This window comes from Colius striatus, chromosome Z (genome assembly GCF_028858725.1).
Source record: "Colius striatus isolate bColStr4 chromosome Z, bColStr4.1.hap1, whole genome shotgun sequence".
Classification (NCBI taxonomy): domain Eukaryota; kingdom Metazoa; phylum Chordata; class Aves; order Coliiformes; family Coliidae; genus Colius; species Colius striatus.
Window position 1 is genome coordinate 35,658,131 of NC_084790.1, and position 120,686 is coordinate 35,778,816.

The 120,686-nt window shown below is 41.7% G+C and overlaps 1 protein-coding gene across 2 annotated transcripts; it reads left to right on the plus strand.

The window, feature by feature from the left end:
- Nucleotides 1–23,416: 23,416 nt before the first annotated feature.
- SLC44A1 (solute carrier family 44 member 1) lies at nt 23,417–100,968 on the plus strand. 2 transcript variants are annotated; one of them, XM_062018321.1, is made up of 16 exons: nt 23,417–23,661; nt 42,457–42,546; nt 45,310–45,452; nt 57,194–57,330; nt 68,186–68,279; nt 72,899–73,068; nt 74,936–75,025; nt 76,864–76,985; nt 77,884–78,070; nt 80,282–80,447; nt 85,617–85,773; nt 86,012–86,095; nt 87,139–87,276; nt 88,972–89,208; nt 92,053–92,133; nt 94,324–100,968. In XM_062018321.1, the coding sequence occupies exons 1-16, from the start codon at nt 23,635–23,637 to the stop codon at nt 94,345–94,347; spliced, it is 1,947 nt and encodes a 648-aa protein (XP_061874305.1). In that variant the 5' UTR covers nt 23,417–23,634; the 3' UTR covers nt 94,348–100,968. The 2 variants fall into 2 exon arrangements, with proteins under 2 accessions (XP_061874305.1, XP_061874304.1); XM_062018320.1 differs by lacking the exon at nt 94,324–100,968 and having other exon boundaries at nt 92,053–92,343.
- Nucleotides 100,969–120,686: the final 19,718 nt, after the last annotated feature.

Consider the following 120,686-nt stretch of genomic DNA (forward strand, 5'->3'; position numbering starts at 1 on the left):
GAGCCTACAAGAATGTCTGCAAGTTCTCTACAGGACTATCTACTGTCCCCACTTCAAAAACAAAGACAAGAAGAGTCTGTTGAGTACTAAAAACCCACTTCCCCATCACAGTGTATTGCCTGTAACCAGTAATTTGGCACACTTTTTTAATGGATAGTATATAATCTGCTATCTTAATAGAACTCAAAAGTATGGCTGTGTAAATGACAAAATCCTGCAAACCTAACCCTGGATGATTGATTTGCTTTTGAAATATTACATTCTTCAGGCTTTTTAACACATTCACATTTTCTTTCAAATGTAACAACTACCATGCCAAATTATCCTTCAAGACAGAAAGGTAGAATTTACCTAATGGAAACAGGTTGCAAGGTTAAAGGCAAAGAGGTTATTGTTTCTCCATAATGCTCTATGTAGGTGCTTTTATAATATTTTACAATAAGAAGCCCTCACAAATATTCAGGATTACAATTCCAAATACTGACGACACTTTAAAAATGTCGATTCTATTAGTTTGTCTTGTAGTTTGAAGTTTTTAGGTCTTCTTCTCCCATTAGGGCCCAAAGTACTTTAACATTTCAAAACAAAGGTATTCACTCCAGAAAGTCCTTTTTCAGCACCTACAGGGACCACATCCCAATTTGGGGAAGTTTTTGAGTCATGAAAGCATCAGACTTCTTGCTTTCCTTGAAACACAGGTAGCCTAACTTCTGGGTTTTTCTCTTCTCTGCTAGAATGAGGCAAAAGCTGTAAGTTGGCTCTACCCATCAGGCCACACAGAAAACACACAGTAGTTAAATATCTGTCCATGAAAGCTACACTAAAATGCATTGCAACTGCTCTTACTGAACTGCTTATCTTCCAGTCCTGTCATGTTTAAGCAGCATTATTTTCAGATAAAACGATGGCATCTAGCAGGAAGCAGAAGTCCAGACAAAGAGTTCAGAAGGCTACAGAGTCTTTCCAGAGATAAATTTCCTCCTCAGGGACAGCAGGATTCAGTTTTCTCTTTTACTGGTATTACAAGGTTAATTCCATTGGTACTGAGTGTTATGAATTCTACTTGTGTATTCTGAGATTATCTACTTGACAGGATGTTCCAACTCAAAACCAGTCATTGGTACCGGAAGCCTGAACTGAGAGTTCAGTCCTCATAGCTGGTCCCCAAAGCATCAGGTCAGCAATGCACCAAGCAGACAGCTAACATTACACATGTCCTTGAAGTTCATCATCATTCAGCCAAGTATTTAAGTACACAGTTGAAATCAACTGCCTGTGTAAACTGTTTTGCTAGACCAGACCTGTATATCCACAAAGATCTGAGATTGAGTTCTCCTACAAAGACGCCAGAACGGCCTGCAAGAGGGTCTAGTGGGAAGCCATTCATAAAGTTATTTATTCAGATATTAGATACAGTTACCACCTATGGAAAGAAAAAACTCAGAAGCCTGTGGGCACTGATTTTTGGCAATGATCATCACTGAAAAGTCATCAAAAGTTCTGAAGCATTCTATTGACTTCAAAAGCTCATAAATCAAACAAAAATATTTTGTAATATTGAGATATGAAAACTTTCTATTGAGAAACTATTTTTAATGCAGTAGGTAACAGCATTTCTACTGACACCCAAATGCTGTATGCTACAAATACTTTTTGTCTTCATCCTAGTGCAGGGTTTCATCCTAGTGCATGGTTTTGGTATGCATAAAAAAATCACTGCTGTCTTCTTCAGACACAGAACAGGTCTGACTTCTAAGGCTAGATTATGAGAAAAAACAAAATCCCAGGGCCGTGAGCTTACTCTTTTATTCTATATTAGATACACAGTTGCTGCGGTTGTGTGTCAAATCACGTCTTTGCAAGTACAAATTGGCAAGATGGCCATCTCACTGCAAACTCCTAATGAGGGTAAGTAGTATTTTTACAAACTGTATAAATACATTGACTGCAGTTCTGTAAAAGACCATTCAATCTTCTTGAAAACAAAGTATCATAACATTTGAATAGTGAAATGAGACTTAAAATATTTTCACATGATAAGAAACAATACTCAAAAAAGGCACTTACAGGCAGCAGAAATGGAACAATTGGAAACTCTAGTATTTCAACCAAACAACTTGTCTTCAGCAGCTTCCATACAAGTCAGAGTCAAAAGAAACATTACTTCCATTCCAAATATATAGGGAAATGCTATATCCAATTCCTAACTACAGGCACAATCACAGTATGACTTGAAGCACAAAGATTCTTGCCTGCCTCAATGAAGAAGAAACTTACCATAAGGCTGTGAGGTTTTTCTTACTCTCAGGTTTTCCTTCCATACCATTCCCTCCCTCTCCATCACTAATAACCAGCAGTAATGGCCAGTAATATGAAGACAGAAGCTTTTGGCTTTGTTGCCTTGCTCAGAACATGTAGAAGTCTGACTACTGGGACACAGTGCAAGCCCCAGGCTCCCGGCTGTGGAAGGTGAGCAGATCTGATATCTGACATGATCAGAGTTTGAATTTAATCTTTTCTCATACATATTTTTAAATTGAGGGAGGAAAAATGCTAAGCTTTTCTTGTGACTTTTCTTAATACATATCAAGGATGCTACTTCCATAGAATCAGAATCATTAAGGTTGGAAAAAATCCTTAAGATCTTCATGTCCAACCATAAACCTAACACTGTCAAGCCCACCACTAAACCATGTCCTCAACCATCATGTCTACATGTCCTTTAAATACCTCCAGGGATGGTAATTCTACCACCTCCCTGCGCAGCCTGTTTCAATGCTTGGCAATCCTTTGCGTGAAGTAACTTTTGTAGTAACCAATCTAAATCTTCCCTGATGCAATTTGAGGCCACTTTCTCTTGTCCTATCACTTAGAATCATAGAATCATAAAATCATAGAATGATAGGGGTTGGAAGGGACCTTTAGAGATCATCTTGTTCAACCCCAATGCAGAAGCAGGTCCACCTAGATCAGGTAGCATAGGAACATGTCCAGGTGGGTCTTCAAGACCTCCAAGGAAGGAGACTCCACAACCCCTCTGGGCAGCCTGTGCCAGTGCTCTGTCATCCTCACAGTGAAACAGTTTTTTCTTATGTTTAAATGGAACTTTTTGTGTTCCAGCTTCAACCCATTACCCCTTTTCTTGTTGGTAGGTGCAATAGAAAAAAGGGATGTCCCAACCTCCTGACATCTACTTGCTACTTGAGAGGAGAGACTGACGTCTACCTCACTACAACCTCCTTTTAGGTAGTTGTAGAGAGTGATAAAGTCTCCCCTCAGTCTGTTTTTCTCCAGATTAAACAACCCCAGCTCCCTCAGCCACTCCTCATCAGACTCGTTCTCCAGATCCTTCACCAGCTTCCCAGCAAAGAGTATGCCCATCCAAGCCGTGGACAGCCAATTTCCCCAGGAGAATGCTGTGGGAAATGCTGTCAAAGGCTTTACTGAAGTCCAGGTAAACAATAACCATAGCTTTTCACTGATCCATTAAGCAGGTCATCTTGTTGTAGAAGGAGATCAGTTTGATCAAACAGAACCTGCCTTTCATAGAGCCATGTTGGCTGGGCCTGAAGCCTTGATTTTCTTATTTGTACCATGTTATGTGCTCAGGATGATCAGCTCCATAAGCTTCCCTGACATGGAGATCAGACTGACAGGCCTGTAGTTCCCAGGATCCTCCCTCCAGCCCTTATTGTAGATAAGTGTCACATTGCCTACCTCCATTCCACTGGGACCTCCCTGGTGAGCCAGGACTGCTGGGAGATCATGGAAGGTGGCTCAGTGAGCACTTCTGCCAGCTCCCTCGGCACCCTTGGCTGGATACCATCCAATCACATACACCTGTGGGTGTCTAAGTAGTGTAGTAGGTTGTAAACCATTTCCCTTTGGAGTATGAGGGCTTCATTCAACTCCCCATCCCTGTTGTCCAGCTCATGGGGCTGGTTACACGGGGATGAGAACACTTAGTCTAACCATCAAAGACTGAGGCAAAGAAGGCATTAAGTGTAGCAAAGTATTATACTTTTTTCCTCTTTTTGCCTAGAAAAATTCTCACTAGAGAAGAATGGTAACAACACATTTGAATACAAAGATCCAAGGGAAGTAAGAAGAAAATATAAAATTGGCTGAATCACCACAACAAACCAATTTCCTTTTGAATCTTCAGTATTCTTAGCCAGGGGGACTATAGATGATGAATATTAAGAGCATCGAATTGCACATGCAGAATAATTCACAATGGGCTCAAGGCAGACAGTGGAGTTGGGTTTCAAGTTTAAAGAAACTTAGATTTGGAAACATGGTTCAAAAGATTATGATGCCTGTGAAATGCAAAACTGGAGCTAGTTAAAGCCATAATTTTTTATTGCAGTTGAATTCCCCTCGAAATCCAAAGATCTTAGTACAAAATCTTGAAAACTTACTCAGCCTTTGTGAAAATTTGAAAGGAGTTCTCATACTTTTAAGCTTTCCTCAAATGCTACTATTATATTGGCACTGCTAATTTGGAATGAAATGCGAGGCAAGACAAACCACATCGTCAATCCACATACTGAAACATTATGTTTCCTTGTGGATAACCAGAAAGAAATAAATGTGCAAGCTGTAATCCTTCCTTCTTCATTCTATTGGGAAAATTATGGACGTGTTTTTCTCTCTGAAGTGTGTAGGACAGCAAAATATTCCAATTACAGGGTTAAGGAAGGTGGCAAGAGTGTTCCTTTCTCCATGCTGCATGATAGTCCTAGAGCAGAACTGTTCTTTACCCTGTCCTTCAGCCACTTCAGTATTTCCAGATCTACCAGGACGGGAAACAGCAGACTGGAAGACCTTGTTCTCATCTGCTACTCTTTTAACTGACCTATTGTGGTAGTTTGAGCCTGGCTGGATGCCAGGTGCCCACCACACCGCTTTACCCCCCACCTCCTCAGCAAGCCAGGGAAGGGGAGAAAATAAGATGGGAATCTCGTGGGTTGAGATAAAAGCAGTTTAATAAATAAGCAGCAAAGCCGCGCGCGCGGGAAGCAAAGCAGAAGCAGATAAGCTGTTACTCTCTACTTCCCATCAGCAGCGATGTCCGGCCACCTCCCGAGAAGCAGGGCTGCAGTACGCGTAGCGGTTGCTTTGGGAAGGCCAGAAATGAATCTCGCCTCCCCTTCCTGCTCCTTTCCCCCAGTTTATATTCCTGAGCTGACGTCATATGGTATGGAATATCTCCTTGGTCAGCCTGGGTCAGCTGTCCTGGCCATAGTCCCTCCCAAGATCATGCCCACTCACAGCTATTGGTGAAGGTGGGGGAAGGAATGCTGGAGGGACAGCCCCGATGTTGTGCAAGTGGTAGTCATAATATTGATATCAACAGTAAGCACAGCACTGCAGGAGCTGCTGTGGAAAATCACTACCGTCCCAGACCCACTACAGTCTCCACCCCTTATTCCATACCATTTATGTCATGCTCAGACAAACCATCATAACAATCCATATACATTCTTATATACTCTCATTAACCAGTACCCCCACTCTTCAACAGACAAACATCATTCTTGTATTCCCTCTTGCATCTTGCATCAAACAAACAAACAACATTCTTATATCTTTCATCCTCTGTAGATGTTCACTGGAGCAGGTCATAACTTCTGTCTCATCCATCAAGATGAATATCCAGGCCAGGGGAAACAGTATGTTCAGTGTTGGGCACCAGCACCGGCTTGGTTTGTCCACTTGTTCGGTTTTTCTTGCAAAGTTCATCTACAACAGATAACTCACATAACAGGTTATTTTTCCCCCAAGGTTAAGTCTCCTTGAGGTACACATCGAGTTTCCCCATCCTTTCTCATCACCCACCAAGTACAGCCAGGCCCTTGAGCAAAGACAATCCCACGAATGGGTTTGCCTTTTCCCATGGGAGGTGCAACCCATACTGCCTTCCCCAGCCATTTCCCTGGGTGCACTACGGGGACCTTATCTCCTCCCACAGTATGTAGTGGTTTTGTTTGGGCAGGACCAGGACGGTTAGTTGAACCTCTGCTATTGACCAGCCAAGTGGCTTCTGCTAAATTTTTATCCCACTGCTTCCATGCCCCATTGCCCAGTGCTCTCAACATGGTCTTTAGTAACCCATTATATCTCTCAATCTTTCCAGAGGCTTGTGGGTGATAGGGGATGTGGTATATCCACTCAATGCCATGTTTCTTTGCCCAGGAGTTTATGAGATTATTTCGAAAATGAGTTCCATTATCTGATTCAATTCTTTCTGGAGTGCCGTGTCGCCACAAAACTTGCCTTTCAAGACCCAAGACAGTATTTCGGGCAGTGGTGTGGTTTACAGAGTATGTTTCCAACCAACCAGTAGTTGCTTCCACCATGGTGAGTATATACCGCTTGCCTTGATGTGTTCGTGGTAGTGGTCCAACATAGTCAATTTGCCAGGCCTCACCATACTGAAAACCCAGCCATCGGCCTCTGTTCCAGGGAGACTTGATTCGTGTGGCTCGCTTGATTGCGGCACACGTTTCACATTCATGGGTGACCTGTGTGATGGCTTCCATGGTCAAGTCCACCCCTCGATCACGAGCCCATCTATATGTTGCATCTCTTCCCAGATGTCCTGATGTTTCATGGGCCCATCGAGCTATAAATAGCTCACCTTTACGCTCCCAGTCTAGATCTACCTGAGCTAGTTCAATTTTAGCAGCTTTATCTACCTGTTGGTTATTCCATTGTTCTTCATTGGCACGGCTTTTGGGCACATGAGCATCTACATGACGTACTTTCAGAGTCATATTTTCCACCCGAGCAGCAATGTCTTGCCATAATGCAGCAGCCCAGATGGGTTTACCCTTGCGCTGCCAGTTGGTCTTCTTCCATTGCTGTAGCCATCCCCATAGAGCATTAGCCACCATCCAGGAGTCAGTGTAAAGATAGAGTACTGGCCACTTCTCTCGTTCTGCAATCTTTAGAGCTAGTTGGATAGCCTTCACTTCAGCAAACTGACTTGACTCACCTTCTCCTTCAGTGGCCTCAACAACTCGTCGTGTGGGACTCCACACAGCAGCTTTCCACTTACGATGATTTCCTACCACGCGGCAGGATCCATCAGTAAACAAAGCATAATGCCTCTCATCTTCTGACAATTCATTATATGGTGGTGCCTCTTGGGCGCGAGCTACTTCCTCAGGCAATGCTCCAAAATCTCTGCCTTCTGGCCAGTCCATGATTTCTTCCAGGATTCCTGGGCGATTAGATTTCCCCAGCCGAGATCGTTGTGTAATCAACGCCATCCACTTACTCCATGTAGCGCTGGTTGCATGATGTATAGAAGGGGTTTTCCCTTTGAACATCCAGTGTAGCACAGGCAGACGTGGTGCCAAGAGGAGGTAAGCTTCTGTGCCAATGACTTCTGAAGCAGCTCGAAGTCCCTCATATGCTGCTAGTATTTCTTTTTCAGTTGGGGTGTAGTGGGCTTCCGATCCTCGATATCCTCGGCTCCAAAACCCTAATGGTCGACCTCGGGTTTCTCCAGATGTTTTCTGCCAGAGGCTCCAGGTGAGACCATGCTCTCCAGCGGCAGTGTAGAGGATATTCTGCACATCTGGTCCTGTACGGATGGGCCCAAGGGCGACTGCACGAGCTATTTCCTGTTTAATTTGTTGAAAAGCTTGTTGTTGCTCAAGGCCCCACTCAAAACAGTTCTTCTTTCTGGTGACTCTAAAGAGAGGGCTCACAAGCTGACTATAACCTGGGATATGCATCCTCCAGAATCCCACAAGGCCCAGGAAAGCTTGCGTTTCTTTCTTATTAGTCGGTTGAGACATAGTAGCTATTTTATTCACAACATCCATAGGCACATGCCGACGCCCATCTTGCCATTTTATGCCCAAAAACTGTATCTCTTGTGCAGGTCCCTTTACTTTGTTTCTTTTTATAGCAAAACCAGCTTTCAGGAGAATCTGTATTATTCTTTTCCCTTTCTCAAACACTTCTTCTGCCTTGTTGCCCCATACAATTATGTCATCAATGTACTGTAAATGTTCAGGGGCATCACCCGTTTCCAGCACAGTTTGGATTAGACCATGGCAAATAGTAGGACTATGTTTCCACCCCTGGGGCAATCGATTCCAGGTATATTGGACACCTCTCCATGTGAAGGCAAATTGTGGCCTGCACTCTGCTGCCAATGGAATTGAGAAGAATGCATTAGCGATGTCAATCGTAGCATACCACTTGGCTGCTTTTGACTCCAGTTCATACTGGAGCTCTAACATGTCTGGTACAGCAGCACTCAGTGGTGGTGTCACTTCGTTCAGGCCACGATAGTCTACTGTTAACCTCCACCCTCCATCAGATTTTTTCACAGGCCATATGGGACTATTAAATGGAGAATGAGTTTTGCTAATTACTCCTTGAGCCTCCAGTTGATGAATCAACTCACGGATGGGAGCCAGGGAATCTCGGTTCGTGCGATATTGCCTCCGGTGCACTGTCCTGGTAGCAATTGGTACCTGTTGCTCTTGAACTTGCAGCAATCCCACAACAAAAGGGTCTTCTGAGAGGCCAGGTAAATTAGAGAGTTGTTTGATTTTCTCTGTATCTACAGTGGCTATACCAAAAGCCCATCGATACCCCTTGGGGTCTTTGAAGTACCCTCTCCTGAGGTAATCTATGCCAAGAATACAAGGGGCCTCTGGACCAGTCACAATGGGGTGTTTTTTCCATTTGTCCCCTGTTAAGCTCACTTCAGCCTCTAATACAGATAATTCTTCACATCCCCCTGTCACTCCAGAGATCCAGACAGAATCTGTGCCTCTATACCTTGATGGCATCAATGTACACTGTGCCCCTGTGTCTACTAAGGCTTTATACCTTTGTGGGTTTGATGTGCCAGGCCATCGAACCCACACAGTCCAGTAGATTCGGTCATCCCTTTCCTCCTCCTGGCTGGAGGCAGGGACCCTCTATTTCTGTTCTTCATCAGAGTATTCGCTATCTGATCCTTGCAACTGCAGACCTGAAGTCTCCTCATTGGCTTCGAAGGAAGTAGTTGCAGTTCTTCTATGTCTTGGAGATTGTTGATTGTCCTCTTTTGTTTTGGCAGCCACTCTGCTGACAGCCCTCTTGGGCGGTCCTTTTCTAACAGCTGCCTTCCCCCTTAGTTCACGTACACGCGCTTCTAGCTTAAAAGTGGGTTCACCATCCCACTTCCTCATATCCTCTCCTTGGCCACGCAAAAAGAGCCAGAGTTCATTTCGCGGTGTACTCCTGCGTCTGGGACTTCCCTTTCCCCTGGTCGGGACAGTGGGTGACTGAATTCTTGAGGCAGATCTAACAATCAGGCCATCATCCCACACTGATGAGGAGGTGCAGAGGCTCTCTTCATAGTTCTGTAACCAAGAAGATACCCTCTCCACTGTTGGTATGTCCATGTCTGGATGATACACCATTGCCAGGATATTAGAATATGTAGCTGGGGCACTCTGGATCACTTTTCTCAACATGGCCCGTGTACACTGGACATCGTCTGGATCTGTGGAGGCCTCGACATTATCCAGATCACCATAGATGACTTCCAACACAGCTAATTCCCTTAGATATTGGATCCCTTCATCAGCTCTAGTCCACTTTCCTCGGGCATTTACAAGGTCTTCCTTGAATGGGTATCTTGCCCGTACACTTGAGAGGAGTCGTTTCCAGAGACTACAAACTGAGGTTTTCTTTCCAATGCCTTTATCAATTCCCCGGTCCCTAGCAAGAGATCCTAGCTGTTGGGCTTCTCTGCCTTCCAATTGTTGACTGTCAGCCCCGTTATCCCAGCATCGGAGCAGCCAGGCACCAATCCGCTCACCTGGCTGGCGACTGTAATCTTTTCGCATATCTCTAAGTTCTGTTGAGGTGAGGGACCGAGTAGTTTCCATTTCCTTTTCGATTTCTCTCACTTCTCCTGATCTCCTTACCGAAGGACCAGTTTCTTCTTCTAGCCTTTCCTCTTCCTCCTCGTCTGCCCTTACTAATCGATGATATGGACTTGACCTCCTTATCCACTGCTTCTTTTTCACTACTGGGGCAACCACTGTGGTTGTTGTTTGGTTCCCTGACTCAACCATGGTAGTCTCAGGTATAGTTTGAATTTCCACCTCGGCCATAGTTCTCTGAGAGGGCTGGACTGCGACTGACTCAACTATGTTGGTCTCAGGTATAGTTTGAATTTCCACCTCGGCCATAGTTCTCTGAGAGGGCTGGACTGCGACTGACTCAACTATGTTGGTCTCAGGTACCGTTTGAGTTTCCATTTCAATTACAGTTCTCTGAGAGGACTGGAATGCAGCTCGGTAGGCAGAGGCTAGGCCCCAGTATAGTGCCTGAACCTGATGGGCCTCATTAGGGTAGGTAAGACACCCTTCTATCAGGTAGCGTGTCAGTAAAGCAGGGTTTTTTATCTGTTCAGATGTAAAATCCCAGATTACAGGAGGTGATAACCGTCCTAGGAATTTGCCTAAATTCATCCACATACCCTGCCACCCAGGGACTGGCCGCTTCAGGGGGCATTTTAACATGTTTCCATTGCAAATTTGTACTCTCTGATACCCAGATGACTCCAGATTCCACAAGATATATAATATACCAACCATGTTAATTAGTAATATTAAAACTCTCGTATAAGGGTGACTAAGGACCTGGGAAGTCTGTGTAACAGAATTGTCTAGATCAGTCCGAGCTGAGGAGAAAGAGGTGCTTTGCCCCATGGCCTCCACAAGATAGCTCCCACAGCACACTAAATTCATCAGTAACAGAATGAGACTTGCTATTATTATTTGGGCCATCATGTTCCCAGGCCCTTTCATCCTCTTCACAAAATTATATAGCCAGCTTAGCAAAGCTATTAAGGTTAAAGCACAGCCGAGAGTCAATGTTAGGAGCATCATGTTCCCAAACATTAGAAAGTGTAAGATAAGTTGCATAACAGCAAGGCTCCGTGACCAGCACAGGAACTTTGCTCTCATTGGTTTACTGTAATTGCAATGCAGTTAATGTAAATCTGCTATTATCTCGCCCCACGTTGGGCGCCAAAAGGGCTGTGGTAGTTTGAGCCTGGCTGGATGCCAGGTGCCCACCACACCGCTTTACCCCCCACCTCCTCAGCAAGCCAGGGAAGGGGAGAAAATAAGATGGGAATCTCGTGGGTTGAGATAAAAGCAGTTTAATAAATAAGCAGCAAAGCCGCGCGCGCGGGAAGCAAAGCAGAAGCAGATAAGCTGTTACTCTCTACTTCCCATCAGCAGCGATGTCCGGCCACCTCCCGAGAAGCAGGGCTGCAGTACGCGTAGCGGTTGCTTTGGGAAGGCCAGAAATGAATCTCGCCTCCCCTTCCTGCTCCTTTCCCCCAGTTTATATTCCTGAGCTGACGTCATATGGTATGGAATATCTCCTTGGTCAGCCTGGGTCAGCTGTCCTGGCCATAGTCCCTCCCAAGATCATGCCCACTCACAGCTATTGGTGAAGGTGGGGGAAGGAATGCTGGAGGGACAGCCCCGATGTTGTGCAAGTGGTAGTCATAATATTGATATCAACAGTAAGCACAGCACTGCAGGAGCTGCTGTGGAAAATCACTACCGTCCCAGACCCACTACACCTATACTATGGCCAACCTCAGAAGATACAGTAACTTCAAGATTAGTTTAACAAACTAAAAGCTGATTTGATCTGGAACTTCTTCATGTATCATTATGCTTACCTTCTCTGCAATGTATCTAGATTTTGTAAGTTTAAAATCTCTCTGTGAAATCACATTCCTGTTACAAATGTTTCCTGGACATTCTCCATTTATCAGAGAAGTGTTTGGAATTAAAAACTTTATTTAAATGTTCTCTATATTGTGTGGCCTAAAGATTCAAACCAACCTAAAACACTTTGACAGAAAGAGGTTGAAGTAAAAAACCTCACCAAACCTGAATTTTCCAAGTGCTTATCTTAGCTCAAAAATTATGTCCCTTCTGATCCCTTGTGATGTAGTGTGAGTTTAGATTTCCAATAGCATTAGCCAAAAGCACTACAGGACATGTCTCAGAGATAGATTCCTCCTGATCAAAAGTCATGAACAAAAAATAATGTTCAGCAAACAGAAAAGTCTCCTGGAATGAGAATTCAACCTCTGTTGACACCAAATCAAAGCCTGAAAGACTGCACTAACAGGAGAATCTGTCAAATGTGCCCATGTCTTGAATCCAGCTAAAAGCAGGATTTAGCAATTGATTTACAGGGACAGAGACAAATCAGCCTGTAAGCATTCGAGGCGGGGATGGGGGGGGGGGGGGGGAAGGAGGCCTGAAATCCCACGTGGTTTCATAACGCCAACTATGCCACCTAGTGACCAAAGAACATTGCCCTACAGTTTGTCAAGCAGCTAAAGGAGGACTGGTTCTGGTGCAACTGGGCACTGCCGTAACACCGTCGGTACCCATGGCTCACCCAGGCTCTCTGCCTATACACTCACAAGATAAAAATGAATGAGCATGTGTTGCTTAGCAGTGCACGAGAGGGATGACCAAGCCAGTATGCAGAAGCCCAGTCTCCAGGTTCATTAACTAGCACACAGTGAAATTGCTGACAACTCTAGATCTTCCTTTCAGGAGGGTCAGTAAGTAGGTTCAGCTATGGCCTGCACAGAAGCAAAACACTGTCAGAGGGGAAGGCAACAGTGTTCTTTCCCAGTCCTTTGGCTTACTGAACAGTGAGCCTGATTTGGACCCCAAATCTCCAGTGCATTGGTGTCAGCTCAGCAGGACTTTCCTGCTGAGAATTCATATAGAGAGCCTCAAAGTACCTGCTCAGAGAAGCTTCATGACACTACTCTCCAGACAAAATGCCAACAATCTGCACTCCCTGTCCATGAAGTGTGTTGGCCACAGAGTGATTCAATGCAGTTTCGTAAATGTCAGATGGAGTCCTCTGAGATGAGCCATACATGAAAAGGACATCATCTGTGTTCTGTGTAAATGTATGTGTTCTCTGCCAGGAATCTGTGTCCTTATTTTCATTGTCCCATGCCATGTGCACAGGTTCTAGGAGGAGATAAGCATTTCAGTTGCTGTGCCTGCCGTTACAAATGGAAACAGCAAATAGCATTGTGTTTAGAAACACAATGTGTTTGCAGAGCAAAACCAAGTGGCTTAAAACAACTGGCTTCTAGACATCTGCCTTGGAAGCAGTCCTGTGCTAGATGGGTATAAATTCATTGCCATCAGCTACATTTCTCACTGCTTACCTATAGCAAATCACTCCAAGCTTTTGTAAAAGAGTAGCAAATGGGTAGAAAACTACAGTTGAAAGGCTAAAGGTGCAAAAAGCTGAGCTGCTTACATGCCTCTATTACTAATTAATAAAGCCTGCAAATAATCACTAAAAACTTGGCAGGGACAGCACTCCAATAGAACCCAGGCTTGCCATCTTCCTTGTTGTAATGACTTGAAAATCCTTAGTCCCTAGGTAGTAATGCATCTGTTTTTTGTCCTTAGTAACACTGCTAGGAAAAAAGCTACTGGAAGTAAAGCTAGCTACAGAGCTTTTGTTTCAGGCCCCTGGTTTGTTTTCTCTTATGTAACTCATAATATTTCATCAGAATCTGTGAAACTAAAACAAGGCAAGTCAAGTCCAGTGTCTTCAAAACCCCATCTCTCATACAGCTAATTCAGAAAAATAAAAGCAGCTATTCAGGAAGGCATTTCTATTGCAACTTAGTAAAGGGAAGGAAAGCGAAGAGTACCTACTCTCTTTGATGAGTGACGGACTTTGTGTCATGCAGCTATTTCTAAAATATTTGGAAGGCATTACCTTCTTTTGTATAGCATGTATTTACCACATGGAACCAAGGCACCTGGGATTATTACAGTGACATGGTAAAATGTATGTAAAGCAACAGACACTTTGGGGTTTTTCTTCTCCATACTGTCATGTAAAATAGAAAGGCTATCTTCTTGGTGATTAAACCATGTACTAGAACAACTAAACACAGCAAGATTGGGGTTGGAGAGAAGATGCCAGATTCTTGTTCTATACAGTGTACATATTTTATCTTCCAGCTCCAGCTGGTTTCTCAGCCTGTCCTGTTTTTTTCACAGAATAGGAAATTCTATCTATTTGAAAGCAGAATCACCAAGGCGGTGTTTGTTTTGATAATAAATTGGATTCAGAAAATAATGGTGGTGGGAAGGTGGAACGTTACAAGGATATCAGAAAAGATCCAGATAATGTTTTTCTTTTTATCTTCTTCCAAGGAAATGAATGGTGCACACTGAAGGCAGCAGCTATTTCTTGGGAGCACAGTGGTGCAGGGTGTAGAAGTCTCTTAAGTGGCCCATGTAAAGATTCAACTCAGGTAAGATGTCCTATTATATCCTGATATGAATGTGTACACAGCTTTGGGCTTTTGAACTGTAGTGTCCTACATGTCCAACTGAAGGATCAAAAATTCATAGTTATTCCTGAATCTATACTGCAGATGATCGCTAAATTATTCTGGATTTCAATTCTTCACCCTGAGGTGCCATTAAGAGATCTGATTTTCAGAGCCAATACTAAGTCTCGTGTGTGTGTGTGTGTGTGTGCACAGTGGTGGTCATTGTTGATTTTAAATAGAAGTGAGCCAAAGCACAGATGCCTCTAGAAAGCAAAAACATTGTTAGTTTTCTACATGGCAGAAGAGTCACTAGGCCAGAACTAGTGTCTGGGTGCAAGTTTCCTGCTCCAGAGCAATGACACACATTGCAACAGACAGACACAGTCACTGAGCTAAAAATTTATTGCCCTTCAGAATTATTTATTTATTTATTTATTTATTTATTTATTTATTTATTTAGTTTCTTACAGCAAGGGATGAAACACTTCTTTGCAGATGTCACAGGCATCTCTGCACAATGTATCACTGAAATGGTGACAGTACAAAACAACTATTACCCTAACAGAGAAGTGCTAATGACTGATAACTCATGCCCACCTAGAAACTCATAGGGAGGAACATCTGCTGTAAGAGGTATTCAGTTAGACCCATGTAAAAGAAAACACTAGAAGAGCAGCAGCCAATATTCTGTCTACTGAGAGTGCTCTCCAGCTCATCAGCTTACCCTTTACCACTTTATCCCACACACTGCTTGACACTTGCTTAATGACTTCCATGATGACTCACAGAACAAACTCTCCTCACAACAGGATGAATCTGTGTTACAAAACAAATGTGGTCCCTCCTGCAAGCACAGTAGCTGAGGTGAAGGTTATTTATTCCTCTGATTCTGAGAAGATGTAGAAAAGCTCAAGGGCAATACTACAGTAGAACAGTAGCTCTAAAGAAAGACCAAATGCAGTCAGCTCTTCTTAATTATTTCATAGGTTAGTCTCCCCCACTGAAAAAGGTGGATCCCCTCATTAGAGAGATGGAAGAAGTCTCCTTCTTCAGTACCCAGACACCACTGCTAAGCAGCAGAACGTTCCTTTGGAGAGGCTATGGAACTAGTGGATCAGATCAGAGAAAAGCATCACTGTAAGATAACATTTATTCTAGGAAAACATCTGAAGCTGAGCTGTTTGGAAACATGACAGAACAAAACCTGAAAAGAAGGCTAAGACATTTGATTGACCTTTATCATCACTTTTACTGCAACAGAGTTCCCTTACTGTTTTAAGAAATATTTTGACCAAACATTTTCTCATTGAAAACACAAGTTCTTTGAAACAGAAACTTCTTGTGGCAATGCCTAACTGTTACCCTAAATCTGTCAGAAATTAATTTTGATGCCTGAATTATGATATGTAATCTATATTAGAGAGCAGCCTTAGTCATTAATCCAAACATAACCAACCATTAAAGGAATGTACTATTCCTTTGAAAAATGAGTGAATAGCAGCACAATACTTACAACATCATCTGTGACACCGTAGTATTCAGCTGATCAACTCAAAAAGCAGCTTTCCTATGTTTTAAAAAGATAAAATGTGGAATCAATTAACTTTTTTCATATTGCAGAACAGCTACTGAAATCTATTTTTGTGGGCTTATCATTGTTTGCCACAGATAAGGTTTTACCGCATGAAGCCCAATGTCTAACATAAGTGGTCTGAGAATCAGAGAACCTGTGCTTTCTGTCTACTCAAACATATTCCTGTTTCACTGTCTTTGTTCATTTGCCGCTCCTATTTTGAAAACACAGACTTGTCATACCCTCAAGCACAGTGCATCAGGAAGCAGCAAGAGGGGCAGCTGTTCCATAAGGGAGGTAAGTTTGTAGTGGGGAGCCTTGTTATGGCTCCCATGAGCAGGGACCTCAGCAACAAAGGGTTGAGATGCAAAGCAGGAATTCTCAGTCAGGATCAAAGACAATGATGAAGGTCAGGCAGACCAGAGACAATGCAGCCTTTTGTCAAAGGCCAGCCAGTGGGTGTGGGTCACAGTGAAGACATATCAGCTTATATAGCTGTGATGTGACACAGAAGTAAAATCTCAGCACAAACATAGCTCCCAGGGGAGAGGTGGTAGGCCTTCACCACAACAGTTCTAACTAGTGAAGGAGCTGACTCAGCTAAACTTAATTCAGCCAAGTAAACTCCTGGAAGGTGACTGTACTCTGGGCAAGAAGGGAGAGGTTTTTTCATCTGTTTCTGAAACCTGAAACTTACTTTTTGTTAATGATCTGCCTTTGACAGATTTGGTGGATTGACTCTGTCTTTCTAAAGTATACAACATTCCCACAACACTGTTTAAAAATCCAATTTCTTCCATATTTAAATGTTTTCCATCTTTCATCTTGAAAACTGTTTCACCAAAACTTTTGAATTTCAAAGTGACATACTTTTCACTCTTTCCCAATCTCTCCTATCAGAAATAGCTACAAAAGCATCCCTACCAGACTCCTCTGCCCCAGAGTTTCTCTAGTATGCCACAGAAACTAAGAAAGTTGCATCATTTGTAACCAGGGTCTGTCAGAGGCTTTGTGGTCAGCCCCTAGCTAGCTGCCTTGTCCAGGACTCTGGAATCTAATTGATGAGATAAGAGGGAGAGTGATAGGATGAAAAAAGAAAACCTCTTCAGTCAGTCAGTCATTAGCAGTCATCCCACCTTCCCCATGTCCTTAGCCTGCTGCTTGAGTCCCTTCACCCCAATATCTCAGTCTGTGTCATTAATTAAATGCTCCTCAGCCCTGCAACAGAAGTTAAACACTTCTGCTTGTCTGCCCCAACTGTGATGATGTCACAGAAAAAAGAGCTATTTCTCAGTGTCAGCTACTTAACAGTGATGTTTCTTCAAGTGAAGCAACAAACTGTTTAGCATGTCAGCCTATTATCTACAGCCAAAGGGTCTCCACTTTTGTTTTCGAACTATTTGGAACCTGTGAAGTTGAAATAACTGTTGACAGAGGTGTTATTAGCAGAGAAAAGTGGTACAGGTGACTAGAGGCTGGAGTTTGCATGGTGTCTGGAAGAAGCAAAGAACAAATGGAATATTCTGGAATACTACTAAATGAATGGTTATGGGAAAGGCAGAGAAAAAAAATTCCTGCAGAAAAATCCTGTCTTTCTACAGGTTATAAAACAATTTATTTGGTAGATATTAGTGCATTAATTAGAGGAATACTTTCCAAATAATACAGATGTAGGCAGAAAAAAGCAAACCAAACCTAAAAAAACACATTGACTATGTTCCTGTAAAATACTTCTGAGTTTGAATGAACAATGAGGAGCATCTTTATCTCTGCAAATTCTGCAGGTGAGCCATAACCTCCAGGTAATCAAAGACCTAGTAATCAATGATAAAGTGCTGACAAGAAAAATAAAGCTTGAAGAAGTTAATATAACTTTCTGAAGAAATCTGTCAGACAACGTTTTTTCCTACCACAGTAAGTACTGCAGCTGTGCAAGGTATTTTTTTCCTCAATCAAAGTTTTTGTGGCCTTAGACCCCTGAGCTGTTAGTATGACGCTGTTAGATAGCACAAGCCTCTTTTAAGGGATATGAGCAACCTGGTATCTGATACTGCTGAGCAGATGCAACCTACATGTAGTAGAGCATATACATTGTTCACAGTACCATCCAGCTGTCTAGGGCTAATAAGTATGGAAACCTTCCAGTTAGACCAGTTAAGTCACACAAGCTCTAACACTTGCAAAGTTTAAATTATTTTCTTAAAAAAGCAGTATGCTTATTTCCTCAAAAATAAAGTAAAAATTCATAGGAGTTGATGGATGCACAAAATTTCTGAAAGTCTCCTTCTTCTCTGTGAGGCAGAAAAATTAACGTAACACCAGGTTTTCAACCATTCTTATGATAACTTACGGGCTTTCACTAAGCAAAGCACTTGTTATGTGTTTAAAGTCAAGCATGTGTAGGAAACATGCAAATTGAGATCCTTAATTTCAAATTAATCTTGATGCCTGTTTATATACATATATATGTATTTATTTTTGTAACTGGAATAGAGAGCACTGAACAAAAAGAAATGGCTTTTTAAATTCTTTGTACCTTCATTTTATAAGGTGAACACAAGTGACTCAAAGAATAACTAAGCAGTGAGGCTGGAACCTTTGATACCACAAATGGAAAACATCTAGTGAAATTTTATGTGAAGCTCCTCATATCTTCTCTTGTCACCATTGTCTCTTGTCTTATTTGGGAAAAAAAGTTAAATCTTCCTTGATTACTGCTTCCTTGCATAACATTGAGGTGTGTAGAATGGAACAGTACCTCCTTCCACAGCCCCTCTTCCCATCTTCCCTAAGGAAATAAAAAAAGAAAAAAAGAAAAAAACATAGGTCCTCTTAGCATATGATTTTATTAAGCAATGACTTTTCTCCATGAGATATACAAGCAGCCTTACAAGATATTTGTAGCAGGTAGTCCTCCATCTGTAGTCTTACATCCTCAGTGTGAGTCATAATTCTCCTGGAGTGAAATCACAAGAGATCATAATGGATAATCATGTATTATGATGATATTCTTTGTAAAGGAAGAATTGTATTTGGCTTTGTGTGTCTCCCCTAGGCAACACAAAACTTTGTGACAGAGCTGAAACAAATTACATTTTTCCAGTTGCTACCCTGACAGCAGTTCCAAAACTCACCCCACTCCTGTCCACAATGACATCATCTCAGCTATTTTAAAGAATACTTTCTGAAGAGTGGATTTCTCTGGGGTTTGGATACTGGATATGGAACATTTCATCTGCAAAAGGCTAGTGTGATTCTGGCTCAAGCTGATAACAATGTAAATGTATGTCTGGGGTTTCACTTGCATAAAATGATCTAGTCATAGAGAATTATTCATGCACGGAAGTCCAGCATCAGAATTTAGTCCAAATGGTATCAAATAGTGCAAAGAAACGTGTTTTGTTGTAGAAAGTTGTTTTACTTTCATTATGGCATGAATGGACTGCGGTAGGCACAAAGCATATGTTTTAACAGCCATTCTGCCAACATACCAAAATATTACTCTTCTAATGAATTTTGAACATTTTGAATAGCCGCCAAGAACAGGTCTTCTGCTGTACACTTCTGTCCTCTCACCAAAAAGCTACATCTCTAAGAGAATAATGGACCAAAATTTTTATTTAGAACTGGGGAAAGATGTCACCCTCCTGATTCATTCAAACAGCTCTCTGCTGCTTTCTCTTTGCTTGGAGTTTCTAGCTCTTAAACTGAAACAGACCTAACATGACCAATTCATGGGGCTTCAGCACAAAGTAGAATCACAGCAGGTTTGCTGACTTTCCTACTAAGTTCACTGAATTGGCCCATTCCTCTGTGGTCAGAGGCAGAAAGTAGAAAATCTTAGCTTTAACTTGTAAGAGCACAGACTTGCTGAGCAATATGCAGCTTTCCATAGTCAGAGATGGAAAAGCCTGCAAGAATTCTGCCATTCTAATTGCCAAGCAGGATCATTCAAATGCTTTGGCCATGATGACTGACTACAATTTGTAACTGACAGGACCTTCAGTGCAGAAGCTGGAGCTTTCAAGATACGCTTTAAGCTCTCTGCCTCATCACTGGTGTCCTGTGTGACTGGATATAAGCCTCCATTTGTTCCCCAGAAGTAAACAAGTGCAGTGGCATGGGTGAACTTTTCAGGAAGATGATCAGTTTCAGTTGAGGTCTGAGAGATACAAGATAATGGGGTCACAGGGCCCCGAGTGGGTCAGTGGGCTTTATTCCCCCGTTCCTCATAGAGACAGACTGGCACTCTATTTGTGTTGTGTTTGCTGAAATGCCTGCTCACTTTGCACTTCTAAAATCAGCAGAATCACTCCTAATCCTGAACTGATAAATGTGTATGAAAGCTAACAGTTTGTTCACTGCTGAACACTTCATGGAGAGAGTATGTGTGGTTCTGTATTTAAATGGATTAAAAAACAGCAATAACAACAACAACAAAACAGAAAAGAAAAAAAAGGAATATTGAGGGTAAGCACACAGGGTAGGATTTTCTGAAAATGCAGAGTGGTTGCCAAGCACTCATAGGTGCAGAAAAAGGTAAATATTATCACACAATTCATGCCGCTAGAGTTTCCCTTGGGGTTTTTTGGGTTGGGTTTTTTTTTTTTTCTTTTGTCCTCTCCACATTTCCCAGGGTGGAAGGAGTACCCAAGTATTAAACGCATTTTTGTTATTTTAGGGCCTTCTCTCTGTTGCTATTTCCCATTCTCAGCGTCAGATGGTACTTCAAAAACTCTAACCTGCCATTCTGAGCCTAGCAATGTAATGAAAATAGAGATATAGCTCATTATTCTTGGCTGAGGGGAGAAGGGCAGACTCATCTTTTATAGAAAATAAGCTAGATTCTTATTAACACTAAATCTAGGTGGTCAGAGTTGCACATTAGCATCTTGTGATGTAATCATGCCTTAGAGTAGATTACAATCAGCTTCAGAAAGGAATCCATAGTGCACAATTAAAAAAACAGTCTTAGGCATATGCCTGAATTTCACCTTCTGTATTACTAAATTAGGATTCAGCAATTCTTACTTCGATATCTTCCCTTTTCTTCATGAAATGCTGTTCTGTACTATGTAAGTATAAAAGCCAATACAATAATGAATAAGCAGGAATGTTTAAATGTTTCCTTTTCTTTGTATGACTGGCCAAAAGCCTGGTTAAACTAATGAAAGATAGATGTCTACTGCTGTCGCTATTACCACATCCCCTTCAAAAATACAACTAATTTCCTTGGGCCAGAGGTAGAGATAAGTGCAATTGCTCTGGTAATTATTTCTAACACTCAGATTCATCCAAATACTTTCTACAGTTGTCACATACTTACACTGAATCTCTTACCTGTGCTGCAGCTAGTACGTCTTTACAAGCTTTTCCATAAAGCCTCCCCAGCCCAGGAATGACTGGCATTTTTAAATCACTATAAAACTACTATTCCACCTAGGCAGCTGCACAAAGCTTTTGTTTATTGTCTTGAATTCCTTTTCTTTTTTTAAGAATTCACAAATTTAGGAGGCATATTGTGCTTTAATCCATTACTATCTTCTGATACTCATGCTGAACTTGTTTAGTCTACCTGCAAAAAGTAGGAGGCAGTATTTAATTACCATGACAACACTTTGAGGCTCTAAATGGAACTACTGAAATGAAAGGGCTATTTAAAAAAATGGAATTTGGTCTTTTTAACACACCTACTAAATCACATTTATGGCACAGACATCATGCTGCTGTTACCCAAGCAAACAAAAAAGACAAAACTTTGGACAAATGACAATTTTATAAATGGCAAAACTGAGGAACAGAAAGACTGAAGTGACATGTCCAAAGTTGCACAAGACTGTAGATTACTTGTTATCTATTCCTGTGTCAATCATAAAGGAAACATGCCTCCTAGAGTCTTCCCACAAAACAGTTCATGGATGGTCACATATTTGAATACAACAGAAATATCTGGATATGAGGTAAAACAATGAGAAATAATGGTAATGTAATAAAAGTGGTAAAAAGGTATTTTCACTAGGTGTTAGAAAATATGAAAATGGTGGGAAGTGATGTTACTTGTCATTAAACTGAGAGCAGTAAAAAAAAAAAAGTGTGATTCAGAATTCACCCACATGCCAGTTTTTGCTCTACTTTGGAAACCTAACAAAACTCCTTCTCTAGTCACAAGGCCTCTTTTGCCTCATTCTGCCCATCAAAGGATCATTTTAACCTTAAGTCATTGCAGGGTTATTGTAATAATGGATAGTCATTGCAGGGTTATTGTAATAATGGATATTCTACTATACTGATGTAATTAAACCTGCTACAGAGTTAAGATTCGGGAAAAAAAAAAATAGCTTTAGAGTAACACGTTCAAATACAACTCCTGGACCAGTAAATTACCTTAAGAGTGACTGTCAGTTTCCAAAGTTTCATACTGTGAGAAGCTGTCCCTTTGTTGCCTTTAAGAGCTACAAGATGCAGCCCTGTAGGGACTTCACTGGTTCAGAAGCTCCTGTGTACCTGTTGCTACACGCAAGGCCTAGGAACACAGGCCAGCCTACAGTTCTGAGATCAAACTTGTATCAGTTACCTACATAGCAAGCATCATCTTGATGTAGCACATGAAACCAGTTTCCTGCAGTTTCTGAGGCATACACCTAACAAGAATGACAGCTGCATTTGTACCTCTGGGAACAGCTAGATGCTTGCCAAAGGCAGCTTCAAAGACATGGCCATCAACTGTGAATCCAGGGGACAGATTACCACATCTTTTGCAATCATCCAAGATTACCATTTCAGATGACTGGGTAAACTGCACATTGACAACAGTTTGTCTCTGGAATGAGATAAACCCCACTGAAGACTGAAGTGTATGACACAAGCCTACACTGCTGGGCTGTGGCTCTCTCAAGCACTTCCTGCCAGCACGCCAAGTCACCTGCAGCCTGCTCTCGTGCCAGCAAGTGCCCGTACTACAGCAGGGCCACAAATTCATCCCTCTTCTGCTCTTCGGAGAGCATCACCCGCTGGGAAACCACCCTGACCAGAGCTTCAGGGAGTCGGACTAGATGATCTGGGGGCTGGACTAGATGATTTCTAAAGGTCCCTTCCAACGCCTACCATTCCTTGATTCTATGATTCCCTAAGGGTGCCCCTAGCCCCGGGCACAACCAGCGAACTGAGAGGAAAATAAGGGAGGAAGGCGTGTCAACGCGCGGTTCGGGCAGGCGGCCGCGGGGGCTCCAGGGCGGGGTGGGCCGGGGCAGGGCGCGTCGCCAGACACCTGCCGTCGCCATGGCGACTGGGACGAAGCGATTGCGCCGCAGGAAGAGACCTGCGGTACGCGGGGCGGGGCGTTGACGGGGCGGGCGCGAGGGCGGCGCCGCCGGGCCGGGCAGGTACCCCCCGTGCTGCAGTGCCCCCTGGCCCCGCCCGCCTCAAGCCCCGCCCCTTCCCCTCAGTCGCGGCCGCCGCCGCCGCGGGTGGACGATGAGGAGGCGCCGCGGTGGGGCTGGTGCCGCAGCCTTGCTCGCCTGATCGGGCCTGGCGCTTACCCGGCAGTCCTCCGCGCCGCCGCGCACCTTGCCGCCGCCCCGGGGCGGGCCGTCGCGGCGAGTGTGGATGCCTAGCGCCTGCCCGCCGCCGCCTGGCGACTAAGCAGGCGCCGCCGGGGCAGAGACCCGCGGACGCCATGGGCTGCTGCAGCTCCGCCGCTCAGGTGAGCGGCCCGCGCCCACCACCGAGCCCTACTGCTCCTTTTCTCCTCCCCCACGTTGGCCCTGCCGGGCCCCCTCCCCTGCCCCCGGTTGGCCCTGCCGGGCCCCTTCCCCTGTCCCCGGTTGGCCCTGCCGGGCCCCTTCCCCTGCCCCCCGTTGGCCCTGCCGGGCCCCCTTCCCTGCCCCCCGTTGGCCCTGCCGGGCCCCCTTCCCTGCCCCCCGTTGGCCCTGCCGGGCCCCCTTCCCTGCCCCCCGTTGGCCCTGCCGGGCCCCCTTCCCTGCCCCCCGTTGGCCCTGCCGGGCCCCCTCCTCTGCCTCCCGCTGGCCTAGCTGCCCTCCCCGGTGCCGAGCAGCCCTGTTACTTGCACTTGCAGGCCTGCTGCACTTCTTCCCCCACCTACCTCTCATACTGTCCCATGCCTTTGCACCCTCTTGTGCCTTCGTAGGTATGTTCTCTGGTGGCCCGTCGTACCTATAGTTCCGCACTGCCATGGCTGTGAGTCCCCTTGCTACACCTGTAGCACCTCTCTTCCCATGGCTGCACACTTGCTTGCATTTCCTCTAATGATACTCTTCCATGGCTCTGAACCCTTTGCTGTCCTTCCTGCTCCCCCCCATGCACTGTGACAACAGTTCTGCTCTCCCATGGCTGTGAATCCGTTTCTCTCCCCTCCCATATAGTCCTGCTTTCTTGTGGCTCTGAACCCCTTTGTACAATCCTTCTGCCCCAGCTTTGATGCACATAACCGTGAGTCATTTTGCTTCCCCCTTACAGTTGTGCACTCCTGCTCTGTGGCTCTGCACCCTCTTGTTCACCCCCATAGCCTTGCTCCCACCTTGCTACTCGCTTGCACCGTCTGCGTTGCTCCGTGCAGTTCTATGTGCCACTTCCCCTGTGGATCAGCATCAACTTGCCTCATCGTCCTCCAGTCCTGTTGTGGCTTTGCAGTCTTTGGCATACACTGCTCCAGGCCTCTGCCAGGTCTGCAGCTGCATACCTCAGGCTCTGCCTTGCACCCCTGTCCTATGGCTCCATGCTCCCTCCTGCCCTCTGCCATACCTCGATGCACTCCCTCCCCTTCTCTGCAGGTTTTCCTTTGGGGTCTCTAATACTTCACCCCAGAGAGAGGAGGTATCTCTTATGAGAAAATTTGCCATGTCCAGGGGCTCCTCTAGGTCCACTTCCTCTGGAAAGGTCCTAATCCCAGCCCCCTTTCCCCACTCGTCAACCAAAGGTTCAGGTGTCTGCCTGCATCCTTCTCATAGATTGTGACTGGCCTGCCCATCTCCTATTTCCGAGCTCAGTTTTTCTTTCTTCCTCTTCCCACCTTGCTCTGCTTTGCCCTTACTGACTCTTTTTTTTTTCCCCCAGAGTGGTGCTGTCAAGCTAGGCACAATCAGGAGCTCCACCCAGTGCTCCAGTTTGCAGCTCTGCTTCCCATTTTAACTTTGTCTTTGAACAACACAACCAGTGCTATACTATTTTTTTCACTTGGCTTCTTTCCAAAGGCTGTAGGACCAGTGATTGTGACTAATGCTATGGCTGTGCTTTGCTTGCTTGTAAATGTTAGTTTCCTTTGGCTGTGTCACTTGCGGTGGCTGAATCCAGCTTCCAGCAGACTGCTTATGTGGGAAAGTCTGTCTCCACTGTCCCAGATGACTCATCATAGAGATGAGTTTTTGTAGCTCATCCGTTGAGGCAGACTTCTTTTTTTTCTTTTTTTGTATTAAGGGCTCTGTCCTCCCAGTGCGAAACACTGCAGAGAGCTGTCCAGTTTCAATAGGGAACATCCTTTCCATACAGCAAATATGCTGCAAAGAGGAAGGCTATCAGCTTTATGATGTGTGAAGAAGTGGTGTGAATTTTAGAGAAAGGGATATATGCCAAATATTAGAGGAGGATTTTGAACCTGTTTGGTCACTGCAGTAGACTGCAAGGGGAGGTTGTAAAGTCTGTATTGTTTGAGGTTTGTTTAAAAAAAAAAGGTAGATAAAAATATATGAGGAGTGATGTAGGGAAAGCTGATACAGACTTGAAGGACTGAGGCTGAAGTTGATGTTTTGAAGCCTTTTTCGGCCTTATTTTCTATGATTCCTAGCCAAATTGCTTAAGTGTTTAGTAGGCCCTTCCTAGCTCTTTCTGAATTTGAATTGCTGTTCACTGGTTGTGTTCTTTTTTTAAATGAAGTGTAGTCTTATTTGTGGATAACATCAGACCAAAAGCAGAAGAAATAGAGGATCAGATGGTTTAAATTACCTGTTCATAAGTTTCAGCTGGTTGTAGTTTTCAGTGAAATCTGTGTTCCACTCTCAAGGTGCCTGATGTTAAATAGTATGCTACTGAACCTTTCATTTGCTTTCCTTATGTGTGGCAAGATATGGTACAGTAATTGAGCTTTGTGTCCTGTATATGTAACTGAAGTGTAAAGAATACTTACTTATTTAATTCCTTAGCCATGAGCAATTGCATGTCTCCTCAGGATATCCAAATCAAAGGCTAGTTGTTGAATATTTTATCAGCAAGAGTTTTGTCTGGTTATATCAGTTGCAGAAACCTTGCTACCAACCATACAGCATTACATTAGAGCCCAATGTCTGTCTTATCCTCCCTTTTATCATTAACAATAAATATGTTCGTTGTTTACTATCAACTTTATACTTTCTCCTCTGTTATTTCCTATTAAGCTTTCCTTGAGCAAGAGTCCATCAGATGCTGCTTCATGTTGCCTCACTTCTTGCTTCTCCCTGCATAGCTTCATCTTAGTCATTGACATTGGTTTCTCTTCTTATTATAGATGCCTCACCCTGATTCCTTATGGCTTTGTTTTTCAAGTTGATTTCTCATTAAGTTTGTTTTTCATCTTTCTAGTCCATTTGATCTTCGTCTGTTTCTGTATCTGAGAGATTACTTCTATTTGATTTTGCCAGCCATCTTATCTGATTACTGCATCTCCAAGTCTCTTTCTCATGACTGCCACCTCCTCATATCATTTATGATAATGCAGCTATCCATGACTGGTTGTTGAACCAGACAGGTTTCTTGACATCCTCTTCCTAACTCTTATTTCATACTCAATTATCCCTTTTTTTTTTTTTTTTTTTGCCTCCCCTGAGTGCATTTCCCAGTTCCTTTGCTTTGCAGGCTGTCTGGAGCTCTGCCTCAGGCTTTTTTTCCTTTATCTCTTCTCCTGTAGAATCTAAAGGTTTCCAGAGAAAAACTGATTAGAATTGGCTTGTTTGCCTTTGTTCTGCACTCTTGCCTGCTACTTAGTGATGGATTCTTGTGTTTGATCTCTGCTTTTCCTGCCTCTAACTACTTAGCTTGACCCTAAAGCCCCATTAATTCATTTTTATTTGTTTTCATTCCAGATTTCTCTTTTTTACCTCTTGTTGCCATCTCACTTTCTGATTTTTATTCTGAGTTACTATCCTCCATCCTTAAAGCTGACAGTCAACTTTAGTCTGCTTACCTTCTCTTCCAAACTTCTGAACAGAAAAATTTACAGTTCTTGTCATACGTTCTCTCTTATTTATACTGATTTCATTCCAATCCAGGTTCTATGCTTTGCTGAAACTACTTTCATTAAGATCTGACTGCCTTTGGCCAAGTTGCAAGGATTCCCCTTCTTTCTTACCATCTTTGATCTCTGCTGCTTTCGGTACTGTGTATGTGTAATCCTCTAGTACTTTACTTCTTATTCTCCCTGGACTTCTGATGTACTGTCCTCTTGTTATACTCCACCGCCTTCAACTCCAATTATTTCTTCTCTACTGCTGTCTGTACTTTTATTTCCAGTCTTTCCTGCCCCCTCTCCACTTTAATTTACATTCTCTTCTACCAAATTTTTCAACTTGAAATCGTTATGATGTTACTTTAAACTTAGTACCACCATACCAGATGTATTTATTCTTTCCTGTTTTCACTGTTGTTTTAACTGAGGCACTTCAAATTTAGAATATTTCTTTCCAGTGTTTGAGGGGTTATTTTGTTGCAGTTTTTTGTTAATCTTATTCTTTTTGTTTTGATCTTCTTCCATGCTTGCACAAAGCTCCCTCACTTCTCCTGGTGTAATATCCTCTGTGATCTTAACTTGGTCTTTGTTGTCACAACCAGAGTTCTTTTTTACCTGTTGTTCTTTTTTGGTGTTCCAACCAGTGTCATCTTCTTTGTTTCTTCAGCAGCTTGTACTGTGTAAGGTGAATTTAGCTGTATTATTTTGTGCTTACTGTCTCTTTACTCCCATCACCTTGAAGCTTGAGCTTACGGGAAAAAGCTTGTGCAATGTCCTGCAGTTTTAGTCCTAGAGTTGTCTGTGTACTCTTGGTTTGTTGTCATGACCTCCTAATGCTTCTTTGAACCGTAGGTGTTTGGCCAAAGTGTGTTGACCTACAAAAGATGAGAACTTTGTAAAGGACAAGATAAAGAACCCTTCATATCTGTGCATCTCCTGTCTTGAAATGCTGCTGTTTGTTAAAAATTGATGGGGTTTTGGCTCTCTATCCTCTCTTGCCATGCCTTTATCATAAGCTTCTCAAGACAAGGGTGCATCTGCTGTGCAATAAAGTTTAAAAAGTTTCTGCTAATTTTTGATACAGGTAGGGTTTTTTTGTTGTGCTGTTTTGGAAATGGTCTTCCTAAAGCTGGAATCTTTTGAGCAAGTGGTGCTGAAGCTCTGAGTGGATACAAAATAGCCAAATTTCTCTCAAAGCCTTTGTTAAAGAAGAAAAATGGAATCTGCAGTCAAGGGGCAATACTGTTTTAATTTCTATCCTTCATCATTGGTATTTTCTGCAATCTCACATCAGTAGTCCATTATAAAACTGATTTGCAGAAGGGAACTGTTAGACTTCATTGCTCCACAGTCACCATTACTGTTAGGCTAAACTGCAAGTCTGAAGTAATCTGTATGGGTTTTTTTGTGTGGGTTGGGGTTTTTATTTGTTCTTTTTGTTTGTTTTATTTTATATGCAAGCAAACTTTGCAATGTAACTCTACTGATGTCTCTAGTGATCTAGTTTATAGCACAGGTCCACAAAGTTTGCATTACTATATCTGAGGGGACAAGAATCTGTAGTTCATACAAGCTGTGGGAAGAAGGAGACTCTTAAATGGCTTTCTGTTGCAGTAGTTGTGCTATAAAATCTGTTCTTCCTTCCTGCTCTTCTACTGTTAAAGTGGCAGACTTGAAAGCAAGGCATTTGCTTTGGCAAAATGTTACAGGAAACAAGGGAATTTATTGAGATCTTAGTGTTTATATTGGGACTGGAAAATACTCTGTGTATTTTTTTCCTTACAGCTTTGCATATTAGCCCCTTAATCTAAGATGTCTGTGAGGGAAGCTTGAAATCAGGCTGGAAATTGGAGAGATGACTGGAATAAACAAAGTAGATGTTATTCTTGATGGATTTAATGGTGGCTTTGGTTTTTTACAATACTGAAAGAACTTCCAGTATAAGAGAACATGAGGACAGATCATCTAGTATCTCCCTTAAGCATCTGCTGTTAAAGTAACACAGAATAAATCTGGAATTCATAACTTAAGAAAATTATAGTTCTGATGAAATGTCTCTTCTGAGCTCATATGGACAATATAGATCATTAACTGTACTTCAGCCATATCTTCAGTTGTCAGAGGTTCTTCTGGTCAAGTGAATATAGGGGTCATCGAAATGTGCCAGCTTCATTATGAGCATGGGTACAATCAGGGAAGAAGACCATCTGAATAGTAGAGTTGATGAGCAGAGACAGAATGAAATGTGAATTGTACTTCCAGGAACTAAGAACCTTGATATTTCTCTTTCAACACATTGACAGTAGATGAAACTTCCATTCTTGCCACTGGCAAGCAGATGTAGGAAGCATACAAGCAGAATCCAAGAACAGTGATAGTCAGGCATCTCTTGAAGTTCTTCAGTACTTTTTCTAGTATTTATGGCCTGTGAGCTCTGTTCATTTCCTGAAAACCATGAGGTGTGTCCTTTTAGCAAAGCTATCTCAAGCAACTGCATAATCTACGAAATAACTCCTTTTAATCTTAATGTAGAAAGAAATATTTCAACTATGTAAATACTCCTCCAAATTCACAGAGTTTTTCCTGCAAAGGACTAGCTCCTTCTGAAGCTGAGACTAACCTTAAATTATGTCTCATCTTAAATGTTTGCTTTTAAGTGGCACATTAAATTAATTCTGTCACTTTGGTAACTAAAAAATCGATTTCTATTTTTTCAAAGCACTTCAAGAAGTGATAGTTTGGAATAAGAACAAACATGGGACATTGCATCCATCCAAGACTTTTTTTTTTTTCATAAAATGAGAATGGTTTTGGAAAACATAGATTACAATAAAATCAGCTTTGGATTTAGCAATCACTACTAACAGTGCAAGATAATCTAACTGACATCTACAATGCTGTCAGACTTTTAGGTTACTGAATATGCCCTCACAATTACTATTGTCCACGTGACTGGTCTTATTTTTCATTATAAAGAAATTACAATGTTTATTACATAGGGAAGTTGTAAACTGTCTGTATGGTTTTTACTCTAAAGGTGAGCTTTTCAGTAATGAACTGTGCATGCCTTTCTCCTTTGAGCTGACTATAATTTTACATTCTTTGAACTTGCCACAATGGTTTCTTTTGTAAAAATCAACACCTGAAACCAACTTGACATAAAGTGTCTTTGTTACTTTAGATTTGAATCTTTCTCACCTGAAGGAATTGTTGGAAAATTGTGTAAATCTTAGGCTTTGCTTCTAAAAAAATGGTTATGCAGTGCTGCCAGTTGACTTCTACCTGCTGACTGAATTGATTGATGATTTTTTTCCTCTGTTTGATGAAGCTATACTTAGAGCTTTTTTGTGTCTAACTTTTAGAGAACAAGTTTGTGTTGGTGAATATATAATAGAGTTCTTTTAGGTCTTCCTGCCACTTTAAAGTTTCACAGATTTGTGAAGTAAATAAATGCCATTGCATTGATTGGCTTCCTAGGCCCCCTCTCTTCTGTTGTGTTTCTTTTTTTTAATCTCCTAGGTAAGCAAGGTTCTGATGTAGAATACAAGCATACATCTGTAGGACAACAGCCTTAAGAACATCAGTATACATGCTTGAGATGACAGAAGAGTCAACTTCATTTTGAAGTTCAGCTTTACAGTCCTATGATTATTTTTTTTCTGCTTTAATATGACTTCTGCATCTAACATACAATGTACTGCAAGAACAGGAGATAATTGCAGTATATGGGAAAGTTGAGATTCCATACTACATTTTTTTTACATGCTGGTTTCTAGCTGTTGCTATTTTAAAAAATGATATTGCTAGAATATGGTGGAGAGTCACTCTGAGAACAAGAACTTGTGCCTTATACCCTCTCTTAATACACATAATGTAGTTAAGCAGCTGTTTACAGTAGAAATGAACTCAGGCCTGTTTTTGGTTTGTTTTAAATTGAAACCTCTTTTGCTGCTCTCCAGATAGATTACTTGAGGAAGAGGCCTCTACATGTTGTATATAGAACTATGGCAACAAAACAGGAAACTCATTAAAGTATTTTGTTCAAGGTCATGCTAATCATATCCCAAAAATGCTTTGTCAGATTACCCATTTTGCTATGAAAACCCACAAAACAATTGCCAATTTGTAAGGAAGTACGTGTATGTAGTATTATCTAATTATAAAATGTCACATTATTTCCCTTTCGATTCTCCTTCCAGCCTTTCTTGTTAAAGGAAATGGCGGGTGGGAAAATGCTCTGACGAGCTTTTACTCTGCTGGTTATATCCTATAAATGTAACTGAATGTGGCTATTGACTTCTCAAGTTCCAACACAGCTGTGTCTTTTAGCTTTTCGGACTTAGTAACATAGAAAAATGCACATGGCCAGTGTGTGCAACAGTCAGTTCATATTGTTCAGTGTAGTGGCACATGGACTATGTTTGTTGTCAATGTGCAAATATGAGCCTCTGACCTTGCAGAGCCCTCCACTAAGCAGGCCTTTGCTGTTGAAAGATAGGAAGTTCTTCTATAAGGATTGTAAACATGATAAAAAAAACTATGATTTTCAATGGACAAACCCATTTGAGTGTAGGGTGAGTTTTGAAAGAGTACTTAGCAAGCTGCTATGTAAAAGTGGCAATGTTATTTTTTTCACAGCAGTACTATGCAAGCCATAAGCTCTTGAAGAACTGTGGTGTTTTTAGTCTTGAATTCTGGCTTTGGAAACTTTAAAAGGATGAAAAAATTCTTTTAGAGAAAATTACTCATTACACATGTAGAAAGGGCAAAGAACACAGGCAGTATTTTCTATGGAATGTTCTTCATGTGCTGTGGAGACCAATTGAGGAGTTCTGCTCTGGTGGGGTTTTTTTTGTCTTCCACTAATGTCATGTGATTAAAGCTAACTCATTTGGAAGCAAAGTAGATATTGTAGTTGGACAATGTTTTTCTAGTCCAAACTTTGGAAATATTTTGTAAATTGAGACTTTCAGTCTTGTAGATAATAAAGTCTGAAAGTCACTTAAACAGAGTGATGTACAAGAGAAAATTCAATGTGATAAATAACTTATTAGGTGAACTGCTGGGTTTGGACTGTGTTGTTTGGGATTTTCTTGTATGTGGGGTTTTTTCTCTTGGTTTGGGGTTTTTTTATGACTACTTTTTGATAATAATTAAGAACAATGGAAGTACCAAGTGTGCATTGAAATGGACATATTAATAACCAGAAAAATATTATTTTGATATTTGTAAAGTATCCTTATTTGCTGCTGCCTTCCAGTAAGTACTTAATAATGTGTAATGAAGAAAAGAAACAGTAACTAAATACTTTGAGGGTTAAAACCTGGGATTTTTCTGCCAATGGTCTTATTTCTAAAGTTGGAGACCTCAGCAGGTGTGCTGATCATGTCAACTGTGTTATGTTTAAAGATAAATATTTAAGTTTTAGACTGAGGAGAAAGTATATAATAAAGGAATTTTAAAAGCAATGTTTTATGTGCTTCAGAGTTGACTGAAAATGAGTGGAAAATGATATACAACACAGCATACGTTAAATTCATAAGTGAAGTCTCCACATACAAGTTTTCAGGGTAAATGTCTTTGTATTACACCATCAGTAATGGTTTAAGTGCTGTCTTAATTCATAAATACTGTGGAGTTTGAGAATGTTAGTGAAATAGCAGTTGTGAACATATTGATGGTAAACTTAGTCTCTGAAACAAAGCAAAGTATAAATTTGTTACACTTTATTGGATAACTTGAAAAGCAGTATTACACAAGCAAAAAACTTTTTCTAGCAGGAAGCCTGTTTTGTACTTGTAAAGAGCAGATGTATATTTTCAGTGGACAAAGCATTGGAGAACAAGATGTGATACGGGTTTAATTAGGCAAGTAAGGACATGGGTGCCACTGGCATGTGGCTTAGTAAAATCCAAAAGTGTGGCTAACATCTGCTTTGTAGTAAATTGAAAAATAAAACATTTTTGAGATTAAATGACTGCCACTGTCACTGCAATGGTGTTACATAGCTTAGATTTTGTGAGTTGGCAGGGACTTCAAGTGTCTGCCTCCTAGCTGAATGCTATCATTAACAAACTGTGGAGTAGGACCAATACTGCTCTTCTGTAGAGATAAATCCAGAACAAGTCAATACAAAAGATTGTTTTTGGTGTGTTTATGGAAATATTTTTATTGATACAGCATAGTTCATCCTTCTAGAGAACTCATATAGTTGAGTAAAGTAAAAGTATGAGTTTACTGGTATGTGTTCCTCCTTCAGTAATGGAGGCATACCAATAATTTACTGTAAAATAAATCAGTTTTATTGTGAGCCCAAGAGAATAATCTAAATTGGCAATAAACTGCAGTCAGCTACTGCTTTGTGCTTTATCTGAGCATCTGTAGGTCATGCAGAGGAAGTCTGTAGGTAATGGTGAGCATTGTAGCTAGGGCAACCTTTGCGCAGTGTTCTTATGCTTCACAGAATCACAGAATCTTAAGGGTTAGAAGGGACTTGGAAAGATCATCTAGTCCAACCTCCCTTCTAGATCAGGACCTCCTAGAGCCGGTCACACAGGAACTCGTCCAGGTGGGTTTTGGATGTCTCCAGAGAAAGAGACTCCACAACCCATCTGGGCAGCCCATTCCAGTGCTCTGTCACTCTCACAGTGAAGAAATTCTTCCTTGTATTTCTTTAAAACCTCTTGTGTTCCAGTTTAAACCCATTGCCCATTGTCCTATCATTGAGAACAGCCTGGCTTCATCCTCCTGACACCCACCCTTTATGTATTTTTAAGCATGAATAAGGTCACCCCTCAGTCTCCTCCAATGTAAAGAGCCCCAACTCCTTCAGCGTTTCATCATGAGGGAGTTGCTTCACTCGGTCATCTTTGTGGCCTTGTGCTGAACTCTTTCCAGCAGCTTCCTGTCCTTCTTGAACTGAGGGACCTGTTCACAGTGCAGTCAACTAGGGATTTTCTAGGAAAAATTGTAATAAAGTGGATGAAGTCGTGAACTGAAAATAGTTTGACCACTTCAAGACTTTACTTTGGATACTTTAACAGAATGCATTCACACAAAAAAAATTTATATAGAGAGCTAGTTTACTTGGATTGCTTATTTTCTTCTCAGATATGTACTTGTGTGGGGAAGTAAGTCTAGAGTTTTTTAGGATGAAGTTCAGGTATTTTGGGCTTTTTAAGGAACAGTGTCATTCAATTTTCAGAGTAGTGAAAGATCCTAGAATAATTACAGACTTTGCTCTCCCTAGAGGTAACAAACTCAGACCTTTATATCGGCATTTTCAAGGCGTTGTCTATGCTCTGTTTGCCTGTCTTTTCCCCCCGTCTCAGTAAGAATTCCTTTGTGCAGTGTATTTAGCAGGTTAAAAGTTGCATAATGCTTTTGTTTGAAAATATGAAACGGCTTGCTAAATCTTAATTTTGTATTCAAATATTTTACACACTTGTTCAGTCGTCATCTACTAAGTTGTCTGTGTATGTGGAGGAATGCATGATTCATGTTTATAGTGACACATACATAGTTTACACCTGTAATTGATATCACACGTTTTAACCGCTTCGTGGTCAAATTGCCGTTCACATGCAGTGTATACTAGTCATCTTATTTGCTGCATTTTAACATAACAAGAGGAGTGGCTTGTAACTTAATTTGATGTCAAAATGACTGCAGCTTCTTATGGAATAGGGGACTTACGCATTGCTTTTAGGATTCAGATTAATATTCTGATAACATCCTGAACTAGTAATGCTTGGAATCAGGAATCCTGTTACTCTTTAGACTGCAGAATTAAGATCTGTTCATATGTGGAAAAAGTTTCCTTAAGAAAACACAGTTGCTGCCAGTTCTGAGTAGTGAAGAAGGGTTTGTCATGTCTCAAAATGAAAATGCCATGTTCTCTGATGAACTGGAGAGTTACACTCACTTGCCTTAGAAGTGTTTTGGTAGACTAGTAGATTGTGATTCCTCTTTTTTCTGTGTGATATGCTTCACGGTAAAGGCCAGCATGTGCTTGTGAATGTTTTTGAGCTTGTAAAAATGTGTAAAATAAGTAAAGAATTAGCTCCTTAAATGGTAATTAGGAAATGCTGACAAACGTTTCAAGAACTATACCTTTTTTTTTGGTGATTCGGTGATATTTCAGTAGCAGATGAAGTTACAGTTTTAAATATAGCTTGTGAAACAACTTCTGAACTTGATGACTTGCTGGTAGCAACCTCTTAATCCAGTTTTTCTATTTCTCAAGGGCAACTCAAGAATGGACTATGCCTTATGTGTTTTTTTGTGGTGTGCACAGAACTGCAAATGGACACACCAATTCTGACGCACTGAACTTGCATTGTAGGTGAAAAATGACTGTATTACGTTCTCACCGGGCTATTGGAATCAACTCAATGTTGTTCATACAGTTGGTTCAATCTCTGGTGTTTTATAGAACCAGCATTGAATTTAGGAAAGATAGGGTCTGTAGGATCCAGCGTCAGTTTCCCACAAAAGGTCTCAGTCAGGATGAGCATCCTTTTTTGCCTCTAAGGACTGTTTGTTAATGCTCTATGTGTGCGGTGGCTGACTGTCTCCTGTGTAGATAGAAGACTACATAGTGATTTCTGAATTCCTTGATATACATGTACAAACTGCAGTCATTTGTGTATACTGTCGTGTATTGAGCAATATTTGCATATATTCTGAACCAAGATGTTGCATCAAGGTGATAAAACAACAAAGAATTGAAAAGGAGTTGTCGTGGTTCAGCCCAGCTAGCACAGCAGCACCACGACAGTCTCTCGCTCAGTGCCTCCATTCACCCCCCACCCTTGTTAGGATGGTGGAGGACCCAGTGAAATGGGAGTAAAAAGATAAGCAAGGTTGTTGTGGATTGAGACAAGGGCAGGGAGGGCTCACTGCCAATTACGGTTCTGGGCAAAACAGACTCCAGTACTCGACTTAGAGAGGAAAGTAGGAAAGTTTATTCTACAAGAAACAGAATGGAATAAAAGCAAAAAGGGAGTAGGATGATGAGAAAATTACAACCAGCACTTTAAGATCTCCCTCCCCCATCCCTCCTTTCTTCCCAGGCCAAGCTCACTGCTCCCAATATCTCTACCTCCTTCCCCATCAATGGCTCAGGGGGGCAGGGAATGGGGGATGTGATCAGTCTTTCACAGATGGGCTCTGCCGCCTCTGTCTTCTCAGATGAGGACGACTCCTGGCATTCTTCCCCTGCTCCAACATGGGGTTCCTCCCCCAGGATACAGTCCTTAACAAACTTCTCTGGTGTGGGTTGTTCCCAACAGCTGCGGCTTCTGCTGATACAGGTTCCCTCACACGGGACGCAGTCCTTGGTGAATATCTCTGGCATGGATTCTTTGCCACAGTTGCAGTTTTTGCAGTTACAGGGTCCCTCTCTCGGGACAAGACCTCTTCTGGGCATAAGTTTGATGAGCTGCTTTGTCGTGGGTTCCTCCCCACAGTTACAGCTGTGGATATTGGCTCCCTTCCTCGGGACACGGCCTGCTCCGGCCATAGTGATAAAGGGTCCCTCGTTCGGGACATAGCCTCTTTGGGCCATAGTTTTAAAGAAGAAAATCACTGTCCCTGTCTCCGCCCCTGATACGGGCTCATTATCAAAATGAGTCTCTACTGCTGATGTGGGGTCTTTAAAGAAATGAAAATAAATCTCAGCTTCACCAGTTCTCTCTGTAGAATGCAGGGGAGTCTCTGCTCCAGCACACCTCCTCCTCTCATCACTGACCTTGGAGTCCGCATGGTTGTTTCTCTCACTGTTCCTACTCCTTGCACCACCACCAGCCAGAAGAAAAAGAAGGGGCAGAAGAAGGAAAGAAGATGGAGGAAAAACCCTCCTCTTCTGGCTTCTTCTTAGAAAGTGATTGTGGAGGCATCTAATTGACTCAGCCCCAGCAGTGGGTCTGGCTCAGAGCTGGGGACAATTGCAAACAACTTCTTACAGGAGCCATCTTTACAGCCCCTTCCCCCTTACCAGAAAAGGCTATCATGTCAAACCATGATAGGTGAATCTTAGAATGGAATTTTATGACAAATTATCTTAAACTGCCACATCAGTATTAATATCTCCTGAGGATTTTTTAATGTACAATAAACAGTATAATTTTATTTTAAAAAAATCTAAAGTATTCAAAACCCAAAATTTCAGTATCTTCTTGTGATAATTGAATCTGATTAGAAATTTTTTCTACAGTTACTCTCTGCAGAGGAAAAAAACCTGGAATTAAGTAAAGCTAGTTGAAAAGTAGTGTTTTTCTAGTAATTTAAACTGTTGGTAACTTATCTGTCAAAATGTTTTTTAAATATATTACAGACATTAAATTCCTTTGGGATAGTATGTTTTTCCCTCAAAAAACCTTTTAAAAATCATTGGTCTGTGTTAGCTAACTTGACAGTGATAGCTAATTGAGCAGTGATAGTTGAATCAAGGATTCAACTGCATTCCTGTAAGTTTAATGAAAAATTGAAGTAAAACTCTTGACGCAGACAAAAATGCTGTAACAAAAGCCAAATTACTCTTGAATGTTACAAAACCTAAATGAGAAGGGAAAAAAATCAGGAATTGTTTGCACTACGTGAAGAACTGTGATCAGAACTTTACCTTTGTTAGATCAGAAGATCTGATTGTTCTGTGCAGAAATACCAAAGGAAATCACTCTTAACTAGTTTCATGACTGTTTTGGATTTTTTTAAGCTGGATTCTGTGCCTTTAACAAAATAAACCTATGTCTCACCGAAAGGACTAATCATAGACACCACTCTGAGGAAAAAACAGAAGTTGAGATTCATGGATACCAGTGGTTGTATTTGGTTAAAATTTTGCATGCATTGGTGAGGGGGTTTATTTGTGAATTATTCTGGTCTTTGAGGAAAGACCCAGTAGTGAATGTAAATAAATGGTGAAAGCAGTGCTTGAAGTTTGTGTACACTTGATCTGTCTCTGGCAGTACTATAACCCACAGGTTGAACCACAGAAGTTTTAGAAATCCTAAGTGGTCTGAAAGGTCATATTGTTAAAACATGCTATGAGTTATTAAGAGGGGTGTGATGGTTTAGCCCGGTGTCCACCAAATCATAAAATCACTCCCCCTCCCAAACAGAACAGGAGAGAGAGAAAAATATAACAAACAGCTTGTGAATTGAGATAAGGATGGAGAGTTCACTCAGCAATTAGTGTCACAGGCAAAATAGACTCAACTAGGGGAGAAAAAGATTTGATTTATTAAAGGAAAAATAAGAGCAGGGAAATGAGAAATAAAACCATCTTAAAAACACCTCCTCCCACCACTCCCTCTTCCAGGGACTCCCTTTCCTTCCCTCTCCAGCAGCACAGGGGATGGGGATAGCGGTCAGTTTATTCCAGATGGACTTTGCCACTGCTGCTTCTCAGGGAAGGCCTCCTCACACTTCCCACTGCTTACTACACTGTGGAGTCCCTCCCATGAGAGACAGTCCTTCACCAACTTCTCCAGTGTGGGTTCTTCCTATGGACTGAAGTTCCTCATGAACAGCTCCAGCATGGGGCCTCCCACAGGGGCAGCTCCTCACACCCAGCCCCACTGTGGGTCATCAACGGGGAGAACAGTCCTTCAGGTACTGACTGCTCCAGCCTGAGTCCCTCACAGGATAACAAGTCCTGACAACAAACCTGCTCTGACATGGGCTCCTCTCTCTCCCCATGGACTCCCAGGTCCTGCCAGGAACTTGCTCCAGGGTGGAGTCACAGCCTTCTTCAGGCATCCACCTGCTTGGGCATGGAGTCTTCCATGGGCTGCGAGTAGATCTCTGCTTCCCAGTGGTCATCCGTGGACTGAAGGAGGACAATCTGCTTCACCATGGTCCTCACCACATATCACAGGGGAGTCTTTCTTCCATGACCTAAGCACCCTCTTCCCCTTCCTTATCCACTGACCTTGATGTCTTTGGATATGTTTTCACATTCTCATTCCCTGTTGCTGCTGCAGTTTAGCAACTGTGCAATAACTTCTTCTCAAATATGTTATTCATAGAGGTGTTACCTCCATCACTAATTGGCTAGGCCTGGGTCAGGTGCAGGGTACCCCTGTAGCCCCCCCCCCCCCCCCCCGAAAGAAAAAAACCTGGCCCAAGCGAAACCATTCCAGGGGGCAATGGCCCAAATATTGAATTGCCTGAGTATATTAGTAGCTTTTGGCAGGACCTGTGAACCAGTGGACAGACCCTGCACCAGGTCAGGTTTGCTGACAGGACTTGTGCTCCTATGGGGGACTCACACTGGAGCAGTTCAGGAAAAACTGTAGCCAGGCTACTGATCAACGGTGCTGAGTCTAGTTTGGAGGCTTGTGGCTAGTGAGGTTCCAAAGGGGTCAGTTCTGAGTCAGTCTGGTTCAATATATTCAGCAAGGACCAGGATGAAGGGACAAAGTGTATCCTCAAAACTGAGAGGGATGGCTGATAGACTGCTGCGATTCAGTGAGATCTAGACGGGCTTAAGAGTAGGGCAGAGATGAACCTTATGAGGTACAATAAGTGCAAGTTGAGAGTCCTGGACCTGGGGGGTGTCATGGTTTAGCAAGGTGCAGCTTTTGCTTTGTAACAGGGAGAGTGGGTTGCAGTGAAGACCCGGTAAAATGTTCTTGGACTTACCCCAGCTCCTGGGTTCAGACCCACTTGTGGCCCGGCTGGGCCAATCTGGCACCTTTGTGATCGCTATTTAAAGACTATTTAAGGTTCTCAGTCTGTATAAAGGAAAGGCTGAAATCAGTGGAAGTGCTGATTTAGGCTTGCAGGCAAAGCAATTTTTTTTGGCATTTCAGTTACAACAGACTGTAGAACAAACAACGTTTGTCAGACCTTATGTTGACCCTATTAGCAATTTGTGTTGGCCAAGCATGAATATCATTTTGTGAGTAAACATCTAAGGTTTTAGAGTGAACAGTCACTAGAGACACATAGACACCAAAGATGAGAAGGAAGGGCTGCAAAGTTACAGGGATAAGATTCGATGGGAATCAGAATACAAGGAAGCAACTAAGAAAAAAACAGCTGATAGATAATAACAGCTAGCTTGGGTTGTAGCAAGGTCTGGAGAGAGGAAAGATTGGACAGAATACTGGAGAAGGGCATTGTTCTGAAGAGCTATGATTTCATACCATGTTAGTGTGCAAGATGGTTAAATTGAATGATGGTAAGTATCTAGTGTCTTTTGAGTTGCCTCCAAGGATACTTTTTGTTTAAAATACCTTCTTTAAAAAAAATGTTTTGGAGCAGAGTAAAGACTGTGGACACAGACCGAATTCCTCTGTGTATCTTCTAACTGTGTGCTACACCATGGCATATCAAGCTTATTTTTACATAAATTGCAGGCCACTTAGTAAATAAAAAGGATTACGTATGGTAACTGTGACTAGAGACAACCTAAATCTTTGCCCAAGCTATTCCATAGGATGTCCAATGGCTTTTAAAAATCCTATTAAAAGATTTTGTTTACCAAAGGTACAGAGAAGATAAAACCCAACAAACCACATGGTGCAGTGCATCTTACTGTTCCCTCTTTTGTCAAGGGCAGCTTACTCTTAAGGTGCAGCTATAGTTGAGATTTATCTCTGCTGTTTGGAAATAAAAGTAACTCTCTAAAGAATCCAGAGTTCGTGCTGTGGATTTAGGAATAGGAAGCATGAAGCTTTACATATTTTATGCAAATATGACTATGCTAACTATAACAATGTAAATGTCACAATCTTGTTGTAAATGTTAAGTATGAATAGCATGTTAAAATGTGAACCACAAGGAGCAGAAGACAGTTCTGTTGAACAAATGTAGTAAGGTGCATAACGTGACCTTTTAGCACCCCTCCCTATTCAGGCAAAATAAAAAAGTTTGTCTATCCAGAAGGCAGAGTGAATTTGCAGTTTGTATTAGAGATACAAATGTAACATCTGCAAGTGCAACTTCTTTAATATAAGATTGCAAAAGTGGCATTAAATTCTCTAATGCAAAGCCAGACAACTTAGAAAACTATGCTTTTTGAAGTATGGTGCTTCCAGGATTTATCCTGTACCCAGTTTGTAGTTTTCTAGTGGTAGAGTTTGAAAAGGTTGCTTTGCGCTTGTGAATTAGCAAAAAACCAAAGTCATGAATACCAAAAACCCACCTTATTAATGTCACAAAGTTACATGCTTATAGCTGCTTTTTGATAAAAATCTACAGAAACACATACTCGAGATAAAAGCTGTTGACATTTCATCCAACCATTATTTTTTAATTCAGATGTTTCCTGACTTGTCAACAAAATCTTGAAGATGCTTCCAAGTCATGAGAGGAAAAAACAAATTCAAAATTTGAACTGGTTATCCCATTTGCTCTATCTCTGAAGACTACTAGGCTGAATTCTCACTGTATCAACTTCCTTTCTTCCTCAAGTATGAAAACAATGTGTGCAATTTTAGGGGTCTTAGTAGACATATACAAACATTTTATTTTTGGGAACTAACCGAAAAAGCTTGTCTATGTAACTGTGTATTTGAAAGAGTAGCTACAATCAATATTTTTGTTGTAATAATAAAGAACATATACAGTGGTTAGTTTTGTCCTACGGCCAATGTTCATTCTTTTCTTAAAAACATTCTGTAACAGATTTTAATTATTTTAGCAGTGTATATACACTTGAGAAATTTTACCTCATGAGCTGCAAACTATTTGAATTCTGTACAGCTGTCTCTTTATACTTTGCAATGAAGCGTCTGACATTTGAGTGTTTCAGCCTTTAGGTACGTGACTTTCCTTTCTGGTACTTGGGCAATACTGACATGGGATTGCTGAGTTATTAAGCTCAGCAGGTTGTTGGTGGGTAGAAGGCTGTTCCTTTAACAGCAATTTATTGCCAGCTTTCTACTTGCACTATACTTGTTAAACCTGCCAATAGTGTTTTAAAACTTTGGAGCTTTTGAGAAGTTTTAACCTTTTATCTTTCTTGGAAAGCAGATTACTGAAAGGTAGCTGGGGAAGACTGCAATAACAGATATTGATTCCATATCATTATCTTATCTTTTCTGTTGATTAAAAAAGAAGTGAAAATAACCTCTTTTATGCATAAATAATTCTTCATCAATATAGCTTCCAATGGAGGCACATCTTTTCAAATGTCTTTCACAAACGTTACTCTTAATTTTTTTTTTTTTTTGTCCAAGCTGCTTCAGCTATATCAGAGTTTAAAGATAAGTTCTGCTGTATGTTAATACCCTGAAAGGTCTTGCTAACCTCATCTTTCTCTTCTCACACAAGAGCTCCAAGCGAGAGTGGAAGCCTCTGGAGGACCACAGCTGCACAGATATACCATGGCTGCTCTTATTCATCCTCTTCTGTGTAGGAATGGTGAGTAAAACTCAAAAACCAAACTAAAACCAAGTGATGCACTACAGAGTTGCTCACCACCCCCTGACCAATGTCTGGGCAATGATCCACCCCCTCAAGGCAAGGTCCTCCCTGCTTTTATATTTGATGTTCTGTGGTATGGAATAGACCTTTGGCTAGTTTGTTGTCCTGTCCATATGACCTCGCAGCTTCTTATGCACACACTTACCTCCTCCCTGGCAGGGCAGAGAGAGAATCAGAAAAGGCCTTGACATGGTGTAAACACTGCTCAGCAATAATTAAAATATTCTTGTTTTACCACCATTGTTCTCAGCATAAATCCAAAATACAGCCCTGTACCATCTACTAGGAAGAAAATTAATGCTATCCCAGATGAAATGAGGACACTTAGTCACTAGGTAATGTCAAGATACACTGGCATGGAAAGCATCAGCTGTAGAACAGAAAAGGCTGGTATGTACATATCAAAGGCCTTTGGTAGGGATTAATAATTTATTGTTTCTGCAAGTGATTGCTCCAGCTCCTCTTACCCTGAAATTCCAGTATCATTTTTAAGTGATTTTCATTGTGGAAAGGTATCTATCACTTGACTCATTCATGTGGATGTCCCAAAAATTATAGTTTTGATTCTGGTAAACAAGTCTGTGACTTGTAGTAAACTTTTTGCTGAGGTAAAAAAGATTTTGCATACCGAACTTTTGACTGGTTTTGGATACTTTATAGAAAGTCTTGGATACTTCATAGAATCATCTACTGTTAACAGTGATTATCATTACTAATGGTGAGATCTTTCTTTTCTAGTTCTCAGCTTTGTCCTGTGTGATGGAACCATCACATTTCTCAAGACAGCCTCACAAACCCTTTTTTAAATATTAAAAAGCCTCAAACCTCCAAAAGCTGCAGATTAGCAAAAACTAGAAATACATTTCATTATGTCTTGTTTTCTTTCATGGACCTACATATGTCTTTCTTTCTAAAAGGAGAATGTCTGTCACTGTCTTGTACTGCTGTGTTATAAGTAGTAGCCCCTAGGAGTTCAGGACTTTTGTGCTTTCAGCTTTCTTTCTTCTGTTCCCTGGTGTGGTCATGGAATTGTTCCACTGATAGAATTGTTCCACTGAAAAATTTCTTTTTCTTTCCCCAAAGTGTTTGTCATTGGCTGTGCTTCAAATGTGAATGATAATGTTTTAAATCGTAAAAAATTTATTCTGACTTAATGTGAGTATGTTAAAAGTGTAAAAAGCACAATACTTTCTGAAAGAAACGGCTCTTCTTTGTGGTTGCTTTTTTCCACTCCTTTGTTTTCCCGGTCACTCGGTATATACCTGCCTGTTCCCCCAGTGATAAATTAGGTTTCTGTGGGTGAGTGTCCCAGATTTTTCTGTCTAAACAATATCATATACAAAGCAATTATCCTATTGGGTCAAATACCCTGTTAGTCACACTTCTAGGAGACTTGAGGTGAAGGATTAGGTGCTGTGGTGGGTCAGGAGGGCATCTGCACACTTATAAATTAGCTTAGATGGGGGAGGAATTGCATGATTTCTCTTACTATGTTTGTAGGGAAAAAAATTCTGAACCAGACAATAACATGAGTATTATTGTATGTAAAATGCATGCTGGTATGTCCTTTACAAGACAGCAGGGGATCTGAGAATTTGAAAGTAAGTGCTGGAAAACAGCTTTAATTACTACTTGTGGTAGCCTTTTGCTCTCTTTGCCCTTGTTTTCACTTTGAGTATTAAGTCTATAAGTACATTAGCACATTGACAAGAGTAAGATAATGACCAACATGCTGTCTGGAATTTTTCTATGGTGATAGCCTGTTTGTCAGAGGTCACTGTCTTGTATCTTCAGACCTTTAAAACCACTCAAATTTAAAGTGTTCCATGCCAACTTCATTACCTGTTGTTGTCACCTCCTCAGATCTTAGCATTGTCATCTCTTGCTCCATACATTTGTCCAGCTGTTTACTCTGCTTTCCTTTCTCAAATCTTAGGTTGACTCATCTGTAAAAACACTTCATTGATGGTAGTGGAGTGAGCCGATGGTTCACTTCTCCATGTCAATAGTGTTACTAGAGAGCTAGTGATTCTTTTGGACTGGTTACCTGTTCACATAATCAGCGTCTTGGTCTTGGTTTGCTAGTGAAGTACCTCTGAAAGTTGACAGCAAGACTTAGGCATTTTCCACATTGCTTTGTCTTAGCTATTGTGTCTATTTTCTGCATTTCAACCCGGCATCTGAAACTATAGCATCCTTGGCCTGGTCACTTGCTTTAGAGGATTTCCTTAAAAGGAACTTACATTTCCTTAAAAGGAACGTCAGATAAGCCTCTTCATTCTAGATTATCTTTGAAGGCACATAACTTGAAGGTAAAAAAAAAAAAATCTTCAAGAAAACCTGAACTATCTGGGTTCCTCCAAGATGCATACTAACCCTTGACAACTCCAGCTTTTCTTGTAATTGTCCTCTACTGCGTGCCCTTGACCCCCACTTCTACTGCATGCATCACTTACTGACATGCATCACTTACAACTCTCAAGAAAACCACCTACAAGTTTCTTAACTATGCTTGGATAACATGCAATGTTAGATGTCGGAATCTTCTTTTGACTTCCATTTAGTCTTATAATTGCAGTACAATTCTTTGCAGATGGTCTTTGTCTTTCCTTTTTCAATCTGAAAGAATTGTTAAAGAACCTCTGCTTAGGAACAAACTGACTTTTCACAGCTACTAAACTGTGGGCTTTTTTTCTCCAGGGTTTCATCTGTGGCTTTTCAATAGCTACAGGAGCAGCTGCAAGACTGCTTTCAGGATATGACAGTTACGGAAACATTTGTGGACAGAAAAATGTCAAGGTGGAGGGAATAGTCAACAGTGGTCTGGACCTCACACATAAGAAGTGAGTATGTGATTGAATTGATTTGTACTATAAATGAGGCAGGACAAAACCCTTCCTCCTTTGCGTAGTTTTCGAGAAAATGGAAAAGGGATATACTAACTCATTCTTACTTGTTCATCTAAACTTTTCCCACCTAGAGAACAACAGTCTCTTGTAATAACCCACAACAGTTCTTGGAGTGTGTATGTTCATAGATGTGTGATACGAGTACACCTAAGACATTGAGGAATTCCCCTTTCTTAGTATCTGTTTCATGTAGGAGATTGTATCAGACCACTGAACAATCTTGTTAGAACTTTACATGTGACAAGAATTGGGAGTAGGCCTTTGATATATATGTAGAAGTGGTTTGGCTTGGATGTTGTATGCTCAGGTTCTGCCAGTGTATTTATGAAGAGATGCTATATATCTGACACAATAAAACAAGGCTTTTAAATTGAAGCTCTAAACAGAATATATGTGTCTTGTTAATGCACAGACCTGTTAAGAGGCACACAGCTCTTACTAAGCAGTGTCGTGTTAAAACATCTACTTAAAAATCTGAACCAGTACATGTATATTCCATTTACTGTGCCGAAAAACGTCATTCATTAGTAATACTAGAGCTGAATAATGAGAATTCTGGACTGATGTCTTGAAAACCTGTGAACATCTGTTGAGATCTGTCTGCCAGTCAGCACTTCAAGTGCACTTGTACAACTTGGGTGACTTTAGAAAGTAGATTTTAGTCCAACCTTAAAACAGTAGTACTAATTAACAAAAAAAAGGTATTTCTTTCACTGTTGACTACTTCAAAGAACTAAAAAGTCTTCAATCTCTGAATGTGATAACCTTTTATTTCACATTTTGCTTTCAGATTAACAAAAAATCTGTAATTTGCCTGAATTGTTTTAGAAGGATGTTTTCTTAAGATCTGCTTATTTCAAGTTACTATGCTAAAGATTTCTAAATATCTGATTGAAGATGTTATGTGGCTAGGTGATGGATGTTTTACCAGAAGAATTTGAGTTAAATAAAACAGCTTGAAACTTTTTACAGATTTCTTCAGTCTAAGGAATAATTTCTTAATCTAATAAAATCTTCCAGGAGGGTTGAAGGGTTTAAAATTTGTGCAGCATAATTTTCCTATTTCATTCTTGTGAGAGAAAATAAAAATTTTAAAATCAATAATTTGAAACTTACCTTTAGAAGGAAGTGGTGTCTGAGTTTGTGTGACAGCAGAAAAGCTCGGACGCCTTACTGAAACGTAACAATTAATAGTATAATAGTCTCCCACATGTGAGAGAAATCAGGCCATCTTGAGGAGAAGCATCGACCACTGCTAAGTGACTTCCTCTAGTAAAGGCAAGATTGAAAGACTGAAAATAAAAAGAAACTATTTTTAGCACAGTTAATAGACAAAGCTGTTATTTATCAGAGTCTTAATAAGGTTCAAAAGCATTTTTTTTTTATAATAAAAGTATCGTAGCTCTAGGCATGACTAAACAAATGAATCAAGACTTATGGAAAATCATCTTCTCTATTGATTGAGGGAGTGAAAACCTTCCACCAAGGCAGATTATTTTATTGATTGCAGTGAAGTAGAAGGTATCTAGCTTTAGAAGAGGCTAGTTCTTAAATAAGCAGGTTCCTTCCCACTCTCATACCTTATAGCATCTTTAGTTTCTTCAGAAAAATTTCCAAGAAAATTATCTGCCTTGTGTCTGTCTCTAGCAGATGGAATTCCTGCAGTGTCTGAGGTGCAGTTCATGAGAGTATTTTATGCTAATTTATAAGAGTACTTTTTGTACAGACTTTAAAAATAAACTCTTCTTCCTGCCTGTAAATTTCACTTTCAATAGGGAAAGAAAGGGCTCTACAAATGTGGTTATGGAAATGTGAAGTTATTCTCATTTCATTCTGCTTGCAGAATAATTCTGTCTTCATTGCCCAGTCCAAGGCACAAGAGCTAAATCATCTGTAAAAATAACATTTTTACAAATGTAAATGACAGCAACACATAGGCACTGCAATGAGGAAGTGAAATGTTTATGGTCTTTGGGAATATGGAAATCTGGGTGGTAAGGGTGAAGAGCAGAGTACTTACAGGGATAAGATTTGATCTGTGTGCATCAGTTATACTGAAATCATTGAGATGAAATGTTGAGTAGTCTCATCAACAAAGAGTGAATCAAACAGCTTCTTATTTTTACAAAGAAACCAAGTACAACTTTATTAGGCTGTGCTGTAGTCAGACACAGGATTACAGTCTAGCCCTGGCAATGAATTCTCATTAAATTTACCTACTTCAAATAAGCGTCCTAACTTTTCAATTTCTGGCAGTTGTAATGGGATTGAATTATGACCTTTTTGTTTGCAAATAAGGGATGACCATGACAAACAAATATAAGTCTCTGAAGTGCTAGTTCAGTCTTGACTTTTGATCAGCAATACTTTACTGTAAAGAGGCGCAACTAGAAAGGCTAGAGTCCTAGAATAATATTTAGCCAGGGAAGTTAAGGACAGCAATAAGGCATTTTTCAAATATATCAGCAGCAGAAGGATGACAAGGGGGGATGTGGGCCCGCTGCTGAACACAGAGGGTGCCCTGGTGACAGAGGTTGCGGACAAGGCCAAACTACTGAATGCCTTCGTTGCTTCAGTCTTTACGGCCAAGGCCGGCCCTCGGGAAGCCCAGTCCAGCAAGGAGAGTAGGATGGTCTGGTCAGCAGAAGACTTGCCCTGTGTGGAAAAGGAAGAGGTTAAAGGCTTGTTGGCCAAGCTTAAGGCTCATAAGTCAATGGGTCCTGATGGGATGCATCCTAGAGTGCTGAGGAAGCTGGCTGATGTGGTTGCTAAGCCTCTCTCCATCATTTTTGAACAATCATGGAGTAAAGGCAAGGTGCCTGAAGACTTGAGAAATCCAGTGTCACTCTAGTCTTCAAAAAGGGCAGGAAGGATGACCCAGGAAACTACAGGCCAGTCAGCCTCACCTCCACCCCTGGAAAGGTGATGGAACAACTCATTCTGAATGTTGTCACTAAACGTATGAAGGAAAAGATGGTTTTCAGGGAGAGTCAACATGGCTTCACCAAGGGGAAATCCTGTTTGGCAAACCTGATAGCCTTCTATGAGTGCATAACCAACTGGCTATAGGAGGACAGAGCAGCAGCTGTCATCTACCTGGACTTCAGCAAGGCTTTTGACAGTATCTCCCATAACATCCTCATCAGAAAACTCAGGCAGTGGGGCTTGGATGAGTGGACAGTGAGGTGGATCAAGAGCTGGCTGAATGACAGAGCCCAGAGGGTGGTGATCAATGGCACAGAGTCGAGTTGGAGGACTATGGCCAGTGGGGTTCCACAGGGATCAGTTCTGGGGCCAGTCTTGGTCAACATCTTCATCAACCACCTGGATGAGGAGACTGAGAGGACTCACAGCAAGAGAGCTGTTGACACCAAACTGGGAGGACTGGCTGATTCCCCAGAAGGCTGTGCTGCCATTCAGTGGGATCTCAACCCACTCGAGAGTTGGGCAGAGAGGAACCTCATGAGGTTTAACAAGGACAAGTGCAGAGTCCTGCATCTGGGAAGGAACAACCCCATGCACAAGAACAAGCTGGGGACTGACCTGCTGAAGAGCAGCTCTGCAGAGAGAGACCTGGGAGTCCTGATTGATAATAAGCTAAATATGAGCCAGCAATGTGCCCTCGTGACCAAGAAGGCCAATGGCATCCTGGGATGCATGAAGAAGAGTGTGGCCAGCAGGTCAAGGGAGGTTCTTCTCCCCCTCTCCTCTGCCCTGATGAGGCCTCATCTGGAGTCCTGTGTCCAGTTCTGGGCTTCTCAGCTGAAGAGGGATAGGGAAGTGCTGGAGAGAGTCCAGTGCAGGGCCACCAAGATGATCAAGGGACTAGAACATACGAGGAAAGACTGTGGGAACTGGTGCTGTTTAGTCTAGAAAAGAGGAGGGGAGATCTTATTAAAGTTTACAAATATCTAAATGTTGGGTGTCGGGAGGTTGTGATATCCCTTTTTTCTATAGTAGCTAGCAACAGGACAAGGAGTAATGGGATGAAGCCTCAGCACAAAAAGTTCCATTTAAATGTAAGAAAAAAACTATTTCACTGTGAGGGTGAGGGAGCAGTGGAACAGGCTGCCCAGAGGGTTTGTGGAGTATGCTTCCTTGGGGGTCTTCAGGACCCACACGGACATGTTCCTATTTGACTTTATCCAGGTGGATCTGCTTCTGCAGGGGGGTTGGACTAGATGATCTCTAAAGGTCCCTTTCAACCCCTACCATTCTATGATTCTATGATACTGCTGAGACAGAAGTGTGCTGGTGCTATTCACTCAAGTACAAGATGATGTGCACATGCTTTGTGCTGGTTTAGGCCCATCTAGGAACAAAGGACCAGTTATAAGTACCAAGGGCCTTTGGAACCCCCGAAGGACAGGGAGGGCTCACTTGCCACTGATGGTCCCAGGCAAAGTGGTCAAGACTACTCACCTTGGAGAAGAAAACAAAAATTAGTTTAATCTGCCATCGACCAAAACCATTACAAATAAAAATACCCAACCGAAAGCTATACACAGTAGGGAGAATGATCAGAAGTGCAACCTGTCCTTTAAGAGCCCCTTCTTCCCCACCTCACACCCCTTCCTGGGCTCAAGCACCTGATTGCTGTGTCTTTGCCACCTCCTCTCCTCAATGGCACGGGGACAGAGAATAGGAGGTGCAGTCAGTCCTTTCCCAATGGCTCCTGCCACTTAGCTCAGGGCAGGCAGGTTCTCTGCCAGCTCTCCTTTCTCCAACATAGGGTCCCTCACATGCTGGGCACCCCTGCACAGGCCACTCCGATGTGCGTTCATCCCACAGACTGCAGCTCTGCTCTGTTTCCTTTGGATCAGAGTCCATGACACTCACCCTTTCTGGCGTGAGATCTCCAACACTCACCCATTCTGGCACAGATTATTTTCAGAGCTGCTGGCAACCATTAGTCTTGCCACTGTGCTCCATGTGTCGCAGAGGGACAATTGCTTTCTCATGGGTTGCAGGGGAGTCTCTGGTCTGGCACTCCTCCTCCCTCCCACCTTCTCTGACTGCAGTCTGTGTGGTCACCTCCATCTTGTCCCACTCTTCCATCTGCTCCTACACACTACCAATTTCTGTTCTTAAATAGTGATGGCAGAGGTGACAGATGGGTCTGGCCAGGCTGGCAGTGGGAAATTTTGAGAACTGCTTACTGGGACAGCACTGCAGCCCCCTCCCCAAGTTACCAAGCAAAAAGCTTGTCTCTACACAAACCCATGACACCTGCTATAGTGAAGAGTTGGGGTGGCATTCCACTTTAATAAATGCCTTTGACTCAGGAAATGCTTGGGGTTTGGGTAGTAGAAAAAGCTAGTGAATGTTTGTAGGACACAGACAATTTGACTGAGTGAAACTATATATGCCCTACCCATAATTAGTTTAGAGTGGGTGTGATCACTTAATTTACTTCTCTATTATTGTGACGTTTATAGATCACAGTAAAGCGTTTTCTGTAAAGTACTCATTTGCTTATGAAGAGGTGCCTTGAGAGCTAACAGAAAATCAATGACACTGTCAAATGTAAGAGTGTAGAGAATATTTGAAGGTAAGTTAGGCTTGTTCATAGCATTTGCCACAGTGCTTCTAGAATCAAGGTGTAGTATACAAAATGATGATACTTTGCCTTCCTGATTTTGCAAGGGAAGAGGAGACTACTGTATTTCTTACAGTCATGAATAGGTAACAGGACACGTGTCCCATCCAGCTTGACCCTGAACATTTTCAAGAATGAGGCATCCACAACTTCTTTGGGCAGCTTTGTCCAATGCCTCACCACTCCAATAGTAAAGAATTTCTTCCTTACAGCTGATCTAAATACTCTTTTAGTTTAAAACTGTTACTCCTTGGCTATTATTACAAGCCTTTGTAAAAAGCCTCTCTACATCTTTCTTTTAAGTCTCTTTTAAGTATGGAGAAGCCACAGTGTAATGGTTTAGCCCAGTGTCCACCAAGTCATAAAATCACTCCCCCTCCCAAACAGAACAGGAGAGAGAGAAAAATATAACAAACAGCTTGTGAATTGAGATAAGGACGGAGAGTTCACTCAGCAATTAGTGTCACAGGCAAAATAGACTCAACTAGGGGAGAAAAAGATTTGATTTATTAAAGGAACAATAAGAGCAGGGAAATGAGAATTAAAATCGTCTCAAAAACACCTTCGCCCACCCCTCCTCTTCCTAGGACTCCCTTTCCTTCCACCCCAGCAGCACAGGGGATGGGGATAGCGGTCAGTTCATTCCAGATGGACTTTGCCACTGCTGCTTCTCAGGGAAGGCCTCCTCACACTTCCCACTGCTTACTACACTGTGGAGTCGCTCCCATGAGAGACAGTCCTTCACCAACTTCTCCAGTGTGGGTTCTTCCTATGGACTGAAGTTCCTCATGAACAGCTCCAGCATGGGGCCTCCCACAGGGGCAGCTCCTCACACCCAGCCCCACTGTGGGTCATCAACGGGGAGAACAGTCCTTCAGGTACTGACTGCTCCAGCCTGAGTCCCTCACAGGATAACAAGTCCTGACAACAAACCTGCTCTGACATGGGCTCCTCTCTCTCCCCACAGACTCCTAGGTCCTGCCAGGAACTTGCTCCAGGGTGGACTTTCCATGGAAGTCACAGCCTTCTTCAGGCATCCACCCGCTTGGGCGTGGGGTCTTCCATGGGCTGCGAGTGGATCTCCACTTCCTGGTGGCCTCCATGGACTGCAGGGGCACAGTTGCCTCACCATGGTCCTCACCACATATCACAGGGGAGTCTTTTTAAGTGCCTAAGCACCCTTCCTTCTCCACTGATCTTGGTGTTTGCGGAGACACATTCTCACTCCCTGTTGCTGCTGCAGTTTAGCAACTGTAACAACTTCTCCTTCTCAAATACAGTATTTATTAGTGGTGTAGGCATTACCTCCATCACTAATTGTCTAGGCCTGGGTCAGGTGCAGGATCCCTCTTAGAATTGACTGGCCCTAACTTTGTTAGCTACATGGGAAGCTTCTGGTACCTCTTTATTTAAAGAAGCCACCCCTGTAGCCCCTCTGCTACCAAAAAACCTGGCCCAGGCCAAATTACTACACACAGTAAGGTCTTCCCAGAGCTACCTGTTTTCCAGCCAGAGCAAGACCAACACCTTCATCCTCAGGAAAGATGCTCTAACCCTCTCATCATTTTTGTGGCCCTCCTCTGGACCTACACTGACAAGTTCATCACCAGCTTTTGTAGAGGACCTTGGATGCAGCAGTGCAGCCAGGGTCTCACTAAAATGGAGTCAAGCGGTAGAATCTCCTCCCCTGACCTGTTGTCCACAATACTTGTGATGTAGCCTGGGATACAGTTAGCTGTCTGGGCTGCAAGTGCAAATTGCTGATTGATGTCCAGCTTTTCATCCACCCATACCTGCAAATCCTTCTCTGCTGGGTTGCTACTTCAAAAAGATGCTTTCAAGGTTGTAAATCTGTGTCGTGGTTTGGCCCAGCTAGCACAGCAGCACCACAACAGTCTCTTGCTCAGTGCCCCCATTCCCCCCGACCCTCGTTAGGATGGCAGAGGCCCCAGCAAAATGGGAGTAAAAAGAAAAGCAAGGTTGCTGTGGATTGAGACAAGGGCAGGGAGGGCTCGCTGCCAATTATGGTTCCAGGCAAAACAGACTCCAGCACTCAGAGAGGAAAGTAGGAAAATTTATTCTACAAGAACAGAATAAAGCAAAAAGGGAGTAGGATGATGAGAAAATTACAACCAGCACTTTAAGATCTCCCTCCCCCATCCCTCCTTTCTTCCCAGGCCAAGCTCACTGCTCCCAATATCTCTACCTCCTCCCCCCACAACAGCTCAGGGGGGCAGGGAATGGGGGATGTGGTCAGTCTCTAACAGATGGGCTCTGCTACTTCTGTCTTCTCAGATGAGGACGAATCCTGGCATTCTTCCCCTGCTCCAACATGGGGTTCCTCCCCCGGTACACAGTCCTTAATGAACTTCTCTGGTGTGGGTTGTTCCCAACAGCTGCGGCTTCTGCCGATACAGGTTCCCTCACACGGGACGCAGTCCTTGGTGAATATCTCTGGCATGGATTCTTTGCCACAGCTGCAGTTTTTGCAGTTACAGGGTCCCTCTCTCGGGACAAGGCCTCTTCTGGGCATAAGTTTGATGAGCTGCTTTGTCATGGGTTCCTCCCCACAGTTACAGCTGTGGATATTGGCTCCCTTCCTCGGGACACGGCCTGCTCCGGCCATAGTGATAAAGGGTCCCTTGTTCGGGACACAGCCTCTTTGGGCCATAGTTTTAATGAAGAAAATCACTGCCCCTGTCTTGGGGTCTGCAGTGAAGTGGTTGGGTTCCCCCCATGGAACACGGCCTCCTCTGGACGTAGTCACTGTCCCTGGCTCGGGCTCATTATCAAAATGAGTCTCTACCGCCGATGCGGGGTCTTTAAAGACATGAAAATAAATCTCAGCTTCACCATTTCTCTCCATAGAATGCAGAGGAGTCTCTGGTCCAGCACACCTCCTCCTCTCTTTCATCACTGACCTTTGAGTCTGCATGGTTGTTTCTCTCACTGTTCCTACTCCTTGCACCACCACTAGCCAAAAAAGAAGGGGCAGACAAGAAGGAAGAAGATGGAGGAAGAAACCTCCTCTTCTGACTTCTTAAAAAGTGATTGTGGAGGCATCTAATTGGCTCAGTCCCAGAAGTGGGTCTGGCTCAGAGCTGGGGAGAGTTGTAAGGAACTTCTTACAGGAGTCATCTTTTCAGCCCCTTCCCCCTTTCCAGAAAAGGCTGTCATGTCAAACCATGACAATCTGATCTACTGAATTTCCTATACAAACAAATTTTCATTTCCAGTGTTGAAGCATCTTAACAATATGATTACTTTGTTTACTTCAGTCTTTCTATTGCTGATTTAAGTTACATTCTTGTCAACAAATGAGCAGCACAAAGAATGTAAGTACATTCTTCTAGTGAGAAACAAAACCTGTTCTGTGGTGACACAGTATGGAACTTTCTGCAGTAAAATCACCGATTTTCAATAAGTAAGCTTTAAAAGCAAAACCCAAAATATCTTTTCTTCTGTAATGCTGGTGCCTAGCATTTCAATTCTTGTTTTAGCTGCTAGAAATGTAAAAAAACTTCCTTCAATCTTTATAGACCTTAGATTGAAGCCAGAGATTTGATAGCTTGGAGTTTGCTTTGCAGCTGCCTTGTTGCTGTCAGCACTGTCTGTGTACCATGCAATGAAGTGTTTTAATTACATGTGTCTGTTTAAGAGTATGCCAACACAGCATACATGTCAAAACTGTATATGGCGCTATAGTTATATCATGTTTCTAAATTTCCAGGCATAAATTAAAATTGCAGTGTTTATTTTTAAAAATATTTTAATTTCTTCTAGCATTTAAAGTTGTAGCTCATTCCTTGAGTTGAAATCACTCTAGAAGTGTGCTGGATACTAGTTTGTTAATGCCATCATTCCTGATGTGGTTTCCTTAGGTAATATGTGTTAAGGGACATTGAGAGGAGCCTCCTGTCCAGCCACTGGAGCCCAGCCTGATAAATCCCAAGACCCAAGGTCTCTTGCCTGGGCTGGGGGATGTGGATGGACAGACACACATCAATCACTGACACAGCTGGTTACACAGACTGGCACTGACAAGGTGCTGCCTTCAGCAGTGCGTACAATGTGGGACTTGCATAGGCACAAGCACAGATAGCCACGTCCTCTCCTACTCATGGGCAGGTAGAGACAAAAGGTTGCTAGGGCAGGCCACACATATGATGTTCTCCAGATTTACAAGCAGTTGCAGGTTTATGGATTCCCCCAAGTATCAGCACAGCTCCTCTGCCTACTCAGTATGCTGCCCCAGTCCCAGGGCCCTTACCTTCCTCACAGTTCCTCCCCATGCAGCTGGTCCCACTTGGTGCTCACTTAGCAAACACTAACTCAACTCATACTCATAGGTCTCCCCATATACCCACACAGACCCTCTGACCACCTAACACCAGAACCTCCTACTTGTCAGCTGGTAAAGCTTGGAGTTTACTGATGTTTACTGGAGTTTACACATACATATACCTGCTTTGGGGAAGGTACCTGCCAACAGGCTCAGCCCGTGTCAACAGCCAGCAGTATATGGGCTGTGACCCATGCTGAGTGTTTCTCCTCTATAACTGATTTTTTTGGAGGGCCCACGTTGCTTCTACCTCAGTGGCTGGTGGCCAAGAGCAAGTCGTGCCCAGGTGCAGGCACTGAGGCTTCACGCTCTTTGGTAGCTAAAGCCACAGACCTGGGACACCAAAATTGTTCAACTGACTCCAACTGCTGGCACCAAATCCATTACACTGGTCTTCCCAGTAGCTGCCACTTAATCCTTGCAGCACTTGCAGTGTCCATGCACGGTAGCTGACACAGTCCCACTGACTTCACCTTCTTTCAGAATTTTTCATATTTACACTTGCTTCTTATACTTCCATGATCTGTGGAGTCCTGGTTTTATAGAGATATGAACAAGCAAGTTGTCAATTACTACATAACAGTTGATACAGATGACACAGATTAATTGGGGTCTGATGGACTTCCAGGAAGTAAGACTGTCTGAAGTACTACTATTTTTCACATACTGGGTCTGGATACTAGAACAGCCTTTCTGTGGAGGAAAGTTAGGCAGTAATTGATGTATAGACAGAAAGTGTTAAGGCAGAACCTAAATACTTTCTTAGAGCAGAGGGATTTTTACTGATTACAGAATGAATTCCTATTGTGAGGACTGCAAAAATAGAAATGGCATTTTATGTGGGAGTTTGGTGTTTTTCTGTGATGATGTTAGATAATATGAAGAGAGTGTTTCAGTGCACGGTGTATCAATGGAATTATAGGAATTTAAAAGGCTTGCTGAACATCAGAATAAAAAAAAATTCTGTGTCTGTATTGTAGCATGAATGGACAATGCTGTAGAGTTTAACATGTGATGAAATGTGTATAGCCATGAGATGTTAGCTAGGAAGCTACCATGTACTTCATGCATTAGGTTTTTAAATGACAGTGATTCATCATGGAATGTTAGCAAAAGGAATCTCTTTAAAATACTGTACTTGAATATTAGATAGTTCTACTTGAACATTTTTATTTTAAAATAAATACTAAAGTAACCTGCTCAGTCCTATGGACCAATGGTGTGGAAAATCAATCTAAACCAAAAAGCAGTTCTTAATTACTGTTATTACTGTGTATTCATTAAAATAACCAAGGACTTTGTGCTTTTTTCAGCATAAATGTAACTTTATGGGATTTATTGGGTCTTTTTGGAAAAAGTTGGAAGTCTTGAAGTCAAGTTTAAGGTTGGAGCTAAGCTTTGTTTGTGAATATTTAGACTGGTGTCTGTGAAGAGTCATGGTAGAAGTGCTCCTGTTTTTATGAACAACATCATTTGAATGGCATTGAATCTGGTAGGGTTAGATATTCTTTCTGTGTAATTTGGAAATATATAAATGTCCATATATTTGTGGTGCTTGTTGAGTACATTAATTCTTTTGACTCATCTGATTATGGTAGTATCAAATTCCTTGTGTGTGAGGGTAGTGTGAATGTTAGTCTCAGCCAAATCGTTTAGTTTGAAATGAAATTGATTTTGTTCTGTGTGATTATTAATTAAAATAGAAATCATTTACCTGCTTTTTTTCTTCTCTAGATATGTCTTCTTCTTGGATCCATGCAACATTGATCTAGTACATCAGAGAATCAAGTCTCTTGCTTTATGTGTATCAACTTGTCCAAGGAAAGAACTAAAAACTCTGGCAGATATACAGAAATTTGCAGAAACTAATGGTATGCAAAAACCATGTCTGGTTTGTTCATGTACCAGATATTTTCATAGGATTAAAAAAAGACTTGTTTACTAGCTGAACTAAAAATGATGTATGTTTTAAGAAATATCAGTAGAAACAATGTTAAATTTTTATTAACATAAAAGTTTACCAAATCTTACAGTATTAATATGCTTCTATTCTCTCACATCTTAGACAGTTTTGAAAGCTCATTGTTAAAACAGGAGTACAATATGTAACAAAAATTTGAGAAAATGCCTAACTGCAGAGTATGTTCTCAGCTCCTACAGAAACGTTCTGATACTGCTGCTCCACAGTAATGCTGCTGAAATGTTCTTATACATGGGGTTAGTGAGAGAAGTACTGCTATTGAACAGAACTTGCTGCAGCATATGACTGTGGGCATGAAAATATTCCTGCTTTCATTCAATGCCACAATGCAGTTCCTGGTTGGGGATTTTTTGTTTTCTTACACTTTTCTTTTTGAAAGAAGGGTAAAGAATAACTATAAACAAATGAAATATTGTACCTCATCTTCCTTAAGAGCAGAACTTTTTCTCTGTAGTAGTAATACTAATTCTACTTGCTGAGTTATTTTAACACTGTATGGAATTAACTGAGAGGCAACCAACTTTTGGACCTTCCAAAGGAAAGGAAAGATAAGAACTTAATTTGAGGAAATTTCATGGGGTTTCAGCTATTCAAGTGGGAGCATTTTGTCCTAAACTTTCCTACTTAATCTTTTAAAATGCTGCAGTAAGACTTTTTTGCAAGATATTTGATTAATGTTAAGTTATTCTGAGTGACAAGTTCAAAGCAGTGAAACTTAGTACTTTCTATAGAGGGAAATGAAATTTTGATTTGTGTGATGTACTCTAGGAGGTCCTACTCTCACAGTGGGGTTGAACTTTGATGATGTTTTGAGATCCCTTCAAACCCTTAAGATTCTGTGATTTCTGTTTGACAGAGGTTATGTGAGTACTTCTGGTTTGAAAGCAGAGTGAGTTGAAGTAGCTCTAGGAAACTGTTCATGCCCTTGTGTCTCACACGGCATTGTGCCTGCACACCTCAATGTCTGCACAGGCCAAGATGGTTCAGGGAGCTGAACTGTCCATGTGGTCTTACAGCATACATGGAGCTGCACAAGTAACTGTGCCAGCACAGGGCAGTGAGTGGTTGGAGAGTGGGAGCTTTCTCATGTGATGAGTGCACTGTTCTCAAATACAAGCCCCCTGTGAAACAAGACAATATCTACAGTTTTATTCTTTACCCCTTATCTGAGCATGCTATGTTTTCCTTAACTGGTGCAGGCCAGTTAGAAGTTGTTATGAAGTCAAGGTGATTAGTAGGGGAATTTTCGTCAAGTACCTTTTGAAATGGTGAAATGCAGTCATACCTTGTTTTAGCACAAACTGTTTTTTTCCCAAGTAAATGATCATATTAATGGATTATGTTCAGTATATCTATCTCTTAAAGTACACCAAAACCTGCTCTTCCTAAAACATGCTATGCCTTGTCTTCATGATTCTCCATTCTAACTGTATATCCTGTAGTGTTTTAAATTTTAAAACCTAAATATTTTTTTTTAAAAAGTAAATTAATATCAGATTCAATTTTTGCAATTTAGAGAAGCTCAGTCAAAAGTATGAAACCTGATGTTACAGTAGAACTGAGTCATTAATCTGTTCAGTTCCTGATATTCTTTATATGATGTTAGGCTTATCAAAAAGAGGTGCTCAACTAAACTGAGCTTTCCTTGTGTGTGTGAACTGTGTTGGACTGGAGTCCGACAGTTCAGAGAAATATTGTCATCCTCTTGGTTATGTTTCTGCTTAAATGTTCAACAACCTGTGCAAATGCATCCAAAAAAGTGGTAATTTGAAGCAAATGAGAAGTTGAAGTATTCATCACCTTAAATGGGGGGGCTGTGTGTGTGTATACGTATATATAGTAAAAGTTCAAGCATGATGCATCCTTGCAATAGTGCAAGAACAGTGAAATAGTATCAAATTAGTATTTTACTCAGTAAACTGAATAATTTTTCCGAGAGCTGCTTTGTAGCTATGAAAATGGATTTCATACTACAGCATTTTTATATTGATAACTGATTTTATCAATAGCAAGTATTATCTTCCAGCTAGCTTAGCATATATATCTTTCCTAAAGTGGGACAGGCATTTGATTGCCTGTACACAACATGGCAAAATTGCCAACCCCTAAGGTTTAGAGCAGTTATGGCAGAGCTCTTACTTATTGTGCAGTACAGCTCGTATTTTTCTGTAAGCAAGAGTATAAATAAACCTTTAGGGCAGGCAAAATGCTTGCTGGAGGCACGAAGATCATTTCATGACAAAGCAGTCTTTTGGCTTCCTGAATCAGTAATAAGGTACTTGCTATTCTGCTGTAATTGGGAAAAGGAACTGATTTGGTGAACAACTCTGCACCATTTTAAGACAGTAACTTCACTTCTACCCCACACCACTTGGTTTCCCAAAGTCAAGTCCTGCATTTATGGTACCTTCCCAAAAGTCTGTCTCTCACAAAGCCTGTCTGATTTTAGGAAAAACAAGTATGCATCTTCAGTCCATTCAGAATAATTGAAACTTAGGAACCAGTTGGGACCTTTTACAACAGGAGGAAAAGAGGAAGTTAAAAATTAGGCCATTGACTAATCAGATCTTCATCCCATGCAAAGGTGCAAGTTGTAAAATAGAGGAATGTTCTGCAGCAGCTCCTGGATATGATGCAAAAATGTGCAGTGTTGTCTGAGGACATGTTTTAATGGTGCTCTCACACAGCCATGCTTAGGCTTTTAGAGCTATGGGTTAGACAAAAGTGAGAATGCTGTGTATGTGAACTGGCTGATGCTGGTCTCTCCAGGATTTTCTTCTCACCTGGTACAACACCTCAGGAATGGAGTATTTGTTGATCTTCTCACTTAAAAAATTATAAATTTTGAGTAGTGTGACTGAAAGCTGTTTTTTCCAGAAAGCTGATTGAAAAACTTAATGTCCATGAAATATTGCATTGCTGTTTTCAAGGAATTGACAATGTATTTTCCTATATCCTTGAGGATATAATTCATGTAAGACTGTGCCAAATGAATAGTGAAATATCATTATTAAAAAGAAACAGTTAACACTTGGCCATAATTTATATTGTGTTTAATTCATTGATAACTATAGTGATTGATCATTGTAGGAATTAGTATTCCTATCTGTTGTGTAAATGACTTGATGCAGATTTAGGAACCTAAGTGAAATGTGTATTTTACAGCATATTGACAGGCATCTTTGTTGTCAGATTTCTGTAGCTAGGCCAGGCTGGTTGAGGTCCAGGTGGACTTAGCGCCAGAGGTAAAGCTACATTGTGTCTGCTACAGATACTGACCTGAAAGAAGTCAATAAAGCAAATCAGCCTGTGTAAGTCAGAGCAAGTCGTCTCCGAGCTATGGGAAGGAACCATAGTGGAAATGAAGAGAATTTTCTTTTGTCTGAAGATAACAACACCCTCATGTGCAGGAAAGTAAGTCTTTGCAGTTAGTATTGTGCTTGTCTTAGAAATAGCAGTTACATCAGCTTCTGACAGCTTCTGACATTTTTCTTCTCTTCTCATTCCCCCCACATACTTTTTTAGTTAAAGTGTGATGATTAAAACACAAACCTCTACTCATAATTTCCCTGAAGCCTATTGTACCGTGTTAGTTATAAGATCTTACAGTTAAAGAGGTTCTGCACCACTAGATCTTTGGGAACTTGGATATGTTAGTTTTGACTGTCATTGCTTGAATGACTGATTTAGAGAGATGGAGTCATCCACTGCAACTCTACCTTGTTACCAAACTGCCCATTAGGGTTTTCTTGTGATGGAAATGGATCTTCTAGTCAGAAAGAAATAATTTTCACGACAGAAAGTGTCTGAACATGGAGTTCTCCAGTAATACTGTGTTGTGTTATTGATTACATTAATAAACCATTTGGAAAGAGCAAGGAACAGTGGAGTAATAAATCTTGCTGCAGCTACTGAATTATTTAGAATTTACATGAAAAAAATCTGATAGAAATGGCAGTGGAGTAAAATGTCAAATGGAAAGGAAAGCCTGTAGAATGAAGGGATGGGAAATGGTCATTGTTATACATGTTACGTGTTTTACTTTAAAAGGGTTATTGCTATTTGAGAAAGATATTGTGAAGCTACTGAGGATAGAGAGGATTATGTGGAGGCACAACGTTGTCCAAAAGTGTAATGTATATTAGTTGTGAAGTGAAAAAAATAGGGACTGTACTTTGTGTAAACTCATGCTCTGTTGGCACCATAAATGCTGTATTTTGGCTTTTTCTTGTGTTTTCTTAAAGTGTTTTCATAACTCTTTTTACTTGCATGCACATATATATATATTCTCAGTGTGTATACACATACTGGGAAGGAAAACAAGGATGATCACATGAAAAGACTGATTTCTACAGATACTTCTAGTTCTGCTAATCTATGGACAGCTAAATCCTACTTCCTTCCTAAATGAAGCATCTTGTCTGCTTCTGGAATGTTTCTGTTATGCTAAAAAACTACAGACAAATAGGAAATTTATACCTAAAGCCTAAATTTTATGTATTCTTAGTGTTTATGTTCTGAGTAGAATTGCTTCCTGTAGTTGTAGACAGGGTATAATATAGTTGTCAAACCAAAGAATGAATAAAGTCTGCTCAGCACTGCTGCATTTCCTTTCATGATGACCTGAACATTTTTCCACTTGGCAGGAGTTTGTAAAGAAGGGGTGTTGTTATTACTCTCTGCAAGCACACTTTTTCCGAGGTCATGCCACACTGTTCTCTGTTACTGTCAGAAGTCAGCAATGTATAGCAGTGTACCGTCTTCTGAGGAAGTATGACTTGGCCCCCTTCCTGTTCTGTATTTTTTGGCTGTGGAATTTTCAGTGGAATTCCATACAGATACATGAGCTAGTGTCTTAAGCTTCCACTTTTCTATGACATGTGCTAGTCCATGATATGCTAAGATAATATGCAGTTATTGGTAGCATACTAAGCTGTCTCATTGCTTGAAGCTTTGAATTAGTAATGTGGTTTGGATTTACAGTTTAGAGCTGATAAAGTTTGACAAATAGATTTGAAGCAAGCTTTGGAGTGAGAAAAGTGTTAAGAATTTCATCCTTATGGGAGTCTGAAAGCCTTGTCCTTCTTGAATATCAGTGAACTCCACCTCTGTCAAGCTTGTATTGTGTGGATTGGTCAAGCATAATTATCTGAGTCATATATTCACAATGTTACCAAGACTTTAATTCATGACATTTAGTCATACAGCACCCAGAAGTCAATAGGAGTTGGCAGTGGGCCAAAAACAGAAGCCAGTAGTTGTAATTTAAACAGCCTCATTCCTGCTACCATTTCTGTACACATCTACACCTGTGATTACATAGTTTCCTGTATTAGAAGACTTAATGTTACTGGTGAGCTAGTAGGATGTTGCTTGAGAAGGAGAGAATGCTTTGGATGTTGAGTTTATCTCTAATCTCTGCCTCCTCATATTATCTTTTAGGAGTTAGTTATGGCATGTATGTGCACAACAGATCCATACTGCTAGTCAGACTCAGAAAGGTGAGACCATACATGGAAGATCATATAAATTATCTTACCAAAACTGTGGTTTCTAGTCTCTCAGGCAGTTCTTTGCCTGTGAAAAGGTGTATGAGGACCCGCATGGAGCTGTGCTTAAAATACGCAGAACGTGCTCCTGAGTATTCTGCTTCTAGTATTGAAGCTATCCCAGGTATCTCTACATAGCTCTGAATTTTTCAGCTTAACTGCTTTACTCTGAATGTAAGTCCATGTTTTTGTATCTGAAAGTCCTTGCTTAATTCCTGCTAACGATGTTGATATGTGGATAAGCACTGCTGAGCAGCTCAGAATGGGCCTCAGAATCACTGGTGTGTTTTCCACCACTGTCATTCAGGCAGTATCAATGTCAGTGGTGTCCTCTGTGTAGCACTCCTCTTAGTGGATGACTTAGGCAGTCTTACCATTTCTCAAGCTGTAAAGTTTGATAGTGATGCTGATGTAGCAGGGGTTTTGTGTGTTTATTTACAACATAGCAAATACAGGAAGGAAAACTGTTCTGGAGCTCTGGTCTCTAAAAGTAGTTTTATCTAACCAGCTCAAGGTATTATAGAACTTGCTATTTACTGTACAGCTGTGGAAAGCAGAGTAATGTCTTCTTCTTCTTCTGTATGCTGCGTCCTCTGAGTGCACAAGACCTTTGGTAATTTACCTTCTCAGTCGGAAAGAATCTTTGAAGAAAGAGTTTGGTCCTCCAGCTTTGTCCTGGCTTTCTACAGCATCCTTACATTACTTGTGCTAAATGTAGCTGTTTTTAGGAATGCCAGAGATAATGGCCGTTTGGCTCTGTACTAATCCAAGGCTACCCAAAACAGGAAAAAGATTTTAAAGGAAATGGTGGTTGTCATTCCTAAAGCTAGATTGAAGTTGAAAGGAAATTTTGAGATACCTTGCCCCAGTCCCCAAAATATCCCAATGACTGGAGCAACTCTATTCATGAAAAAGAAACCACGGACCAGAAGCTGTGTTATGTCTCCAGGATATCATTTTGTAGGTGAAGGCACCAAATACAGTACTGTGGGACTGTGTGCTCACCAGTAGCCTGGCAACTATTGCTCTGCATAATTCAGAAGTGTTTCTCTTTAAGGCTACAACATGTTGGGATCTCAAATCCAGTACTTGTAGAAGAGTTTGATATAATTTGCTTAATGATGATATATGTGCATTACTGTAGGAAGCAAAGAGTGCATTACTTTAATCATTCTTTAGTTTGGTCTGTGAATTCTACCCATAATGTTTTTGAAATGCAAGTGATAGTAATTTAGGAATAATACTAGTGTCTGTGGTAAACTAATGATCTCAGCAAGGTAGATGATTCCAATTCGTCCTTAAACTTTTCCAGGCTTTGCAAATTCAGGCAGCAATAAGACTCATGCTAAGACAGACTCTCCTAACCCAGAACAACTAATCTGGTGGGAAAGATTTGGCAAAACAGGCTATTCTTCCCACTTTCAGCTTACAAAATTCAAACTTTTATTTATTGATGTACAGGGACACTTTTGTTAAGATATGAGTTTAAGTTTCATGTGAAGTGGTACATTACTCAAGCACATATTTGGAGAAGCTGGAAGATTTTCAAAATGTAAAGAAAAAATATTTATGGGAATAGTAAAAACTTGTTCTACCTGATTATGTAAGATAAAAGAATAAATAAATCTTATGGACATTATTTCAGCTTTAGGACATGTAGTTCCTTTAGATGCATTGTGGTTAATGTCTCTTGTTTGATAAGCTTTATGAAAATATTTTTGTGCTGGGCTGGGAGTCCAAAGAAGCACACCATATGAGATAGACAGCTGAAGGAAGAAGATCCAAAGGAGCCCCAAGAGCAATTCCCAAGCAAGAGATAGTGGCCACCAGAATATCCACTGCTTCATTGCATGACATGAAGGAATAAACAAACTAAATATGAACCAGCAATGTGCCCTCATGGGCCAAGGCCGCTGGCATCCTCAGATGCATCAAGAGCGTGGCCAGCAGGCTGAGGGAGGTTCTCCTCCCTCTCTCTTCTCCCCTGGTGAGGACTCATCTGAGTCCTGTGTCCAGTTCTGGGCTCCCCAGCTCAAGAGGGACAGGGAACTTGTAGATAAGAGTCCAGTGGAGGGCCATCAAGGTGATATGGGGACTGGAGCATCTTCCTTATGAGGAATGGCTGCAGGAACTGCGGCTGTTCAGCCTGAAGAATTAATGCTTAGAAGTATTTAAAAGGCGTATGTCAAGAGAGTGGAGCAGCACTTTTTTTTTGTACTGTCCATTGACAGGACAAGGGGTAATATGCAAAAGCTGGAAGACAAAAAGTTCCACTTAAACCTAAGGAAAAACTTCTTTCCTTTAAGGGTGAGGGAGCCTTGGCCCAGGTGCAGTGTCTCCTTTTCTGGAGGTTTTAAAAACCTGCCTGGACATGTTCCTGTACAACCTGATTGAGGTGGACCTGCTTTGGCAAGAGGGTTGGACTAGATAGTCTCTAGAGGTCTCTTCCAGAATCTGTGGTTCTGTGAATATATATACACTTGGGGTCCAGAAGGACTTGGCAAAGTGTCTCAAGTTTCCTCTGCAGCCGGGGGTTTGTTGGCATACCCTAGTCTACAAGTCCTACTTTAATGGCTTGTGACTTGTGTGCAGATCAGGATCTGGCATTCGATTTTGAATAGCTTATACTTGTGAACAAAACAGAAGGTCTTTGGATAGACATTTGTGCAAAGAGCCTTGGACTTCCTTGGCTTACTGTTTTTCTCTCCTGCCTGGACTGCTAGAAGTCACAAGAGAGCATAAGCATCCACCAGTCAGCCATTTATCTTATGCTTGTTTAGGTGTGGAGGCCTCTGCATAAGATACTTATCTGTAGTTCAGCACTGTAGTTTTGAATGGTAAAACAACCAAGCTATCATCAAACATTCTGTATTCTGTCTTGAATCTGTCCACTTAACAGCTCTCTACTCTTTTTTCCTATAGGACTTCTTGTCATATATTCAGAGAATAGAATTCATTTAGGTTGGAAATTACCTTTAAGATTGTTTAGTCGCAACATAAACTGCCAAGTATACCGCTAAACCATATCCCTAAGCATCATGTCTATATATATTTTAAATACCCTCTGTGATGGTGACTCATCCACTTCCCTTAGCAGCCTGTTCCAGTGCTTGACAACCCTTTAGATGAAGAAATTTTTCCTAATATCCAATCTAAACCTCTCCTTGCACAACTTCAGGCCATGTCCTCTCATCCTATCACTTGAGAAAAGAGACTGACCCCCACCTCACTACAACCTCCTTTCGGGTAGTTTTAGAGAGCGATCATGTCTCCCCTCAGCCTCCTCCAGACTAAACAACCTCAGTTCCCTCAGCTGTTCCTCATAAGACTTGTACTCCAGACCCTTCACCAGCTTTGTTACCCATCTCTGAATATGCTCTAGCACCTCAGCATCCTTGTAGTGAGAGGCCCAATACTGGACACAGTATTGGAGATGTTAGTGCTGGCATATGCGGGCATAATCACTGCACTGGTCCTGCTGGTCACACTATTTCTGATACAAGTCAGGATGCTATTTGCCATCTTGGGCACCTGGACACATACAATGGCTGGTGACTGTCTTTATAACTTAGATTTTGGTGTATATTCAATGCAAAATATAACAAATGTAAATAACTGCAATATTTGTTTTCACCCTTTTCATAAGATAAACATGTGATTCAGTTGCTTTCCCTCCATCAGATTCTGGAGCTGTTTTTAAATGTACTTGATCCAAAGTTCTTGTATTGGCAAGAATATATTTCAAGATTTTGCAGAAGTATACAGCATTTTCTCTAAGAAGAAGAATAATTACTTTTAGGTACTATGTTTGTCTGGTGCCACATTTTTCACATAAACAAGTAGAAGTATAAAAATGTTTTACCTGATACCTTCTCTTTACGGGATGTCTTAACTTTCTTCACAGGTGTATTTGGTGTTTTTGACTAGCCCCTAATTCATAGAAGTGGTATTTAAGTAGTGTTCCAGAGAATGCATGGGATAGCCTGATCAGCTGCTATGTCTTCTCTCTCAGTTTGTAAATAGAAGATGTTTCTTTGTAGAGGTAGCAATGTGGCAATGGTAAACAAAATTTCTGCAAATAATTATCTACAGTTTCTACAAATAATGCTTAAGTGTCACTCAAGTCAAAATAAGGCTCTTAGACAAAAGTCTTGCTTTATTTTGGATAGAAGTGTGGATGTATTATCCAGATACAGTTTGTTGAACTCTGCCACAAATATTTCTGGAGAGGACACTTTTACAATTTAAATATTGAATATTTATATAGTTTATTATGTAAGAAAAAATGACACTAAAGGGTATGTTTTCCAAAAACCTTGCAATGGGGAGTGAGCAATCTTTTAGCAAAAAACTCATCTTTGGATAAGCAGTTTATACTATTGGAGTCTTTCTTACCTTTTCCTCCAGTTTCTGCGAAGGTCACTGCTCCAACCTAATTTGGCAGTTGCAAATATTCCTAGAAGCACTGATTGAGATATTTGTTACCTTGATTGTAGACAAATGGAATGAGGTCCATTTGAGTAATGTACTTCCTTTGAGCAAGTGTCAGTTGTTAAGGATACCTGAAATTCTATTTTAATTTTGTTGTGGGCAACTTGAACTTTATTGTGTTGTACCAATTTGTTTATGGAGAAACTTCAGTTTTGTTAAAAGTTTTGGACATCTATTGCAGAGCTTGTATTAGTTTTCATCCAACTTTCTAACTTAAGTAGTTTGCTTCCTCTGTTGCTCTCCTGGAAGTCTATAGGGAGATTTGTATTTTGAAAACACACAAAAAGGGAAAAAAAAAAAACCCAAAAAGAAAAAACACTTGCATGTTGCTTTCAATAATAGAAGACAATAGTCTTGTGTTACAAACCATGAAAAATATAAAAAAAGTGATGAAGTAGCAGGGGAGGGTGACTTCAAAGTGCTTTGTGTCCCTCTTTTTACATTGCATTGTGGATTATTAACCTTTTCGACTTGCACACACAACTGTTGGAAGACCCAAAGCTAGATGGAGACTGTTGTTCTGCTACACTGAAGCCTGCTGTGGGCTTGACTTCTGTTACAGGAGGAACTGTAGCATAACTTTGCAGCAATAACTTGAGGAGCCACAGTATCAGGACTTGCATCAGTTTTAATGGCATTTACAAAGAATAAGAATAGTGGAGTTTTCCCCGCCCACCAATATAAATTTTTTTTCCCTCTTAACAGGATCCACTCTGTGTAGCTATGAACTACAGCCATCAGAATACACTACAGACCCAAGGGCTGCCAAGTTATGTCCGAAATACCCCGTTCCAGAGAGGTAATATTAACATCTTTTCTGACTGGGGTTGGAGAGAGCAGAGATTTGTTCTGTGACAGTTACTTAGAAAACATGCAGCACAGATTTATACTGTCTTACAGGAGAATGTTTTAGTGTATTGTTGCCACATGTTTTTTTAAGATTATGAAAGCAACTCTTAAGGAAAAACACAACCTATCCATGTGCATGTTGCTGAGAGGATTGAGCTGGTAAATTGACACTGTGCTGAGTATCAGCTGTGTTACTGTCTTTCACCCTCTAGCCAGCTGCCTCTCAGCAATGCAGATCAGTGACAATTATGGAACACTTTGTGAGGAAAAAGGATATGTTGACACAGCTCTCTGTAGCGTTCATGTCTTATACCTTACCTTGCCCAGTCAGATTTATCAAATTGCTTCATTTTTTTCTTCTTTCAGTCCCCAGATTACTAATATGAGGCCTAAAAAGAGGGCCTTGTTGTATAAACAGATCAATTTGAGTTACAGTTTAAAATTTAGACTGCTTTTTGTGAAGTAGGATGGAAAAGTTGGTGGCTCCAGAAACTCTACTGACTGTGCAGTCTGGACCTATGGAAATGAAGATTGCTGAGAAAATAATTGATCCATTTGCTGTTGTGCACACCCTTCTGTCAGTAATTCCACTCACTGAAGAAGAACCCTGTTGTGCTTTCTCAAAATTTAGCTTCTCAAACATATTCAGTAGTGGATTGTAACTGCACAGTCTTTTCCTATGCCTAGTCTTCTGTTATGGTTTTATTAAGTGTTATAATTATGTCAGCTCTGAAAACTCTGATTATTTGTCTGCATGGTAGCCTCTCCAGTGAATAATTTTTTTTTGTATTGTAGTGACTACAAGTAGCAACTTGGATTGTTAACTTTTTTTTTCCTTTTCCCCACAGCAGATTAATATTCCATGCAGCTAACCAGCTGTTATAGCTATAATACAAAAACAAATGAAAACTCCAGTGCCAGCTTTTGCATACTGAAAAGGCTTGTCAGTCGTAATTTTTGTGAGAATTATATTGACTTTTCTCACTGTGTGTTCCCATGTTATTCAGTCTGATTGAATATAGCTTAATAAGAAAACAGAAGGATAGAACAATGTGTCAGAGCTCTAATGACACTATGTAAATTCCTCACCAAAACTACCTCAACAGTTATTTTTGAAAAGCCATTGCATAGGTTGAGTATTTTCCCTTTCTTATTTGGTATGATTAAAATGTACAATATGTTTTAATGTTTTTATGTTGAAAAATCTGAACTTAATGCCCTAAGACCAAAAAAAAGGATAATATTGTATCTGTAAACTACTGTATTTCTCAGATTTTAATAGTTAAATTATTAAATTAGCATAATTTGGAGGGGAAATGGAATGCTGTGGAGACAAATGAAAACCCAACATCCTGTAGGCTGAAGAATTCAGAGAGAACTTACCTAATACTCCTGCTTTCAGATTTAATCTGTCAAGAGACATGAACCATCATTTAATTCCCATTAGGCCCATGGGATGGAGGTAGCATATTCTGCAAGGACTGTCCATTGACCAGATTTAACACCCTTCAGTTGCCACTCCGCCTCTCAATGGATTCTGATCCTCCAGCTTGAAAATATTATGTCCAACTTTGACACAGCAGTGTGGTCTAGCAATGTGGCTAGCGATGTATGCCTAGCATATCTCAGCTTCAATATCATAGAATCATAGAAATGTAGGGGTTGGAAGAGACTCTAAAAATCTTCGAGTCCTACAGTAGAGCATGACTTTGCTGTTTAGAGGACCCTAGTGGAAGACCTATCCAGCTTTTTCCTGCAGCATTTATCTGTCAACTAACTGATGAACAAGAGGCTGCCATGTAGAGGTTATAAAGAGCAAATCACAGTGGCATTACAGCCAGGTCTCCCAAACACAAATTGCTGTATATGGCCATGTGTGTAGTAGTGAGAGGAAAAAGATTTCCTCTGAAATCTTGCACTTCAACAATCAGATAGATCTCATAACTTCATGAATATTGCTATAAAAATACAATTTTTAACACTTTCGTCTGCTGGCTTGAACTTTAGTTGCTCTTTTTTTGTGATTAAGCATCAGGTTGTTATTCACAGAAGCTTATAATTCTGTTACAGTATGTAACATATGAAGTTATAATCCAGAGGTCATATAAAACAGCACAGATCATGGAGAACAGATCTATTGTTTAATATTTTGTTAAACAAGACACCTTACCTCAGCTACTCATTCAGTCACAAACACTGAAACAGCAGCAGATCTCAAAAAGGAACTTCTCAGGAGTCCCATTTTCTCAAGAAAACTCAAAGGTACCACTAGCCTCTTCTTTTTTAAAAAAAATAATTACAACAAAGTTAGAAATGAATCATTGAACATGAAAATAGGTAACATGAAATGTGTAAAGAAATTGCTGTAGCTTAAGGGACACTAGATGAGTAAAATAAACTTCAGTACACAAAAAGAATGTTTGCCTCTGTTGGAGTGTGATTTTAATCCTGTTAGTTCCACTGTTCAAAGTGGATATTGTCATACTTAGATGCAGAAATGACAGTCCTTTGCCTACTCCTGGCTCAAAATTTGAGCTTTGTTACTGATATTGACTTCTAGATGCTCCAGGCCTTAACAATTAAATAAACCTCTCCAATTTCAGTCTTTTCCAGTAGTACTGCATATAATGAATTGCAGTATGCTGCATATTCCAAAATAAGTTATGGTGTAAGAGGCTTTGGGGATAATGGGCCACCTTTTAAGTAGGGTGGCCACCATTATGAGTTTCATTTGTTTTTTAACAGCTGAGACTACTCACAGTTAACTTTGCTGTGCTTAGTTAGCTCTTGTCTTCATCCCTACCCAAAAGAGGTCATCAATATCACAGAATCATAGAATGGTAGGGGTTGGAAGGGACCTTTAGAGATCATCTAGTCCAAACCCCTGCAGAAGCAGGTTAACCTAGATAAGGTTGCATAGGAACACATCCAGGTGGGTCTTGAAGACCTCCAAGGAAGGAGACTCCACAACCCCTCTGGGCAGCCTGTTCCCCTGCTCTGTCACCCTTTAAACAGTAAAATATATTTTTCTTATATTTAAATGGAACTTTTTGTGTTCCAGCTTCATCCCATTACCCTTTGTCCTGTTGCAGGATACAACAGAAAAAAAGGGTGCCCCAAACTGCTGACACCCACCCTTTAGATATCTGTAAATATTAATAAGATCCATCTCTATATGCATTTCCCTAATCAACATAGTAAGTTTAAGATGATGCAATTTACAATTGTCAGTCACTTCAAACAAAAATCTGGTCTCTACTAATTACCTAGGTATAGCAGCTGATCATTAATTTCTCCACAAATCTGTACAGAATAATTATATGCTAACGGTTTTCAGCATGTCATCCTTGTACAAAAAAACCACAAAAAACCAAAACAACAATGCATAGAAAGGGTGTGCTTAAGGCAGCTAGTTTACTCACTGTGTTTAAAATTAGGGTTAGAATTTTGCAAAGGCTTAACAAATAATTGTTGAATACAGAAAATTGCCAGTTTGAAGGTCATTGCTAGAATGGGGAAACTGCAAAAGATTATGTGCATGGCTGCTCCAGGCCACTGAAATCTTTTAAGTAAGGAAGGTTGGGCAGGGTGAAACAAATACAGAGTTGAGAAGAAAAGACTAACTTTATAAGAAAGACATTTGTTTCACTGGATATAATTACATGAAGGAACGTGTAATTCATGGAACATGTGCCTGAAGTGTAATAGGTAAGATTGATTGAAAGTTTTAACAATCTGCTTTGACATCTGACAGTTCAAGAGCGAGAAAGGCAACTACTGAGTGGGAAGCATTTGGAAAACAAAATTACCCACCTATAAAGTGTGGTTTTAACTCTCTTGTGTATTCCTCTGATGGACTTGATAACAGGCTCTTCTGAGCATTCTGCAAAATTCAATGTACAGTGTCAGTATTTTTGGGGAGCTTGTTTTCAAAGCAGTTCAGAAATAATGAAACAATGGAGGCATCTTTACATGTTTTGCAAAGAGTGGAGTGCATAATTTTAACAAAGTTAATGAAAGTAAGCACTGTAATTGTAATCTTCAATATAAGAGCAAGTTTAGTATGGGGAAAGACTAAGAATAAATACATTGGTTTTACTTGTCAGCCGTTACAAGTGCTGATGTCTTTCAGCATAAAATGTTTGCCTACAAGAAGAGTATTGTCATTCTGGGATTTGTTTACTTGCAAATATGAGGCCAGTATCCCATTCTAGCATGACAAAGGCATTGTTTCAGCTGCTGGTTCACTACCTGAAACTTGAATGAGAGACATTTAAGGAGAAATAGGAACACGTATTTTCTGAGCTTTGGCATTTAAGGTGGGAGGGTAATAATTTCCTATTGGGCTGTGCACTCCAGCCTCACTGGGTTACTTGTAAGAACTGCATCACTTGCCATTATGATCATCCTCATTCCAGCAGCATTTGTGCATTCAACACCTAGGTTCTAGTTAGGATGTTATGAGGGTGGAATGGTTGCATCTGTTCACCTTTCATTTGTGTGTTGATGTGGCATTTATATTAAGTAGGAGTAATTTTTTTTTCTGATTTTTTTTTCTTGTGTCACCAGTGCACCTATTCCATTCTTCCATCGCTGTGCTCCTGTGAACATTTCCTGCTATGCCAAGTTTGCAGAGGCCCTGATCACCCTTGTCAGTGACAGTAGTGTCTTACACAGACTGATTAGTGGAGTTATGACCAGCAAAGAGATTATAATGGGACTTTGCTTATTATCACTAGGTAATTGTTTTTCTCATTACTAGCTATTTCTTAGTACTGCATTAGGAGATTGTTAACACCCTCTAACCACAAAAAACATGTATGATAGTAATGAGTCCTTAGAAAATGACTCAGAATGCTCTTCTAAAATTTTGTTTGACAGATGGGTAACTTATGGAGAAGCAATATATATATAGATATATATATATATATATATACATTCCTGGTTTTTCTCATCTTCCACTGATTATGAGGTGGAGGATGTGTGGCTGTTGTTTATCCAACAGTTTTGGTGTAGTTTACAGGGTATACCCATTATCCCGATTTTTTATTATATTATTGTCCTTTTCCATTTGTAATACTCAACTTTTACCAACCCAAGTAAAAATAAACTCTTTCCAAACAAAAAGGACAGGATGAGAAATGCACAGTAGCACCCCCTTCTTGTTTTGTAGGGGTTTTAGTTTGTTTCATTTAACGTACTTATGCAGGGGCATGAGAACTTTCAGAGAGAAAACAAGAAACTTAGATGCCCGTTTATTGTATTGTATGTTGCCTCTTTATTCCCCTGCCACCAAAATTAGAAACCTCAGGCCTTTGAAAACCTGTCTGAAGAACTGGAAATTCCAAGCAGTACAGAGATGCCGAATCGTTTCTACAGTTGCAAGGTGCCTCTGTCCAATAGCATGATACACTGAAGTAGACTGAGGTGCTGTTTTAACAGTCTTATGAATTAAGGTGGAACGCTACTCACCCCCGTAAATTACACTCCTAATGGGTCTTATTTAACTCCTACCAAGGGTGAAATCAGAAATTCTAAATTGAGAGGCTCCAGATACAAGTCATGTATATGGGCAGCAGGTGTTTTAGAAACACTGTGAAGCGGCACCAGATAAAGTAGTCATTTTTTTTTCAGTCTGCCTCTGTGGTTAAAAAAAAAAAAAAAAAGAGGAGGGGATGTCAGATACTATTTTAAAAAAAAAACAAAAACAAACCACAAGGGAATAATCAGTATCTTTTAAACTAATACTGGAAAGCTGTTTATTTTTCTATCTTGACAGCTGCAGTATTTGATAATAAGGATAGGACTGTTCAGAATATGAGAGCTAGTGGCTGATTAGCAGTGCTACTGTTCAGTTAGTCAGAAGTTAGTAAGAGTTTTCCATACAGCTTATTTTAAAAATATTTTTCATACCTTCAAAGTTAAACAAAATTTATTTTTAAACAATGGGTAAGATTATGTGATTCAGAAAGCGACATTTGAATGGCTTTCAGGTAACCGCTGTACACACGTATATGTGAAAAATATGTGCATGTACTTACACTACTCACTAAATGTTAATTGGCTGAAAGTGTAGGGGGCTTTTAAACATGCCATTCCTGTATGACAGTGGAACTATATGAACAAAGCTTGTTAAACAACTAATTTTGAATGTTGATTCATTTTTTTTTTTTTACTTTTGACTGGCATGAGATTTTGAAATACACAAGTGTCACAATATCTGCACTTGTTTGACAAGTGTATTTAGGTGCAAATTCAGCTCTGGTCCTCAGGAGGTGTGCTCACATTACCAAACTGTACTACTGTCATGTCTTACTCTCTGTTTTGTCATTGTCTAAATACATCTCTATATGTATGCATTAATGTCTTGTATTTAATGTACCATGTAAATGTGTTTGTGCTCTCTTTGTTTTAATAAGCAGCTTCAAAGCAGAAGTTATAGAGATGCCTAGTTTCCTTAACTGTCTGTGCAGTGAGTTTGTAATGCTCAGAAAAGAAATGTGTCTCAAAATCTTCTTTGAAAATAGTTAGTGCAGTGGGAGAATCAGGAAGGCTATATCTGCTTGACATAGTTGCTCTGCTCATTTTATTTGTCTTCTTTTGCAGTGTTGTCCATGATTTTGATGGTCATAATCAGATACATTTCAAGAGTACTTGTCTGGATTTTAACAGTTCTGGTCATTCTGGGATCACTTGGTAAGTCTTGTTTGTTTCCCAGTTTCTGAGTAACTGGTCCTAGTCTTTGTGCTCCATGTCCTCAGACCAGCTACAATATAGACAGATCTTGGATCATGCATTTCCCTTTAGCTTTCTTTGAGTTGCTTGCAAGATATACATCAAAAAAATGCCACCTTGGTAATTGCAGTCCTCTCCCAGAGAGCAAGTTGTTCCTTAGAGATTTGCTGCACACCCTGCTTGGCTGGCAAGCTTCTTGTCAGCCCATCTCACTGGAGCCCACATAGGCAGTGTGAGATACTCCTCACTGCACTTGAGGCCCAGCCCTAAAAGTTGCATGCTTCTTAACCTGCCTTCTGAACCTGTCAGCAAGGCAGCCAGTCTGTGTATGTGAGGTATTATCCATCCACTGGGCACACTCAAGTATGCAGGAACCAAAGGGCAACTATTCCTTCTGCAGCCTCAGAGAACCTTAGGATGTAGATGTGTTCATACAACCCTGCCATATTCATCAACTCTTTCAGTCCTTTCAATGCTCTGTGAGGTGCTGTAGATGTGTCTAAGATTGTTCTTGAGGAGAGGAAGCAACAAAAGGAGGAAGGAACAAAAATAGAATAATTGAATTACAAAGACTAGCTATTTAATTCTTGCAGTTTGTGACTGCAAGAGATGGACAAAAATCATCAGACTATGTTTTTTCAGGATCACTTGTTTTTTCTGCCTACTGGTCTCAGGATCTGTGACCACATAAAAGGAAAAAAATTGATTTTAAAAAAAATTATATTCTCCTTAGAAGCTGAGCAACTGTGTTGATTGAAAGAGTTGAATGACTTATCTTATTACAATCTGTTACTATGCTCTAAAAAAATCACATCCACTACACAGACTGAATAACAGCATGTCAGTTATGAGACATACTGCTTATTCTGTATTTCCTGTTTGGTTATGAGATGCCAAAAGAGCATCCTCCATTTTAGGCCTGAATGGAGTATCTTCAGCAAAGTCTTATGATCTCTAGATCAGCCTATGCAGCTGATTCAGAAATAATAACAGAGCACAGAAGGATACTCAAAAGAAAATAAAAAAGAAAAAGCATACGAGAGAGAAAAGGTTCTCTTCCTGAGGGGCTACAGTCCCGTGTTTAAGCAAAGTTGTACCTTAGAAAAGTTGTAGCTAGAATAGGAGAATGATATTCTGTCCATAAAGCTAGAATTTCATAACAGGGGTTAGAAGACAGTACCTCTCATTATATTGGCCTCTTGTGCCAATATAATGTTGATTTTTCCAGTGCACAAAAGGCACTGTCTAATGCAGGTGTATCTATGCATCATTGACCTCAGTTGCCATTTTCAGCATCAGGGCTGTTCCTTCTCAGTCTTCCCAGGAGCTGTAAGTTCCTTCTTTTCTTCCTTTTTTTATTTTGCATCCTAAACCAAAAGTTCTTCTCTGTTCCTCCTCCTTAAATTATTTCTCCTTATAATACTGCCTTATTGTATACGTGTATACATACATGCTACCATATAATGCTTTATTTATCTTTTTGCTTCTCTGTTGCCTGTCTAATGGGAGCTGCGATCTTTATTAGGGCTGCCCATGAACTTCACAATACAACAGAGTCTCTTAAGTAGTCATAGTGTGTGGAGTATATCCACTTGAGAAGAAGGCAACAGAGGAAAACTAAGCACTTCTCCCTACTCTGAAGTTCCTGTTTGGTTAAGCATCAGTGCCCTTGAGTATTCTGCACCAGACTAGACTTAAAAAGAGGAAACTGTTTAATTTCTTTGGTAATAGGTAGTATAGGTACATCACATGGAAGGAGCATCTTTGATTTATCCTCTTCTTTTTTCTCTGAAACATAGGTGGTACAGGAGTCCTGTGGTGGCTTTATGCTAAGCAACGAATATCTGCTGTTGAGACTCAAATAGCCAAAGACAATCTTCAGGCTCTCCTGATTTATGCCATTTCAGCTACAGTCTTCTCGGTATGCTTTGCTAATGACTACATCTTTTTAGGTTTTTTTCTGTCTTCCTAGTGGTTTATTCCAGTGAAAGGTTTATACTGAACACATTTTTAAGGAGTTTATTTCTACTGGAAGCTCTGTTGAAGTGATTTTTGTTTGGTTGTTTGGTTTGTTTTGTGTTTTTTACATTTACTTTTGTTTCCTGATATCTGTTTTTGAGTCGGGAGAGAGTTCCCAACCCTGCAGCTACTCTCCTCTACTGTAAAATGTCCACAGAGACCTCCAAAAGTAGGTACAATGTTGGATTCCCAATCCAATTTCACTTACGAGATTTTTCTTTGGTTTTCAGTTCAGAGGTACTTAGTTGTTTTAGTTTCTTTGAAAGTCCTTAGACCATTCCTACATCTGAAATCTGTGGTTCCTAAACTTTTTCCATTTACAGAAGGATCACAGAGACTGGAAATGCTAACACTGATTACTAAATCAGTTTTGTTTCTTGAGACCTTACTGTTTGTTTTGGAGTAGCTGCCTTTACTGCTAAAACGTGACAATGTTTGACTCATGTACATGACCAGATCACCATGCTGTGCTCAAATGTAAATGTTGAATTATAGTTTTGTTAAATCTTGCTATTTTCAGTGCTTTGTAAAACACAGTTTTGGATAGAATCTGGTCTAACTTCATCAGCCTGGGTTTGATGATGATTCCGAATACATAATTATGATATTGGAATTCCCTAAAAGTGTAATTTGGAAAATAACATCGCCAGAAGAAGCTGATGGAGGTTTTACATTTTGATTTTGTGATCTTATTGACAGAACATGTTAATTTGCTGTGTTTGAATATTCTAGCTGTGCAAAATGATAACTGACTTATTTTTCAACTCTCTAAAATGGGATATGGAAACTTCTTCCTCTAGGTTATCTTGTTCTTGATAATGTTAATTATGCGCAAGCGAGTAGCTCTCACCATTGCCTTGTTCCATGTGGCCGGCAAGGTCTTCATTCACCTGCCGCTGCTAGTCTTCCAGCCATTTTGGACATTCTTTGTGCTTATCCTCTTCTGGACATACTGGATCACAGTCCTGCTTTTTCTTGGTACTACAGGTAAGCAGCTACCAGGCTTATTTTAAATAAATCCCACTTGATTCTCTTATGATTTCAGGTAGAGCTAGTTAAAAGTACATGGGAACGAACCCCTAAAAGAAAAAACTCATGTATTATGTTTCTGTCCTTCTCTGTGTCAGCGACATCAAAGCAGTTGTTTCAAGAAAGCTGTTGTGCATTTGAGTCTGCATTCCCAGTACATTACTTTCTGCCTTAGGCTGGCTTTTTTATTTGATGTGAGTTTGCATGTTGCAAACCACAAAACTCCATTAATAAGACTTCTACAACAATTTTCCAAATAATACCCTCTAATTTTACAGACAGGTTAAAACCAGTGTAATCTTTCAGCTGATGTCATGGAGTATTGTATTGTAGCCAGTTCTCACACAGCTGAAGACATAGTAATGAGAGAAGTGTTGCACACAATGACCATCTCTCAAAACATAAATATACTGGAAGTAGTTTTCAGTGTTTCAAAACTGCCCAGTATTAATCTGGCATTATCTAGGATTATTAGGGAGAATTTTCTGCTCTTCTGATGCTCGATTCTGAGAGCAGACAGCATGTTTTCAATTTATGCCTGCTGTGAAGAGAATATAATATGAGAGTAATTGTTTCTGTTCAGGGTGTGACAAGAACTTCCAGAATTACTCAGTCCTATAGATCCAGATCTTAGTTACTTCAGGAGACAAACCTAGCAACTGTTTTTTTAAATGGGAGATGTCTGTGTTACTTTGCATTAAGTTGTAAGCAACGGAGACCATCACTCATTATTAAAACTGTAGAATTTTGAAACTTATTGTATACTGCGATCGAAAGTAGCAATGTTTCAGGTCACAGAGCTGTTTTAGGATAATACAAGATAAATATTTTTTCTTTCATAGCCTGAAGTCTTAGTGAGGGGTGGAGGTAATAGAATTGATGTGTTATTGTTCTCATCACTATTGACATTTTTAGTTTCCATTACATTCTGCGCTATGTGCAGAATATGTTCACCTCTGGAAGTGAGTTATGTGTCAGTCCCGTGCTTCGCTCTGCAAGTTAAAAACCTTTGCATAGGGATTAAATTTGTGGCAGAATTTAGACTGGCATTAAATTTCACTGGCAGAACTCTTTGATTGGCTTTGATTCTGCAAAGACTGATTTATGCTTTTAGCTTTATATGCACTCAGTATCTTCACTGATAGCAGTTAAACAAAATTTTGTGCAAATAGGGCCAGATCTTTTCAATCCAAATAGGAGAACTGAAAAGTGTATGTTAGCTGTGTGTGAGAAGCAGCCTACACTTACGAAGAGCTTGTTCACTAAACCCAAAATTATTTCAATAGTTCAGTTTATTCCCAAGAAAATACTGATTTCTTTTTTTAATATAAGTTTGAAAGCATAGCTAATAAGGTGGAGAAGGTGCTATCTATGTGAAGTCGAAACAATGTTTTTTAAGGTAAGAATTTTATACATGTGATGATGCTTTCAGTATTTTTCAGAATGTCATCATTTTTCAGAATGTTCATGTAACTGTTCTATAAGATGAAACATCTCAATGTGAGTTAACACATTGAAAGAGGACTTATTCTAGGAGGGTTGTGGCATGTGCTGCCAGTCTCAGTATATGATACCTCTACTCAGATTAGACAAAGAGTCAATGAGCTTCTGAATGTTTGAAATAGTTGTTTTATTTTAGAACCTCTAAAGCTGCTCCTTATGTTAGTAAATACCTCCAAAGCTACAGATCTGTTGAAGTACATGCACAAAGAGTTGCCATAAAGAAAACAAAAGTAATTGTTAGCATTGACATCTAGATGTAAGGAGCTATGACATTTAATGTTGATTCTCACTGTACATATAATTTCAACAGAGCAGCAGACTGAAGTTAAGAATGACTGAAGCAGACTTCTCTTATGTTTATTTGTACTTGATGGTGATTAGTTTTCGAAATTTTCACCATGTGGCTAAAAATTAAAGCAAGTGTTGCAGGATTGTGACTATACTCAAAGAATTCTTTTAGTCCTTTTTCAAAATGCCCTTGTACTGATTTTCTCAAAAGCTATATCTTCCTTATGAATAATATCTTCCTAAACATGACAGTTAGAACTATTAGTAGAAGCTAGAGGAGTTCTGCTTCAGGTGGTTATGAACTGTTAATACCATGAGCTTCCTTCTTTCTGAGTTGATGTAAGGCTCATTTCTGTTTTTACCCTCATTTTTTTCTAGGTAGTCCTATCCCAAATGAAGAAGGATTTGTTGAATTTCGGATGGTAGGTCCTTTGAAATATATGTGGTGGTACCATGTAGTGGGACTCATCTGGATCAGCGAGTTTATCCTAGCCTGTCAGCAGATGACAGTAGCAGGGGCTGTTGTGACATACTATTTTACAAGGTAAGGACAACATAACTCTACTGTGACCCGCCTGGAAATTTAGCAGAAATAGTAAGGGACAGAGTTTTTCATGGAATCGTAGAGCTTTTGTCAATCTTGAAAGCAGGAAAGCAGTTCAATTGTGTTGACTCATTCTTTAAAGGTTGAATAGAACTGTTCTTTGAGAGAGAAATAGAACAGGCTTCCTTGGTAAGAAATGTAAAGAAAATCTTTAAATTGGAGATGCAGCAAGTCTTAAAATTATCTGTTTTGCTGGTTATAGAAGATATTCTTGATACTTAGGACTTCAAGTGTCGTTGGCCTTGTAACCTGTGGACATTGTACAGTCCTAGATGGTTGTTTACAATCATAGTTTGGTAGAGGTTGGAAGGGACCTCTAAACATCATCCACTCCAACTACCTGCTGAAGCAGGTTCACCTTGATCAAGTTGTACAGAAATGCATCCACGCAGGTTTTGAAAACTTCCGGAGAAGGAGACCCCACACCCACCCTGGCCAGCCTGTGCCAGGGCTCCCTCACCCTAACAGGAAAGTTCAAGTTCTTCCTTATGTTTATGTGAAACTTTTTTACATTCCAGCTTTTGTCCATTACCCCTAGTTCTGTCACTTGGGATGGCACTTTTTTCTGTTGTCTCATCCTCTTGACATACACTTTTCTAATACTTTTAAGTGTTAATGAGGTTCCCCCCTCAGTCTTCTCTTTTCTAGGCTAAACAACCCCAGATCCTGCAGCCTTTCCTCATAGGGAAGATGCTTCAGTCCCTTGATCATCTTGGTGGCCCTGCTCTGGACTCTTTGCAGAAGTTGTCTGTCCTTCTTGAGCTAGGGAGCCCAGAACTGGACACAGAACTCCAGATGAAGCCTCACCAGGGCAGAGGAGAGGGGGAGAAGAACCTCCCTTGACCTGCTGGCCACACTCTTCTTGATGCACCCCAGAATGCCATTGGCCTTCTTGACCATGAGGGCATGTTACTGGCTTATGTTTAGTTTATTATCAACCAGGACTCCCAGGCCTCTCTGCAGAGCTGGTCAGCCCCAACCTGTGCTAGTGTGTGGGGTTGTTCACCCCAAGGTGCAAGACTCTGCACTTGCCCTTGTTGAAGCTCATGAGTTTCCTCTCTGCCCAACTCTAAAGCTGGTTGAGATCCCGCTGAATGGCAGCACAGCCTTCTGGGGAATCAGCCAGTCCTCCCAGTTTGGTGTCATCAGCCAACTTGCTGAGAGTACACTCTGTCCCCTCATCCAGGTGGTTGACGAAGATATTGAACAAGACTGGCCCCAGAACTGATCCCTGTGGAACTCCACTGGCCACAGGCCTCCAACTCAATTCTTTGCCATTGATCACCACCCTCTGGGCTTTGTCATTTAGCCAGTTTTTGATCCACCTCACTGTCCACTCATCCAACCCACACTGTCTGAGCTCTCTGATGAGGATGGTTTGGGAGACAGTGTCAAAAGCCTTGCTGAAGTCAAGGTAGATGACAGCTGCTGCTCTGTCCTCCTATAGCCAGTTGGTTATGCACTCATAGAAGGCTATGAGTTAGGTCAATCAGGATTTCACCTTGGTGAAACCAAGTTGACTCCTCCTCATAACCATGTTTTCCTTTATATGTTTAGTGACAACATTCAGGATGACTTGTTCTGTCACCTAATTGATAAAAATTGTTTTCAGTATTTTTTAAATCTGTAACAAACTTATCAGTTTTAACTATTAACATCACAGTTGATCTTCCAGGTGCACCTTACATTGGAAATACAATGGGAAACCTGTCTGCTCAAGTAAGCCTGTACATTGCCCGTACACCAGTGCACACAAAGAATGTAGCCAGCAGGTTGAAGGAAGTTCTCTTCCCTCTCTACTCTGCCCTGATGAGCCCTCATCTGGACTACTGTGTCCAGTTCTGGGCTCCCCAGCTCAAGAGGGACAGAGAACTTCTGGAAAGAGTCCAGCGCAGGGCCACCAAGATGATCATGGGACGGGAGCATCGTCCTTACGAGAAAAGGCTGTGGGAATTGGGCCTGCTTAGTCTAGAGAAGACTGAGGAGAGATCTTATTAATATTTACAAATACCTAAAGGGTGGGTGTCAGGAAGCTGGGACATCCCTTTTTTCTGTTGTATCTAGCAACAGGACAAGGGGTAATGGGATGAAGCTGGAACACAAAAAGTTCCTTTTAAACATAAGAAAAAACCGTTTCACTGTTCAGGTGAGGGAGCAGTGGCACAGGCTGCCCAGAGGGGTTGTGGGGTCTCCTTCCTTGGAGGTCTTCAAGATCTGCCTGGACATGTTCCTATGTGACCTGATCTAGGTGGACCTGCTTTGGCAAGGGGGTTGGACTAAATCATCTCTAGAAGTCCCTTCCAATTCTATGATTATTGTAGTTGTAAAACAGTGTCATTTTATTTACAGTGCTCCATTAATTTTTCTTACACAAGATTACTTAACATCTTATTAATCATTTACATACAATTTCTGATCAGATCATGTACAAGGTGATACAAAATCTATATGCATTAAAGCTACCTATTTCACTGCTATATTTGTATGCTAAATTATGTATTAGGGCTTACTTTATCTGGCTGTTATGCATGTATCTGCTAGCCGTCCAAGGAGGCAATACTAATTATTAAGGAATAATTTTACCAATCTTCAGGCAGAAGAATTTTGCTTCACAGAGGTAAGAAACTGATTTCAAAATTGCAAACTTGACTTTGGGGTTTTACTCTCAAATATTTGAAAACTTTCCTGGAAAAGTGAAACTTGACGTTCTGCTTTTGGCCATTTAGGACCCATTTTATTTTCAGGGAAAAAAAAAGTGGTGTCAGATGCTTTCTTAGTATTTAATGAAAATAAATGTTACTTCAGTGATCTAAAGTGTTACATTCTGGTATGTAGCACAAAACTATGGCAATACTTTTGTAAGGGAAAGAAGTAAATACACTAAGATCTGTTCTGTAAAACTGTACTGTGTGATGCTTCTCTGCATGTCATCGTAGATCTAGTATGTGATGACACATTTCTTGAAAGAAAAACCCAAACCAACTCACCTTCCCCCCCCCACCCCAAAAACCAAACATTGATAAAACCCCCCATGACATCATTGTTCAAGAACTAGACAAGTAATTTTATTTCAGGTATTCTCAAAGCCTCTCCAAAAAATACACTTAGAACTTGTCAGGATAAAAAGTGGCCTAAGTAGGGGATGTTGGCAGATATTTAGCAATGGTGGTTTACTTAAGAAAGGAAAACCAAGATGTTGGAGTGTTGCTATTCCCAAGGAAAAAAAAAATCAGTACCCTAAATATATATGTAGTTCAGCTAGCTGGTATTGGTATGTGTTTTTAGCCTTTTATATGCATAATATTGGATATAAAAATTTCAATCTTATCCATCAACCACATGTTGTTCTTGCCATGTGCATTTAAGAGTGTGGTTTGTTTTTTTTTTAAATGAGGTTTTAAATAGTGCATGCAGATATTTTTCAAGTGCATGATACACATCACAAATGTCTAATTGGTTTGTCTTTTTAATTAAGGCTGTTATCTGAATTACATTTGACTTCTTATCTTTCCTAGTCTTTAAACAGTATCAAACGCAAGTAATTAATTTACTGTGCTGAGAGAATTTCTAACTTTTTATTAATAATAAAGTCCTCCAGTATACCAGTGAAATACATGAGATGTTACAGGGATGTAATCTTGTGAGTAGTTAAACTAGATTGAGTAAAGAACTAGGAAAATATGAAGAAGAAAAGACAACTTTGCATTGAACTTGGTGGATTAGCAATGTATGTGCTTCATTTTTAAGTTCATGTATTTTTCTGTCACCTAAGGGTGAATGATTTTTCTTTTAACTGTATGCTACCACTCTGAAAGAGGAGCTTTGTTTTAAGTTAGTAAATACTGATTTCTCCCTATTGTTATCATTTTTTTGCATTTTAAGGTACAGTTATGATTTGAAAAGTGATTTAGTAATAATGGGAAGGGTATTGATTTGGACTTCCCCATTATTTTACATATTCACAGTTCTCCACAGCAAATGAGGTGAATTTATCCCTGTATAAATGTTTTATATGTGTTCACTGTTCATTCATCTTAGCCAGATGGATTACTCTCATCTTGGACAATAACAAACCTCAAGCTGTTCTGTGTTAGGTCTCTGGCCTCAGTTATATTTACCTCAAAAGGTGGAAATGTTTGGTTTGCCTGGGTGTATGGCTCAGACTGTCTATGTGATTGTGTGAGAATTTGGCTTTCTCTACCTGAGCTCTAAAAGTTAATTGGAAGAAAATACGGGTAAACCTGTTTATTAACATCCTAGGATTAAGTTATACACATGTTAATTTCGTGGAAAGACTGTATCTTTTTTTAATTAAACTCACAAGAAAGTAACTGTTGCAAGCTGGGGAAATATTTCATGTTTGGAATGTTAGCACTTGTTCCTTTAATATGCTTATTATTATGTTCATGTTTCTAATAAAGAAGAGGAGCTGTTCTTTAAATGTTGAATAGAAATGTTTTTTGAGAGAGAGATAGCAGAGGCTTCCTTGGTAAGAAATACAAATAAAATGTTTGAGGGAGCTGCTTCAAAACTGTGAAAGTGAATATTCATCTGATAGATCGAAAATATTCTAGCCATGTTGCAATAAAAGGCTTTATTTTACAGCTTAATACTTGATTCCTAGCTAAATCAGAAATGCAAAACATCTGAGGCAAGAATTTACTGAATAAATAGAAATAGTAATACCCTCTCCAAAGCCTCCACAAAGACCTCCAACAGAACAGGAGAGAAAAGGAAGGCAAGGTAATAAGCAGTCCGACTGAAAAAAATGCTAGCATTGTTTCTCTGTTTTTGAAAAGGTTTTGAATTGCACAACATCAGATGTCATTTTACAGAAACTGCTAGTTGGAGGTAGCTGAAAAGGAGCCAACTGCTAGTAAGACTAGCCTTACTGGTTCCTCCTCCTATTTATATAACTGCATTAGAGCCAAACTATGACTTGCACAGGCTGTCAGTGTGGAGTGAACAATATACCGTTAAAATTATTATAAGGATAATACATTTCCTTTGTATATTATATTTATTTTATATTATTTCTTTTGTAGCACTTCTAGATGATTCTACATACATACTGATCGTTCTACTGTATTCTTTTTTTCTTTTTGACAGGGAGAAAAGGAATTTGCCATTTACTCCTATTCTAGCATCCGTAAATCGCCTTGTTTGTTACCACCTAGGAACAGTAGCAAAGGGGTCTTTCATTGTCACACTAGTGAAGATACCACGAATGATTCTTATGTATATTCATACACAACTCAAAGGAAAAGTAAGAGAAATAGATTTCATTTTCTTACTGAAACTCAAGGCCTGATGTGTTTACAGCTAATTTAATTAAGTCTGTGTGGGAGTCTTGAAGTCTGGTTTTGGAATATTTGGTCTTTAAAGGACCAACGCACTGCTTGAGTTTCCCAACTGAGTATCAGTTAGTGAAAGAGAAAGGAATGTTGTTTTCTGAAGATCTGTTAGTTTTAGTCTTTGTTTTCCCGCATTCTCTGTTTTCCTAGGAAAATGCTTGTGCTCGCTGTATGCTTAAAGCCTGCATCTGCTGCCTTTGGTGTCTAGAAAAGTGCCTGACCTACTTAAATCAGGTAAGATTTTTCAGTATTCAAGTTTTATGTAAGGGCTGATTTTATATATGTATATATATAAAACCAGAATGCAATCTCAGGATGGCACATAATGTATCGTACTTTGAAACTGAAGTTGAATGAGAGTACTTCAGTCTTATCTCCGTTACTGAAATTACACTGTAAATCACTGTATTAGTCCTTGTTTACATTGCAAAGATGAAAATTAGGTAGCATTTATCTTTGTGAACATGGTAGCTCAGCTCAGTAACAATGTATTTAGTGATTGCAGTTGTTCCCCCTGGTGTCAGCTCTGTTAAACTACATCTGAGTTTCAATACGTTTGATACGAAGAGTCTGAAGCTATAGGTGTTATGTAAGGTTCACACAGTTGCAAACTGTACATATCATCAAATTATCCCCTTCGCCTACAAAGTGGAAAAAACGTTGCAAACTGTGACACAGTGTCTGGTCAGACCCCATTGTAAAAGAGGTTTTATTGCTATTAAGTGCATGTATAAATATCTCTCTAATATCTTTTTTACTATTGTTCTTTCCTTTGCTTGTGGAAATATAGAAAACAAAAAGAGAAGAAAGCATTTAAAAAACCCCAGTGTAGTCCTTGAAAATTGTCCTGGCTAACCTTGAATGCAGTCTAGTGAAATATCTAGACGTTACACCTGGTGGACTTGTATGACTCTCAAACCCTGTCATATTTCTAGAATACGTTTTTTCTGCCTACTTAACTGCTGTAGTTATGCCACTGCTCACCTCCTCCTGCAGAGAAATTAAAAAAAACCCATTTAATTAGTTTTTTGGAATAAACTTGTTAATGCATAAATGATGAGCAAGGGAGGGGAAGAATAGTAATTCTCAACCTTGTATAGTCTCCTGTCAGCTGGTACATACTGCTTGATTCAACAGCTCTCAAGGGAGTCTTTGTTCATTAACATCATACGACTTTTATGATTTACTCAGAAGCTGTATCTCCTCCATCTCCTTCCTTGTCTCTCTCTGAAACATCTGATCATTCCATGAATAATTCTTCAGTCTCCTTTCCCCAGAATGCGTATACAGCCACAGCTATCAACAGCACCAACTTCTGCACCTCAGCAAAGGATGCCTTTATTATTCTAGTGGAAAATGCTTTGCGAGTGGCTGCCATAAACACAGTTGGGGATTTTATGCTCTTTCTAGGAAAGGTATGTCTGCACTTGTTATGGACTTACATAGTAGCAAGCTTTCCTTAGCAATGGCTTGCACCTCAAATATAAAATGCCTTAAAATTCCTGTTTCTTAGCATGCATTTTATCATTTATCTTATCTAACTGCATCATATCCAGAAGGACAGGATTCCTGTCCAGGATAGGAAGGATAAACAGATGGTCTGCTTATGTTAAGTAAAAGTAATTAGAAAGGAATAGCTGAATATTATGACATCTTTTGCATGAATTTTGCTTTCAGGATGTCAAAGAGAAAAGTGGTACGAAGTTCTAATTTTTTAATTATTTTTTGTGATTAAAAACCTAGAATTGTAAAGAAAGGAATAATTTCCTCTAAAATCTGTTTAGTAAGGGCTCTCTAGGTTTATGTTGAAAATGGCCACATTGATTGCCATTTATGACAAAACCAGACTGGAAGGTAGTACAGAAGCCTGCCATGAAGAATTGCTGGCTTAAGCAACAAAGTTATTCCCCGAGAATTAAAAGGAGACCGGAATAGTTGTTGTAGTCAGTCAGCTTTTTGGGTCTCCAATTGATGGAGATATACTCTATGGAAACTTAATAAAGGGAACTGTTCCTATCCTTTGGAGATTTTTGTAGCATTGTTTACTAAAACAATTAGTACCAAACCACTTAAATCACCTGTGCCTGAGCATTTGAACAGTGGTTGGACTGAACTGTCTCCCTTGTTACATTTCTCTGCTTTTATTAAGTTGGAATACAGTGGACAGAGCTTTTAATCCAGTAACTAGGTCAATAAGATGTGAGAAGAAATAAACACTTAACAAAGATATAGACCATGAAATTATGTAATGTGGTTTTAGGGAGGCATCTGAAAGATGTTAAGAAACATCTGCCTGAAAAGTTGACTTTCAAATTATTAGAGAAGATGACAGGAATGTTAAAATGAACAGTACAGCATATAAATATAGTACTAGGCTGCCAGCCTGTCTCCATTAGAAGTCCAAAGTGGCATTTTCATTATACAATAAGGCTGACCTATTTTACAATTTTGTGTGTAGCTGCAATTCATAGTCATAGGTTTAGAAACGTTAAAAATGTTCAGCGGCCACAACAGTTGTTTTAAGTCCATTTGTTATTCCCAAAGAGCAAACTAGTACCTGATGAGTCATCCATTAGGATGTCACACACTGTGCAGTCCTGTAGAGAAAGTGCCTCATGAACTCTTGACCTACTTTCCCCTATATGAGACAAAACAGAGGTAAGACAAGCTTGGAAGTTGTTTCCACCAGGGAAATGAAAAACATGCCAACCTCCTAAGGCCTACCTTCCTCCTTCCTCACAAGCAAAAGGCCACATTAGTTGGTTAGTTGATTACTATCAACAGTTAGTTGTGTGTTAGTTGATTACTAGCATCAGGTTCTGAGTTTTTTAACATTGACAGAATAAAGTTCTTTTTCACAGGAATATTCTATAACACTACAACTATGACAGCTGGTTGAAAATATAATTGGCTCTGAATAATACCTTTTGTGTTGAAGGACATTCTTGAAACTATTCTGATTTGCCCATGCTGGACCAATGGATAAAATGTAATTTACACTTGGGGATACGGGGAATCTGGGAGGTAAAGATGTCTTTACCACATCAAAACAAAACAAAACAAAAACCCAAACAGATCAAACCAAAGTTGTCTACTGTTTTCTTCTTTAGGTCCTGATTGTCTGCAGTACAGGTTTGGCCGGGATTATGTTGCTGAATTATCAACGAGATTACACCATCTGGCTGCTGCCACTCATCATTGTCTGCCTCTTTGCATTCCTGGTTGCTCATTGCTTCCTTTCCATTTATGAAATGGTCGTTGATGTCCTTTTCTTATGTTTTGCCATTGATACAAAATACAATGACGGGAGCCCTGGGAGGGAATTCTACATGGATAAAGTTCTCATGGTAAGTTTCTCCTTGTTCTCTAAGAATATGGTTCCATAAAAGGAGTGTTTTGACAGTGGTATGAACTAGTTAGCTGAGTTTAATATATCATTTTTATTCCTGTGTTAGCTTGATGTCTTGTTCATGCCTTGATCAGCAAACAGTGTGATCTGATGAGCATCAGATAAGTAATGATGGTTCTGTCTCTTGGCATTGCTGGTATTGCCTTCTCTGTGATGTCTGTTGGATGAGCAGTAGTCTTACAGAACTATACTCTAGAATGTCATTTCTTGTAAATGATACAGTGCAGAACAGAAAGAAGCAAAAGGCAAGGGGTTTATACTTAAGAAGGACCTCTCTTGGGATATGGAAGAGAAAAAATACCAGAATATTCTACCTCACACACAGTGATTGCACTGGAATTCTTCTTTCATATAGATAGTAACCAGAAATTGACTGTCCGTCATGCACAGAAACACTAGGTTTTATGTGCTGTCCTGGAGCATAGATGCTGTGTCAAGGCCTTCTGCACAATTCAGTTTGTACTCATTTGTTCCATGTTACTCCCTGTTCACTCTAGCTAGAAAGCAGGTTATGAAAATTCTGCTTCTCAAGCCCTTTGGTTGTTGTTGGTGTCATGGTTTGACATGACAGCCTTTTCTGCTAAGAGGAAGGGGCTGTAAAGATGACTCCTGTAAGAAGTTGCTTGAAACTCTCCCCAGCTCTGAGCCAGACCCATTTCTGGGGCTGAGCCAATTAGACGCCTCCACAGTCACTTTTTAAGAAGTCAGAAGAGGAGGTTTCTTCCTCCATCTTCTTCCTTCTTCTCTGCCCCTTCTTTTTTTCCTTCTGGCTGATGGTGGTGCAAGGAGTAGGAACGGTGAGAGAAACAACCATGTGGACTCCAAGGTCAGTGATGAGAGGAGGTGGTGTGCTGGAGCAGAGACTCCCCTGCATTCTGTGGAGAGAACTGGTGAAGCTGAGATTTATTTTCATTCCTTTAAAGACCCCACATCAGCGGTAGAGACTCATTTTGATAATGAGCCTGTATCAGGGGTAGAGACTTGTGTTGCTAAAGCTGGCCCCGGACCAGGGACAATGACTACCTCCAGAGGAGGCCGTGTCCCATGGGAGGGACCAAATCACTTTATCACAGACCCTGAGCCAGGGGCAGTGATTTTCTTCATTAAAACTATGGCCAGAAGAGGCTGTGTCCTGAGGAAGGGAAGCAATATCCACAGCTGTAACTGTGGGGAGGAACCCACGACAAAGCAGCTCATCAAACTTATGCCCAGAAGAGGCCTTGTCCCGAGAGAGGGACCCTGTAACTGCAGAAACTGCAACCGTGGCAAAGAATCCATGCCAGAGATATTCACCAAGGACTGTCCCCCGTGTGAGGGAACCTGTATCAGCAGAAGCCGCAGCTGTTGGGAACAACCCACACCAGAGAAGTTCGTCCCGGGGGAGGAACCCCATGTTGGAGCAGGGGAAAGAATGCCAGGAGTTGTCCTCATCTGAGAACACAGAAGCGGCAGAGCCCATCTGTGAGAGACTGACCACATCCCCCACTCCCTGCCCCCCTGAGCCATTGAGGGCGGAGGAGGTAGAGATATTGGGAGCAGTGAGCTGGGCCCGGGAAGAAAGGAGGGATGGGGGAGGGAGATCTTAAAGTGCTGGTTGTAATTTTCTCATCATCCTACTCCCTTTTTGCTTTTATTCCGTTCTGTTTCTTGTAGAATAAACTTTCCTACTTTCCTCCCTAATTCAAGTGCTGGAGTCTGTTTTACCTGGAACTGTGATTGGCAGCGAGCCCTCCCTGCCGTTGTCTCAATCCACAACAACCTTGCTTATCTTTTTACTCCCATTTTGCTGGGTCGTCCGCCATCCTAACGAGGGTGGGGGTGAATGGGGGGCACCGAGCAAGAGACTGTCGTGGTGCTGCTGTGCTAGCTGGGCCAAACCACGACAGTTGGTAATTTTCTTGACTGTTTTTAAGTGCCAAGCACTGAGTATGTCCCTGTAAAATGTACCCACATGTGTAAGCTAGAGGAAGACTCATGACTTCTTACCGTAACTTTTTTTTTTCTCTATTTGTTAGAAAACTAAGCCAAGAACTTATCATTAAATCTTTTGGTAAAGCACTGCATAACTATAGTATATAATAAATAAAACAGTAGCTGATGAGTTGGTTTTTAGCACAGAATAAGAGTAAAATGCAGCACGTGGTCTTGGAAGACAGGACAGCTAAATCATAAAAGCATTATGTGTTAATCTTTTGTTGACAGTCGATGGAACAGAACACCAACGGGTAAAGTTGCTGAAATTTGCTATAAAATGCTTGCCTTACAGAGAAAAGAACCCCAACAACGTAGAATTGAATTAGTACCTTTGCTAATCTTTGTAAGTAGGTAACAGTGATCCACTGAAAAAATTTGTTTGAATTGAAGGAAGTTAGGGAAATCAACCAGACCTTGAAAGTAATTATCTCCAAGTGCCTCCATTTAATGGAATTCTAACATTATGCATAGTTCACATGACAGAATGCAGTAAATGGGAACCCTGTCTCTTCGTTGGTTTGGTTAGGTGTTTTTTGAGAACCGACCCTCTACCTTCCTACCACATAAAGAAGAGAGCTGTGTGGTTAATATAAAAGCTGTCTAAATGCCTGTCTTGTCTTGCAGAATTAAATGAGGGAGACCCAAGTGGCTATTTGTCAGGCAGGCTTTTCTGATGCTTTGTGGACAAGCTTGAGCAAGAGAAATGGGAGGAGCAAGTTGCATTGACACATATTGAAGTTTTGTCTTTAAACTTGATATTTGAAGCCTGCTCTGAAAAAGCATGTTGCACTTCTTTACTGTTTTTCAGGAGTTTGTGGAAAATAGTAGGAAATCTATGAAAGAAGCTGGCCGGGGAATTGGAGCTGAGGGCAGAGAGCTGAAACCAATGGTAGGTGCAGATGAGGAGGTGGCGATCCTCCAAGAGTTTCACTTTTACTTCTTCTCCCTCTTTGTCTTTACTGACTGCACTTCTTCAGGAGAAGTTTTTGTTCTCTGTATCACTCAAGATGTTCTGCTTTTTCTGTTTGTGAGCTTGCCTATCACCTGGATGGCAGAGTTTTTGTCACAGCTGAGACCATCTCCTGTAAAAGTAAGATGAAAGGAACTGTGTCATATGAAATAAATGCAGTATCATCTCATTAGGATTAGTAGTGCATGCTATGTGGTGTATGCAGACAGCCTCACTTGCTGAGTACTCTCAAAATAAGAATACTCTGGAATTCATCAGGCTGTTCTGTTGTTAATTTTCTTTTCAGCCCTGAGCTGAATAATTTTTGTTCATCTTACGTTCACTTAAGAGCCTGAAGAACACTACTGAGCACACCCGTTGTTGCAAAGTAGGACCAGGCATTTAAAGCTCTCACCAAATTATTTTATACAGTGCCAAGGAATTGGATACAGTGATTCCTTTCAACCTGCTCAAATGACATTTTTCTCAGTTTGTTTTTATTGCTAACTACTTATGTTGCTTGTCTCTTGTGTGCTCTTTCCATCTCACACTGTCAGAAACACAGACAGTGAACAATGCATCATTTATGCTTCTGCAGCCTGTTTTACTTACAGTGTGCCTGTTAGGAAGGCATTGCATGTCTGAGTAGCCTGGAATAAGGAACAGCTATACATGGTACAGATAACAGATAGGAGGCTGAGTTTGGAAGGTGGAGAACTGAGAGCATATGATGGAGAACCAGGCTGGGCAAGGTATGACTTGTCGTCATGCGATATGACTTGATGGAAAACTTATTTTATTTCACCATTACTTTTCTCCAAGTATTTTGGGCCTGACTCAGTTCCTTACCATGGGGACAGTTTTTTAACCTCACAGAATCTAAATATGTGTATGCTAACAGTAGAAGTATTTTCTTTTTTCAATGATGTATGTGAAGCCATGTTGCATGAGCACTTTTTGGCCAAGCTGGAATGAGTTCCTGCTGTAGAGTGGATAGATGTGTAGCTTCGTGTGTTTTACTATTTCATTGTAGCATACCAGTCTCTAATTTTGCTTATGCCTAAATGCTGCTGTGTTTATACATCTGAAAAACTAATTCTTATTTACTGTTTCTTCTGGGAGTAATTCTAGCTGTTCAAACAGGCACTAATGTTGGGCTTCTAAACGCTGTAGATGTAAAAGCTGCTGTTGAATGACAGAGAATTGAGTGTGGAAATGCTCTAGTTGCAAGAACAAAAAATTTGAGTCCAAAATTTTAGTGTCTTGACTCCTAACTCAAACAACTTACACTCTCATCTGTGCAAGCACAGACCGCTAATTATACTTTTGTACTTGATTGCCTGAAGCTAGGATGTTGAAACCATTGTTCACTGCTCTTCCCCACCTGGTAAAAGGGAAAACAAAGTACTTGCAAGTCAAGGGTGGTCTTGTTCTTTTAGGAACTTGACTCTAGGCACTTGAGCCTGGCACTGGCTGAAAGTCTTCCTAGGACTGCTGGAGAAGATGCTGAGCACTTGGGGCTCAGTCCAAGTCTCGCTTGCTGAATTACTCCCAGTTCTGCTGCTCATGTGATTGTCTCCTCTGGAGCTGTTTGAGCCTGTTTTCTCAAGTGGTCTTCTGTTTTCGGGTGTTCAGCTCCAGCTGAATAGATTCTGAAGTTCTAGGATCTCACTTCCTGACAAGGACAAGACAAGTAATTGCCTCAATGAAATCTCTGATACCTTTCCCCAAAGCATTGATACAGGCCTCTGTTACATCTGGCATAGATTCATAAATCTGTTCTCTACCAGCAGTCCCAAAATTGTGTGTCTGAAATCTAGAGTAATTGTTTCTTCCTGCCCCCCCCAACTTCCTTTTAAAAAAGTCTTTACTATTTGGCTTCAATCTCCTTGAAATGCAGTTATTTTTTAGACATGACAGTTAGTTGTAAAAGTGACAAGTCCTAAATGCAGTTGTATTTTACATAGGTTTTAATAGCAGGCATGAGGAACTATTTAGGACCTGCTGTTTGGGTGTCAAGGCACAAGAAGCTTTTCACACTTATTTTCTTTATGGTTTCCAGTTGACCTCTTTGACTCAGTTTTTCTTTGTCCTTTGTCTAAGACTGTACTGTATGGCTTTGTTTTCCAGGCCTCTGGAGCAAGTTCATCTTGAAACTAGCCAGCCATATTGGAACCCATTGACATTCCAAAACAGTATATATATACATATATACATACAAAAATATATATATATTAAAAAAAAATAAACAGCCAAAATCAGAGAAAAGGAACAGGGATTTAATACTTTTTTTAACAATTATTTTTGTGAAACATGTACTCTTTTCATACGGGTGGCTTTTACAAGCAGCTTTATCATTGTTCCGTTTTTTTAGATTATTCATTGTGGTCATGGAAATGTTGGTTTTTGTCTGTTTGATATTTAACAACCTGGAGGAGGTATCCATTGTAAAGATAATCTGAAGTGATGATTGGGCTTGGAGGCAGATTTCCCATGATGCTGCTAATCTGCTCAGAGTTTTACTTTAGTTTGTTTAAATTTGCATTAAATTCAGGACAGTTAACATGTAAGGAAAACCTTCAAATCAAGAAAAGTCTCAAATTTAGTTTTTCAAAAGATGGTTTCAGTGAGAGTTTGTTTAATTCTAATGGGCTTGTAAGCAATCATTTTACTTTGCAGCCCTCTCGGGGCACAATTTTGTTTATCAGTACCAGATAATCACAATAACCAACTCCTCAGGTATTCAGGTGTATGGGAGCCCTTGCATCTCCTGTTAAACAGCAACTACAAAATGGGGACAGATAATTTTTATATGCAATTAACTTCCTCTTTTACCCTGCTTTACCCTTCGTACCCATTGCCCTGTCCCTTGAGTTCAGTAGCCCCCTTCACACTCCAGTGGTCCTTCAAAGGATGTGGATTCTCCACATGAGGAATCGAAGTAACAGATGATTAAAGCTCAGTCTTAGCCATACTCATGATTAATTCATGACTAGCTATAAAGATGCTGAGGTTGGGAAGAGAAGTGTACTGCTGTAGGAAAAAAAAAAAAAGTACTGTATGTTTCATTTCATTTGCTGCCAGAGAGCTCTGAGAGGTAGAAGAGACCATTCCTTACTACTTGTTTCATCCATACTTGTATGTACTGTAGCGGGTGACTGAAACAGGAAAGGGAAAAGAAACATTTCCTTTTAAGTGTAACTGCCAGAATAGTTATCTAAAGTTATTGAATAATGAAAAGAGAACGTGCTTTATTATTGTTATTATTACTATTATTATTATTATATACTTATATTTCTTTTGAGTCTGGAAGCTCACCGGATATGAATGCTAATATTTGATTATTCAGCATATTGTAATGGGAAATGCTTAGAAGTGTATTTGCTAAGAATTCATGATCTCTCTGTGCTATATACTCCTTTTGTTACAATTTTTTTAAGAAAACTATTTTTGTTAATGTAAAGTTAGTATTTCAGAGCAGAATTTTTAAACTTATTGCACTAAATACAAGCTCTGTACAAATAAATCATGCCTCAATAGTTTGATCGCTCCATTCAAGAAAAATCTTTTGAAACAGAAAAGCCTTCCTACAGAAGGTTTGTGATTGAGTGGATAGGTGTGTCTAGGTGGAGAGATGCACAGCTCGTGTTGTCAAGGTTTAATAAGCAAGCAGTTATCTATACTTCCTTTCAGAAGATCAGGCTTTTAAATTGATGCAGAAAAGTCATACCAAGTAGTTAACCAGTGCTCTTACCTTTTGGCCATAGTAAAATATTTCACTTCTGCTTCTAGAAGTCATTTGATAACTTACATTTGTTTGGTTTCCTTTGGGTAAGCTAGTTAAAAGGATTTTCTCTTTCATATCACGGAACCCAAGCTATACTAAATGTACGAAAACAAAAATGCATACAGAAATGATAGCGTCTGGGGAGGCAGGGAGGCAGAATTATCCAGTCCTGACAGCACTTAGGCACTCATTTAAGTGAACTATCATTGGTAGCTCCACTGGCATCAGGAGGGTTAAGTGTGGCAGCTCTAAGTTGCACATCCATGTAAGTGCTAACTGGACTAGAGTTTCAACCTAGAGATTCAAACTGGAAAGGCCTCTCAGCGCCAGAGACCAGACTATCTAGAAGCAGCACTGGAGCAGTGGAGCAGAGGCATTCCTGCTCCAGTGTCTTAAGACAGCAGTGGCACTGAACACCAGTGTTTGTGCAGATCAGTGGGGGTTTAGCAAGGGAATTTTAAAAACTGGCTTAAACGAATCCTAGAAACTGGATTCCAAGGCAAAGAGACTTACCATGGATCCAGTTGCTTCCAGAGAAACTAATTTCCATCTTGTGTGGAAGTTATTGGAGGTGCTTTGATGGAATCCGTGGATTCTGCTCATTTAGACAACAGATTTCTGCTGTGACCAATTGCGCAAGTTTGTGTTCTCTGCTCACTGGAAGTCCTTGGTGGGGGCTTTTCTCTGTAATTGCGACTGAGACTGCGGTTGGAAACAGATTTTGTATTTTTGTATGACCTGACTGTGCGTCATTTTTATAGCAGTTTATCCTGTTTTAAAAATAAATTTGTTTTATTGACATGGTGTTAAAAAGATACAGGCAACACTTTTGTATAGGTAGTTGTAACATTTAAGTGACAAACCTATATCATTACAGAGTTCTTAATAAAATTGTGTGTGCGCCATTCCTGAGTGTACAACTGGCATGCAGAGCTTTTCAGCCATGCCGAGAAGGCATTCCACCCACACACAGACTTCCCAGTGGCCCTTAAAGCTTTTGAAAGCCCTTTGAAGTTCCCTTGCAGCCAAACTGAAAGCTGCACTCTTCCAAGGAGGTAAGCAGAAGACTGTTGTCTGAAGGGACAGCTTTTCAGGACAAGTTTAGACTCTGCTTTCCATCCCTGATGGGGATGGTGGAGTGGGAGAGCACTCAAGATGTGAAACCTTTGTTGGCAGCAGAGGTCCTGGGGTCTACCTGTTGTGATGGGCTAAATGTTTTCCAGCTGGTTTAAAGCCAGTGTATGGACTGCTTTGTGGGTAGCGGTTTAGGCTCTCCAGAGATTGACGTTGCACTGGGAGTAACACTGCAGGAGAAGCAGATCAGAGAGCTGAGACAGAGAAATTCTCTCCTTGTTCAGAAGTCTACTGAACTACTCAAGTAGTTCTTGAGTACTGGAGATTCAGGCTAGACAATTTGGGTTTAAAGTTTAAGCCAACAGGATTGCTGGTTCCTGGCACTTGGTGTCTGCAGACTGTCTGTATCACAGCCTCCGATCTGCTAACTTTAAAAGGAAAAAAATAATATTCTTTAAATTGTTTGATTTATCTCCACATTGTTTTTACTCTGTCATATTTGGATGTCATAGTGGCATGTCATCTTTATATTGCTTCTTCCAGTCCTAGGGAATTTCTTTGTTGTTATTCTTTTAGCTCTCATTTCTATATTGCTCTTTCAGCAAAGAAATGCCAAGTGGCAGCGTGTCACCTCCCCTTTACCCCACCAATCTTACTCAGTACATGCCTTCTCACCTCCCCAAGGCAGTAACTTAGGGTGTCACCTGGGCTGGCCGGGAGCAGAAGGGAAGTAGGTGCTGAGCTGAAGTCCTGAAGAGGGATTTTTTTTTATAAGATCACTCCATCATTTTGCTGGCTGTAGTCAGTTGGGAGTGCAGTCCATCGTCTCTACAGGTCCAGTTAGGGCTTCTTTACAGCTAGACTAAACGTATGGTATGGCCAGCTTAGAACTGCATCTTCAACCTTCCAGTAGCTTGTGTTCATGCTCGCAGCTGCCAAAAACAGGATGGGGTTTTACATGTGGCCTTAGCTTGGCATGGTAACTCAAGGACTTTTGGCATTAGGAAAGCAGATTGTTGAAGGCAGAATTTAAAGTGGAAAACCCAGATAGAAGTTGTGGTGGATTGATGCTGGCTGGCAGGTAAGCCCCTACACTGTTTCTTGCTCAGTCCTCCAGCAGGAGCAGAGAGAACACTGGAAGTAAAAAAGCATTGGGGGGAAAAAAAAAAAAGGACAATTCATTAAGGAAAAAAAACAACCACAACTGACCAACCAAGTGATGCAAAGGTAATCACTCACTGTCTCCCACCAGCAGATGAATGCTCAGCATCTTTGCACCTGCCCCTACTGCCCCCACACCAGTTTTATTGTTGAGTGCGGTGGTATAGGGTATTTCTTCAGTCTGTTCAGGTCAGTTGTCCTGGCTGTGTGCCCTCCCGCCTTTTTGCCCAACCCTAGCCTAATCTGCTGGAATGGCAGTGAGAGAGAAGGCATTGGCCCTGTGCAAGCACTGCTCAGCAGCAGGTAAAACCAATACTGGGTTAGCAACAGTTTTGGTTTCAAGTCTACAACACAGCACCATGTGGGCTGCTGTGATGAAAATCAACTCCATCCCAGCCTAACCCAGTACACAGGTCCACTTACCCAAGAGTTAGTCCAAGACTTTCTCCCTGTGTTTCTGTACAGCACCTTCTCAGGGTGGTTTCTTCTTTCTGAAAGGGCTTTTTTTGTAGCAGGCAATTAGCCTGCTTCACGGTGCTCCCTTTCATGGAGGGAGCAGGGGATGCTAGCTCTTACTCTTTCAGCACAAAATGGGGATATAAAGCAAAAATGAGCCCTTTCTGTATCAGTGTTCTGGCAATTGAGCAGCCAGTGTTGGAGACAACACATTCCATGTGCCCTCAGGGCATGCACTTTAGGGATTTGCTCTGAGTGGTTATGATGTATTCTATGAATGTATGTTATAGAGTCAGAGTAAAATGCATGTAGCAGACATATGCTTATCATCACCATCCAGTGATCATTTCGTTCTGAGTGCATATTACATGCTATATTGGACATAGCACAGTCATTTTAAGAAACACCCTTAAGATTGAAAAGTAGATACTTAACAGCATCCCTGGTTTTAAAATCATGGCTTTGCCTGTGCAGATACTGTTGACTAAATCTAAACATCACTAGTCCATTGTTTCTTGAGCAGCTTGTTTGTCACATCATCACTACAGAAATCCAATTTCATCATCTCTGTGGGAAAAAAAAAAAATCTTATGTTTCCTGAAATAAAAACCAACAAGACTTATTTGAAGTATCTCTTGCACTCAGCTTGTTTGTTGGAGTGATGGATGTTTACTCTGAATATTTCATTTTAAAATGCTTTTTCAGCTATTTTATCTCTGCTGTTATGTCCATCACATAACAACAGATTATAGAGACTAGTAAACTCGTATTTCTTGTGTTCTGTAGCAAATACTGTTCTCAAGGGTTTGTTGTGCTTCATTTGTTTGAGGTTTTTTTCTGTTATATTTAGAGAGATGAAAGAAGAGATAATACTTATCTCTTGTGATGTGGGTCATGTTTAAAGGGCAGAATTTCTGATCTGGGATGGAGCTGTGATGTGTCTTGCGATGTTTGCAAGCTGATGCAATCAAGCCAAAGCTCTTCAGAGACACTAGGATAATGAAAATATTTCTAGGGACAATAGGTAGCATGAATCCATCTAAAAAATACCCATTTGGAGGCTAAACTACCTGGCGTTCATTTGACAGAGATTTGTTAAAACAGGACTGGGATAAACCTAGTGGCAAATGCCATCAGATTCTACTCCCCTGTCTCACTGAAGCCAAGTCATCATTTGTGAATACGCTGACCAGAATTTGGCAGTCAAAGCTTTTGGTACTTTTCTATAGAAGAGTCGTGGCACTCCCCTTAGAACCAAAGTTTCAGGAATTCAGAGCAAAAGTACCAGCTGACTTTAGCAGAACAAGCCTGCTGTCAGTAGCTTTGAGGGCAGCCGTAGTCTCTCTGGTGCGTGATGGAAGGCATTGGCAGCTCAGGTGGCTGCGCTGCCTCAGGCACGCTGCCTCTCCCCACAGGCTCCAGAGAGGCTGTGTGAGATCAGGATGCTGATTTCTTCTGAAACCCAGCAGAAGCTGGGTGCAGATGGGAGTTCCCATGAAAGTCAGTGTCTGTGCTCCAGTGTTGATACTGGTTGGATCCCTCCCTGCTTGAACTGGAAAGGAACAGTATCTCTCATTAGAAAAACAGTGCTGCAGACAACGTGTCTCTTGGGGCAGTGAAGAAGGGAAAGACAGAAAGGTGGCTTTGTTTGTAATGCAGGCCAGAAGGCAGCTGCTGGAGGTGAGATGGAGCCATGGAGAGCAGGATTTCACAAGTAGTAAATACTCTGCAGGATCTTCACAGTAGTTAAGAAAAGTCATGTTCCAATTCACAGACATCTCACAGCAACATCCCCTGTGCCCTGCTTTTATTTTGCTCTGGAGCTCACGAGAGCAAGAAAGAAGGTGGAATCCTTTACCTGTAGAACGAAATTGTTTCTAAACAGTAGGGTCCTGTTGCTGACTATAGCAACTGCCCATCTTCCAAATGGATTTTAAAGGCTTGACAGTAATTGCATTGTCATAGTCCGTCAAAGCTTCACCTGGAAACAAATCTTTCATCCTCTTTCGCTCATATATCTAATAGGGCAATCAAACCCCTGGACTGGCTTAGTGATGTACATTGAATCAAGATCAACCAACAAGTGCTCCTTTTTCCAGTGGAATGCCACCTCCTTTGGGAACAGGAAAAGTAAATGTGACACTGTTTGTTGTTGTCTTGAGAACTTGAAATGTTTTATACTGCAAGCTGTGAATGCAGGAAGAGAAGGGAAATTAACAGTGCTGATCTAATCTTAGATTTTCTGTATAAACTGACATTGTGCCAGGATACTGATGCAAAACTGTATTTTAGTCTAAGAAATGTATAGATTTTTTTAATGTATTAAAATAAAGCTTTTCTTTTTAAGTAAGAAAGAAATTTCTCTTGTCTTCCTTGCAGGGTGCTAAGCCCAGCTGCTTGTCTTAGGAATACTGTCTCACTCCTTGGAAGCAAGCAGAGCCCATCCAAATCTTTGCTCCCTCTGTGCTTTGCTCTGTGCCTGCCCTTTAACCGAGTAGCTGCAGCAGTGCTGGGCATGGTGCCTTGGCTCTGTCAATGTCCTGGGGCTGGGAAAAGCCCTGTGATGCTCATGCTTTGCAGAGCCAGGCAGGTCAAATAGGGTTTTACAAACTAAAGGATTTGGGGTTTTTTTTTTTTTGCTATCGTCTCTCTAAGCTGCTCCTCAGCTTCCCTCCTTGGGATAGAAAGCTGCCCCTGTATGCCAATAGTTTCACCCACTGGTGAGCTCCTTGGCCTCCCTGGTACCTTAGGCTACAGGATGTAGGCGTTGAAAGGTCATTCCCACACAGCAGAGGCTGCTCTGCTCAGTGCTATGGAAACGAAGGTTGCCATCACTGATGCACACAGAGTCCCTTGCTGAGGCACAGATTGCAGGACTCTCAGGACTGCTAAGGCTCTCTAGAGCAGACTGGCTGATAGCCTTTGTTTTGCCTTAGAAGGACAGTTTAGGGGGAACACAGAGTAGAGGGATGATAATATGTTGTGGGCTATGCAAGCTGCTTGCCCAGTGCCACAGTTCTTGTGAGGCCAGCTGCTAGTTGGAGCTTGGTATGTGTTCCTTGACCCCAAAGCAGAGTCCCCTTTCTGCAGAGCTGTTCTAACAAGCCTGGATAGCTGAAGGTGGATGGTGAACAGAGGCAATTAGTAACAGCAGCCACATAATCTTACTATCTGAGGCACATGCAGTCACAAGGATTCCCCCTTCCATGGGCACAGCAGTCTTGCATTTGTATGAAGTGGCTTTACTGTATCCAGGAGCGACTGCCACTTCTGAACAGGAGGCTGAAGCCACTGTTGCAAGTTGTAGGATACAGTGAGGATGAAAAGGACCCGGTGGCCCCTCACCTCTGCACACAGGCAGGGTCCCCTGCTGCCCACCCAGCCTTTTTGCTGTTCCTCTGAAAGTATGTTCCTTTGTCTTGGATTGTCTGTTTTGTGGTTTATTAAGGGTGAAGCTTCTTGGCTAGATGGGTTTAGTTGTGTGGAGCAACAAAGACTTTGGAGATGCCTTTCGTCATCAGAAGAGGTGTTTGGGGCAGGAGGCACAATGTATATAGGTTATGAAAACCCTGCCTGGTTTCCATAGGGTTTTGCCTGTGTCAGAACTGCAGAACAAGAGTTCTTTGGCTCTTCTCACCCTCTCCAGGAAGAGGATGAGTTCTGTTCCCCTGGCTCTGAAACAAAAGGTTTGTGGCTTCTACGGAGGTAAAAAGAAAAAAAAGAGGTGGGGAGATTAAAGATGGGGTGAGAGAAGCATGTGATGGGGGAACAGAATGGGAGACGAGACTTGAAGTGATGGGAAAACCTCTGTGCACAGGGATGGAGTGGACAAAAAAACATAGGAAGCTGTTCACAGGAGGGCGGACAGCCAGGACAGCCGGGCAGGGACCTGGAGACTGAGGACCACAACTCCAAAAGCTGGCTTCGCCTTTGCTGTTGTCCTTGCCCCAGCCCGTGCCGAGCTGCCGTGCATGCCCCACGTGCCGGCCTCAGGACTCACCGCAGCTTCCGCCGCAGCTCTGCTGTCGGAGGAGCGGCAGTCGAAGGAACAAACACTCCTGCCTGCTTGGGGGATGGGCAAACCAGCCCCTTCTCCCAGCTTGCCAGGCCGGATCCCGCATTCCTCTGCTCCAGTCTGCAATGGCCCCTTCCTTTCCTCCCACCGGGGGCCACTGAGGAGCTGACCCAGTTTTAGTCGCTGGTATTTAGATGTTTAATGAAGATTAGCTAGTGCCCAGGGAGAGATTATTTAGAATTTGTAATTACTATTTAAATTGTGAATGTGCAAAATGGATGGAGCTTGTGCTCCCACACACTGAGCACCTAAAAAAAAGTTGTTTTTTGGAGACCTACTGCCATAATCTCCATATTATGCTCAGTCGTTGTTTACTTGGGATATGCTAAAAGTCGAAGAAAACCCAGCACTGAGGCACATTTTCAGAGACCCTTGCTAGAGCAGTCAAAGCCAGTAATAAAGCCTGTGACAGAAGCTACTGAGTTGTTCTGTCTAGCTACCTCAGTTGAAAGTAATCAAGTGGGAGACAAATAACAGTGATACAGACACAGACACCTGAGACGCATCCCTTTTCTGATGCTTAAGTCTCTAAAAACTCAATCCTCTGCTAGGAAACCCCCTCTAGGCCTTCAGTGCAGCTTGGTAGCTCATTAGATACACAAAGTCATCCTGGCTTCCTTTCACTTAAGTCATCTGCAGATCTGATTCTGACACTTCTGGTTTCAGTGAAGGGTTTCCCGGCACAGGATGTGTTTCAGTAACCCATGTGTTTCACTGTTGGGATTCATTGTCTTGGCTTTTCATAAGCAAAAGCACTGAGTGGCAAGAACAATAATAATTATGAGGTCTTCTACAGGCAGCTGGGAGCAGCCTCAAAATCACAGGCCCGGGTTCTCATGGGGGATTTCAACTACCCAGACATCTGCTGGAAGGCCTACACAGCTAGTCACCTACGGTCCAGGAGGTTCCTTCAGCACATCCATGATAACTTCTTGATGCAAATGGTGGATGTGTCAACTAGGAAAGGAGCACTACTGGATCTTGTACTCACAAACAAGCAGGGTCTGGTTGAAGCGGTGAAGGTTGAGGGCAGCCTTGGCTGCAGTGACTGTGAGTTGGTGGAGTTCAGGATCATATGCAGTAGGTTCAGAACACCAAGCAGGATCACAGCCCTGGACTTTAGCAGGGCAAACTTTGGCCTTCTCAAGCTATTACTAGGGGACAGGGTATTAGAGGATAAAGAGGCCCAAGATGATTGGTCTCTGTTCAAAGATCACTTTTTCCAGGCTCAGGAACAGAGCAACCCAGCAGGTAAGAAACCAAGCAAGGGAGCCAGGAGATCCACATAGTTAAACAGGGAACTGTTGGGAACACAGTTGTACCTTGCAAGGGAGGTCAAGGACAGCAAGAAATGTTTATTCAAATACATTGCAGCTAAAACTAACACTAGAGGCAATGTAGGCCCGCTGTTGAATGAGGCAGGTGCCCTGGTGACAGAGGATACAGAGAAGGCAGAGCTAATGAACACCTTCTTTGCCTCTCTCTGTACTGCTGGAGATTGTTCTCAGGAGCCCCAGACTCCAGAGGAAGTCAGGTTAAAGGAGGATTTTTGTTTGTTGGATGAGGACTAGGTTAAAGATCAGTTGAGCAATCTGAAGGTACATAAATCCATGGGCCTGATGGGATGCACCCACGGGTGCTGAGGGAGCTGGTGGAACTCATTGCTAAACCACTCTCTATCATCTTCAGTAAGTCATGGAGAACAGGAGAGGTGCCTGAGGGCTGGAGGAAAGTCACTCCAGTCTTCAAAAAGGGCAAGAAGAAGGAGCCAGGGAACTACAGACCAGTCAGCCTCACCTCCATCCCTGGAAAGGTGATGGAACAACTTATCCTGGGTGCTGTCTCCAGGCATTTAAAGGTCAAGAGAGTCATTGAGAGCAGTCAACGTGGCTTTACCAAGGAGAAGTCATGTTTGACCAATCTGATAGCCTTTTGTGAAGATGTAACCAGATGGCTAGATGGTGGTAGTGCAGTGGATGTGGATTATCTCAATTTCAGCAAAAACACTTGACATTATCTCACACAGCATCCTCATGGCAAAACTGAGACAGTGTGGGCTGGATGATCAATTAGTCAGGTGGATTGTTAAGTGGTTGAAGGGAAGAAGGCAGAGACATGTGATCAATGGAGCAGGGTCTAGTTGGAGGCCTGTATCTAGTGGAGTCCCTCAGGAGTCGGTGCTGGGACTAGTACTGTTCAATATATTCATTAGTAATCTTAATGAGGGAACAGAAGGCACTATCAGCAACTCTGCTGATGATACTAAACTGGGGAGAGTGACTGACACAGCAGAAGGCTGTGCTGCCATCCAACAGGAGCTGGACAGGCTGGAGGTTTGGGCAGGGAGAAATCTAATGAAATTCAACAAGGGCAAGTGTAGAGTCTTGCATGTGGGAAAGAATAACCCCATGTACCAGTACAGGCTGGGGAATGAATTGTTAAGAGAGTAGTGTAGGGAAAGGGACCTGGAGGTGCTGGTGGACAGCAGGATGAGCGTGAGCATGAGCCAGCAATGTGCCCTTGTGGCCAAGAAGGCCAATGACCTCCTCGAGTGTATTAGAAGGGGAGTGGTTAGAAGGTCTAGAGAGGTTCTCCTCCCCCTCTACTCTGTCCTCGTGAGACTGCATCTGGAATATTATGTCCAGTTCTCAGCCCCTCAGCTCAAGAAGGACAGGGAGCTGCTGGAGACAGTTCAGTGCAGGGCCACCAAGATGTTGGAGTGGAGCATCTCCCTTATGATGAAAGGCTGAGGGAGCTGGGGCTCTTTAGCTTGAAGGAGACTGAGGGGTGACCTCATTCATGTTTACAAATATGTAAAGGGTAGGTGTCAGGAGGATGGAGCCAGGCTGTTCTCAGTGATGTTCAATGACAGGACAAGGAGCAATGGGTATAAGCTGGAACATAAGAGGTTCCTAAGAAATACAAGCAAGAATTTCTTCACTGTGACGGTGACAAGGCACTGGAACAGGCTGCCCAGGTGGGTTGTGGAGTCCCCTTCTCTGTAGATATTCAAAACCCACCTGGTTGAGTTGCTGTGTGACCTACTCTAGGTGGCCTCCTTGGGCAGGGGGGTTGGACTAGATGATCTTTCAAAGTCCCTTCCAATCCACAAGATTCTATGATTCTGTGACACTCCTTAGAAATGGGCTTCAGAAAAGTTCAGAGGGGACCCAATACCATTATCCATACCTTGCTTGTTGGAGGGATGGCAGTAGCACATTTCTTTGCAGGGTGAGTATTTGTGCTCCCTCTAGCAGTTACAGCTACTCTGGATGAATACAACCACTGCTGTTGCTGCTGTTGTTGCTGCTGGCAATTAAAAATAATTAGGTCATCTTTGTCTACAATTAAGCATTTACATGGAGATATCTGGGAAAACTGTATGAACACAGATGGGCCTCTGCAGTCTGAGGATCACTGGATTTGCTGCAGAAGGAGCTTCAGGAGAGACCCTCCTTTGGGTGTCTGACTTTTGCAAGGGGGCAAAGCTGTCCATGCTGTCTGTTCGGGTAGGAAAAAAACATTAGGAATGTCTGTTAAGAAGTGATGCACCACTGCAGGCCAGAACACACAGCATTGTGCAGTGATAACAATAACACAGCAGTCATCAGTACTGAGGATATATATGCAGATATACCCATGGTGTGTTTGTGTGGGTTACCTAGCAGAAACTATTAAAACAATAAGCAATTCACAGTGAAGTAGCCTATTCAGTTAAAAAACACCAAAACAAGACAGGAGCTGCTCCTTAGCTGAAGGGGGATGGGGGGCAGTTGTATTAAAAAAGCCCAGACAAATGGAAAATTTGCATTTCTTCTGGATGAGAGCTGCTGACTCATGCAGCCTAAGGGCATAGCTTAGTACAAGGCATGCACAGCACCATGAGCCTAAACAGCAACAGCTTCATCTGCTATGCTGTTCCTTCCTTTGCAGTCACAATAACGAAATCCAAGGGAAATCAGAAGTATTCTGACCGCAGATCCCATCAGCTAACCATTGTAATTTGGCCACACATCCACAGACTAGCAAGCACAATTAGCTAAGATTGGTGCTTCGTCATTGCCCCATTTTAAGCAGGCTGCTGATGGAGTAGTTTTGACACTAGAATAGCATCCCTGGAAACGCATACGCCCTGAAACTTGTTGTATGTTTGACTCCACAATGTTACCAAGAAGCCAGCAAATGATTCTCATTACAGGTTGTCACCCAGAGGAATTTCTCTGCAGAACATTGTGCTTAGGGCTGATGAGCAAATGTCTGTGTTGTCCCCTTCCCTCAAGCACACCCAGAAGTGCATGGTTACAAATGCTAACAGCCAGGGTTTGGGGCTGCCCACAGCTCCCCCCATGGACCTCAGCTGGGAGAAGTGCTGCTGCCAGCCAGCTGCAACATCCCCCATAAATAAATAACTCCATTTGCTTCAGCTCAGCCTATTTTGAGCTCTGTTTATTCCTCTAGGGAACTATAGGCTTGGTCTTTCCCCTGTGCATGAAAGTCAGGAAACTGAACCAGTGATGCCCATTTCACTGCAGACTATTACAGCGAGCTCCTAGAAAATGGAGCTTGCTAGGGCTGCTGGATCTCACCAGCAACTCATTGGGGAATCTGATTTAATACCCTGGTGATGTGCAACTGCTTCCCATGGCATGCATGGATGCAGAGCATGCCCTGGGTTCAAAAGTCGCTCTGCAAAGGTGCTTGCACTGTCCCCACTGGATGCAGTGTGCAGCTCTCTGAAAGGAAATTGCAACATTTTCTTTTTCTCCTCTAATTTCTCCTGTGATAGTGAACTGCTATCTAATTTGTAGCTAATCTTGGTGTCTAGCAAGCTGGCAAAGAGCAGTTTGTTTCCTGAGTGCCTGTGGTGTGAAATCTTTCAGTCTTCAAAGACACATGCTGGGGCAGCCGCAGCTAGGACAGCCCTCTCTGAGGTGAGCCAGCATGCTGCTGCTAGGTGTGAGGCTTCCTTCCAGCCAGCCTCCAGCTTGAGTGCTCCCTCAGCCTGCCCCAAGTGACAGGGCTGCTGCACTGTTAGCTGCCCTGTCAGATAAAGGGCTGCTGCCAGCTCTATAGATAGCCTTCTGACAGAGGTTAAGGGCCTGTCCCCTCTCCTGTGATGCTCAGGGTGGCTGGTGTCAGTCTTTGCCTTGCCATGGCCCATGGCCCAAGCAAGCAGCTGGTGTGATTGCAGTGCTGGCACTACTGGCCTATGGGCACTGTGGGCAGTGCAAACAGATAAGAAGCTGGCCTCTCAACTGGCCCGGCCCAGAGTCAGGAGATGGAAATGCCATGGCATTGCTGGTACCTGACCTGCCCCAGATCCTGGCCTTATCTCAGCATGACCCAAGATGTCTGTGCCAGAGGCTATTGCTCTCAAGAGGCTGCAGGAAGTTTACCTTCAGGGCAAAGGCAATGTGCTCCCTTTGTGTTTCAGTTACTGTAAATGTAGGGCAGGGTCAGAACACTCGTTTCACGATCTCCAGCTTCTTCTACTTAAGGACAGTTATGACTCGTCATGCCCAACAGTCCTGTGTCTTTTTTTTGTTGTTGCCAATCTCGTTTGGCCATGCAGCCACACTTCCCTGCAAGGTGTGGGGCACGGAGGGGTCAGATCAATCATCTGTTGCCACTCTTCTAAGGGGGCACACAAACATATGCAATGCTGCCTTTGTAGAGGTGCACCAATGTAACATTCAACCCTTTATAATTATCTTCTTGTCCTTGAGGCTCACATCTCCTGAATCACCTTTTTTACCTTACCTCAATCACTGCAGTGATTTTTTCTTGTTTCTTTGGACAGGACATCTTCATACTACAGGTAAAACTCAGTCTGTGCTTCTGCTGCCCATACACTCAGCTGCTTTCCTTCTCTTTGTCTGTCTTACACCCCTTCCTTTCCCAACACTTTCACCATCGCCGTGGCTCAGTCTCCCTCTGGTTCTCTGCTCTCCTCTGTCATTTTCCCAGATGAAGCCCTTGGCCTCAGCCTTGAACAGCATGGGTGATTCCCACCTTTCCTCCGCCCAGACCTTCCCTCCACAAGGTCTCTCTCTTCTTTCAGCTGAGGCCCAAAGTGTCACACAGCCATGGCTGCTTACCTTGACTCATACTCCTACAATTTGGGCCAGTCTTCCTGGTCTTTCCATTGTAGCTCTGTCCTTTGACAAGCTAGGCATCAGTTTTGTCTACTTCACAGTTTAAGCATCCCTTGGGGAAAGAAAATGGAAGCTATTTCTATTCTGCAACTCTGGCTTGCCCCATAACTTCCGTGAAGGTGGGCAGATGGACAAAAGCTTCAAATCTCTGCCCTGCCTTTTACAAGATCAGCTGATGACAGTGCAGTTGTACTGCTATTGTAAGCTTTAATGTCCTTACTTTGTAGCTAAATGCTGGCAACAGAGAAGGCAGATGTGTTGCCACCTTGTTGCACATCCATGCTACGATTCCTGTCTCTGTGTAGGTGGGTCCTTGTGCAGTGCTTGGTAAGCTGGGGGTCCCACTTGAATACAAAATGTTGGAATTTCAATGGCCCTTGGCTTTCAGGTGCTTTTAAACACATCACTCTAAAATGATTTGAATGAGGACCCAAAGGCCACGTGCTTGGCCATTTTGATCTTCATTCTTCAAGTATCATTAAAGAGAAGGTGCTAGGTGCAGGGTCCCCTGTTGGCATGGCACTCTGTGCTTGGCAACATGATGATAAATACAAGCAGCAATCCCTTTACATGTCTTTTGGAGTGAAAGCCTACATTCAGATCTAAAAAGCCCTAGTGCTTTGTTTTAGAGTATGGGTCCAAGTTATAATTTAAATGCTATAATTTATTTGAAGTGCTCTCTTTGAGAAGCCATGAGGAAGTCACACACCCCACACTGGCTTCAGTTCAGGTAACATGGGGAGACTCTACAGGATTGATTTCTTCAGGGATTCACTGCACTTTTCAACTGGAACCCATGTTTTCAGTACCTAGCATTTTTTTTATTACAACTTTCTTCACTTTATGGCTTCAGCAGATGATAGTGCCTTGTGCTATTACCCACCTCTTCTCTGGGAGACTGCAGCTGGAGGGTGGCAGACCCCTGTGATGTTGGGACGCACAGACCAACACACACGTGAGCTTTTCTCATGGCCAAGGTGTGTCCCTGCAGCCACCACATGCCGTCCTTTTCTGCATGGACCCTCGGCATCCACTGATGGGTGAGGGCTGTGGAGCACAGGGCTGGACAGCCGCCTGCTGGAGCAGGGACCAAGGTAGCCTGGGGCACATGCTGGGGACAGCAGTGGCAGCCACTGCTGAGACCTAGGTCTGGGGATGCTTGTGGGGATGCGGCACAAGCCCTGGGACAATGCCAGTTGCTGCAAAGCAAACAAAAGTACTTGCAAATTCGTGTCCCCCATCTTTCTGCCTCATCTTTGGTCTTCAGATCTTTTACAAAATGCTTCAAATGTCCCTGACAAACTGTTTGCCTGAAGCAAAACTGCAGTCACTTCAGAAGAGGACATGCCCCCATGAGAAGCCAGTGAAAAACACTAATAGTACTAGTAGTAATAGTATTAGTAGTAATAAATGCCTGTCAGTGATCAATGAGCTACTCATTTGGCCAGCTGGCCAGCAAATGGCAGGCTCTTCAAACCAGGCACAATCAAATTGCATTGGCAGCAGACAGCTCTTTCTATGGAGGTGTGCACAAGGCACAGACATATCCTCGAGGACCACAAGAGCCTGCTGTCCATTGCAGGGCTATGGCAACAGCTGCATCTTCTAGAGAAGTACATTGGGGAGCTTCACAGCAGAGCTTTACTGATCGGGTGGCCACCCCACCCTTCAGACAGAGCTGATCAGTCACAGTGGGCATGGGATGTAGGTGGTGCAGGTGCAGCATGGCTTGTCCTGCCACAGAGAGCAGGCAGGAACTGTGGGGTATGGAAACAAGTCTGCATGGCCACAGGTTGTAAATGGGGACTGGGTGCACCTCTTCCTTTGCAGGAGAGCAGTGGTGGTGCTGGGGTGGAGCTGGACCTGCCTATCTTTGGTAGGAAGGTGTAGGGCTGTCACCAGCTGCTCCTCTAGCTTACTGACGGTCTGCAGCCCTCAAGAGGAGAGCCAGGGTTACTGTCCATGCCACAGCCTCCAGCTCCTTTGCACCTAGGCTGTGGTCCAGGTGCACAAAAAGAGCTTCCTCCTGTGTGAAGCCCTCACGCTCCACCACCTCATTCAGCAAACTCATGGTAGCCAGTTTGGCTAACAATGACAGATCATCTGAAATGCCTGGTCTGGAGCTAGAGCATTCCTACTAGACACTGATGGCAGGCAGGTAACCCACTGCTCTCTGACGAAGACACAGTGCCATCATCTGGCGTTTGCAGCCACCTACCTGTCACCAGAGCCCAGGACACTTTCCTACCAAAAGGTGGGGGCTCCACAAAACTGTCTTTTGCACTCCACAAGCCCTTTGTGGTGGACAATGGCAGGGGCAGAGTGTGGGCCTGCCCTGGGTAGATGAGGAGGGCAAACCAGTCTGCAGGACAAAAACAGGATTAGGAGGTCTTGAGCCCATTAAGAGGACAGCAGCTAATCCATCACTATGAAGCAGCTTTAGGGAGCCTTCTGACCTCCACAGCATGCTTCACTATCCACCATCACTTAGGAGCTGCCTGAAGGCAGGCATGGCAGAAGCGGTGCCCCTGGCACCAGCAGCAGCTTGCCACAGGATAAAAAGCCTTTGCTTGCCATTTGCTTTGAAAACCTCTTATAAGCAAAGGCAAAGTCCAAGTGACAAGTTGGAAAGGTGGTATTCCTTAACTTTTAACGGCCAGAAGGGTGCAGCCAACCATACAGCCCAGCACAGTGCAGCCAGCCTTGAAAACCTTATTAATTATGCTCCCTCTCTTTCAGGCTGCATCTGGTCTCTCCAGTGCTAGCACATCTCTCTCTGGAGGTTAGAGTTCATAATTCCTCATCTCCTCTTACCTCCTACTCCCTCACTCTCTACTGGAAAAATAGGCAGCTGCAGGCCCTTTTCCCTAGGTGTGCCTGATTTTAAATGCCATATGAAAAAGCTCCCTTTCTCTACTCTTTCTCCTGATGCTGCCTTTGCTCCTCTCTGGTTTATCTCCGGACTGCCTGTCTTCATTCTGCTCCTGGCTGGCTGCAGGGCTTCTCAGAATCTATCTTTGAAATGTGAAGTGACTTCTGGACTGTGTGGCTCTGGGCCAAACTTTCATAGGTGGTGGCTAATAAAACACTCTTACTGCTTTTTGACATGAGTCAGAGCTCATCCCAATCGGTACTTCGGCACAAGAAGAGCAACTCCAGAAACTGACAAAATTATGTGACCTGAAGAACTCTGCCTTTGCCTTCATGGATGGGTGACTCCTTAGCTTTGTTTTCACATAATGACTCTTCATTTCTTTCCAGCAGCTCTCATGAACTCCCTTGGCTCTGCTTTATTTGACTCGTGTATGTGGGTATAGGTAAGGGACTAGTGATATGCCTCAACATTGCTGGCAGCATAGTTAACCACCAAGACCACATTGCTCTAGCCATCAAGGACTCTACCCATTGCCTTGGCAATGCATGTGCCGCCAGCCTAACCCCCATGCATATGTGCCCAGGCCCAAGGTCAATGGACTGCAATCCTCCTGGGCTATCAAGTATCCCACTCCCAGATTTTTGGGAACTTTCCAAAAACTTTTAGGGATTTTCCAGGACCCTTCAGAGACAGCACGGGGCATTCACCAGCAAGAGGTGTGTGTATAAGAGCGGGACTAGGAGAGGGGCTTGGGCTCTCTCTCCTCCTCACATTCACACCAGACTGGACGGAACATTGGACAGACAAGTGGAATGCCAGGGGCACTGTGGACTTGCAGTGGTGACTATTGCACCTTTTCTCTCTCTCTCTTCCTTTTCTTTCCTTCTCCCCCTTCTCTTTTCCTTGTTGATTTTTGATAGTAAAAATACTTTAGCACTTGACTCTGTTTTGAGTCTTAATTGTGTTCCCAAGAATGCACAAAACGTAATCATGATAACCTGTTGGCTGGACATCATTCAGGAGCTAAGCCCCAGCCATCCAGAATTGTGGCAGGTCAGCTGGAAAGCAAGGGGGTTTAACTTCTGCAAAATTAAACCCAATAGAGGACTGTGATAGTATAACCTGCCTATATAGATAGATCCTGTGTTCTGGTGAGCTTTCCGCACTCCAAACAAAACAACAAAACATAGTAGTTCAGCAAAATTGAATGCCAAACTTGACTGAGATGGATCCTGTTGAAACTTTCCTCATCCAATAGAAAATGTCAGTAGTAGCAGAAAAAAATTCAGAGCAGGACACGGTCTAAGAGATGGCTCTGATGTGCTACCAGGGAGCTGGTACCAGCACAGGGCAACAGCCTGTTACCAAGCTGAGTTTATTGGGCTCAGATGCACCTCCCTTTTGTTACGCACACCGCTCATGTATTTGGATACAAGTCCAATTTCCTGGGAATGAAGGATGGCTGTTTTCTTTCAGTTCTAGTTATCATGAGCTCTGTGACACTTTATGACACTGAAGGAGTGTTTTCTGTAGGTTTAATTGTACCCAAAATATGCATAGCCCATCTCTGTTCAGTGTCCTTTGCAGCCACATACAGTTTCCGTTCTCACCCTACTAACCTGAACAAGATCTTGACCCAGGACACAGCTGTGAATCTTCTGGCACTACAGCACAGGCTGGGAGCCAGGTGTCTTAGGAGCCCACCTCAAGGGAAATACCCTGTGACAGTGAAGGACAGAGGAGCTGACTTAAAATACAGGTGCTCAGTAGTATGTGGTATGGGTGGGAAAATCATGCACAGTAGCAATCTCAAGAGTATGCTATAGGAAGAAATGAGAGAGTAAATAAATGTGGAATTTAACAGTAAAAGGTACCCTGGAGATGAAAGCAAGGGGATAACTGATTAGATTAGGTATGATTTTCTCATGTGTCTTCAGAAACTTTTTAAGTGAGATTTGGGGTACGTGTGGATAATAAACTTTTGTGAGAACACGTGGAGCAGTAGGAGCACGTGCAGGCCCTTTTACCAAAACCACAAAATTAATCTGTGTGGGGCGGAATGTTTAGGTCTTCTGGAAGAGGTCATGGTTCAATGGCAGGCCAACAATACTGCCCTTCCTGAGCTACAGGACCACTGGCTGGGGAGCCTGTTGCAAACCCACCACCTTCCCAGCTAACTGTGCTCACAGAACTCAGGTTTCTACACAGGCAAACTGCAACACCTGTAAATCCAAGTGCTGCGGCTGATCTAGGAGATGCTCTATGCCACATTTTTTCTTTTTTTTTTTTTGTCTTGCTCCTTCCTCCTCCCCTGAAATATCAAAGGCTTGAACCTCAGGCCACATGGAGCAAGAGAAAGACAGTAAGCACAAGCACTCTGCAACCTGGTGCCCAATGAGTCCTGAATGGATTCAGGCTCCAAGTTTTTCTGTAATGGTGATGATATCAAGTTGGAGACAGGGTAGAAAAGATGTCATCCTGCCTATCTTGATTTATTGTGTGGTGATGGTGGTTTTCACACCAATCACACAACAGTTCTTTCCCTCTTTATCAAAATTCAGTGCCACTAGAGGTAGATTCACCACTGACTCATGGTGCTTCAAATGAGGAAAATACTATTTTAAAAACCTCAAAACCTCATTTGACATCTTATCTACACAAGCATGAAAGGATCGTTAAATGAAGAGCAATGCAAGTCTCAATTATTTTGGTTTTTAATTCTAGTTTTCTATGGGGGTTTTGTTTTCTTTTCTTTTTCCCCAAATGCCTTAGTGTGTATAAAACCAGCAATGCAGTAGAATTTAATGTGCATTCCAGGGGAGGAAAATCAGTTATTCAAGTCTCAAAACACATTTTACTCCCATTCTAATTGGAGAACTACTAAGAAAATTCATCAGAAATTGAAGCCCTACTCTGCTATGCATGCATATATAACACACAGTTCTTAACCTCACTGCAATGTTTGTGCATACAGTGATGTGGTGAGTAGGTTGACAGAGGTTCTCCTGCCCTTCTACTCTGCTCTCATGAGACCACATCTGGAATATTATGTCCAGTTCTGGGCCCCTCAGTTCAAGAAGGACAGGGATCTGCTGGAGAGAGTTCTGTGCAGGGCCACAAAGATGATGGAGTGGAGCATCTCCCTTATGATGAAAGGCTGAGGGAGCTGGGGCTCTTAAGCTTGGGGAAGAGGAGACTGAGGGGTGATCTCATTAATGTTTACAATTATGTAAAGGGCAGGTGTCAGGAGGAGGTCCCTTCCAGCCTGTAAGATTCTGTGGTTCTGTGATCTTAATTCTGTGGTTGCAGAGCCTGTTGAAACAATAACGCAGATTTGATAGCTGCAGCCTCCTCTGCATGTACATAAATAAAACCCCATCATGTTTCCTTCAGTGCAGCAGCGAGCAATCGGCTCAAAGAATGGTTGGGAAAATCTCTTTCCTCTCCCCACTACCCTCTCTTCTTGATATGAAGCAGCGCACCAAGAGATGCACGTCTGCCCATACCAGGGGGCATTTTAATCTAAATCCCTCAGTTCAGTTCTGAAACTGCAGCTAGTATTTTGTTTCCAATTAAAAAAGAAAAAGAGAGCTTCAGAAGATGTTGTTGGGGAGAAAGAAATTGCACAAATCTCCTTTCCTCAAGTTGTGATAGAAGCACTGAAGTGATGATATTTAATATAATCTGCCATCACTGGACTATCTTCTGAGGCTTTGGTTTTCATCAAGGTAATGCAGTGATAATCAAGCACTGAAGGAGCAGCGCTGTCACAATCTCTCAGCCTGTTCACAGTGAGTCTCAGGAAGCCCTGGGCACTGCCCTCAGAAATGCTCTGTTGTTTTCAGGTAGCTCAATAGTTCCTAGATTGTTTGGACAGATCAGGTCCCATATACCGAGGAACTCAGGCTACTCCACCAATACTTCTCTGACCTTCTGCTCAAAAATAAAATTAAAAACATCAGCAGTCAACCTGTTGGGGCAGGTTGTCTGGGACTTGCCCCTTGCCTTGCTGCATGCACACACACATGCCCTCACCCTCCCCAAAAGCACAGGTTGATGGTGAGAGCAAGATGTCTCTCTTTCTTTTTTTTACAAAACAACAAAAGAAGGTCTTTTCAAAATAATGTCTCTTGGCAACTTTAAACTGCATGTGGAGAAGGGTCAGTTGGTGCCAGAGCCACACAGAGTTGCACATAAGCAACTTCCATCCATGTTTGTAGCAGTTGTCACAGGCTCCAGCCCTCCTCAAACCCAGTGTGAAGCAAATGTACTGTGTTAGAAAGGCCATCCACAGCCATTTCCCTACTTTGTTTTTTGCTGGCTCAGTTTCTTACATGGAGTTTTAATATCAGTTTTAATTACTTCCAAGCCTTCTTCCATACACAAATGCAACAACCTGCTGCCCTGTGCTCACACGACACACGGATGCATCTGGCACTGCAAGTAAAGGTAGGTACTGCAGTACAACTATTGTCTGAAGGAAATACAAAAATATCAGAATCTTATAGTTGGAACCAGAAGAAAAATAATATTAAATCTCACAAGCTTTGAGATGGTAAACACTCCTAGGAGGTGGCCAGGTAAGGCTAAATCATGCTTTATACTTCAGGTGTATGCTTCTTTAAACTGTAAAGAGGCAAAAAGTTTGCTGCCAGAAAAAAAATTGCTCTGGGGCAAAGTCTTTCCTTAAATTTCTAGCCTCCATTTTGAAGACAAATTTGATAAACAGATGTATACCTACCTGTGCTGAGACAAATTAAATCCAATCTCTACCATTGTTGTTGTTGTTTTTGTTCTGTGATTACCCAAATCTAGTCCTTTCTTGTTTTAGGTAGCTGAAGTGTTTCTTCTTCCTCCAACTTCTTGTCATTGTTCCCTTTGAGTCTTCTTCTTGTGACATCTCTTTTTGGCCTAAAATAGCTAAGAGCCTTCACTCAGAAGATATTCTCTATCTCCCCTGGCATCCTGCCAGAAGTGTTTCTGCTCGTATGTTAGTGACCATCTGTTTGTCAGGCACCCTATGTAGCAGGACTTTTGTCCAGGACTCAGGTTCCTAAGGGCTGCCAAGGATCTACACATGTTCCTACCATGTTCTCCGACTTCCTAGTCTATAAAGCAGTAATATCTCATTACAAGTTCCTTTAGAGATGATTCTGATAATTTGAAATATCTCTTCTCACCGGTCCTGCCTCTTCTAAAGGTCTCTGATCATGGGAAAAAAAGAACATGAACAACTCTAGAGAAAATCTTCTTAGTATACATTTTGTTGCTCAATTTATGCTCACAAGACTGCTGAAGGAACCCATAAAACCATGGAATTATTTCCTGATGGTGACCCCTTGCATTTGTTTTGAAATGAGAAAGAATATAGGAAGATATGTGGTTGAATCTTTCCACAGAATCCAGACCTTTAACTAAGAAGAGAACTAAGAAGTTTCTATAACTACATAAACAATAAAATAAAGATCAAGGAGAACCTCCATCCCCTATTAGATCCAGAAGGAAAATTGGTAATAAAAGATGAGGATAAGGCTGAGGTTCTTAATTTCTTCTTTACCTCAGTCTTTAGTAACAGGAGGATTTCCAGGCCAAAAGACAGGGGCGAGGAGCAAAATGTCACCACTACAATTCAGGAGGAGATGGTCAGTGACCTGCTGCTCCACATTGATGTGCACAAATCTATGGGGCTGGATGGGTACATCCTATAGTGCTGAGGGAACTGGCAGGGGTGCTTGCCAAGCCTCTGTCCATCATTTATCAGCAGTCCTGGCTGACTGGGGAGGTCCTGTTTAACAAACCTAATTTCCTTCTATGACAGGGTGACTCGCTTGTTAAATGAAGGAAAGGCTGTGGAAGTTTTCTACCTTGACTTTAGTAAGGCATTTGACATTGTTTCCTACAGTGTTCTCTTGCCTGGATGGGCATACACTTTCCTGGGTGAAAAATTGGTTAGATGATCAACTCCAAAGAGTCGTGGTCAATGGAGTTAAATCCAGTTGGTGGCTGGTCAAGAGTGTTGTCCCTCAGTGCTCGATACTGGGGCCACTCCTGTGTAACATCTTTATTAATGATCTGGATGAGGGGATAGAGTGCACCCTTAGTAAGTCTGCAGATGACATCAAGCTGAGTGGAAGTGTTGATCTGCTTGAGGGTAGGGAAGCTCTACAGAGAGAACTAGATAGGTTGTACCAATGGGCCAAGGCTAATTCCATGAGTTTCAATAAGGCCAAGTGCCAGGTCCTGCCCTTGGGCCACAAGCCCCAGCAGCACTACAGGCTTGGGGAGGAGTCGCTGGAAAGCTGCCAGAGACCTGGCAGTGTTGATTGACAGCAACTGAACATGAGCCAGCAGTGTGCTAAGTGGCCAAGAACGCCAATGGCGTCCTGGCCTGGATCAGGAAGTGTTGTCAGCGGGAGGAGGGAGGTGATCATTACCTGTACTCGACTTTGGTGAGGCCCTATGTCTAATACTGTGTCCAGTTTTTGACCTCTCTCTACAAGAAGGCCACTGAGGTGCTGGAGAGAATCCAGAGGCAGGCTACCAAGCTAGTAAAGGATCTGAAACACGTCTCATATGACGAATGGCTGAGGGATCTCGGGCTGTTTAGTCTGGAGAAAGAAGGCTCTGAGGAGACCTTATGGCTCTCTACAACTACCTGAAAAGAAGCTGTAGCGAGGTAGGGGTTGGTCTGTTCTCCCTAGCAACAAACAACAGAACAGGAGGAAATGGCCTCAAGTTGTGCAACGGAGGTTCAGGCTGGATGTTAGGAGGAATTTCTTTACTGGAAGGGTTGTCAGGCATTGGAACAGGCTGCCCAGGAAGGTGGTGGAGTCACCATCCCTGGAAGTGTTTAAGAGACAGTTGGATGTTGCACTTAGGGAAATGGTCTAGTGATTGATAGGGCTGGGACAAAGGCTGGGCTTGACGATTTTAAAGGTATCTTCCAGCTGAAATGATTCTATGATTCAAAGTGAGCCCACAACTTCAGAAGTCAATTTTCCCCACCCACACCAACATATTGTGAAGGGTTTCAGAGCCAAATGTGCCCTTTCCTGAGGTTGCTGATGTGTCTGCTCATAGGCACTACTTCTGACACAGCTGCCAACTTGTCTCCCAGGCCAAGACATTAAAAATCCTTTTGAATTTTAGTATTTTGTTGCTAAAGGGTTCATGGAAAACAGCATCAATGCTCCTTATCTTTGATTCATGGAATTATGGTCATGGTAAGTCTGAAGACTCCCTGAGAAGTTGTGTTTAGAAACCTTGGCACCAAGATGATTTGAAGAGCCATGGCTGTCTTCTTGAAAAGCTTTAGCATAGAGCCTTGTGGGTTAAGACAAGGACAGTGAGGAATCACTTACCAATTACAGTCCTGGGCAAAACAGACTTGGCTTGGGGAAAAACAAAACTAGCTTAGTCTGTCACCAATCGCCACCAGAAACACATATGAAAGATGATGAAATATGATCATGAGAAACACAATCAGCTCTTTAAAAACACTTTCACCCCCACTCCTCTCTTCTCTCTAGGCTCAGCTCCCTGCTCCTTCTCTTCCTCCTCCTCCTCAGTGGTACAGGGAATGCGGGTTGTGGTCACTCCCTCTCAGATGGTCCCTGCTGCTCCTTCCTCCTCAGAGGAGGAGGACTACCCACATTCTTCCCTTGATTCAGCATAGAGTGTCTCCCACAGGATACAATCCTTCATGAACCTTTTCAATGTAGGTTCTTACCCTAGGCTGCAGCACCTTACAAACTCCTCCAGCATGGCTCTCAAATAGCACAGGCTGTGGCTGTTAACTGGAGCAAATAGGATATCAGGTGCCTGTAAGACACAACAAATGTTCAAATCACAGCCAAGGCCCAGCTGATGTCAGGTAATGTGGTCCCAGGAGATCTTTGTGTGGAGCTCAAAGACCAGAACTGTGCCTCTTGGCAGCTCACACCTCCTGGGTGCTTCTGCATTTCCTCTTACCTTGCATTTGTCCAGCCCTGCCAATGATGGAGAAGTTAAAACTGTGGCAAGACAGGTCTCACAGACACAAAAATGTCTTTAAAGAGAAGCCTTTACTGGAAGGTAGCAAAATCTGTCCAATGTGAAGAATTTCCACACTAGACGCAGGCTCCTGTTGCTGCATGCTTGCTGTGAAAAGTGCTGCTTTTTAGTATCAGCACTGCACCCAAAGCTGCTATAAAACCATAAAGCTACACTTCAGCCCAGTGGCTGGTACAGCTGACTCTCTGTAAAGTGTCATCATTATGAAATGACTATTTCTTTCCAACACTGTGGTGAAACAGTTTGGTGGATTTTTTTTCTTCTTTAAAATTGGATTAGTGAGCTCTGAGACAAACCCAAGCTGCCTAACAGGATGCCTAACCTAACACAGGCAGGCCATACAGCATGGTCACACAATGTGTATTATTATTACCGCATTGGCTGTACTGTTGTGATCACAAACATCTCCCAAAATGCCAGGGAATCCACTTTATCACTGAAATCTGGAATTAACTCCTTAGCACAGGTGTAGCATCAATCAGCAGGCATTCTTTTATCACAGGGCTGGGTGTGTGGCGGATTGCTCAACTTCACATACTGAAAAGTAAGTGCTCCCTGTGAGGGTGACAGACCAGTGGAACAGGCTGCCCAGAGGGGTTGTGGAGTCTCCTTCCTTGGAGGTCTTCAAGACCCACCTGGACATGTTCCTATGTGACCTTATCTAGGTGACCCTGCGTTTGGCAGGGGGGTTGGACTAGATGATCTCTAAAGGTCCCTTCCAACACCTACCGTTCTATGATTCTGACATTATTGAGAAATGATGCTGATTGTCTTATTTTGAACACTTTGGCCTTGCTGAAAACGGTTTGAAGTTGTTTTTTTCTGCTCAGTCCCACAAGTTACAGCCAAAACACAACT

Bases quoted from the DNA above. Each gene is read 5' to 3' on its own strand.
- SLC44A1 (XM_062018320.1), top strand. From the start codon at position 23,635: ATGGGCTGCTGCAGCTCCGCCGCTCAG. The intron at 45,453-57,193 runs GTGAGTATGTGA...TTTCTTCTCTAG, and splicing joins CTGGACCTCACACATAAGAA to ATATGTCTTCTTCTTGGATC. The intron at 87,277-88,971 runs GTATGTCTGCAC...TTTCTTCTTTAG, and splicing joins TTATGCTCTTTCTAGGAAAG to GTCCTGATTGTCTGCAGTAC.